Consider the following 124,767-nt stretch of genomic DNA (forward strand, 5'->3'; position numbering starts at 1 on the left):
ACTTGTCTTCTCTGAGGCACTGAGAGGTGTCCCTGAGTGTCCAGCTTGCTGCTGAGGCTGTGCCGGCACCTGGGGGCCCTGGGCTCCTGCTCAGACCTAACCACACACTCAGCCCTGGGCAAGCCTCCGGCCTCGCCCCAAGGCTTCCTGCCATGGGACTGCGCATCAGGGACAGGGCAGGGCTGGGGACTGAACCCTAAAGGCCATGGGTCATTCTGCTCCTTCTGACCACAGCTTCTCTCCAGGGATGTGTGTCCACTGGCATGAGGCCTGGGTGGCACTGCCCCACGTGGTTTTTCTCCCCACTGGTGGGTGCACCTCGGACACCCAGGCATCCGACATCCTCTCCTGGTTTTGCTCTTAGCTGCGAGAGAGTTTCATTTTAAAGAGCAGTCAACAAAGACCTCAATTTGCCAAAGGAGTCTTGCTCTTGGCAAGTGGGTTATATACCTCCTTTGTTTGTTCCTTGGGAGAAAAAGCAAGTTAATAATTCTTTGGACATTCTTTTTCTTTTTCTTTGGTGACTGTCGCCACATGCTGAGCTCACTGGTTGTTATCTGTTACACACTCCGGAGAGACAAGCTATAGAATGGTGTTTAGAAAGATTAGAAAGGGAACAATGCATTTATTTATCAGGTTGAGATAAAACTTGCATACCATGCAGTTCACCCTTTTAAAGTCTATGATTCAGTGGTTTTTAGTATATTCACAAAGTTGCGCAACCATGACTGTGACCTAATCCCCCAAATTTTCAATACCCCCAAAGGAACCTCATCCCCCTTAGCACCCAATCCTCATGCCCCTTCCAGCCCCTAGAAGTCCTACCCTGTACTTTCTCTCTCTGCAGATTTATCTGCTCTGGACGTTTCACAGAAATGGACTCACACCATGTGTACTTTGGGCCTGGCTTCTCCACGGGCTGTGCTATTTTCAAGGTTGATCTGCATTGTAGCTTGGACCCTTCCTTCACTTTTTTTTTTTTTTTTTTTTGTAGAGACAGAGTCTCACTGTACGGCCCTCCGGTAGAGTGCCGTGGCGTCACACAGCTCACAGCAACCTCTAACTCTTGGGCTTACGCGATTCTCTTGCCTCAGCCTCCCGAGCAGCTGGGACTACAGGCACCCGCCACAACGCCCAGCTAGCTTCCTTCACTTTTATAGCCTAATGATGTCCCCTTGTAGGGAGATACCACATTTTGCTTATCTATTCATTTGTTGATATTTTTATTTTTAATGAAGTCAACTCCAGAGGTTTCTTCTTTTAAAGTAGTTTTCATGCCAGAAATATTTTCATTAATTTATCTTAATAAAGTGCCTTCAGACTGTGACTTTGGAGGACAAAGCAAGATATCTTTAGGATTTGGAGACCGATTCCTTCCTGAGGACTTCCTTAGTTGCATCTGAGGAGGTTCTGGTCCGGGCCTCCTAGGAGGACTGGGCAGGGTGATAGCTTATGGGAGCCTGGTTCATCCCTTTTTGCTCTAGCCTCTCCCTTTGGGGGGTTCTCTTCCACTGCAGGAGAAAGTTCCGTCTTTCCTGCACAAGTTTCAGTGTGCTCTGTTGTCTGGTGCCAGCCCACACTGCCAATGTCTCCCTTCCCCTCTCAACACCCCCTGCCACTCTGTTGCCCTGTCCCCTTGGGCGGCAGCAGAGCGCATACAGATCTTGAATCCTCTTATGCATTTTGGGGGCCTCTCTAGCATTCCTCTTGCTGCTGCTTCTGTTCATCAAACTCTTATTCATCTTGCAATGCCCAGATCAGCTGTCACTTCCCCCAGGAAGGGTTCCTCAAACCCTCTTTTTCTAGGTTTCCGTGATGCTTTGTTTACACATTTGCTGCAGCCAAGGGTGGTGCTTAAAACATTTAATAGTGGGAGACGTGCACGTACCAATAAATCAGAACAGACGTTGGCATCAGGGCTGGGGCAGGCTCCCGGGCCGGGCGTCTGCTCCTCTGTGGCCAGGTTGGAGAAAAGACACTCGGAGACGTGGCTGTGTTGCACGTGTCAGCTGTGTAGAGCCACTTGCACAGATGAGCTGCTCTGTGCTGCCTCTCTGTCTCTCTCTTGCTCCCCTCTGCATGCTCCCTGTGGCCTCCTGCACGGCCCCACGCGTGCCAGCACAGTGCTGCCGGGGTGCATGGGCAGCTGGAGCCCTGCAAAGCTGCAGAATTTGGTTCTTCTGAAGCTCAACTCATCCTGCCGGTTGAAATTGCCCTGAAACTCAATCTAGGTAAAATCAGGGCCTAATTCAGGACCAGCTGGATATCACTAATGTTAAAATGGAGTAAAGAAGCATTCCCCCTCCAGTGGAAAAAATAACACATTTCAAAGCAACAGAAAATCAGGGTAAAGTAGTTAACGTGCCACCACTCTCCGTGTGGCCAGTTTTGCATCTGGCCTGCCCTGTCTCCCTCCCAGAGGTATTTCTTTCCATTAGCTCGATTTCTGGTTTAGGGATCCATTTGGCCTCTCAGCCTCCACAATTTACAACAATTGTATTTTTCAAAGGGAGTTTGACAGTAATCACCCTCCATCATTCTCACGTTTGCTCCTTTCAGAGGCAGAAAAAGCAGGGCCCGGATGAGGAGGAAAGGAAGATTGAGGCTCTCACCTTGGGGGGCCACGTTCCAGGGGAATCAGAAACTCAGTCATCAAGACAATATTTGAGTGCAATATCTTAAAAATAAAAATTAATGCAAACCAATTCCTACTGAGCAAAATACGTATCAAATTTTCAAATAAAGATACTGTCACAGAGACCCTTGGCTGGGGCCTCCCACCATCGTCCACAGCACTGAGTGTTCTGGGCCCTCCGGAATGTCTGGGGGCTCAGCAATCGCTGGTTCCAACCACGTCTCCAGGACGTGGCTCTGGCTCTTCCTCACTTTCCAGGCAATGTCCTGCACACTTCTGTTTCTGGGCCGCAGCCTTTGTTTATGGCTTGGTAGTCACAGTTACTACAGATCTGGGCTGTGGTTCTATTTTTTTTTTTTTTCCTGTCTCTGCTTCTCTCTCTTCCTGTTTTCTAAAGGTTGCTACCGTGACATTAAGTAATGTATAGGAAATAACTTACATCCTATTTGTGAGCTACGCCAAGTGTCATCTCTGCTGGAGGCTCCTCCAGGTTGCTCAAAATGGTGCTCTTCTCAGTTAAACATGGAGTTGACTCAAAGGCCATGCCGTGGGAGGCTTTCCTCTTTTACTCTTTTTTCTAAGTCTCATGGAGCATCTCCCTGTCCTCTGAGATGCTGCCTGTGGAGTGGGAACTGGGGAGGACAGTGAAATGCCTTCTTAGCAGAGAGTGGCAGGCTCCCTCCAGAGAGCGTGGGGAAGGCTGCTGAGTGCATCTCCCCCCAGCCCAGGGGGCCCTTTTGCGTCTGTGGGTGTCTGCTCAGGGCAGCCAGGTCATTGTGCTTGAACTGGAGCATCATTGGCTGAAAACACTCCATGCTTCATAAAGGTATGTAACACGTTCCATGAGGACATACAAAAATTGTGTTTTGTTTTTAAAAGCAAGAAACTCTTTTGCCCTGTGTTCTTAATAATATATTTGCTTTCAAGAATGCAGCTAAAAAGAAAATTCTACATGTCTGACCCAGTGCAGTAATTCTCTTGTGTGTTCAACAACACTGTAGCTTTGTCTCAATATTACTGCAATGTATAATGGTTGCTGGCCACCAGTCCATAATCCCTGTTATACTAACCATAAAACAACTCATGACAAAATTTATTGCTTTATAAACTATTCTCCCCACCCCCATGATGGACCTAATTAAGCTTAAGATGTGAGTCGGTTGGAAACATGTTATATTAGCCCAAGTTAAAAATATATGTAAGTACACACTGTATAATCTAAATATCAAAGTGTTTGATAGAGATACTATTTATAGCCATTCTACTGATCAGCCACCCAAGGGTAGCATTTTTCAGTGAGATTTACAAGGGCCAATGGACCATGTATTTATACACGTATTTGGATTCCCAGCATCCAAAATAGCCAAAAGCTGGAGGGTATCTCAGATCGGCCATGCTCTGAGAGGTAACATGCGTGTCCTTTCCCGTAGCAAATCTTTCTGTAAGAATGAAACCAGAGATGTTATCTGCCAAAAAGCAACGAGGAACAGGATGCAACTTAGAGAAATGATAGCATTAGCCGACTGGGAAAAACAGAAGAAATGTCAGGGCCAGTTTAAAATAACCTGCCTTCTAAGCAACCTACCTTTATTGCCCCTGCTACGAGCAAGTATTTAGGACCACGGGCTAATATTAATTAGATAGATCTTGGGGTCTGTGAGAAAATTCTCAGGAACCAAGACAGGAAGACTCACTTCCTGAGTTACACTTCCGCTGGGAAGTAGGGGAGGGGGGTGGCCATGAAGGAGGGGCTGCCCGTGAGAGGGTTACCCCAAAAGACCTACATGATCACCACAGCATAGCTGCTTAGGGCAAATGAGCTCACCGGGAAGCGCCAAGAGTTACCAGCCAGAGAGACCTTTCTCCTGGTTAGAGACCACAAGGGAGCCATGATCGCGAAGGGGAGGTGCGGTGGCCTGTGCCTGACTGTGTTTGCAACAGACATGGGAGAACCTGCCGTGTTCTGACAAATTGTGTTCTTATCTAATCCTTTGAGCAAATGAACATGAACCCCTTTTTTCAGATAAGGAAAACACAGCAGGAAGGGGTTAAGTGACTTGTTCAAGGTCATGGATTTCTGTAGGTAGCAGAGGAAAGGTTCAAAGACAGGTCTTGTCTCAGAGGCCTTGGGAATTCTACTCACCATGCTTCCCTGGTGGGGATGGCGTGGCAGAGAAGGCTGAGCAGACTGCGCTGTGCTTTGGGGCATAGACAGGAAGCCTTTTCTCAGCCCTGGCTGGCGACCACACATGAGGTCTGTGCAAGCCTTTATTGCTTTAGTTGTCATTTCTTTGCCATCACTTTCCATTCATAGCAGTGGTGGAGCTTTTCCATATTTGATAGTGATGTAAAACTTCCTTTGAATGTAAGAAAAAAGCACACTGATATAAAGAAAACAAAAGGAAAATGGTCTGTTTGGAGCCAATGTTTCTCTGAGGGTAGGTGGTGGAACTTAAGGCTAAGGCTCTAGGTAAGCCATAAATGGTGTATTAAATAACATTGACTCACAGATGGGAAGGTTGCTCCTGTTTTGATTCCATGTATTTACGTATTATTTTTGTGAAATTTGTTTGGAGATAATTGCAGATTCACAAGTGGTTATAAGAAATAGTACTTTTACCCAGTCCCCGCCAATGGCACCATTTTGCAGATCCCAATCAGAACACAGGTGAGACAACAGGGCATTTCTATCTCCACAGGACCGCCTGGTACCACCCTTTCCCTGCTGCTTTCTCTCTCTATCCCTTCACCTTAGCCCCAAGCAACACCAATCCATCTCGAGTTTTTTAGGTTATCCTTCACGAACGTTATGGGAATGCTATCATTCAGGATGTAGCCTTTGGGATTGGCCCCCTCCCCTCCCTCCCCTCCCCTTCCTTCCCCTTCCTTCCCTTCTCTTCTCTCTTCACTCTCTCGCCCAGGCTGGAGTGCAGTGGCATGATCATAGCTCACTGCCAGCTCAGACTCCTGGGTTCAAATGATCCTCCTGCCTCAGCCTCCTGAGTAGCTGGGACTATGAGCATGCGCCACTGTGCCTGGAAAAATTTTCCATATTTTGTAGACATGTGATCTCACTCTGGCTCAGGCTGGTCTCAAACTCCTGACTTCGAGTGATCCTCTTACCACGGCCATCCACAGTGTGGGGATTATAGGCTTGAGTCACTGGGCCGGGCCTGGGGATTGACTTTTGTCATGCAAGATAATTCTTTAAAGATCATCTAAGTTGTTTTGTGTGTCAACAACACAGCCTTCTCCATTGCTGAATATTATCCTGTGATATGGATGGATGTACCCCAGTTGGTTTAAACATTCAGCTGTTGGCGAACATCTGGGCTGATTCCAGTTCATGGCTACTACAAATACATTTGTGCACAGGCATTTGTGTGAACATAAGTTTTCATTTCTTTGGGATAAATGCCCAGCAGGGCAAATTGCTGGGTTGAATGGTAGTTGCACATTTAATGTTTAAAGAAATTGCAGAACTGTTTTCCAGAAAGGCTGGACCACTTCACAGTCTCACCAGCCATGTGTCCAGCACATGGGTTCGGCATGTCGCTGTTTTTTATTCTGGCCATTCTGATAGGTTTGCAGCAATATCTCATTGTCGTTTTAATCTACATTTCCTTGGTGGCCATTTTTTCACGTGCTTATATACCATCTGTGTTTCTTCTTCGGCGATATATTTCTTCATGTATTTTGTTCTTATTTCTAATTGGGTTGTTATTGGATTTTTTTTTTTTTTTTTACTGTTAAGGTTTCATAGTTCTTTGTATATTCTAGATGTGATTTCTTTTTTTTTTTTGTCAGATACGTGATTTGCAAGTACTTTCTCCAGGTCTGTAGCAAGTAGTATTTTTATCCTCTTATATACAGAGGTTTACATGAAGGGAAAAAAGTTTTAATTCTGATAAGTTCCAACTTACATTTTTTAAATTATTTAATTATTTATTTATTTATTTTTGCAGTTTTGGCTGGGGCTGGGTTTGAACCCGCCACCTCCGGCATATGGGGCCGGTGCCCTATTCCGTTGAGCCACAGGCGCCGCCCCCAACTTATATTTTTCCATTTATGGCTGGTGATTTTTTGTGTCAAATCTAGGAACACTTTCTCATGCTCTTAGGTCCTGAAGATTTTCTCCTGCTTTCTTATCTCACAGCACACTTGAACCTATAGTTAAACTTCCATGGCATCACTTAAATTATGTTGACTAAAAAAAAGAGTAAATAAGAGAACGTACTTACTGTACTTTGAACTTCTTTCAAAAATAATTTCATTAATGATCTTTAAAACTTTTGTGGCCTACTGGTTGAAAATCACTGCTTTAGAGTATTTCACGTTTGAATCTGTTTTAAACATTTTGAGTCAATTTTTTTTTTTTTTTTTTTTTTGAGGCAGAGTCTTACTATGTTGCCCTCAGTAGAGTGCTTTGGTGTCCCAGCTCACAGCAACCTCAAACTCTTGGGCTTAAGCGATTCTCTTGCCTTACCCTCCCAAGTAGCTGGGACTATAGGCGCCCACCATATTGCCTGGCTATATTTTGGTTGCAGTTGTCGTTGTTGTTTAGTAGGTCTGGGCCGGCCTGGAACCTGCCAGCTTTGGTGTAAATACTACTCCCTGAGCTATAGACGCTGAGCCATTGAGTCAATTTTTGTATAAGTAAAATGTGAGGTTTGAGTTAACGTTTGTTTTTGTTTGATTTTTGTTTTTTTGCTTATGAAAGTCAATTGGCCTCGTACCATTAGTTGAAAAATCTTTATTCTCTCTACTAAATTGCTTTGACTCTTTGTCAAAAATTAGTTGGAAGGACTTGTGTAGGTCTGTTTTATTTTTTAAAAAAATCATTCTGTTCTACTGATCTATGTGTGTATTTCTCCGATAATACAATCTTGATTACTGAAGCTATGTAATAAGTTTTCAAATTAGGTAGACTGATTCTTTCCACTTTATGATCCTTCTTCAAAGCTGTTTGAGTTATTTTAGTTTTTTTGCCCTTCTATATAAATTCTAGGCTAATCTTGTCTATGCCCACAGAAAAATCTTACTTGGATTTTGATAGGAATTGCATTAAGCCTGTATATTAATTTGGGGAGAACTGACATCTTTACTACATTGAATCTTCTCATTTATAAACACAGTATGTCTCTTTTTTATTAAGATTTTTCTTTCTGATGAGTTTTTTCATCAGGGTTTTGTAGTTTTCAATATATAAGTCTTGTATGTGTTTTGTTAGATTTACACCCATTTCATTTTTTTGAGGAAGTATAGAGTTATTTCATTTTCATTTAATTTTGTTTTCCAATTATTCTAACCTAGAATATAGACATACATTCATTCTGGGAGGTTTTTGATATTAAATTCCTTGAGATTTTCTCGGTAGACAGTCACATCATCTGTAAATAGGACAATTTCTTTTCCCTTCTCTGTTTGTACCTCTTTCTTTCTTTATTACCCTGCTAGAACTTTCAGTAAGCTGTTGAATAAGAATGATAGGAATTGACATCTTTGTCTTGTTCCCGATTTTAGGAAAAAAGCGTTATATTTTCCATCACTAAGTAAAAAGTAAACTTCAGTGTTTTATAGACTTTTTCATAACAGGAACAAGATTTCTCTTTATTTATATTTTTTAAAGAGATTCTTATCAGGAATGTATGTTGAATTTTGTCAAAAGCTTTTTCTACATTAATTGGTATGTGATTTTTCTCCTTAGCCTTTAATGTGGTGAATTATATTAAATGCATCCTCATATCCGTTGGTCATGGTTTGTAATTCTTTTCTTATCATAGAATTCTATTTGCTGATATTTTGTGAAAGGTTTTATGTCTGCATTCATGAGGGATATTGGTCTGTAGTTGTCTTTTTTAATACCATCTTTGTCTGGTATGGTGTCAGGGTAATACCTGGGTTCTTAAAATTAATTGGAAAGTGTTCCCTCTTCTTCTTCTTCTTTTATTTTTTTTTACTGAGATAGAGTTTTACTTTGTCGCCCTTGGTAGAGTGCTGTGGTATTACAGCTCACAGCAATCTCAAGCTCTTGGGCTCTAGCCTCCCTTGTAGCTGGGACTACAGGTGCCCACCACAATGCCAGGATATTTTTTATTTATTTTTAGCAGGCCTGGGCTGGGTTCGAACCCACCAGCCCTAGTGCATGTGGCCGGTGCTCTAAGTACTGAGCTACGGGTGTCCAGCCCTTTTTTTTTTTTTTTTTTAAAGACAGTCTCTCTCTCTCTCTCTCTCTGAGTTGCCCAGGCTGGGGTGCCGTGACATGATCACAGCTCACTACAGCCTCAAAGGCATGGGCTCAAGTAGTCTCCTGGCCTCAGCCTCCCAAGTAACTAGGCCCATAGGGTTCTGCCACTATGCACAGCTGAGTTTGAAAAAAAATTTTAAGAGACAAGGTCTTGCTCTATTGCCGGAGCTGATCTGGAACTCCTGGCCTCAAGTGATCCTCCTACCTCAGCCTTGCAAAGTGCTGGGATTACAGGCCAGTTGTCCATGCCTGGCCTTCCCTCCTCTTCTATTTTCTGGAAGAGATTGTGTAGCATTGGTGTTACTTCTTATTTGAAAGTTAGATAGAATTATTCCCATGAGGGACTTGAGACTTTTTATTGGGGAAGTTTGAGAATTACAAGTTTGACGTTACGTGGATTGTGGTAGTTTTTCCTTGTCAAGGAATTGGACCACTTCATCTAAATTACTGAATTTATGCGGGGGGAGTTACTGACCGTGCTCCCTTGTAATCCCCGTGGTGTCTGCAGCAACAGCCCGTGTTTTCACCCTGGATATTGACCACATCTTGTCTCATTTTCCTTGTATCAGTCTTCGCAGAAATGCTCAACACCAATTTATTAATCTTGTCTAAGAACAAGTTTGCCTTCCATTGATTTCCTCTAACATTTTTCTGTTTCAACTTTATTGATTTCTTCCCTTATCTTTATTGTTTTCTTTCTTCTTCTTGCATTGGGTTTCTTATTTACCCTTGCTGGATCGAGGCAGGAATATGAAGTCTTGGTCTGAAATTCTCTCTCCTGTCCAGCGTAGGCTCTGGAGATACACGTTTCCCGTGCAGCACTGCTTTAGCTGGGTAGCACTAATTCTGAGATGTTTTATTTTTGTTTACATGCATCTGTGTATATTTTTGATTACCCTTGAGTCTTCCTCTTTGACCTGTGGCTTATTTAAAAGTGCGTTGCTTAGTTTTCAAGCGTTTGGAGTTTCCTTGTTATTTTTCTGTTATTGATTTCTGACTCCACTGTGGTCAGAGAACACACATTGTATGATTTCGATTCTCTAAATGTATTGAGGTTTGTTTTATGGCTGGGATATTGTCAATCTTGGGGTAGCAGTCTGGGTCTCATCAGCAGATAGAGACTGCACAATAGGTTAAACAAGAGATTTTTTTTTTTTATTTATTTTTTATTTTTTTTTGTAGAGACAGAGTCTCACTTTAAGGCCCTCGGTAGTGCCGTGGCCTCACACACCTCACAGCAACCTCCAACTCCCGGGCTCAAGCGATTCTCTTGCCTCAGCCTCCCGAGCAGCTGGGACTACAGGCGCCCACCACAACGCCCGGCTATTTTTTGGTTGCAGTTTGGCCGGGGCCGGGCCCGAACCCGCCACCCTCAGCATAGGGGGCTGGCGCCCTACCGACTGAGCCATAGGCGCCTCCCTAAACAAGAGATGTTTAATGTAAGAATTAGTGGCCAGGCACGGTGGCATACGCCTATAATCCCAGCACTGTGGGAGGCCAAGGAGGGAGGATCTCCTGAGCTCAGGAGTTCTAGACCAGCCTGAGCAAGAGTGAGACCCCATCTGTCCTACAGATAAAAATACTAGCCAGGCGTCGTGGTGGGCACCTGTAGTCCCAGCTACTGGGGAGGCTGAGGCAAGAGGATTGCTTGAGCACAGAAGTTTGAGGTTGCTGTGACCTATGATGCCATGATACTCTACCCAGGGTGACAGAGTGAGACTCTGTGTCAAAAAGAAATATATATATATGTGTGTGTGTGTGGTTGTGTGTGTGTGTGTATAGGTATATGTGTGTATATATAAAAGAATCATATATATACATATCATATATACATATATACGATTCTTTTATATATATGTATATACATATGATCCTTCTATAGATATACACACGTATGTTTCTACATATATGCACCTATATATACACATATATATATATTTCACATATATATATCTGCCCTCCTGAGCACCGTCCCTCCATCCTAGGGTGCCAGGTGGGATTTCCTTAAGTCTCACAGTCACTCTTTATTATAGTTAATAATATAGTTATATATATAGTTATATATATAAAAGAATAGTTATATATAGTTATATATATAAAAGAATCATATCTATGTATATATATACGAATCATATATATGTATGATTCTTTCACATATATATGATTCTCATATACATACTTATATATGATTCTTTTATGTATATATAAAAGTATTAGTAACTATAATAAAGAGTGACTGTGAGACTTCAGGAAACCCCACCTAGCACCCTGGGATGGAGGGACGGTGCTCAGGAAGGGCAGACGTGGGAGTCCAAGCAGGAGTTTTGGGTTCCATGTTCTAGGGGCTGCTATGGGTCATTGCCAGGCCAGGGCTGCAAGACTGCTGAGGGCTGCCGTGTGGTCCCTGTGGTTGTTCTGGTGAGCTTTGTGGCGTGTCTTCATGCCCACACTGCAGGCCCTTCCTTGGCCCCTGATGGAAATTGCAGGAAGCTTCTTCTCCATGCAGAGTCCCTCCAACCTCCCCTATTGGGAATACTTTGCATGTGTCCACTTTAGAAGAGAAGAATCTAAAGAATTGCATTCCTCACGCACCGCTGACAGTAAGGGGCGTTTCTGGAGCTGGCAGTACACATATGCCTGACGCAGTCTGTCCCGCGGCCCGCTCAGCCCACGCACACCTTTTGTACACATTTGAAGTTTCTTACAACAAAACAGCTCTCGATTTCTATTGAAAAAGACACACCCATCATCTTAAAAGTGGAGAAGGTCTCGCTTGTCTCCAAGTGAGACACAGTCCCTGGGCCCAGCTCAGGCTGTATTGATTACACCTCAAATTCAGTCACATTCTCGCTGAACATTCTCATCCCTAAAGACTAAACTGCAGAGCAAACCTCCAGGAACTCATGTACAAAGTTTAAAAATATGAAGCAGGATAAAGAAGTAGAGAATGACTAGTGTAGACAAGTAAAGGTACCAGGTAACCGCAGGGAGGGCAGGGGAAGCCCCTGTGGGCTCCCTGGTGTCTGCAGTCATGGAGCTGCAGGTCACAGGGATGCCTTTCGTCCTTGGCTTCCCATCCATAACTTCCTTGCCCTCAGCTACTCTGGGTCCTCTACTTCTTGGAATATCTGAAAAGTCCAAGGATCTACTTTTCTCCTAAATCACAGTCATTCTAGCCCCAGGTCCACTTGAGGAAGACCAGAGAAAGATGAACAGGTGCTTTGGGGCCGTCGAGCAGAGTGCTCTTCAAGGGGGCCTGGGTTTCCTTCTAATCAAGGGCTAGAAGGTCTGCAAGCTGCCTTCTGAAAACTGGGTGAAAGCCTGTGATTCTCCTTTTGGTGGCTGAGGTCAGGTACTTGTTCTGGAGACCCAGCGGTACCCTAAGGGGCTGACTGCTTGCTTTTCCCGGAGGCGCACTGCCATCTTGCAGCTACTGCAGCCATCTCTGAGGGCCAGGAGCTCTGATTCCTGCCGTATGCCTCTGGCCTTGTGGTGGACATGCTCATGTCATCTTGACAATTAAAGCTGCCTGGTCCTGCCACTTTGGGGTCCCTGGGGTCTCAACATCTCAGTGAAGTGAGGGAGACTATCTCAGGGGTGGCACCCCCAACCGCCCTTCTGGCCTTGAAAAGAGAGGAATCTTTTCTCCGGATGTGAGTACTCCCCTCGTTAAGGACCTTCCCAGTACCTAGTGAAGAGGGGCCTTCTGGGTCTTCTGGGGGAATGCAGTTGGGATGGGGGTGGGTTGAGGTTACACATGATCCATCCAGCCCAGTCTACACCATTGGGTTCCCTCCTCCTCTTGAGCAAGGGAAGCTCCAGCATTTCAAACTCATTGAGTGCAGGTCACTGTCACATCCAGATTTTAGTTCAGCAGCCTGGGAAGCTGTGACAGCTGCATCCAGCTGCAACTAGTACATTAGGTTGAGAATCTCTGATAAGAGCACTCACTGTTGAATCTGGCTCAGTCACTGTGGTGTCTTCTGTCCTCCTTGGAATCTATACCCCATGCACGCCCCCCAGGTTTCTGCTGACAGAGACTAGCAAGGGTTTCCAGGTCCTTTGCACATGAGCTCTTTCCTCCTGGGTCACAGTGAGCTCTTGTCCCTTGCATCTGGCTGAGATTTAATGGTGGTTGTGGTGGGTTCTGACCGGACCATCATCCTCTTTGAAGACATCTACCTCAGTGAGGGGCACAGGGTATTTCAGCAGAGGGCCAGTCTTCTTGGCCAGCAGAGGGTAGACCATTGCTACTTGTCAGGGAGGCTCAGAATGACTTGGGGGGTCAGTACTGCCAGTTTCTCTAGATCCAATAAGTTGTCCCAATCCTGGGTTTCAGGATCCCACCCTTTCCTGAATAATTCCCAGATTTTCCCATGAGAAACATGGCAAGACTGTGACTTCAACTGCCATTTCAGTCCAGCAATTTGCACCATTCAGTTCTGTGTCTGATTTTCAGCAATGTCAGCTCTGGGGCTACCGTAAGTAAGAGATTCTTCCAGGGCCGTCATGGAAGCTGTCTGATCCTCAGACTGTGACTCGAGGTGGGAGTTAATAGATCTAAGCTTGCCATTTTCCCTCCGTAAGTGCTCAAGGACACTGAAAAAACAAAACGTACGCTGCCCCAGATCCCTTCTAGTCATCGTGACTGCCGTACAGCCGGAGCAGAAGGCTCCGGAGCTCCCAGGCATATGCTCTAATCGACACTTTATCACAGTCAGCCACGGTGATGGCTTGATTAGTTGTGATGTTGTTACATGTCAGGGATTACAAGAGTCACGTTTCTCATGGACAAGGGGCCCAGCACTGGGCTCAAGTTCAAGGGCAGGACCAGATGAATCACTAAGCACCCCATTAGGGATCTATCTCTTGGGACAACTCCTACTAGCAATACTGTAGTTGTCTGTATCCATGAGGAGACCGAAACCAGCCAGTAGGTTACATGGGAGAAGTTCAATATAAGAGTGATTAACTGTAATCGGGGAGTAACTGTAAGATATAAGGAAGCTCCGTATGGTGCCCCAGGATGGAGGGAGAGTACTCAAGGTAGAATGAATGGGGAAGGTGTTCAGAGCTCATCAGAGAAGCTGTGATTTGGACCACTGGAGAGCGGACAACCTGGCTGGCTTCGTGAGACTTGAGCTTGTTGGAGTTGCTAGGCAAATGATTGACAACCCCCTGCGTGCAGTTGGAAAGCAGAGTGGGTGCACATTCGGGGGTCTGGGCGCCAGTGAGAGCAGAGGGCATGGGAGAAGCGTGGCCTGCAGAGGGAGTGGCTGTTCTGTGTGGATGCAAGGCCCTGGGAGGCTGGGGCTGCACAGGCCTTCATGTCACTGTATACAAGGGTACAGACTATCACCAGTCTGAGGCTATAGGTAGCAGAGGGGTCACATCTGCAGCCTGTGATCCAGGCAGGCTCCAGTGGGTGTCCTCAGGCCACTTATGTGGGTGACCTAAGTATTACACTATCTGAACATAACGTATCACAGATCCCCAGCATCATTATCAGACCCCCCACATTCGCGACTGTCTTAAATATTTCTTCTATACATACTCTGAAGCATATTAGACTGTTATAATTTTCGTTTCAACCATCAGATACCGTTTAGAAAACTCAAAAGGAAATAGTTTTCACCCATGTTTTTCCTCTTTCCACTGTTCTTTTTCCTTCCTTTTTTATTATTTTCTTTCTGTTCAGAGAGCTGCCTTAACCATTCCTTGAGGGTAAGCCTGCTGCCTTTGGTTTCGTTTATTTGAAAATGTCTTGTTTGCTGGTCATAGAATTTGTTTGCTTTCAGACCCTGGAAAACATTGTGGCCTTTTCTGCTGGCCTCTCAGTTTTTGATGAGAAACTTGCTGTCCTGAGATTCATTTCTCCTTTGTGCTTAACGTGTTGGCTTGCTCTCCCAGTTTTCAAGATTATTTTTATCTCCAGAGTTTGGAAGTTTGACTATGACGCGTCTTGGTGTGGATTTCTTTGGGTTTCTCCTGGTTGGGGTTTGCTCAGCTTCCTGAATTTGCAGCCTTACCGTCTTTTGCCAAAGTAAAGCTTTCAGCCATGATTTCTTTGAGCACTTTTAAAGCCCATCTGGTCTGTCTCCTCCTCCCGGGGCCTCTGGTATCAGATATGAGGGTTAGACCTTCGGTTAGTCCCACAGGTAGCAGAGGCTCTGTTCTTTTTTTCCAGCCTGTCTCCTCTCTGTTGTTCAGAGTGGGGCGCGTCTGTTGTCCCGTCTTCAGGCCAGTGATTCTTTGTCCTGTCCTCTCTGTTTCTCTGGGGAGCACAGGCATGCACTGAATTTTTTTTTTTTTTGCAGTTTTTGGACGGGGTTGGGTTTGAGCCCACCACTTCTGGCATATGGGACTGGTGCCCTACTCCTTTGAGCCACAGGCACTGCCCATGTACACTGAATTTTTTAAAATTTTGCTTGCAGGCTTGGCACCTATGACACAAGCGGCTAAGGCATCAGTCACATCCACCTGACCTGGTGGGTTCAAATCCAGCCCAGGCTGCAACCAAATGACGACTGCAACCAAAAAATAGCTGGGCGTTGTGGCGGGTGCCTGTGGTCCCAGCTACTTGGGAGGCAGAGGCAGGAGAATCGCTTGAGCCCAGGAGTTGGAGGTTGCTGTGAGCTATGAGGCCACGGCACTCTGCCTAGGGTGACAGCTTGAGGCTCTGTTTCAAAAAAAAAAAAATCGATTGTAGTATTTTTCTTTTCTGAAATTTCCATTTGGGTCTTTTTCTCTCTTTTAACTCTTTGCTGAGACTTTGTGTTTTTCATTTGTTTTAAGCTTATTCATCAATGTTTATGGAAACAGTGTTGTGACAGCTGCTTTATATTCATCCAGGAACTCCTGCGTCTCTGGTATCTGTGGATTTTGCCTTTTTTAATTCAGTGTGAGGTCTTCCTCATTCTTCGGATGATGAGTGATTTTTTCGCACATTTTGGGTGTGATGTGATGAGAGTTTTTGGCTTTATTAAACCTTCTGTTTTGGCTCTGGCAGTATTATTACCGCCTGGGTGGAAGTCTGGGTTTCTCTCTCAGCCTCTGGGGAAACTCAAGGGGCAGGTCTTTGTTAGTGCCTGGGGGAGGTGGTTCTGGCTCTGCACTAGGCCCTTTCTTGTCTGGGACACTTGGGAAGGCCTTGTTACTGCTTCCCTGTGCCCCCCACCAACCCAGAAGGGAGGTGGTGCTGGTAAGTGAGCTGCCCATACCCGCACTGGGGAATGCCGCCTACTGCTCGGCACTAAAAAGACTGGGCTGTTGCAGCACCTGCCAGCTAGGATGGCTCTCAAAGGCATTGTCCAGAAGCTGGACTGAAAAACTGCACAGCATATAGTTCCATTTATATGAAATCCTAGAAAAGGCAAAGCTTTAGGGTCTGAAAACAGATCTGTGGTTGCCTGGAGTTGGAGGAAATGGCCCACCGCAGAGTTTGATGGGGTGACAGTCTTCCATGTCTTGGTTGTGTTGGTGGTCACACAACTCTATCTGCTGCTCAAAATTCATATGGCAAAATGGGTGAATGTTACTGCATGTATATTGTACCTTAATTAAAAAAAAAAAAACAAACACTTGGGAGGCTGAGGCAGGTGGATTGCTTGAGCTCAGGAGTTCAAGAGCAGCCTGAGAAAGAGCAAGACCCTGTCTCTAAAAAATAGCCATGCCTTGTGGCAGGTGCCTGTAGTCCCAGCTACTTGGGAGGCTGAGACAAGAGAATTGCTTTAGTCCAAGAGTTTGAGGTTGCTGTGAGCTGTGACACCACGCTAATCTACCGGGGGCAACAAAGTGAGACTCTGTCTGAACCCCCCCCCCCCAAACAGAAAAATAAAACCTTTTAGCCCTGTCGAGAGATGGAGAAATTTGAGAAGTATGAGAGCCTCTCCATGTGCAGCCACAGGATCATCTTGGGTCTTAACTGTCACACCTTTTATGAGCAAAACCCACAGGCCACCTGCAACACATGCCTGTATGTGCCCACCGGGTCCGTGTACAAAGAAAGCCCGTCTGTGCCTTGAGGTTCCGAAGTGAGCGGTGTAATATGGAGGGGTTCACTTGTCATACTCTGAATCATGGTGGCATTTGAAACAACTCTTTTTCCTATCCTTTCTTTGAATTCAGCATCGCATCTGTTTGCTATTTTCCTGGCTAATTATTGTAATTATATAAAACAATAACCATCACCAGTACAATATTCTGAATTACATTATTTCACATCATAAACAAATCTGTTTATAGCCTGCCAGGCAATTACAAATTGCGCTGCTATGTAGCATTCCATTTTATGTTCTAAGCCATGAGGACCCAACACAAACTGCCAATATGACCAGACGCTGGGGTCCCTGATAGCTGGCAAAGGTCACCTTCGACATGAAGGAAGGAGGGTGGTCCTGGCTGATGTTCCCATCCTTGTCACCCTGTCTTTCATCCAGAGATAAAGCCTCAAGCTTTGCCCTCTCCATTTGCCCTACAGGGAGTAACAGTCCCAACAGCAACAAAGAAAGACCTCTCCCTTGTCACTTCACTAAGCGTGGTGCCACCAGCAGCTATAATTTCTGGTCATTTTCTACCCAGGTATTATTCTTTCCATTTTGCAGATGAGGAAACAAAGGCCCAGGGAAATGAAATACTGGCTTGGAAATAATCCAATATTGGTGAGCCTGCTAGCATTTGTAGACACAGCTTCTCTGGATCTGGTGTGCTCTGCCTTAAACCAACCAGGGCCTTTATGCTGGGTATTGCATTTTATTGGCTTTTGCATGACCTGAAAGGCTCTTCCCTGGGTATAAGCACAGCTCTCTCTGTCACCAAGTTCCTGTGTTTGCTCAAGCATCACCTTCTTGGCAAGGCTCACCTGGCCCACCCCACTTAACATTGCAACCCTCCTTCCCTTCCAGCCGCCCCCACCCCCATTCCTCTGCCATCCTCCTAACCTCCCCTGTTGTGCTGTATTTGTCCGTAATGTATATCATTTTCAATACACTTTATAATTTAGTTTTGAAAATGATTTCTTGTCTGTGTCCATATCCAGAATGTAAGTTCCATAACATAAGCTCTTTCATTTACTGGTGTGTTGTGTATACCTCTAGTTAGCCTTGGACTTGCCTGCATTTAAAACTGAAAGTTCTAAAAAAACAAAACAAAACAAAAAAACCCTGAAAGTTCTACATTCTGGGAACCTCCTCAGTCCCAGACAAAATGGGACCCTATTACCTTCAACCCATAAAAGAGTACCTGCCACATAGTAGGTGCTCCACAAACGTCAGAAAGAATAAATGAATAAATTTTCAATAGAGGAAAACTAAACTAGAAGAGTTAGTTGACTTGGATTTGTAACAGTCCCGTACTCCTAGTAGAGTGCTAATGTGTTCTACTGCTTTGGTTTGAAAGATTTTATTAAATCAAACCTACTGCTTTGTTAATTGAAAGCCCTGAGCACTATTTCACAGCTCTCGGCTAATGAGATCCAGTGAGGCAGACCACGCAGCGCGCTCTGAGCCGAGGAGACGGAAGCTCTGTGCTGCCTGCTGCCTTGCCCAATGAGTCTGAACACAGTCCAGCACCGCATGGCCTCTTTCTCTCTCTTTTGAGTCCAGAAAAGTTTTGACCTAAAATGAGCATCCAAAAGTTTGTAAGTGCTTGAGCTGGATTGAACCAAGAAACAAAGGAAGATAATTTGCTGTATGCTATTATGAAATGCAAATCTATGGACTGTCCAGGCTAAAGAAAAGGGTGACAGATAGAGGGTAAAGAGCAGTGGACACAGAGGCCATCACTGACAACCAGTAGGCTGGAAGGGTGACCGGTGGTTCAAGAAGGGAAGCAGAAGAAATTGGTCTGTGATGATACAGCGCCACATCCAGAGGGTTGAACCAGTCCTGACTCTTTTTCATGCTGATGTCACTCTCCATTTCAGCCATGCGTCCCGGGAATGTGGGGTGTCAGTGGAGAGATGGTCCATAAGAGGCACTGGTCAGGCAAACATCGCCATTGGTCCTTAGAATTCTTCAGGAGGGCAACTAGTTGAAGTCATACTATTCAGCTGGCTCTTGCTGTCCAGCAAACACCCACAAAAGGCAAAGGCTTATCTACTGCTTACATAGCTCATAAATTCTGCAGGTCAGTATTTTAGGCTGGGCTTAGCTGGTTGGTTCTTCTGTCTTCATGGTCAGACTCTTCCTGGGCACTGACCAGGAGGGCCACCCTGAGAATGTTCAGATTCATTCGATGTGTGGTTTCTGGCCCTCTCATGGGATAGCCTGCCTTGTTGTCATGGCTGAGGTGGAGAAGTAAGCAAGTTTCTTGAGATCTAGGCACACTTGCTGCACAGTGTCGCCCAGAGTTGAGGAGTGGTGAGACGATCTGCAGATCCTGATGAGGGGAGCAGCAGAGTCCCCCTCCCAAGGGCATGGAAACAGGAGGTTTATGGTATTATAATCTGCCCACAGCACTTCATAGCACCTCCAATTCAGCCAGTTTTTCCTTTGGTGCTGAAATTGGTTTTATTTCCTCATTTAATCAACAGAGACAGAGAGGAGCTTGTACTTTTGGTGCCTATTGGACTAAAAAAATACCATAAACTCCAGACTCAGGCTCAGCAGTGAGGAACTTGAAGCTGGAGGGCCATATAGGGCTGAGCCCTGGCAGGGAGCAGGATCCGAGTTCCCCCCCACCCCACACCAGTGTTTCCTCATCGGCTTGGTGCTATACACGATGCCAAGTAAAGGAGGTTGTTATTTCTTTTTTGTCCAACCTGTGAGGTTAAATTTGAGTGAATTAGATGTGTATGACAGGGGACTCCTCTGTAAACTTTTGGGAGTTTCTGAGAAATCAAATACCAGAACACATGGCTTGGCTCCCGGTGACCGAGGAACCCTTTCAGACTGGGATTTTATAAACGTTAATCTTCCCTGCTTCCCATAAGTGAAGCAGGAGCTGGGAGCATCTTCCACCTGCTTTTACCCAGGCACTGCTTGTGGCTGATTTCTTCTTCTTTTATTTATTTTCCTTTGTCAGGGGAAGAGGGAGGGCGTCGCTGGACAGTTTCTGGATGGAGCTCTAGATTCTCGAGACCTTCCTGACCCTGCTGTGATATGGGCCATTCCTTCCTGGTCTCATCCAAGGGTGCATTTCATTCAACAAATATTCATTCAGCACCTACCATGTGCCAGTCCACCCTGGGTCAGCAATTGATGTTATACAGCCACTCAATGAAATGATTCAGAAAAAGTCTCATGGCTCAAAAAAACTTAACTCACTGTATACCTTGGATGTACTGGGAGAAAATATTCCTTCACTTTGCCTGTGGCAAAGGTCCTGGTTAGTGGGAGGGGGAGAAAAGCCACTTATGTGTATTTATGGATTCTTTTAGCCTTTTCCTTTGGGCAGCTTTGGTCACACATAAGCCTGTCAGGGAGGTGTTACTATTTTGCCGTTTTACAAAACGAGACCTGAGTCTCAGGGAGGTCAGCTCCCTGCACCAGTAACCTGCAGAACTTCAGCAGAAGAATGCTTCTGGCTCATCAAGGTAATGCTGATTGGCTGGGGAGAAAGAAAAAGAGAAAATTATATTGATCATCTTCCAGAGATTGCTCCCATTCTGCGCTGATGCTGTGATGCGTGCTTATAGATAGTATCTGTTTAATCTTTGTTTATCTCCATTTTATAAGCAAAAATCCTAAAGGTAAAAAACCTTGCCAAGGCACCCAGTGGGGTAGGAGGCAAAACTGAAACTCTGTCAGGGCTTCTGTTTCTTCACTGGAGACTCCCGAGGCTTCTGCTGGCTGACCAGACCAGAGTCTGTAGGTCATTCCTCTGGCCACAGGCAACCTGACACCAAGCTTTCCCATCCCCACATCTGCAAACTGTGGACCAGCCACAGAGAACCCACATACTTTGCGTATGGAAATTAGGAATCCCAGGAGGCAGGCTTCTGTTTCAGCTTCTCTCTGCCCACTCTCTCCTGGCCAGCTCAGTTATCTTCATTTGCTTAAGCAAAACATGTTTTGTCACCACGTGAAATTAACTTGAGTGAAGCTGTAGTGGGAACGGACACATAATTGTCCCTGAAGTGTTCCTGGGGGCCTTGGGGATGGGCCCTGCTTTTGGGGAGGGGTCCTAAAGAGGCATTCCCACACTCAGCAGTCCTAAGGCCCTGCTGGGGCTGGATAAAAGTTAGGGCACAACTCCCTGTGTGCACACTGGGTCCTGGCACACCCACATGGGTACTGAGGGGAGTTTACGGAGGGGGCTGTGTACAAAATGCGAGGCTAGTTACAGGGCTGGCCACAGTGGGGAGTGTTACCAAGGCCAGGCCTGAGGGCCCAGGGGCGGGGACCACGATTAGGACAATTAGAGTAGGCCTCCTGGCAAAAGACAGCCTTACGGGAGGGACAGAGGCTACCTCAGGCCACCCTTGTCCTCCACCCTCTCACTGGCCAGTATCTCCCTTTGGGAAAACCCAAATGGATACCCAGGACCAGCTTTGGGGGTGCAAGATCTAGGCTGAGGGAGTATCGGGTCAAGTCTTAGGTTAGAGGGATGTTCCCCAAAGATTGGGACCAAACCACTTGAAGGTGCAGGATCCTGGACAGTGGCCCACAGACACACGAGTACCTCTAAAAACATTTCATAGCTATACACTCACGTTAATGGTTGTTAGGGACAAAGTCATCTTCCCTCTTCCCTTTTGGGTGATTACCAAGTACCAGTTTTTTCAAGCATTTATTTCTTTTGGCTTCCCGGCCCCACACAGGCAAAACATGACATCATGGTACTTTTTTTTTTTTTTTTACCAGTGAGTATAAATATCTTTTTACATGTCTTTTTATTTTTTGTAGAGACAGAGTCTCACTGTACCGCCCTCAGGTAGAGTGCCGTGGTGTCACATGGCTCACAGCAACCTCTAACTCTTGGGCTTACGCGATTCTCTTGCCTCAGCCTCCCGAGCAGCTGGGACTACAGGTGCCTGCCACAACGCCCGGCTATTTTTTTGTTGCAATTTGGCCAGGGCTGGGTTTGAACCCGCCACCCTCGGCATATGGGGCCGGTGCCCTACTCACTGAGCCACAGGCGCCGCCCATGTTTCCCTTTTTAAAATAATTGCTTAGATTCAAAAAAATTGTCTTGGCGTGAACCATTTTTTTTTGGAGAAGTTCTAAGTTTGTAGGGAAATGAGGAGAAAGCAGCGAAGGTTCCGCGGTCACTTAAGCTCCCTAACCTTGCACTTCCCTAATTATTGACATCTTGCTTTAGTGTGCTGCGGTTGTGACACTTAATGGGACAGTGCTGGGAGTTTATTATTAACTGAAGTCTGCTTGACGTGAGGCTGACTCTTTGTGCTGTACGTGCCCCGGGCTCTGACCGGTGTAGAGTGATAAGTCTCCACTGTGACAGTGCCTTACACATGCCCCACGCTCAGCCTGCCTGTCCCTGCCTCCCTGAGCCCCGGCAACCACTCCTCTTGTCACTGGTTCCATAGTTTTGCCTTTTCCAGGACATCATGCAGTTCCAATCACACACCACGTAAGCCCCTGGGACTGGCTTCTTTCACGTGGCAGCACCATCTGAGGCTCCTCCATGTCTTTTCCTGGCCTGGTGGCTCATTCCTTTTATTGCCGAACAGCACTCCATGGTCTGGTCTGCACCAGGGTTTGTTTACTGAAGGGCATCTTGATCGTGTCCAAGTTTTCCTGGTTATGAATAAATCTGCTGTCAACATCCACATGTGGGTTTTCATGTGACTGTAAGTTTTCAACCCATGGGGTAATGATCGAGCTCCCCCCAGCCTCTGCTTTTTTAACTTCTTAAAAATTGTGCTAAAACATACATAAAATTTACCATTTTAACCATGTTCAGTGGCATTAAAGACATTTCCGTAATCGTGCACCCCTTTTAAAGTAACAGTATTTCAGCAAAATAGTCTCTGTGTGGGGAGTGGGAGGGACGGGGTCCTCCCACCACGGTAGACAGGGTGATGGTGGTGTGGGGTGGACTGAACTTTGCAACCTTAAACTCTAAAGCTGTCTCAGCACCCAAGTTCCTTTTGAAAAGTTCAGTCTTCCGCATTTAGTATGTTTCTCTGCGGGGATCTCTTTCGGGCCCTACGTGTGACGTTTTAAAGCCAGTTTGTACCCACCCTCATTTGTGGGTTATTTCTGAGAAAAAGGCTTTAAGTCACTTTTCCAGTTTTCTTCCACTTTTCTGTTAGCCAGTCTTCCATAAGGCTGCACATTTTTGCCAAAGGATGTCACTAGTTTGGGGGACGTTGGGAGGGCTGCACTCACGGCAGAATGAAGTGAACCAGGAACCCGCCAGGATCTCAATGAGGGGGGACTCAGCCGCCAGCAGGGTGAGCACCGGGTGTGAGTGTAGGGGACTGGGTGGTCGTCCTAGACCCCTCCCTGACACATGCAGACAGAAGTGCCTTCTGGCAAGCTGCCTTCCCACCCCTGTTCCTCAGCGTCCCCATCTGTCCAATGGGGACAGTATAGCTTGCTGCCTTCTTGATACAGAGTAATCAGAATTAGCTATGGCCCTTTGAGGTTTCCCTGAGAAAAGTGCCATCTCCCCGGAGGAAGGTGTTACCTGGTTATCTCACATATGGGGATCAGCTGTTACTAAAAGGCATTAATTTTGCTGTGGTCACAAAACAGCCTTTGAGAAAAAAAATTCTAACTGTCGCAGGTGTGTCCGAAACGCAGCGTTTTCTGCCTGGAGTTTCTGCTTTGAAGCCCCGTGCTCCCGTTGATGCTTCCGCTAGGTGGTGGCCAGTCGTGGGCTTCTTTTCTGTTTTTCTGTGGGGTTGGGCTCATGTTTGTGGGGGACATGTGATGTTGGGCCCTCAGTTCCCGGAGAAGGTCCCCCAGATGCCCCTTGTGTGGCCTCTTTGGAATTCATCCTGGGGCTGAGCTCTCTGCAGGCTGCCTCTGTCCCTCCTGGACACGAGCTTTGGGCTGAGATACTCAGGGTCCCAGCCCTTCTCCTTCCTGATGGCCCCAGGGAATGGAGTGCTCTGTCCAGTCCCTCTAGGGCTGGAAATGCCAGAATATTTCTGCTGCCCAGAGGCAGAATTAGCTGGGATGACTGGGGCACGAGTAGCCCACCATCTCTTGGTGTCCCCAGTGGCATCAAGCTGCAGCTGCCGTGTTGGGGACTTGATGGACAAAACACGCTTTGTAGCTCCATCACCCTAGCTCCCCTGCGGCCCCTCTAGTGTTTCCTGGGATCACTTCCCAGAGAGAACTCCCTTTCTCAACCGGTAAGCCAGCCTGAGACACGATCCTTTCTCCAGAGGCGAGGAACAGAGGCTGCCAGACTGACTGAGTGGGGAGGAGACAGGGGGTAGGAGGAAGGAGGGTGGGGGAGGAACCTTTACTTAAAAGTTCAAAATATTATGGCGTAGCATTGAAGACTCAAGTCAACGGAGCTATCACTCTGCACCTGGCATGGTGCTGGGCGTTTTCCTGTAAATTATTTCATCTGATCCTTTTGGTGGCTCTGCCCTTAAAGACACTGTTCTTCCAGCCCAGGAAATAGTCTCAGGGCTACTCACTGGCGAGATGGGGAAGTGACCCCGGCAGGATCCTGGGGCAGAAGACACAGCATCTTGAGGTGCATGTGAGCCTTTATCTCTGTACCTATCAGCCCTGTGAATGATAGTAGCCACCTATGAATCCCTAAAGATTTCTGCCTTTAAATCTTCCCTTGAAAAAGTGTAAGGTCTCAGAACTTTTTGAAGCCAGGGGCTCTTGCAGGTGGCTCTGTGCTGGGAGGTCCATAATGAGACCAGAGGTTTAAGAGGAGAGCAAAGAGTGATTGAGATGGTCTTCTCTGCCCTCCCTCTGCCCCATGGTAGCAGATGTTGAAACCAACTTTCAGGATTTTTTTTAAAAAAGACTGATTTGTAGCATTTACCAATTCCTATGGTGTCAATTTCCCCAACCATGCCAGTTCTCGCTGTGAACAGCACATCCCTGACCCTGAAGGTGTGAACGTCACACCTCACCCCAAACCTCCTGTTATGAACTGCGTGTGTATCCCTCCCAAATTCCTATGTTGAAGTCCTCACCCCCAGCGTGATGGGATTAAAGGTGGCAGGTGGTCAGCTCACGAGGCAGAGACCATTATTTTTTGAGACCAAGTCTCACTCTGTGCCCTGGGTAGAGTGCTGTGGTGTCACAGCTCACAGCAACCTCAGACTCCTGGGTTTAAGCAATCCTCCTTCCTCAGCCTCCCGAGTAGTTAGAACTATAGGCACCGAACACAACACCTGGCTAGTTTTTCTATTTTTAGTAGAAATGGAGAATCTCACTCTTTTTAAAAAAAAAAAATTTTTTTTTTTGAGATAGAATCTCAGTATGTCACCCTCAGTAGAGTGCCATGGTGTCACAGCTCACAGCAACCTCAAACTCTCAGGCTTAAGAGATTCTCTTGCCTAAGCTCCCCACATAGCTAGGTCTACAGGTTCCTTCCACAACACCGACTATTTTTCAGTTCTACTCGTCATTGTTGTTTAGCAGGTCCAGGCTGGGTTTGAACCCACCACTCTGGTGTATGTGGCCAGTGCCTTAATCACTGAGCTATGGGCGCTGAGCCAGGAATCTCACTCTTTTTCAGACTGGTCTCAAATTCCTGAGCTCAAGCAATCCACCTGCCTTGGCCTTCCAGAGTGCTAGGATCACACCTGGCCCCAAAGTACTTAAAAAAAAAAAAAATTGTGTACCTTTACTGAACAAAGACTGTACCTTTTTTTTTTTTTTTTGGCATTTTAAATCTTTTTATTTATTTATTATTTTTTATTAAATTATGACTTTGTACACTGATGTATTTATGGGGTTCAGTGTACTGCTTTGATATAGAATGTGAAATGCTTACATTGAATTAAGTAACACATCCATCACAATTATATTCATTTCTTAATACTTTTGAAATGTACCATTGCATCATGCACATTAGGTGAGGTCCCCCCAAATATCCTCCCTCCTTCCATATGCCCACTCCCCGCCCCTCTCTCTCCTCTTCCTTTCTACTTTCTGGACTATAGTTATGTTTTGCCATTCATATGCGTGTGTAGGTGATTATATATTGATTTCATAGTAGTATTGAGTACATTGGATGCTTTTTTTCCATTCTTGAGATATGTTACTAAGAAGACTATGTTCCAGCTCCATCCAGGTAAACATAAAAGATGTGAAGTCTCCATCTTTTTTATGACTGCATACTATTCCATGGTATACATATACCACAGTCTGTTAATCCATTCATAGGTCAATGGGCACTTGGGCTATTTCCATGTCTTGGCAATTATGAATTGGGCTGCAATAAACATTCTAGTGCATATGTCTTTGTTGTAAAATAATTTTTGATCGTCTGGGTATATACCTAGTAGAGGAATTGCAGGATCGAATGGTAGGTCTACTTTTAATTCCTTGAGTGTTCTTCAAACTTCTTTCCAAAAAGGTCATATTAGCATGCATTCCCACCAGCAATGTAGAAGCATTCCCTTCTCTCCACATCCACGCCAACATCTATAGTTTTGGGATTTTGTGATGTGGGCTAATCTTACTGGAGTTAGATGATACCTCAAAGTGGTTTTGATTTGCATTTCTCTGATGATTAAGGATGATGAGCATTTTTTCATGTGTTTGTAGGCCATGTGCCTGTCTTCATCAGAGAAGTTTCTGTTCAAGTCTCTTGCCCACATAGAAATGGGGTTATTTGTTCTTTTCTTATTGATTAGTTTGAGTTCTCTATAGATTCTAGTTATCAGACCTTTGTCAGAAGCAAAAATCTTCTCCTATTCTTCAACCTTCTTCTGAAGGCTGTCTGTTTGCTTTACTTACTGTGCTCTTGGCTGTGCAAAAGTTTTTAGTTTGATCAGATCCCAGAAATGTATTTTTGGTATTGCTTCAATTGCCCAGGGAGGTCCTCCTCATAAAATATTCTCCCAGGCCAGTTTCTTCAAGTGTTTTCCCTTCACTCACTTCTAGTATTTTTATAGTTTCATGTCTTAAGGTTAAATCTTTTATCCAGTGAGAAACAATTTTTGTTAATGGTGAAAGGTAGGGGTCCAGTTTCACTCTTCTACAGGTCACCAGCCAGTTCACTCAGCACCATTTGTTAAATAGGGAGTCTTTCCCCCACTGAATATTTTGATAGGTTTTTCAAAGATCAAATGACAATAAGTAGCTGGGTTCATCTCTTGGTTCTCTATTCTGTTCCATAAATCCATCTCTCTATTTTTGTGCTAGTACCATGCTTTTTGATCACTATAGATTTATATTATAGCCTAAAGTCTGGTAATGTGATACCTCCTGATGTGTTCTTATTTCTGAGCCATGTATTTGCTATTCAAGGTTTTTTCTGATTCCATATAAAACAAAGAACTATTATTCAAGTTCTTTAAAGTATGACAATGGTGCTTTAGTAGGGATTGCATTAAATTCGTAGATGGCTTTGGGTAGTAGAGACATTTTAACAATGTTGATTCTTCCCAGCTACGAGCATGGTATCTTTTTTCATTTGTTAACATCTTCGGCTATTTCTTTTTTCAGAGTTTCACATTTTCTTTAGAGAGATCTTTCACGTCCTTTATTAGGAAAGTTCCCAGATATTTCATCTTCTTTGGCACTACTGTAAAATTAATAGAGTCCTTGACTATATTTTCAGCTTGACTATTGTTGGCATATATAAAAGCTACCGATTTGTGAGTATTGATTTTGTATCCTGAGATGATGCTGTATTCCTTGATCACTTCTAAGAGTTTTAAAGTTGAGTCCCTGGAATTTTCCAGGTATGGGATCATATCATCAGCGAACAGTGAGAGTTTGATCTCCTCTGATTTTCTTTGGATAATCTTGATTACCTTCTCTTGCTTGACTGCGATGGCTAAGACTTCCATCACTATGTTGAATAGCAGTGGAGACAGTGAGCATCCTTGCCTGGTTCCTGATTTGAGTGGACATGTTTTCAATTTTACACCATTCAGTATGATATTGGCTGTGGGTTTGCTGTAGATGGCCTCTATCAGTTTAAGAAATGTCCCTTCTATGCCTATTTTCTTAAGTGTTATGATCATGAAAGGATGCTAGATATTATCAAAGGCTTTTTCTGCATCAATTGAGAGAATCATATGGTCTTTGTTTTTTATTTTATTGATGTGACATATTATATTTATAGATTTGTGTATGTTGAACCAACCCTGTAACCCTAGAATAAAACAACTTGATTATGGTGTATAATTTTTTTGATGTGTTGTTGAATTCTGTTTGCTAAGATCTTATTGAATATTTTTGCATCAATATTCATTAATGATATTGATCTATAATTTTCTTTCTTTGTTGGATCCTTTCCTGCTTTGGAGATAAGAGTGATATTTGCTTCATAGAATGTGTTGGGAAGTATTCCTTCTTCTTCCATGCTTTGGAAAAGGTTGTATAATATAAGTACTAGTTCCTCTTGAAAGGTCTAATAGAATTCAGATGTGAAGTCATCTGGTCCCAAACTGTTCTTTTTTGGGAGATTTCATATTGATGCTATTTCAGTGATTGATATAGGTGTATTCAAGATTTCTTGTTCTTTCTGGTTGAATCTAGGAAGGTGGCATCCCTCTAGGTATTGGTCCATTTCCTTCAGATTTTCATATTTCTGGGAATAAAGATTTTTGTAGTAATCATTGAGGATTTTTTAAATTTCTGAGGTGTCTGTTGTTATTTCTCCTTTATCATTTCTGATAGATGATATTAGAAATTTTGCTTTTCTATTTCTGGTTAGGTTGGCCAAAGGTTTATCAATTTTGTTAATCTTTTCAAAAAACCAAATGTTTGTTTTGTTTTGATCTTCTGAATGATTCTTTTGTTTTCAATTTCATTTAATTCTGCTCTAACTTTGGTTATTTCTTTTCTTCTGCTAGTTTGGGGTTGGAATGTTCTTCCTTTTCCTGTTGCTTGAGATGATCCAATAAGTTGTTGGCTTCCTCTCTTTCTGTTTTCTTGAGGAAGGCTTCCAATGCTATAAATTTCCTTCTTAGGACTGCCTTTGCAGTATCCCACAGGTTTTGATAATTTGTGTCTTTATTATCATTTTGTTCCAAAAATTTGGTAATTTCCTTCTTAATCTCGTCTTTGACCCAGCTATCATTTAGCCTAAGACTATTTAGTTTTCATGACTTTGTTTGAGTATGAAGATTCCTATTGCTATTGAATTCAACTTTTATTCCATGGTGGTCCAAGCAGTTATAAGGAATAATTTCTATTCTTTTAAATTTGCTGAGGTTAGACTTGTGTCCTAGGATATGATCTATTTTGGAGGATGACCCGTGGGCTGATGAGAGGAATGTATATTCAGTTTTATTATGATGAAATGTTCTGTAGAAGTCAGTGAAGTCCATTTGTTCTAGGGTCAGATTTAAGTCTAATATTTCTTGGTTTAGTTTCTTCTTGGAGGATCTATCCAAAACTGTCAAAGGGGTGTTAAAATCTCCAACTATTATAGTGCAGGAAGATATCAAGTTGTTCATATCCATTGGGGTCTGCTTTATAAATTGAGGAGCATTCTGGTATGGTGCATAAATGTTAATTATAGAAATCTCCTCATGTTGGGTGTTTCTCTTGACAAATATGTAGTGAACATCCCTATCTTTCTTTATCTTTGTGGGTTTAAAGCCAATTGTATCTGCAACTAAAATTGCAGCACCTCTTTTTTTCTCGTTTCTATTTGCCTGTATTATAGAAGTCCATCCCTTCACCTTGAGTCTATTTTTATCCTTTAAGGTAAGATGAGATTCTTGTATACAACAGATATTCAGTCTGAGTTTATGTATCCAGTCAGCCAGCCAGTGCCTCTTTAGAGGACAATTTAAACCATTCACATTAATTGAGAGAATTGATAAGCCGGGTTGTATTTGGGGTGTCATGATTTTTGAACATCCCAGTGGACATTTTTAATTCTTTCACCATTGTGGAAGTTGAGTTTTGTTCAAAAATTTCTGGCTGCGTTTACTTTGGAGGTAGAGCATTGCGCTGAGGACAGTACCTTTTTTTCTTCTTTTGAGACAGTACCCATTTTAAATTGAGGTAAAATTTCACATTACAGTGAAATCATCATTTTAACTAAAATATACAATCCAGTGCATTTAGTACATTCAGAGTTTTGTGCACACCACCTTTATCTAGTTCCCAGACGTTTTCACCACTCCAAGAGGAAAGCCCAGATAGGGAGTCCCTCTGAATTCTATCCTGCTCTCTGGAAACCACTATTCTTTGTTTTGTTTCTAGAAATTTGCCTGTTTCAGGTTTTTCATACACACAAATCATACAGCCTGTCATCTTTTGTGTCTGCTTCTATCACTGAGTATAGTACAGTCAAGGGTTGTCTGTGTTATACCATGTATCAACACTTCCTTTTCCTGGCCAAGTAACATTCAATTATGTGGACATTTGTGTCATGTCTACCTTTTGGCTGTTTTGAATAGAGCAACTATGAACGTTCATGGACATATTTTTGTTTGAATACCTGTTTTCAATTCTTTCACCCTTGGAGGTAGTGGCAAACTGTTTTCCAAAGTGGCTCCATCATTTTGTACTCTCACCTGCCCTGCCTAAGGGTTCCAAACTCTCCACATCCTCACCAACACTTGTTATTTTCAGTTCATCATTATTATTACAACAGCCATGCTACTAGTGCTACTAGGTGTGAAGTCATAGCTCCCAGTGACTCATGGGATAGAGCATCTTTTGATGTACATTGGTATATCTACCCTGGAGCAATGTCTGTTCAAGTCCTTTGCTCATTTAAATTGGGTTATTTGTCTTTTTGTTGTTGCGTTGTAAAAGTTCTTTACATATTCTGTATATACACATTGGATACATGATTTCCCAATATTTTCTCCCCTTCTGAGGATTGCCTTTTCACTTCTCTGTGCCCTTTGATGCACAAAAGTTTTCAATTTTGATGTCAAATTTCTTTCCTTTTTTGGATGCTTGTGCTTTTTATGTCATATCTTTAAAATGTTTTGCTAAATACAAAGTTATGAAGATTTAATCCTATTTCCTCTTCTAGGAGTAGTATAGCTTTTACATTTAGGTTTGTAGCTGATTTTGAATTAATTTTTATTATATGGTGTGAGATAGGGGTCCAACTTCTTCTGCATACAGATATCCAGGTGTAGTATCTTTGTTTTAATATAATTTATTTAATTGTAAGTTTATGTAGTTAAACTTTTAATTATGGCTGTGTTTAACAACTGGATTGCAAAATTCCTGAAAAGTTGACCATCAGTCTTCTTGAGCCAGTGACATTGGTCTGAGCTGGCTCCAGCATAACCCTACTTAGACCACCTTGCTGCTAACGGTGGGAATGTGGATTTTGCCCTGCGGGAGCTGAGTTGGGGATGGGTGAAGAGTGCTCATGGAGCTCCTAGGGGATGGAGAAAAGGATCTGGGAACCCTTGATTCTCTAGCCTGTCCAAAATTTCCCCACTGCATCTGGCTTTTTCTTTGTGACTTAAAGAGCATGGTTGGGCCTCTCTTGCTCACCTGCCCTGCTCTTGGTTTAGAAGGAACCAGTTTTGTTCTAATTGGGTCTAAAAGGGGCTTTGGAGGCTCCACTTTTGAGTGGACACCTAAGCCTTGACTTGAGGCTAAAGAAGTGGTGTTACTAGATCAATAATAAGGTGATCAGTTACACTTGAATTTCGGGTGAGCAATGTACAGTGTTTTAGTATAAGCATGACTCATGTGTGATTTGGGATATATTTATACTAAAAGTAATTCTCATGCAATATTTGGGACACACTCTAAAGAATTTTGCATTATTGTCTGAAATTCAAATTTAACTCTGAGTCTTGGATTTTTGTTTCCTAAATCTGGCAAACCCTCCTTGGGCCAGTTTTTTTCTTACAGTTTTCCTCCTGTTGCAGAGACTCAGAGACCCAGAGGAGGCTGGACCTGATTCCTTATCCATTTTACAGATGGAGAAACTGGATCTTAGATAAGGAAAGGGACTTGCATAATATCACTATGCACTTTAGGACCTGGAGTAGCTGTCTGGCTTTTCTTTTTCATGAAGTTCACATTTGCTGAATGTCTTCTTTGCATGGGGTACTCTACTAGTGTCAGGGCACAACAGTGACAAATCTGCTAAGGACCTATATAGAGGACAAGAATCGGGAGTGCCCTGTGGTCATGTTAAATGAGAGACAGGATTCAGATGGACCTGGGTCAGAATCCTGCTTTGCTATGTATCAGCTGCCTGACAAATCACTTCTGCTCTCTGAGCCTCAGTTTCCCCTTTTCTAATTTGAGCATGGAGTACTTTTCTTGGGGGATTGTTGCCAGGCTTCAGGGGGTGATGAAATGTTGGGTAGGGAAGACTTTACTGATGAGAGAACAGTGGTACCCAGGGTAAAGTCTGCTTGTTGCCTGCAGGTTGTCCGGCATCCTGGACTGCCCGGATGGTGTGGAATGGAGGTTCCAGAACCCACTTGCCCTGCACCTCCTGCCAGGGAACAGCCAGCTCCCACTCCTGGCCACCCTGGGACTCCTGGTGGCCAGGCCTCACCGCACCTGACCCTGGGCCCTGTCATCCTGCCTCCAGAGCAAGGCCTGGCCCCCACCGTGTTCCTGAAGGCCCTGCCCATCCCACTGTACCACACCATGCCTCCTGGGGGCCTCCAGCCCCGTGCCCCCCTGGTGACAGGCAGCCTGGACGGAGGCAGTGTGCCCTTCATCCTTGGCCCCCTGCTGCAGCCTGAAGGGCCTGGCCCTGCCCAGGTGGGGAAGCCAGCGGCCCCAGCGCTGACTGTGAACATCGTGGGCACTCTGCCCATCCTGTCACCAGGCCTGGGACCCCCGCTGGGCAGCCCAGGCAAACTGCGGAATGCTGGCAGGCACCTGTGCCCGCACTGTGGCCGGGACTGCCTCAAGCCCAGCGTTTTGGAGAAGCACATCCGGTCCCACACGGGGGAGAGGCCCTTCCCGTGTGCCACCTGCGGCATTGCCTTCAAGACCCAGAGCAACCTGTACAAGCACAGGCGAACGCAGACGCACCTCAACAACTCCCGGCTGTCCTCGGAGTCCGAGGCGGGCGGGGGCGGCCTACTGGAGGAGGGGGGCAAGGCCGGAGAGCCCTCCAGAGCAGAGGGCAGTGGGGAAAGCCGAAGCCAGAGGCTGGACGAGAGCGCGTCGGAGGGGCCTCTTTCTCCAGGTGCCGGAGCGTTCCTTGTTGCCAAGAACCTAGATATGAAGCCGGACGCTGTTCCCTGCCCAGGGTCCACATCTGCCAACAGAGAGACTCCCGGGGACTCTGCCCTCACTATGTCCCCTGGGCTCCCTGCGGCTGGCTCGCAACCTTGGAGGAAGCTGCTAGAACAGAAGTCTAACGCAGGCGGAAAGCCCAGCTTGCTGCAGCGCCAGCAGGCCACGTCGTCGGAGAAGCCCTGGGAAGCCAAGGCGGCCGAGGGCCGGCTGAGGAAGTGTGAGAGCACCGACTCTGGATACCTGTCTCGCTCCGACAGCGCCGAGCAGCCACTGGCGCCCCCCAGCCCCCTGCACAGCCTGTCGGAGCACAGCGCCGAGTCGGAGGGCGAGGTGGGCCCGGCGTCGGGGGGCGCGCGGCCGGCCGGGCTGGAGCTGGAGAAGAGGCGCCTGGAGGAGCGCATCGCCCGGCTCATCTCCCACAACCAGGCGGTTGTGGACGACGCCCAGCTGGACACCGTGCGGCCCCGCAAGACCGGCCTGTGCAAGCAGGGCAGCATCGACCTGCCCTTGCCCTACACCTACAAGGACTCCTTCCACTTCGACATCCGCGCCCCCGAGCCTGGCCGCAGGAGGGCCGCCCTGGGGGCCGCGCGCTCCACCTGGACGCCCCCAGACACCACGCGGCCCCTCTTCTTCCACTCCGTCCCCACCCAACTCTCCAGCACCGTGGAGTGCGTCCCGGTCACCAGGAGCAACTCGCTACCTTTTGTTGAGGGCTCCAGGACGTGGCGGGAGCCACTGGGCCCCCAGGACGCCTGCCCCAGGACGCAGAAGACCCTAAGCCCGAGGCTCACCCCAACCCGGCTCGGCTGCCGCTCAGGGCTGACCTGGGCCGACGTCACCTGCGGACACCCCCGGGCCCTGGTCAGACAGGCGGCTGTGGAAGACCTGCCGTGGACGCCCCATGGAGAGGCCCCGGTCCCCACGGAGGATCAGGATGGAAAGAGAGCCGCCCCCGGGGAGGGGTCAGCCAGGAAGGGCAGAGCGACCAACAGGAAATGTGGCCAGAGGAGGCTGAAGCTGTTCTCCCAGGAGAAGTGGCAAGTGTACGGGAATGAGACATTCCAGAGAATTTACCAGAAAACGAAGGCCAGCCCCCAGGCAGGCAAGAAAGCCAGGGAGGTGAGAGGGGGCAGTGGAACAGAACTGGACCTTCCTCCCCGGGAAAAGGCTGCCGCGCGGGATGGCCCTGGGGATATCTCTGGAGGAGCCAGGTCAGAGCCCTGGGGAAGCCTGCAGACCCCAGAGGCCTCCTTGGTGCCCGAGCCCCCTAAGCAGAGGGAGCCTGCGGCCAGAGCGGGAGACAGTAACGAGTCCAGGGTGGATAGGGCTGTGTCATCCCCCACACTCAGTGACAGAGATGTCCCATATTCCGGCAGCAAGAGCCCTCTGCTTTCTCCAAACGGGAGGCAGGAACTGGGGCAGCAGCTGCCCCCAGCACCTGCCCCTCTTAAAGGGAGTAACCTTGAGGCTCCCAGACAGGTTTTGCCAGACCCTAAGCTAGAAGGAGATACGCGAAGTGGTGAGGATGTGAAGGAGACCTGCCCCTGGGCTCAAACGGTCCTCACACAGCCCAGTGGTGGCCCCAAGGAGGACCTGCTCCCCTCGGAGAAGAAGAAGCTGAAGGTGGAGGTGCTGGGCAGTTGGGAGCCACCAGAGCCAGTGGGGGCAGAGGCCTCAGGGGGACCTGAGCAGGACATCGACCCGGGGGAGCACCTGAGTCCTCGCCAGGCCGGGGAGTCCCTGGAATCCTCTGGACCCTCCTCTGAAGTTGCTTCTGTTGCCCCAAAGCAAATGAGGCTGAAGGACCAGGTGTCCCTGTGGCATTCTGCAACGATGGCCCCCGGGCAGCAAACCCCACTAACGTCCCAGCCTCAAGCTCCGGGTGTCCTCACCGCTGCTGCAGACAATGCCTTCTCCCCCAAGTACCTGCTCAGGTTACCTCAGGCAGAGGCCCCATCTCCACTGCCTGTTCCCCAGGGCCCTGGGCAAAGCCAGGGTATTTTCTGCAGGACTAGGCAGCCAGAGGAAGAGGTATCCTTTATTAAATCAGGCCCTGGGACCTCTCTGTCCCCTGGCCCAGCCTCAGGGCCCCCCAGGGAGACCACCTCCTACCCACCCACCCCTACATGTGAGGCCCCCACAGTCTCAGTCAGGGAGGGTGAGGCACATGCGATCCGTCACCTCTGCGTGGGCGGCGCTCTCCCAAGGGCCAGGCCTTCTGGGGCTGTCTCGAGTCCTTGGGTGCCTAGTTGGGAGCCAGGGGGGCCTCCAGGGGGTGTTCTAGAAGATCCTCCTACAGGGCCTCTGGCAGGGCTCAGTCCCTGCTGTCCCCTCCAGCCTGGCTCCTTCATCACAGCTCAACCTCGGCCCCAGGCTGTGTGCCCCAGCTGGCCCGAGCTGGCCTTGTCTTCCCACTCAGGGACCCCCAGGAGCTGCAGGGCCCAGAGCCCCTTCCCCTCATTGAAGGCTGAGCCCCGGCTTACATGGTGTTGCTTGAGACGCAGCGTCCCTCTGCCCATGGAGCAGAAGGGGAAGTTGGCATCCGTGTACTCGACCCTGCACTGTCCGGGTGGCAGTCTCCAGGATGAGGGTCCTGACGCCCTGCCCACGAACAACGGAGGATGGGCCCAGATGAGGCCTGGAGAAGGAAGGCCAGCCCAGATATCCAAGATAATGCCCAGCTTTGCCCAACGCCTAGGGCTGAGAGAGGTGCTCGGCGGGCAGGAGGTAAAGCGTAAAGCTGTCCCTTGGTGTTCATTATGTCTGCTCAGCTTTTTCCCAGGGGAGGTTGGGGCTATTGCATTTAGGGTGGGAAAGAATAGAGGTCAAAAATGCAGATACAAGCAAAAGAAAATCCCAAAAAAAGAAATCTCAAATAAAAGAATTATTGTACTTGAGACTCTAGATCCGTGGTTCTCAACCTTCCTAAGGCTGTGATGTATTTTCATTGTTACAAAGGAGTTGTGACCCACAGATTGAGAACCACTGCTCTAGATATCGTTCATATCTAGACATAATATTTAACTGAGCTTCCTGGTAACAGAGGCAAAAAGGAAAATGTAACACTCTACCACAGAGGAGAGCGTTCTGGGTAATCTGAGATTATAAACCAGAAACTCTTACTGAGAGATAGACCCTAGACAGGAACAAAACAAAACACTCTGGAGGAGAAGGTCCTTATAGTAGGGGCTTTGGAGAAATAATGACTGTGATTGGACAGAAACTTACCTCCGAGGTTCCCGGGAACGGTGATGGGAAGGGAAATGTGGGTGTCCTCACTGGTGATTAGATGGTAAGTTTGTAGTTCCATTGAGGGCAAATCCATGCCCTGGATTTCGTTAACTGAGGCTCTAGCCCAGCCAAGAAGGGTCCTGGGGCCCCAGCTTTACCCCTACTAGACAATGAATGACTCGGCCTGGAGTCCAGGGCCCTGAAGCTGCTCTGTCTTCCCCAGGGGGGCCCCTGAAGGTGGGGGAGGTGCTGTCTTCACCTGAGAGCAGCAGGTTCATTAAGAATGTATTGAGACTGAGATGTGGGGTCCCACAGTGACCTCTATTTTGACATCTCACAGGGGCTCAGCCCTCCTGGGGAGGTGGCCTGGGAGGAGGGAAAAAGAGCTGGCGGTGGTATTTCTGGGCCTCTGCAGAGCCAGCCCAGGTGGAGTTTCAGAAGGTTTTGTCCAGGCATGCTCTAGCAGTTACCTGGCCGGCATCTCACAGGGGCTCAGGCTATTTGTCCACGCAGCATTTCTGTTCCTTGATTTCTGTAGACAGGGAGCCCTTCTGGGTTGTCCCCATCATGAGGGCTTTGAGCAACATGATGCCAACATGCCTGGTATTTTCAGCTTTCCTACCCGACAGTCCCAGGGGTGATGTCCCAGGACCCAGTGTCTGAGCCAGAAGGGAAGAGAGGACTGCCTCGGAGGAGGGGCAAGATGTCACGTGGGAGTGGCAAGCAGAGAAAACTGAGGATCACCGCTAAAAGGTAGGGTGTGCGGCCACCCCTGTCATTTCCACACCTGCCCAGTTTCAGGAACTGTACCCTGCAATTTAGCAAAGCCTCTAAGACCAACTTAACATGGAATCCAAAAGGCAGCTCTGTGCTGCGTGGAAAGCAGCCATGTTTTGTTGGTGGAGAGACCAGATTAAAGGACCACATTTGTTTCCCCGTCAGTTTGCCCTGCTTAGCCCCCCCCACCTGTGTGTTTTTCAGTGGTGCCTTTCTCAGGCCAGGAATCTGGCAAATGTTTGAAATAACTGGGTTGAAAACACATTCATCCAATTTAAGTCCTGAAGAGAGAGCATGTTAATTATTTACAGCTTTTATTGCTTTTTTAATTATGCAAGCAATGTACGTCCTTTGCAGAAAAATTAGACAATACAGATGAGCAAAGAAAAGATTATAAAACACGCTAGTATTCTCTCCACTCAGAGATAATCACCATTAACATTTAAGAGCACAACCTTCCAGACTCTTCTTTGCACCAGGCATGTGCACATGTCCATCAACAACAAACCGGGGACTTAGGACTCCAAGGCCACTCCTGTCATGTCGTTCTTGATCGTCTTGCTCCTTTGCTCAAAACCCTTCAGCCTGCCCATTACCCACAAGTTAAAAGGCAGATTCTTTTTTTTGGTTGGGGTCAGGTTTGAACCCACCACTTCCGGTATATGAGGCCGGCGCCCTGCTCCTTGAACCACATGTGCCACCCAAAAGGCAGGTTCTTTAACCAGCTCTCACCCTCTCTGCCCCAGAAGCTTTACGCTCTCGTTCCTGTAATCTCCTCCTCCTTTCCGACTTGGTGCGGTGTGGCGCTGCCTCTGCCCTGGCCCTGTTCCCTGTACCACACTCTGCACCCAGGTCACTGATGCATCCATCCTCTACATTCAGGCTCTCAGCCTTCTCCTTTCCTGGATGGTTGTCACCTTCCCTCCCTACTGTAGATATTTTATCTAAAAAGCCTAGGTATCCTTCAAGAGGCAAAGTGCATTCCTGACCCTCCCCCACGGCTGCTCAGCACCTGATGGTTAGAGATGGTGAGTCCCCCACGTCTACCAGAACTGACATTGCTGAGAGCTGGAGGTGTGCCAGGCAGGGTACTAACTGCGCTGTTGCATGCGCTGTCTGGTTAGATCCTACAAGGACCCCACACGGGGGACAGCATTAATAGAGAAGTCAGACCACCTCCCTGCGGACCCAGATTTGAAACAGCAGGTCTTGCTCCCCAGCCTGGGCTGGGCACTCTGGTCACCTGCAGTTTCCCTGTGGTGCTGGCGGGTCTGCGGCATGGCCTGGGAGTCTGCATTTCCAGCACACTCTGGTGATCTGCTGGCACCATCCCATATGCCTTCAGGAGCTTGAGTTTACAGGATCTGCTGGGGCTACAGGTGCATTCTCTGCTGAGGCTTATGGGGTCTAATCACAAGGTGTCACTGGGCTGCACTCTCACCCAGAAGGTCAGCTAGGGAAGGATCTACTCCCAAGACCCCTCAGGTTGTTGGCAGGAGTTGTTTCTGAGGCATGGCAACTCACTTCGTAAAATCTAACAATGGAGACAGTATCTCTGATGTCTGAAACTCCTGACCTCAAAATTTATTTCTAAAGGGCTCACCTGATTGGGTAAGGCCCACCTAAGATAATCTACCTTTTGATTAGGGACTTTAATCTCATAAACACAGAACCCTTAACTTTGTTATATGTCATTAGTTGGAAGGAAGTTACAGTTTCTACCCACACTGTAAAGGAAAGATATGACTCATGGAGGTCACCCTACCTAGGGCGTGTCTGCAACAAAGGGCTTTCCTAGGTGAACCCGTTTAGTAGAAGTAGGATTCGGTTTTCCATTATGACTTCCCATCATCATACTAGAAAGTTGTTAGCAGTTGCTGAGACTTGTGCTTTTAATGTCTGGGGCATGTCTTTGACTGGGGAGATGATTTATAAGAAAATATGACACTGGCTATGACACAGGGGAAGGGCTTTCTTTAAAGACAAATTTCTTGTTAAGCCACCAGTTGGGCAGCATTTGGCCTGCAAAGATTTAATAAAGGAAACTACCAATTTGTTTGATCCACATGAAGTCTCAAATTTAATTAATTTTCTAGTGATGAAGTCACATGTTAGATGATAGAGCTTCTTGAAGAAATAGCATCTCCAATTCTCCTTGCTTGGCAAATCTTCAGAGACACAGAGTCGGTGTCCTATTCTGAGTGCCAGTGTTGGGAAGATACTGGAAGGTGACCCTTAATTCTAAAAGTGCTTCAAATTCCCTGTTCAGGAGGCTATCAGCAGGCTAGCAGACATAGAACATTTTTTTTTCTCTTCAAAAAGACCGCGTATGTTGAAATCCTTTTATTTTTCATATGGTACTTTATGACCGAAGGCAGTCACATCCTAGGATTTATTTTATAAAGATTGGCTTTGCAGATAACCAGACAGAAAAACTTCTCTTTGATGTAGAATTCTATCTGCCAGTCTGTCTGTATTGGTTTTCTATTACTGCTGGTAGCAAATCACCAAACCTTGTGTGTTGTTTCAAATGGCATACATTTATGACTTTACAGTTCTGTACATAGAAGTCCAGGGTGGGTCTCCCTGGGCTAAAATCAGTGTCAGTGGCTGATTCCTTCCTGGAGGCTCCAGGGGAGCTCAGCTTCCTGCACATCTGGGCTGTGGGCAGAATTCAGGTTCTCAGCTGGTGGCTGTCTTCCCTCCCCGTCCTGAGGTAGCACGGTGAGGTGGAGCCTCCTCACACTTAATCTCTCCTTCTCTCCTTCATTCTCACCTCTTCAACCCAATCTCTGCTGCTTCTTTCATTTTCGAGGACTCATGCGATTAGATTGGGCTTACCTGGATAATCCTGGACCTTGAAGTCAGTAGCCTCCATCACATCTGCAAAGCCACTTTTACCATGTACGTTAATATATTCCAAGACTCTGGACATTTGGGCATGGACATCTTTGGGCAGGGTCAATTAGTCTGCCTACTAGTCTATCCATCCACCCACCTAGGTATGTTACACATGTAGATATTTATCCATCCGTCCACCCACCTGTGTATCTATCCATCATCTAACTCTTGTGTTCTTTCCTCGGACAAGAAGCCCATGTCTTCCTCCATCTTTCCGTTTTCACTTCAGTTGTCTTCATGTAATATTACCTTATATATTGTCTTTGTGATGCATAGAAAACAAAAATTAAACTAAAATGATAATTATGTAGCTTTCTGTTTTTGGCACAAATCATTTCATGTTCATACTTTGACTGCACATCAACATCTCCATTGATAACCTAAAATATTGTGTTGTGTCTGTAAAATATGTATATAAATGTCATACTGAATTTATCATTCTTCAGTTTGATTTTTAAGATCAACATTATGTCATCAAGTCAGTGTATATGGGTCAGATTTGTTCATCCTAATTGCTATTGAGTGTTTCATCCCATGAGTGAGAGTTTACCCTTTCCCCGTGTGCTTAGTAATGTTAGTTGTTACCAGATTCTTTGCTTGATACATATATGTACCCACATAACTCCCCTTCTCCTATCTTTTCATTTTTTTCTGTATATTATGTCTTCTTCCTGGAATTATTTTCTTCTACCTACAGCATCATTCTTCAGAATTTCCTTTGGAGATGAGAATGCTCTCAGTTTTTTTTTTTTTTTGTTGTTGTTGTTGTTCGTTTGTTTTTGAGACAGTCTCACTCTGTCACCCTCAGTAGAGTGCTGTGGCGTCACAGCTCACGGCAACCTCCAACTCTTTTGGGCTTAAGCAATTCTCTTGCCTCAGCCTCCCGAGTAGCTGGGACTACAGGTGCCTGCCACAACACCCGGCTATTTTTTACTACAGTTGCCACCACTGTTTTAGCTGGCTGGGGCTGGGTTTGAACCCGCCACCCTCGGTATATGGGGCCATCACCCTACCTGCTGACCTACAGGCACTGCCCACACTCTCAGTTTTTATTCCTCTGATAATACATTTATTCCATCATGATTGCTGAAAATTGTTTTTTCCTGGGCACACGATTCTAGTCTGACAATTATTTTCTCTCTGCACATCAAAGCTACCATTGCAGTACCCTCTGGCTCCCCTCTTGTGGTGAGTCAGCTACTGCTTTGCCCATCTGTCTTTTATCTCTGGCTACTTTTAAGATCTCCTTTCGTTCTTTGGTGTTCCATAGTTTTACTTTGATGTATGTAGGCGTATGTTGCTTCTTATTTATTCTGCTAGGAATCCATCCAGCTTTTAGGACTTGTGGGTTATTGTTTTCCTAGAAAATTGCCAGCCATTATTCTTCAAACATTGCCTTTATTTTGTTCTCTGTCCTCTCTTTCTGAAACACTGAAATAAGACAGATTAGACCATCTCTAGCTTTCATGTCTCTTCACTCCTCCTTTTAATAACTTTGTCTGTGCTATACTTTGTTCAGATTTATCTTCAAAATTTTACTAGACTTTTTTTAATATACTGAGGTTTTAATGGGGGTAAAGCTTTACTGAAGCATAATCGAATTTTAATATTGCAATATTTAAAATATACAACTTAATAAGTTTGAACACATATATATTTCTGTGAAAGAAATTATATAGTCAAGATAATGAACACATCTCTCATCCTGCCAAATCTTCTCCTGTGCCTCTGTAATTCCTCCCACCTAACACTGTCCATCCCCAGTGAGTTTTCCATCACTACAGAAAGATATATGCCTCTTTTCCTTCCTTTCTGTTTTTTTTTTTAATCTAGCTGCCCCCCTCCAGTAGCATTATTATTTGAAAGTTAATTCACATTTTTGCACGTATCAATAATTCATTCTTTTTTATTGCTAAATAGTACATCATTGGGTGGCTAGGACACAATTTGCTTATGTGTTCGTTTGTTGGCAGACATTTGATTTGTTTCAATTTGGGGTTACTATAAATGAAATGACTATAAGTACCCACATGTAAGTCTTCCTATGAACATATGCTTTACATACCTGGGGTGGAATGCCTGACCACATGGTAGATGTCTCATAAACTTTGTAAGAAGCTGCCAAACGGTTTTCCAAAGTGGTTCCATATGTACCTCTGTTAGCAGTGCCTGAGGGTTCCAGCTTCTCTCCTTACCTGCTGACAGTGGGTCTGGTTATTCTTTTTAGTTTGAGTCATTTTCCTAGTTGTGTCTTGGTATCTCATACAGTCTGAATTTGCTTTTCTTTAATAACTGACGATATGAGTATCCTTCATATGCCTATTTTATAAGTCCATGTCATCTTTGGCCAAGTGTCTGTTTAGATCTTTTGCCTATTTAAAAAATGAGTTGTTTTCTTATTATTGAATTTTGAAAATTCTTTATGTATTCTGGTTATACGTCGGTTTTTTTCCCTTGGATATGTGATTTGCAAATATTTTTCTTTCAGTTTGCAGCTTGTATTCTTATTCTCTTATTGGCATCTTTTAAAGAGCAGATGTCTTTAATTTTGATCAAATTCAATTTATCATTTTTTGCTTTTGTTGATTATGTTTTTAGTGTCATAACTAAAAAAAAAAAAAAAAAAAAATCTGTGCCTAACCACAGCTGCAAGGATTTTCTCCTAAGTTTTTCTCTAAAAGTGTATACTTTTAGGTTTTATATTTAGGTGTATAATCTATTTTTGCTTAATTTTTATATATGTGTATGGTATGATGTATGGATAAAAGTGCTTATTTTTACATGTGGTTATAGCTAGTTGTTTTAGCATCGTTTGTTGGTCTATTTTTCTATTTTAGTGCAAATATCACACTAACTTGATTACATCGCCTGGATTGAAGACTTACTATAAAGTTGAAGTATTCCAGATAGTGTGATATTTGCATTGAAGTTGACAAATAAGTCAATGGAACAGAGGGTACAGGAACAGACCATACATATATAGTGAATTGACCTTTGATAAAGGCTCAAAGGAAATTCAGCAGAGAAAGTAAAATCTTTCCAACAAATGGTGCTAGTCCTAGAGAATTTCTCCATCAAGAAGCTGAGGCATCATCACACTCCCCTCACCTGTTCCTGTCTATCAGCAATCACTGCCATCATTGCTTGACGGTGAGTTTCCTGAGAACCACTGTTTCAGGCATTTTTCTGGTGCCTTATATGGGATGGTAAATCTGGTTACTATTATGCCATCTTGTCCAGAAGTCCCTGGTCTATTGCACTGGCTTCTCAGTTGAGCCCCACACCCCCACACCCTCACTTTCATTGGTCTAGTGAGTTTTATTTCCAAAAGGCTCCATGGAATTGTTTTTCAAATCTTCTTGATAGGTTTTTTTCTTTTTGAGGCAGAGTCTCAATTTGTCAGCCTAGGTAGAGTGCCATGGCATCATAGCTCACAGCAACCTCAAACTCTCGGGCTTAAGCCAGTGGTTCTCAACCTTCCTAAATGACGCAGCCCTTTAATACAGTTCCTGTGGGTCGATACCCACAGGTTGAGAACTGCTGGCTTAAGCGATTCTCTTGCTTCAGCCTCTCAAGTAGCTGGGACTTTAGGTACCCACCACAACACCTGGCTATTTTTAAGGTCTCACTCTTGCTCAGGCTGGTCTTGAACTCCTGAGCTCAGGCAATCTACCCACCTTGGCTTCCCCAGAGTGCTAGGATTACAGGTGTGAGCCACTGCGCCCGGCTACTTGAGAGTTTTTTTTTTTTTTTTTTTTCAGTTTTTGACTGGGGCTAGGTTTGAACCTACCACCTCTGGTATATGGGGCCGGCACCCTACTCCTTTGAGCCACAGCCACCGCCCCTACTTGAGAGTTTTTATAGTCTCTTGTCACTTTAGTCTTATTGTCAATCTTTTTTTTTTTTTTTTTTTTTACAAAACACTCAATATTTTGCAGACTAAATTCTCTGAATGAATGCTTTCGAGAATTCTCTGAATGAATGAATTATCCGATGATAATTCCAACGCATGAAGTCTCAGCACATTTGACTCTGTTTTATGTATTTTAGCTCTAACTTATGATAACTTACTTCCTTGTCAGTGTTGAAATTTTTGACTGTAAGCTGGTATTTTTGGAACTTTGAGACTTGGGTTGAAGGTGAATCTCTTCAGTAAATACTTGTTTTGCTTCTGCTAGGTGCCTAGGGGCACCTGTTGGACACCACATTCAATGACATTCTTGACTTTAGGCCTTTCTCTGGGTAACCTTGTAGTGTGAATTCAGGTTGCAAAACGTTAAGGGGACAGTCTTAGTGTGAGGAAATGAACAGAAGAGACATCTTCCCCTTCTCTCAGTGGTAAGATCTGAGTTGGGAGTGTTTTATTTTATTTTTTTAATGTTCCCTGAGCAGGTGGTGGGGGTAGGGAGTATTTCTTTTTTTTTTTTTTTTTTTTTGTAGAGACAGAGTCTCACTGTACCGCCCTCGGATAGAGTGCCGTGGCATCACACGGCTCACAGCAACCTCTAACTCTTGGGCTTACGCGATTCTCTTGCCTCAGCCTCCCGAGCAGCTGGGACTACAGGCGCCCGCCACAACGCCCGGCTATTTTTTTGTTGCAGTTTGGTCGGGGCTGGGTTTGAACCCACCACCCTCGGCATATGGAGCCAGCGCCCTACTCACTGAGCCACAGGCGCCGCCCGGGAGTATTTCTTTTTAATTTACCCAAATACTGAGGTATGACCTTCTGAGGTTTCACTTTTGTGCAGGAAGGAAGGTTGTGCCTTCTACCTGGCTGTCAGGGTGATACATTCTGGGGTTTGAGTCCTGCACCCTGTAGCCGACCAGAGCACAAAAAAGGAAGGTCAGCTCATCTGGTTTAGCAAACGCCTTCAGAGGGAAAGCGGTCTTATCTTCCAGGGTTCACTTTTCTCTTGGTTCTCAGCTTTTAACTATTTCTTCTCTTTTAATTAGGACATCAATACATTTACGTATAAGTTTTTAAAATTTTAATCTGCATTTTTAGCTGTTTTCAGTGAGGACGAAAGCATTCATTCAGAGAATTTAGTCTGCTGTACTGTTGGAAATGGAATTCTTATTTTTCAACCGTTTGTCATGAAGAAGCCGTATATTTTGATGTAAGCTGTCTTTTTCTTTATGATTGTGACTTTTGGGCCTTTTCTAAGAAATCTTTCCTTACTCTCAATCTCCCTGTCTCATGAACACACACTATGTTCTCTTATATTTTCTTCTTAGATGACTATATATTCATATACATACATAAGGATTAATTTCAAATTTAATTTATAGAGATAACAATGGATCATGGGTAAAATACAATTTTGACCTGTTTTGGTCTTCTGTCATGAGCTAGGCATGGAAAGAGAATGTGTGTGTGTACGTGTGTGTATAATGGGGGGAGAGAGAGAGATTTGGTTTTTAAGAGGTAGGATCTCTCTGTGTTGCCAGGTGAGGGCACAGTGGCTATGCACAGGTGTGATCATAGCACACCTATGCAGTCTCTAACTCCTGGGCTCAAGCTATCATCCAGCCTTGGGGTCCCAAGCCGCTGGGCCTATAGGCATGTGCTACCATGCCTGGATTGGTTTTTATATATTTTTTAAAAGATTATGTATGTATATAAATATATATAAATGTAAAATACACACATATATGTCTATGTAACAGAAGAATATGTGACAGAGATCGTATGTGGCTGGAAAGTCTGTAGCCTCTGTTTTCTGGATCTTGATATTAAAGGCTTGTCACTGTTACGTTAATCTAGTTTATCCCACTCATTTGCCATAGTTTAGCTTCTCGTTTATACTTGAAGTTTGTTTCGGGGCCATTCATTTTGTTTCATTCACCTCTCTTTTTTTTTTTCTGCCACCTCCAAGTACCACGCTGTAATGAACATAGCTGTTTTCATTAACAAAACTACATGAGTTAAAGGTGAGAGATTAGAAAATGCAGGACCCATTTTCAGAGTGGAAATGGGCAGACGCAGAGCATTCGTACTCAGATGCCTAATGCCCTGACGTTGACTAGTGGGATAGAGGTCCGGAGTGCTCAGACAGCACGTCTCTGACTCGCCCAAAGCAAGTGCTGGACCACGGAATTGGATTTTATTGATTAATCTGTAACTGTGCGATGCTGTGTGAAGCGTGAAACACTCAAGAGACTTGTTCCAGGAAGCTTCCGACAAATGGAACGATGCTTTGTGAAGACCCAAGGGAATCAGAGTGAGGTATGGAGAGGCTGGAGGCTGTGGAGGAGAGGGGCACTGTGAAAGCCCCAAAACGTATGGTAGTCATTGAAGAGGGGAGCGGAGAAGAAAGCCCCGGACCTGAGGGTCTGATTCTCCCAGTAGAGGCAGCTTTCCTCAGGGAGCGGATGTTTACCTGTCTGAGCCCTGTGTCTCCTCACTTCAGTCACGACACAATTTACTTACTCAGTGAGATGGCGCTCTCAGTTAATGAGAGCACAGTCTCTGAATGAGGTGACGCAGACCTACAGATGTGGCCCTGAGTTCACATGGCCTCAGCTACACGTGGCGGCCACTCTGCACGTGGCTGAGACCCTTTGTCACATGGGTGGCAGCACAGGAGCTCAGACAGGGGGACATGGAAGCTCCAGGGCCCACAGCCCCACTACACTGCACATTGCCCTGTTCTTCCCTGTGGGGTCAAGAGAGAACAGTGAGGGGAACAGTGTGTCAGACCCCACAATCCCTCCCCAGCACCAGTGTGTGACTCAAGCTGTGCAAACTTGCAAGACCCTCTCGTAGCCACCTTTCCTCCCATGGCCTGGCTGATACCCAGGGCAGTGGGGGCGTCAGTGGGTCCCCCTCATAGCTGGGGTGTGGATGTGCTGCCCGGTGAAGGGCTCCAGACAGGACCTCACAGTACCTGCCAGACCTTGAGGTATGTGACAGGTGACAGGAACAGGCTTGCAGACTGTGGCTCCACAGAGGCTGCACACAACATCCTGGGAGACTGAGCAGAGAAAGAACAACCCTGCCCGGGACTAGACAAACTAGACACCTCCACAGCTGACCGCCTCCCCACAATGACCGCCTCCTTAATTTGGTTGTGTTTTCAGAGACCTGACATGCCCCACATGCACGAATCCCTTCTAGGCCTCGCTCCTTGTGTTGACACCTCTGTATGTTGATGTGTTTGTTATACTCCCTTGGGTGGTCAAGTTTCAGAGTTTCTGCTATGCTGCTTGGAAGACCTGGCCAGTTCCACTTGGGCTCTCCCCAAGGGCAAAGGGATCAAATCCCTCCTCGACAGGTTCTGAATCCAGGAGCTGGGCCTTTCCCTGGTATTTTGACTTAGTCTCTCGCTTGTCCAGATTCCCAAAGTGAAGGTCCCTGCTGTTCACACTGTGCCATTCTCAACACCTGCAAGTCTGTGGCAGTCCCCCACAGACTCCGGGCAGAGGTGACTGCAGCTCCTGGAAGGGGGAAGAATTCTCTCTTCCTGCCCCTCCTCCCTTCCTCCTTTTGTCTCTGCACTTGGAAATCACTCTCCACCCAGCCCTGCAGGAGCCCCCACTGGGTCAGGGGTTTGTGATTAGGAAACAGCAGGGTGGCTCCCCACCCGGCTCAGACAGCTGCTCAGGAACCTGTGATCCTGACAAGCAGGGACAACTGCTTCAAAGGTCCCCTGGGGAGTGACAGCTCCTGCCCCAGGCAGGGGAGGCAACAGTGCCTGGCTGAGGGGAGCTGTCCCCAACACAGAGGCCAGGAAAGATGAACAAAAAGTCACTTTCTCATTGTTGCTGCCAGGAAAAGCCAGCATCCAAGAGGTTACTGTATTCTGCAGATCTTATTTAAAATTCTGCAAGCTGCCCTAGTGATTAGGGGACTGCGGCTGGATCTTGGCAGTGGCTCAGACAAGTGAGAAAGGAGGAAGGCCAGGCAGGCTGCCTCACCTTCCTCCCTCGCTGCTTCTGAGGAGCGTCCTGGAGTAGAGAGACTGTAAACTGGGTCTTGCAGAGGGAGGGGATAACCTGTGGCTCCACCAGGTAGCTAGAAGTAGTGCAAAGATCTTTCAAGAGAGTTTAAGGCCTGTTGCAGGCCTTTATAATTCAGTTCCTTGCCCTGCATAATGGGGGTGCTAGACCAGATGGACATTCTGGTTGGGTTGCATATTCCTATCAGTAAAAAACGTTGAGGCTGCACCTGTATGTACGTGTTTGTTCCTTTACACGTTGGGCATGTTAGACTCTACTAATGCATTGAACACTTTGCAAAGGGCATGTAACGATAGAAATAAGCAAGTCTAGATGAAAATACAGATACAGAGATGCTGTAGTATTTTTCTTTCTCTACCCCGGTCATGCCCTCCCTCGGGAGATGAATACTTCCTTTGAGAAACAACCAGATCAGATGGTCTGTGGGGCTTCTACAGATGGAGTGTCGGCAAAGAATGCGATCCCCAGGATGGGGATCGCCAGCCCCATGTGGCTATTTAAATTCATTACAATGAAATAAAATTTAAAATTCAGTTTCTTAAACACACTGACTGCACGTCAAATGCTCAATAGCCACATGGAGTTTGTGGCTACTGTACAGGTCAGTGCAAATTACAGGACATCTCCATCACCACAGGAGGCTCTACTGGGTAACCTGTACAGCAAGCAGCCAAGACCACACAATTTAATATTTAATTGCAACTAACCTTTACTAAGTAAGCATTGCTAATGGGCTCAGAATTGTGGGAAGCGTTTTATAAACATGAACTCATTTTGGCCTTCCAGCCGCCTCCCGAGTGAGGTGTTCTGTGCATCATCCTTGCCATGTCCCGGGGTGGAGGTTTGGAGGATCAGGAGTTGCTCAGAGCCCATCAGCTAGTAGGACATCCAGCCCTGTGTCCCCCCAGGTACCCCACAGGTGCTTCTCAGACTTTTCTGGGCATGTGCCCTGGAGGCTGGTCACTGCATACGCGGTTCTCCATCCCACAGGTACAAAGGGAGTTTCCTGCAGAGCCGTGTGCAGCTCAGAGCCAGCAGACTGCACAAGCCCACCTGGGCACCACGGAGAAGCTGCCACGCTCCCCCACCCGAGGGACTGGACCGGGCAGAGCCCTCAGGCAGGACCCTCGGGAAAGCCTCTTCGGAAATGACAGGTAATGCTCTCCTTGCAGGTGAAGGCACCAGGCTCAAGGGTGAGCAGGCCCCAGCCCAGAGGCCAGCAGGGGACAGAGGCATGAGGGATGATGACCAAGGTATGACATCTGAGAGACCAACAAAGTGACCCTAAACCCATGGGGACGTGGGGTGAGAAGAGAAGAATCCATCCCGGAGTACAGGCCACCTGTGCTGGCCCTGGCTAGGTGAGCTGCCCTGCAGGGCCTGGGAAAACAGGAACCCGAGCTCTTGGTGCCTCCACCGTCGCCCGTCTCTAAAGAGCAAGTGCATTTGGTTCTTTCCACAGGGCTGGTGTGAGACTCAAAGGGGTCAGTGCGTGCACTTGAGAGTCATGTGGGAAGAGGCACAGGTGGCGTGTGGAGCTGCGGGGCGTGTGGCTTGCGCGAGGTGCAGTAAGAGGCTCACTCTTGACAGTGCTCAGGAATAACTAAGGGCTGGACTCATGGCGATGGCTTCCTGGAAAAATGGCTATTTTAAGCTGTAGTCACTGGGCAACCAGGGTGAATTGCTGAACTTCTCTGGACCTTAATTTCCCCTCCCTTCCCCGCCCCTCAGCCTTCTGTGAGAGGCTGCAGGGCCCCATCTGACCTGCGGGGTGGCTACCTTACCATCATTTTGTGCATGATTGTGGGCTGTTTGGCTCAAGGGCTGACCTTGGGCTGTGTCTGATGCCCGAGGCCTTTGGTCAGGGAGGTTTGCTGTCACATGCTCCCCTTTTTTCCCCCTCCCAGCCTCTTCCAGCTGCTGGTGCCTCCAGGAATCTTCACATCATTCTGATCTCTGCCTCCACCGTCACTTGGCCTTGTTCTGTATCATGGCGGGTCAAGTCTTCCTCTGCCTTCCTCTAATAGGACCCTTGGCAAAGGATTTAGGACCCTCACTAAATCTGGGATAGTCTCACCCTGAGATCCTTAATTTAATTACATCTGCTGAGACCCTTTTTCCAAGTGAGGTCACACCCCACATCTGTTCACTGGTTCTGTGTACTAGAACTTGGGTCATAGTCAACCACCTTTGCAATCTTTCCCCCACCTGTGAACCAACAGAGGTGACCTTAAGGGTGTGCTTTTAAACTAAAGAGGTGACAACATACCCGAACTTCCGTGTACAAGAATGCACACCATCTAGGTTCTCGTTGGTCAACAGTTTTTGTGGGAAATTTCTACGGTAAACTTAATATAAGGAAAACTGAATCTCCCCAGTCACCACCCGCAGGACACACTCCGCACTTTGGAGAATAGTTGTCCAAGTGACCACAGGTAGCCTTGATGCTAATCTGCTTCCCTTCAGGGAGAGAGCCCACGGGCAGGGCCCCCATATGTGGTTTGTCCAGCCCCACACTCTGGCACTGACCATTGCTGATGTCAACCCAAAGCAGAGATGTTACTTCGTCCCCTGTCCCTGTGGAAGCGGGGCCTCTGCCCGGTGTGGTTGTGCCACCCCTGGGCCCAATGCCAGCAGAGAGATATGCTGAAAAGCCTGTGATTTTTTTATTCTTTCTACGCCATCTTCCCCTTAAAAGCTTCTCTTAGCCTCAGGGTTGAGTCCTGCACCTGCACCATGGGCTGTAGGAGGAGCCCTGGAGACCCCAAGCCTCTCTCCATTTGGGGAAAATCCCAGTCCTAGATACATCTTGCCTCAACATCAGCTTTTCATTACTTTTTCACACCCAAATCCCAAGAGCAAGCTGGGGGCACCAATGGATGGTAAATAAAACCAGACCCCATCGTGGGGAAAAAGAAACAAAACCTAGATATAGAGCTAAGAAACAAGAGGCCATCCATAGTTCAAATCCCTGCTGGGACCCCCTTCCCATAGGCAATCACGCCCGGCCACAGCCTGCAGTGGTGATGCACGTCTGTGCTTTCATGTTTATTATTTGAGCAGCAAGTTGGGCTAGAGGCCCAGGTCCTGGGGCTCATTTTCAAAGGCCTCCCTCCCAGCAATTACAGGGAACACGGAGGATGCCCACTGCAGGGCAGGTGTGAACCTGTGGGGTGCGGGAGAGGCATTGGCCTGGGGAGAATCAATCACTGCCCATTCCTTGTTGAAGTGTTAGAGGGGGAAGAGGGATGGAGGGTGGGGCACACCAGCGAGTGGAGGTTGACCGGTCATGATGGACACCACCCAGGCGGAGTGCAGGAGGCTGCATTAAAATAAATACCACCTGGAAATCAAAGGGAGTGGGATTGTATCACCACCACTTGCCAACATCAATAGTTCACCATGGAGTGACAGGCTCTCTGAGGGCCTTGGGTGTTTAAAAACAAAATGCTCCAACTTCAAAGAACCTGAAGGCCCGTGTGCCCATCCACCACCCACAGAAACCTTCCTGAGTGCTCTTTGACCTGGAAGGTGCCAGCAGGGAGACCAGAGCTGGGTCCTCAGCTGGACGGCCGCCCTGGCTTCTGTGTGCCTGCGTTTGCATGAGCGTACCTGTGTGTTTATGCTTTTTTGTGGGGGTGAGGGGCTGTTTTCCATGGCAGGACAATGAGGAGGTGAGTGATCTGCTGTTTTGAGTTACCTGAGGGGACGTAATTTGAGGAAAGGTCATGGAATCCAACTAAAAAAAAAAAGACGACCTTTGTGTGTGTGTGTATGAGTTTTGGGGGGATTTCTCAATTTAAAGGTAGGGAAAACTGGGCAGCCCCTGTGGCTCAGTGAGTAGGGCACCAGCCCCATATACCGAGGGTGCTGGGTTCAAACATGGCCCCGGCCAAACTGCAACAAAGAAATAGCTGGGAGTTGTGGCGGGCGCCTGTAGTCCCAGCTACTCAGGAGGCTGAGGCAAGAGAATCACCTAATCCCAAGAGCTGGAGGTTGCTGTGAGCTGTGACATCACAGCGCTCTACAGAGGGTGACTAAGTAAGACTCTGTCTCTAAAAAAAAAAAAAAAGGGTAGGGAAAACCTTAGGTTCTAATCCTCATTAATGTTTTAAGACATTTAAAAGTTACGTGATCAAGAATACTTGCATCCAGGAACGGAAATAAGACCTTGTAACTGATTTTTTGTTTCTTCTTTATTTTGGGGGGAATACTTCCTGTCAACAACTTAGGAGGATGAGAGAGAAAGGATGTTTTTGTAAAAAATATTTTTTAAAAAGATGTTTAATTTCCCTCTCTTCTAAACTATTCCAATAGCTCAGTACTCATCATTCAAATTAACAGATGGCTTGGCAGTGAAGTCATCTGCAAACAGAAGGCCAGCAGAGTTATTAGGGATGAGGACCTAATTTATGAGATTTTACGTTGATTGGAATCTGTGAGACTTTCCTGACAACTGAGGTTTTTTTTTAAACCTAAATCTAAACGGGAGTCCATCATGTTTAAGTTTCCAGCTAGGAACTAGAAATTTCTGTTTAGATACTGAATAGAGTGGACACAGCAGGCTGGTGCGGGAGGGTCGCTGTTTTGAAGAGTACCCAGACCCACTTTTGTGTCAGGGCGAGAGGTGGTGATATGTGGATGTAACCTCCTAGACTCAAGCCCCTCTTCGGAGGGATTGTTAGAAAGAGTGTTCACAGATGCCAAGTCAGTGACTGTCCCACAGAAAGCAAGCATCTCTCTAAATCCAAATCCAGAAAGCAAGCATCTCCCTAAATCCACCCCCAGGCCTCATCAGCTTTGCTGGTTGGCTGGGAGCACGAGAACTTCCCTTAAGAGACTAACCGTGGCTGAATTTAGACCCATTCCACGCTCTCTCGCTCAGCTTGCCGTAGCATTTATCCACGCTGTTCAGGTTAATTTGTACAATACAATGTAAATTGATTGCCAAGTGAAATCACCAATTGTGCTCAAGACACTGCATTTCATGAAGTTGATGAAAATGACCATTGGAGACCTGCTTTATTCACATCCTTCGGCAGAGTCAGACTAGGTGACAGGTACAGGTGAAGAAGGGAAAACTCACAAGGATAATTCCGAGAGTGACTTGAATCCCGGAGGCTTAAGGGATGCCTTTGGAAACATGAATAAATTCCTACAGTCTTTTGGTGGGGGATAAACGCCCCTTGGTGATCTTGCCATGAAAGTAAACAGCAAAGTGAAGACCACCTGTTGGTCTGCCCTACAATTTTGTATAAAACTATCTCGTCTTCATCAAGACTTGGCGAACTTTTGTTGATGTTAACAGTTAGCTTGCACTTTATCACTCTTGCCTCCAAACTGAAGGTTCATATTTATCTTTGTAGGCTTACCAGCACAACTTTTGTTTTCATTTTTCTTTTCTTTTCTTTTTTTTAGAGACAGAGTCTCACTTTATCACCCTGTATAGAGTACTCAGGCGTCACAGCTCATAGCAACTTCCAACTCCTGGGCTTAGGCGATTCTCTTGCCTCAGCCTCCTAGAAGCTGGGACGACAGACACCTGCCATAATGCCCGGCTATTTTTTGTTGCAATTTGGCCAGGGCCAGGTTCGAACCCACCATCCTTGGTATATGGGGCCAGTGCCCTACCTACTTGAGCCATAGGCACCGCCCCTATTTTCATTTTCCAAGGTAAATTCTCCAAGTCTTTAATCCTTTATTGTGAAATTTTGGTCTCCATTGTGAGAAGATTCATCTTAGGTGGCCTTTCCCCAGTAGCAGTGACCCTGTTTACCATGCGGATGGGGCCTCCTCTACCTTTGCAACCAGGTGCCCAGCATAGTGGCAGGGACTTGGTGTTTGCTGAATGAATTGATTGAGCCTGGGTTTCCACACCTTGAGCTTTCTTGGATCATGACCAATCTCAATTAAAACAAACCAGCTTCCAGATCTTCTCTGAGAAAGAACAAGAGAAAGCATGCAACCTGGAGGTTTGGTTTCCCCTTGTCATTTCAAGTTGTGTCAGTAGGAGAAGGTTCTGGGGGTGTCCAGTGTGGACGGTAGGGAACTAATGGCATCATTCAGTTTTATGGAACTGCCATCTTCAACCTTAAGGAACATCTAATGTCACCTCAGCTTTACGGGTGAAAGCCCTGGGAGAGCAAGGTGGTAACTGTAAACCACAGGATGTCACTTTGATGTCTTTTGATCTCAAATCCTCTCCCATAGCTCCGTGGGACCATGTTTTAAAGCGGGGTCTGGTTTCCAAAGCTAGCACCTAAAACAAAATTGCCTGTAGTCAAATTATCTTTGAAAATCCTGCAAATCCTATCAGAAGAGTCTGATTTGTGTATACAACTCAGAACAGAAATTCTCACGCACAGTATGTCCGAAGGCTGCTGAGATGAAAGAAGGAAGGAAAAAAGGCTATCCCTCCCTCCCTCCCTCCATGCAGGTTGCTTTGAAGATAAACACCAAATCCTCCCCCTGCAAAGGGGTGTGGGGAATTCTCAAGTGGCCCTGCCTCGCTGTATGGTGTGTGCCATTTGGTTTTAGCATTAAGCCTCTAGATCTGCTGTGATGTGTTCATGGACTGCTTTGCTGTAGTGGGGTTAGACAAGGTGATGAGTTGTGACTTCTTAGGTCAGGGGAGGAGGAGATTCAAAAGTCAGGGTGCAGGTTCAAGGCACATGTGATGGGACTCGGTTTCAGTCCTCATCTTGCCTAGAACACCTAAGTCTTCCTCATACCAGCTTAGGAACTGGGGGACATTTTCCCCTGGACAATTCCTTCCTGCCAGCTTAGGCCAGCTGGTGCCCACCAGCTGAAGACCATCACTCCTGGCCTGAGGAGAAGTCCTCTAACAAACCTGGTCATGAGCTTGTTCTTTCTCCTATTTATTTTCAAGTTAGGGTCTCACTTAAGAAGAGACGCTTTGCACGGACGGGTGTGTAGACTCACTAGCACAGGCACGCTCACGGCTAGAGTTACTTTCCTGTTACAAATAGCGGTGGATAGACCCACGTGTAGGCTGGAGTCAGACCATCTGAGCCAGGCTGTTAAAGAGTCTCTTCTGTTGTGCTGACGCAATTTCCGGTACATTTTTGCCGATGAGATCACTGTTCTGAAGTGAACACTTTTCAGAACACAAGGAGCTGTGGGGATGAGCATATTATTGAATTTTGTTTGTGTTTCGAGTGAGACATTCTATTCTCTGTGAGCTTAAAACCCATCAGCGTGCAGCGTTATTATCATTCTCCTGATATCACAGTTATTGACCCTGGGCTGCAAAAACAATCTCATAATTAGGTTTGCCCTGTTTTTGTGTTTATACGTACATCTCTTTTCAGCTGATGACATATTGGCCTTTTTATTATTATTATTATTATTATTGAAATCCCTTGTGCTAAAAGGGTCTGTTCCATTAAGAGAGACCTGTTCTATTTACTCCAGTGCTGGGATACATTAAAACATTCCATGGTAGAAAGAGTGCTCTTATATATTTCCTTAGAAACACATTTTGCGGATCTGAGTGGAGAACATTGATGTGGTTGAGGTTAATTATTTGGGCTTTTGTTGGGCACATTGGAAATCGTGCCCTTCTCCTGGAACACAGACTAAAATTGGAACACTGAAGAGGAACCGAGCATGGCCCTGTGCCCAGATGACACATCTGAAGTCATATTGATTGAGGGAGATGTTTTATTGAACGATAAGAACTACATTGAGTTTATGGTTTTGCAATTTCCGGCAGCTGGCGTGCTTATCACAGTAAACACGGAGAGGTTCGGGACCGCATTTCCAAGGGAGATTTTAGAAAACTCTCTCAATAGCTAAACTCAGGCGGCACTTTTGATTTAGAAGGCACATCTGCATTTAATTCCCTGAACAAACTCTTGATGAGTGATTTTCACGCTCATTTTGCAGATGGAGAAACTGAGGCTTAGAGAGGTGTCCAGAGATGACTTGCCTGGAGTTACCCAGATGATGAAGCTGGTGGTCAGTAGTGCTCTGCAAATTAGAATCATGAACCAGCTTCAGAAATTTAATTGTATCGAAGTGTTACCTAAGTGGCTATTTATGTTTTCTTTTAGGCTGAGTACAGAAAATAACTTAGATACATTTATTTTAAAGAGAAATTCTTTTTTGCTATTGAAAATAAAAAGTCAGTATCACGTGCCATTAAGGGAATGTTACAAAAATAAAAACACTACGATGTTTTTTTTGTAAACAAATTCTAGCCAGAATCTGGTGAGCTGAAGTCCAAGAAGCTCTAGGAATCCCCCCCCACACACACTAAAAAAGAGACTTGGAAGTGTTAGGGAGGTGTTAAAGGTACATTAGCACCTAATAGATACTTTTTTCTTCCTTAATCAGAGGATTAAAGGGGAATAGAAAAGAGAATAGCTTTCTCACTGTGCAATTCAGTTGTATTTAACCCTATGCTTAAGAATCACCTAAGATCATGCCCCTCCACCTGGTGCAAACTGTCTCTGCAATGCCCCCCCACCTGCTGCGCCTGGTGAGGGGCCATGCTTCTTTTTCTCTCTGCCAACAGCAGCCTCACTGGCTTGTGTTGTCTAATCTAATACTGCTATAACCTCAGTAAGGGCTTGAGCTGTATAGATTTAAACTCTACCTTCAGCAGAATTGGCTTCAGAGCCATGGCAACATTGCACACAGACCCTTCTCTAACAGCCCCACTTCTCTGCCTCATGTGGGGGCTCCCCAGGAGTTTTCCAGGCAGCTTCAAGCTAGATTTCTAAGATTCTGAGACACTGACTAGGAGCCCTCAGTAGGCATGCTGTCTGTGGGAGGTGGGGGTGCGTATCTGACAGTGGGGCGACCAGCGTCCCCCCAGTGTGTGGAGGCAAGGGCACAGGCTCTGTGGATCGTTCTCCTGAGAGCAATAGGGAGCCATTGGAGGATGTAGGGCAGGGTACAGAGCTTCCCATGTAGGTTTTCAAATGGCAAGGCAAGGATGTGGCTGGACAGCCTGGGTAAGAGGAAACTGAAGGCCTCCGTAATAGGTCAGGCACGTTAGTATACTTCAATAGAACTTGGAAAAAGTGATGTTCCACCTGGAACGGTGTTTTTCAACTTTTTTTTTTAAATATCATGGCACACTTGAACTTACAGTTAAACTTCCAAGGCACACTTAAATTGTGTTGATCAAAAAAAAAGTACAAAAGAATATACATATTGTGCTTTGAACTTCTTTTAAAAATAATTTAATTAATGATCACTAATGGTTGAAAACCATTGATGTAGAGGAACAAAAAAGTTAATTAATTGTTTGTAATTGCATACGCAATAGTGGCTAATACTGCTTTTAACAGCTAAGGCTAGTGTTGGGTGTGACCACTACCGCCATGCTGATACCATCCTCAGATAAAACTGCACTTGGGGTGCACCTCACAGGCTTTTACTCTGGGGACACACTGCACATCTCATCAAGCAACTTCATCATTTTACTCAATAACATTTTGCAGTTCCATGCTGTTAATGCACAAAGAGCTAGCTCAACACTCTAAGGGGGAGAGAGCCCCTCTGGATGGGGAGCTCTCATTTATGTGACCGATCTTCAATGAATGGAGTCTGGTCACCTCCCGTCTTTCACTATGACATGATGCTCCGTGGAAACATCGTTCGTACCTTCTTGGCCCAAGCAGAGGGTTTCTCTAGGGAGGGCCCATGGACAGCCATTGCCGGGTCTTTAAGTTTTGTGTTTCACATTTTAAACAGACCTTTCCAAATGCGTTCTAATTTATGCTCCTACCAGTAGCATATTAGAATATCTCTGTTCTTCATCTCAGCAGATGGGGGGTGGGTGCTTTCCAGCTCAACTTGCTTCTCTGGGGTCCACAGTCCTTCAGCTCTTGGAAGGCTGGTACCAGTCAGCAGAGAAAAGAACATGGAGTGATGATAAAACTTTTTATTTTTTTTAAAATCACAGACAAGTGAGTTTTTCTTCACCAAACTTTAGGTCCACTGGGCACAATTTGATGTTCTCACCAAATATTAATAGATTTGTTCCTCAGCAGAGGCACGATGTCTCAGCCTGCTCCGGGAGGGTTCTGTCACTGTAAAGGACACAGGGCCACACAGGACTTCCTCTGTGCTAGCCAATTCATTAGACCCGGTTAGCAATTTACAAAAGAGATTAATTGATTTTTCAGGCTGCTGGGCCCTCAGCGTTAGTCAGAGCAGCTCAGGCCTCCTGGGAGCAGCAGAAAGCACACAGTAATATGTGAGGCTTTAGTCAGAGGCTGAGCAGAGCCTTCACTGCTCATTACAAACAGAAGTCAGAGAGGTGAATTTCTCAGCCTTCTCTGGTTCAGGGGGGATTTGGGGCCACAGTCCAGACTCCCAAGATAAAATGAGAACACGCACGATGCTGTGACTGTTCTCAAGCTTTTATTATTCCCAAACAGATACCTCGGTTATCTTATTTTGAAATGTTGCTACAGGAGGCAGAAATTTAAACCCTGCAAGTCTGCATTGCAGACTTGGGAGGATGCTTTGGTTTGTGAGGAAAAGAAACTCAATTCAAAATTGACCTAGACACAAAACAAACAACGAACAAACAAGCAGAAAGCCCCCAATTCATTATCTCATGGAACAGAGAGAATTGCTTTAAGCTTAGCTGATCCAGAGGCTCCACGGAGATCACCAGAACCTGGTTTTTCTCCATCGCATGGCAGCTCTGGTCCCGCCCAGCCTTCCTGTGTTTATCGCAGCTTGACCACTTTTCAGAAACCTAAATCCCCCAACTAAATCTCATGGGCCTGGTCTGGTCATATGGCTCCCCTTGAACCAGTTATGGGGGCTGGTGAGTGGCCAGGCCCGGGTCATGCACTTGTCCTTGAACTACAGAGACTACAGCCACAAAAAAGCAAAGGAGAGATGCTTCTCCCAGCAGAAGGGGCCAGGCAGGTAGACAGAACAAATGTCCACGTCTCCTCTGTATGGACACGAGAAACCATCTCTTACCCCTGGCTTAATGCAATTAAGTGTACATTTATGAGTAGGTGAGCCCCTTCAGCCCCCATGAGAGGAGAGAGACAGAGATGACACGAGCCCTCTTTTTAAGGAGTTTGGGGATTGGCTGGGGAACCGAGACACCTTGATGATATAGATCAGAGTTGTACAGCCTGAGGTTCACATGCAATTACCGGGGCCTGCTCTGTGCCAGGCAGTGTGTGGGAGCAGGAAGAGAAGCGAATAAGAACATGACATGGCCCTTGTCCTTAGGGAGAGCCCAGTCTGGCAAGGGGACCGGCTCAGACTGGTAAACAAGTCATTACAAATGCAATGCGGTAAGCTGGCTGATATGATTAAGCCTCCAAATGAGGGCTCCTGACAAGGCCGGCTGGAGCAAACAGGGAGTGGGCTGGCGTCAACAGGACACGGCCAGGAGGGGCTGTGCTGCCTCCGCTCATCCCCCAGGGCCCTCGTCTGGGCCCCCTCTGCAGAAGGGAGTGTGCGGGGCATTGGGGTGCACCAGAGGCTACCATCCTTTGTCATTCCTTCTCCCCTCCTTGGAATTTTTGCTATCTACACTAAACTGCTGGAAATGGAGGCGCACAGCACTTAACTACTATTTACTTATTTATCTAAAATGCTAAGTGTTCCCCTTGGCAATCACTAATAGATTCCTGTAGAACTCAGCAACATGTTCAGAATCCTGATTTCTGTGCCGGCTGAGGGGGAAGCTGAGAATGGGTAGTGTGCCGATGATGTGCAGCTGGGGAGGTGGGAGGGCAGGGCCACACAGTCATTTGAAGAGAAGGTTGAAATAGGGTATTTTGAAGGTAAATGTGTGTTGATGTTGAGAGAGAGAGAGAGAAAGAAAGACTCCTATACCTGCAATCCCAAACCTGGAAAAGGGACAGGTCTACTTTTGAAAGACTTTCTGAGAACTGTCCTCACCTCTGAGGTGGGAGATGACCTTCTCAGCAGAGGACCATAAGTGAAGCCTGAGTTTTGTTCTAGAATTTTCCTATTTGAAGTGCTGAAACCAGTAGCCAAATGGAATCAGAGGTTGAGGAAGGATGAAAAACAAGGATCTCAACTACTTAGGAGGCTGAGGCAAGAGGATCTCTTGAGTCCAAGAGCTTGAGGTTGCCATGACGCCACAGCACTCTACCCAGGACCACAGAATGAGACTCTCTCTCAAAAAAAGAAAAAAAAAAAAGTGAGGTTCTCAGGCATGGAGTTCAACAAATCTGCAAATAAGGTGCAGGTTCACCTTGTGGAATCTCCCCCCACCAACTGGGCCCTGGTCTTCACAAGGGGCAAGGCTCTTTTGGTTTTAGAGGCAGATGCGCCTTTTTGATTGATTCTAAGGTGTTAGTGTCAAGGCGAGGCAGAAGTGTCTCACAATGGTTAGCCTATAGGAGAAATAATTTCAGGTGATACGAAGACCAACCTTAAGTGACACTGAAGGTAATTCTCATTTCCCTTTAAGCTTCTTGATGAAATCATGGAGAAAGTCGCCTTTATCACTTGCCCAACCCTTTCCTAATTTCCCTTTTAAATAGAGAGAGGTTAGTTCTCAACTTTTAGCTGAACTTGAAGACGCAATTCTGCTTTTATTGTATTTATTTTTGCAGGAGAATCTGCCCCTTCTGATGCCAAATACCTTAAAGCCTTCCCAGCCATCCTTCCCAGCTGACCTTGGGAAACCAGATATTCCCTTTTGTTCTCAAAGCCTCCGTTGAGGGCGAGGGTGATACAGAGCAAGGAATTTAGCTTTTTGGATTCAATAGAATTCATTTGCTTTTTGGATTTAGAAGAATTCGTTTGAGTCCTGACTTCTTGACTTCTCTGGGCAAAGTATGCTCCTTCTATTTGTCTCAGGTCCTCCTCTGTAAAATGGAGCTGACGTTTCTGAGTCCATAATTCGTCTAATCTGGACCTCCCCCAAATCCCATGGAAACCTCACACCTATCTAGGAAGGCCTAATTCCTTACCCTGCTCCATGGGTTTGTTGAGAGGCTCAAGTTACATGTGACAGTGAACGTGAAAGCGCTGGATAAAACTAAAAAGGACTTTATAGGTGGGGGTGATCATGGCTGACAGTGGGAGGGTAGGAGCGGCGCTAAGTTACCCCCACCCTCCCTCGTCTGGAGAAGAGGTTCATAACTGCTGGGGGGGGGACTAGTCAGCATCTGGGGGTCCTGGAGTTTGGGCTGCTCTCCCTGCCAAGAGGAGACTGTCCCTAAAGGTAGAGAGGCAAGTGGAACCCGAATAACGCCCCGTGCTCAGGCGCAACTCACCCTCCCTTTGTCCGACCCCCACACGCGCCGAGCCCCGGTTAGAGACCCACTTCCCCTGGGGAAATACATGCGCGCTAGCCCCCCGCCCCCAGTGTTAGCTGCTGGCCCCAGCCTATAGAATCAGCTCCGAGAACAAGCACTGCTTCCTGCTTTAGCATTTTGAGAGTTTCCTCACCTAATTTTCAGTATGGTCCCGTGGGGTCGTGGGGTGGGGTGGGGAAGATGTTGTGAGGGGCAGGGGCTGACCACCCCCCACTCTAATTTGGAGTCTTGCCCACGGTTTTACGTTGAGGCAAAGAAATGCAAACTTAAGTTTCCAGATTTTTCCTTGGCTGTAGAACTCTTAAAAATTTGGCTTGCTTATTTCTTTAACTTTCAGAGACAAGAAAAAGTGATTTTTTTGTACCACCCTCAGCACAGACATTAACAATCATTTTCAGCTTTCCGGTTTCGCTACGAGGCACCTGGCGTGCCGGGAATGGACAAAAGCCATTTCTCTAAGCACTCGCATTTGAAATTATTAAGTGTTCATTAAGCACCCCCGGGTGCAAAGCACTCTCAGAGATGTTTGTTTCTCAATTTTCCATAATTTCCTTATTTTTTTCCCCCTAGCTAAAAGGCAGATTGAAAAATGAACTCGGTGCATTTGACTCTGAATCATAGTTAATGCGCGACGCCCCCTCCCTTCACTGCGCTGTTTTCTGCCTCCTCCTGTCTCTTTTCTTATCAATCCGATAAAAGTTCTTATTCTTTTTAACAACCTGCTCGGGGACTCTTAACTTTTGCTTTCTCCCCGCCTACGTGCCAGGAAACACTGAGTGCAGAAGCCCCCCGCGGGCGCTCGGGCCCCCGGCTGCCGGCTCCGGGCCTCGAACCTTCGGGAAGGCGCCGGCGGCGTCTGCGCGGGCGGGGCGGGGCCGGGCGGGGCGGGGGGCGCAGCGTCCAGGCCGAGGGTCGCCGGCCGCCCCCCGCCCCGCGCGTCCCCCCGCGTCCCCGCGGACCGTGCTGGAAGCGCCGAGTCCCCCCCGCCCGCCCTCGCGGGCTCCGTGACTCTGGGTCTCGCTTGAGCAGAGAACAAGGCTCTTGTTTTTTTCTTATTTCTTTCTTTTTTTTTTTTTTTGACAACAACCTCACATAACCTCAAAAGTTGCCCATGAATTTACCAAAACTTTTTATGAAACTATTTTAACCTCTGGTGGGGGTTAAAAAACAAGTCCTGTGAATTTATTACCCGGAAAAAAAGCGAAGCACGACTCTGCCTGGGGCGCGGAATCGTCTTCGGAACTTCACGGGCGCCCCCTGCCGACGCTCTCGGAGAGCTGCGCCGACTCGCTCGGCTCTCGCTCGGCTTTTGCCGGGGTCCCACCGTGGGGGTCTGGTCTCCGAGGTTCTGCCCGGGTGCACACCCGTCCGGGTCCTGCCTGGGGGGGGTTCTTCCTGGGGGATTTTGCCCGCATGCCCGGTTCTTCCGGGGTCTTTCTGGGGTCCTTTCCAGGGGGTCCTGCCCGAGTGCCCACCCGTGCCGGGTCCTGCGGGGGTCTTGCCTCGAGGTCTTGCCTCGGGGGTCCTACCCGTGTGCCCCCTGTCCCAGGTTCTGCCTGGGAGTCTTGTCTCGGGGATTTTGTCCGAGTGCCCACCTGTCCTGGGTCCTGCCGGCGTCCTGCGGGGGTCCTGCCTAGGGGTCTTGCCTCGGGTTTTGGCTAGGGGGTCCTGCTCGCATGCCCACGCTTCCCGGGTTCTGTGGGGTCTTGCTGGGGTCCTGCTCGGGGGTCCTGTACGAGGGTCTTGCCCGCCTACTCTTCCCGCCAGGGTCTGGCCCGGGGGTCCTGCGTGGGGGACTGCGGGGCCGCCCCTGCCTGTGCATCGGGGTGGCGGGGGACACCTGCTCGGAGCGCCAGGGACCTCTGGGCGCGAGGCCTTTCCCATTCTCGGGGGCTCAGGGGTCGCGCTGAAGTGCAGGCTGCAGCCGCGGACCGGGCAGCGTGTCCGAGCCCACGAGCCCGGGCACTTCTCGGGGCCGCGGGACTCCCGCCCCACCAGCTGCTCTCGCCGTGGCCCCCGCCCGGACGACCCCGGCCTATTTGTCGCTTTGCTCTCACATAAACGCCACCCGCCCAGCAGGAGTGTCAGGTTCCCTAGCAGAGAGGACGCAGAATCAGGAAGGGGCTGCAGACGGGGTTGGGGCGGGGGGCTTATTTGACTTCCCAAGGACTAGGGTGAGAGGCGCGGGTAAAGGCAAGAAGAGAACGGGGCGCTGAGGGACCTTTCGGGGGGAGGGCTCCCCGACCGGAGGGATGTGGAGCTGAATCCCGGATTTTGCCGCAGAGCCCGGGCTCCCAGTCCCGGCCCCCTGAACGGGACTAAGGAGCCTTCCTGTCACCCTTATGGGAGACGTTTCATCCTCCCCAACTTGGAAACACACTGATTCTCTTTCAGAACTAGCCATGTTGTCAAAAAGCACCCGGAAAAATATTACAAAGCAAATGTTCTAGAACAGTGACGCAGGAGAGGACAGAGCCTGCAGCGTTCGCCCAGCAGAGGCAGCGTGGTCGGGGCTGAAGGGGTTGCAGACCCTGGAGTCGGGTTGCCTTGGGGACGGGTCTCAGCTCGTCTGTGCCTCAGATCCCTCCTCCCTGTCTGTAAAACGGGGGTGATAATAACAACACCCCCCAAACACGTACAATTGGAAGCAGGGCTTAGCATCCCATAAGTCTTGCTGAGAATGCCAACTCATCGTTGTTATTCCAGCTCTGTAAAGAAGCCAGAAACCTAGAATTTTCCATTAGCAAAATCTCTCCATTTTTACGTGATGGTAATGCAAACACACACCCCAGCTGAGCTCACAGTCAGTGAGTTTGAGACCTTGACTTCACAGGCGGCCAGAAGGCCATGGGAAAGGAGGGAAGAGGGCCCAGGGCGGTGACCACCGTCTCTGCCATGTCCAGGCCTCTTGGGCCTAATGCTGAAACCAGTATGGCCATCACTCTTTGGGGGGGGGGGGTGGATTTTAGGAAAACAAGTCCTTCTTTTTCTTTCCTCCTGGAAGAACAGAGGAGGGCTGTCAACTTGAGACCCCCCTCACACTCTGACACTGAAGGTCTTCAGATGTCAGGTTGGAAATGTGATGGCTCCTGGGTGTGTGTGGGGGGCGGGGTGGGGCAGTCCCTATTCTTGTCCCTGGAGGCTCTGATGTGCTCTGATGGCTCAGCTTCTCACCAGCCCAGATACCCCACCAGCAGCCCCAGGGCTTCTCACCTGAGATTTGCTGGGTTCTTTGTTATATGCCCCTAGAGGCTAACACTTCCTTATACCCTAGAGGAGGGAGCTGGGGGCAGGCAGATGGGCTGGGGCTGTCCCATCTGCCTGCCCCTGTCCTGGGCTTCCTTGGTCCCTCCTGGCAGCTTGCCCTGATGCCCTGATAATGTGACTTCTTGTTTACTCTTGTTTCTCTGTTGCTTTGTGAGTTGCCCAGCCCTGGGCAAGGTGGCCGCACACATTTAGACATTCATGCATCCATTCAGTGGCTGTTTAGTGGATATCTACTGGGCATTTAGACATTGTTCATTGAAGGACAAACTCAAGGACATTTCTCTGAATTCCCATTGTCTCCTACAAACATCGAAACTTTGAAGAGTCTCCAAGTTGAATAGAGAAAACAACAGAAATTACTTGCTACAGTGATTCCAAAACCCATTACAGTGAAGGCTACTGGGAAGCCAAGACATGTATTCCCATATATCCCTGTTCAAATGGATTAAATATAATATGTTATTGATTTGTTTGAATCCACACATTAATGGTTCAAAAGAAATTAGTTTTGTATGTTTGAATAGGAAAGCAATTATTTTTCCTTTTAAAATCACTTCCTGGATTTGCAGGTTTTTTTTAAAATTTTTGTGTTTTTTCTTTTTCTTTTTCACTCGGTAGGGTAGAATACCACAGACTGCTAAATGAAGGGGAAGAAGCTCTTTATTTTCTCTAATTAGCCCCTATCTGTTGTGTTTAATTTCAATTAATTTGGATTCATTTAAGTAATATTCCATTATAGACTCAATGCATAAATATTATTTTAAATTAAGATGGGAAATATTTTTAGTCAATTTTAAGTAACTCTGCATTGGAGGTAAGAAAATTCACTTAACCTGGTTTGCTCTGGAAGTCTCCTTGAAGAGGAAGGGGTCCTTTTTTTACCTTGTTTGGTTTTGCGTTTACTTTTCCCAATCTCTCCTTGGATTTTCCACAGCCAGTTTAGCAAGATTTGCTTTGGTCCCGACAGCTTGAGTCTTCCAGTGCTTCTGAGGACACAGGGCATATTTCTTCTTTGCTTCTGGTTTTGCCAGTCAATAAATTTGAGGAGTCACCAAGCAGTCATCTGTGTAGTTAGATAAGGAAGAAAATGATGATTTCTCTATTATTTTGCTTAGGAGAATGGGAAACTAGATTCATCAATGTCTGTTGGAAATGCCTCTTTATGGAAAAGACTGGTTTCTTTCATCAAAGTCATGATTTGTGTCTCCTGTGCAGACACATTATGTGGTTTTCCAGGGGAGAGGAGCAGACGCTCCAGCTTTGAATTTTAAGTCTGTCATTAGATGACATTATTAGGTAAATCTTTAATCCCACGTTCAGTATGGTTGGGAAAGTGGTGGGGGCCAGCAGGCATGCATGGGGCCCACCTGTTTCATTCTCTGGGGGCATAAGGAAATTTCTTTTTTTTTTTTGTAGAGACAGAGTCTCACTGTACCGCCCTCGGTAGAGTGCCGTGGCATCACACGGCTCACAGCAACCTCCAACTCCTGGGCTTATGTGATTCTTTTGCCTCAGCCTCCTGAGCAGCTGGGACTACAGGCGCCCGCCACAACGCCCGGCTATTTTTTGGTTGCAGTTCAGCCAGGGCTGGGTTTGAACCCGCCACCCTTGGCATATGGGGCCGGCCTACTCACTGAGCCACAGGCGCCACCCAGGAAATTTCAATGCCTGTTAAGAGTTAGGACAATCACAATTCTTGGCAAAAAGGGACAAAAATGCAACTCAAAAACATTTAAGTGCAAAGGGAATTTGTTCCTGCAACTAAAAGCCAAGGGTAGCTCTGGCTGGGTTCGGGGATTCCAACCATGTCACCAGGGCTCCGGAGACCCTTCTTCAAATCAGAGCCGGCCATCCTGTATGTTTGCCTTTCTCCTTAGCCGTGTTTACCTGCTACCCACTCTTCCCACCTATAATCCAATATATAAGGCTATCTTATATTTTCTCAACACAGAGATTGAAAGGAGTTTGGGGCAAACCCAAAATATTAAGATGTAGATGAAATAGGCACATTTCTATCTATAATATTGAATATGTGAATCTAGTTGCTTATGTCCCTTTAAATCACAAATTACATAAAATATTAGTTTGGTGATGCCATATTTTCTGCCCACGTTTCACGAAGCAATTCTAGCTGAACTTGTAGCAGGCATCTTCGGTAATGTCTTTGTCATCCCTGGAGCCACTTGTTTGAGTCATCTAATAGGGTTTTCAGAGCAGAGCATTTCACTTTTATCCAGCTCTTTGAGATTTGGTACTTTTAGAATCTGAGTACAATGCCGTCATAGCAGCTTACCCAGAACTATAAGCACCCATTCACGTAACATCAGGACAGGCCCTTTCTTCTCTTTAGTAGGTACCTATCTGCAAATTTCATAAAGTAAACATGTCCTATTTTGCTTTTTGAGCAGTCTCTAAGAGATTTGTTTACAGCAACATCCAGTACTTGTAATTGGGTCCTAAAATGTTCGGGAATAATGACAAAATTTGTGGTAAAACATTCCCACTCTCATCACCTTTTTCTAAACTAATTTTGTTAGGTGATGTCTTTGAGTGACCCAAACCAGCACAGATTGTCATCATTTCAGGCTAATGCGTCTTCCTAAATGGTATTTTGTAATTCAAAAGGAAGTAATTGAGGAAAATTCTTACAGAATGGAAGAGTTTGATTATGGAGTAACTTTCTTTTTCAGAGGGATACATTTGGGGGAAAAAACTTCCCTCGCAACTCATATGTATGAGCTCCCTAGAATGACGTATGCTGTGGGCACTCAGGAGGGGGGCTGCCATGGGACCAGCTGCTCTTGCTTGGCTCAGATGTAACATTCTGAAAGTAAGATGAAATCTGGCTGGACATGGAGAAGGAATGCTTTCTTTATTTTTAATACAAACAGGGGCAGAAAGAGACCCAATATCTAAACGATGACCCAATCATGCAGGATATTTGGGAGCAGCTGCGTTTTCCCCATACATTATTTTAAATAGTCATTCATTTTAACTTTCTTTATTATGAACATCTGTATTCTCAAACTTCAGTAAAATTAATTGCTTGGCTATATTATAATTCATTTCTATCGTCTTACATTATATAATAAGAATAATAGTAGGAATCATTTGAGCTAACCCAGTGGGGTGTTTACTATGGATTGATCACTACTCTGAGCCCTTCTGTCATCTCTTTTAAATATTTTGATAAAAATTCATGCACCATAATGATAGTCATTTTGAAAATGAGAAAATATGCCTAGGGAAATGAAGTGACTTATTGGAGGTTACAGAGCAAGGAAAAGCTGTGCATCTAGGCAGTCTGAATCCAGACCCTTGTCAGTAAAGATTGTGCTTCCCATTTAAACCACACAGGTTATTGTTGAAAGCCTCAATGTGCCGTGTGCTCACCCCTAATAATTTGTAAATTAATATTATGAAAGAATTTGAATTAGATATATACATACTCATCAACACAAACATATACACGTATATATATTGTTATACTGCAGTAGCCACTTCCTATGATATAAGTTAGCTATTGCTGTGTAACAAAACATCCCCAAACTCAGTGCCTCGTCACAGTGAGTGTTCATTATCGCTCACAAATCTTCCAGTCCGCTGAATACTCTGCTGATTGGAGCCAGGCTCATCTGCTCTTCCTAACTGTTCTCAGATACCTGTGGGGCCCTTGGGGGGGAAGTAAAGGTCATGTATGATAAATTATTGTTAACTATAATTTCCCTATTGCTTTATCAAATACTAGATCTTGTTTTTTTCTTCGTAACTATATTTCTGTGCACCTTAACCAATTTCTCTTCAGCCTTCCCACCCTCTGGTAACCATCATTGTATTCTCCATCTACATGGGATCTACTTTTTTATCTCTCGCATGCATGAGAACACACCATAATTGTCTGTCTATGCTTGGCTTATTTCACTTAACATAATGAGGTCTAGTTCCATCTATATTGCTGCCAATGACAGGATTTCATTCTTTTTCATGGCTGTATAATAATATATATATAAATATATACATACCACGTTTTCTTTATCCATTCATCTAGTGATGGGTACTTAGGTTAATCTCACATCTTGGCTATTATCAATAGTGCTGTAGTGAGCACAGGAAGGCAGATTACCTCACTGAGGTACTGACTTTATTTCTCCTAGATATATACCCACAAGTGGTATTGCTGAGTCATATTAGTTCCATTTTTAATTTTTTTGAGGCACTTCCGTACTGTTTTCCATAATGCCTGTACTAAGTTACATCCCTACCAACAGTGTACAAAGGTTCCTTTTTTCTGTATTCTTTTTTTTTTTTGAGACAGAGTCTCATTATGTCACCGTCAGTAGAGTGCTGTGGCATCACAGCTCACAGCAACCTCAAATTCTTGGGCTCGAGTGATTCTTTGCCTCAGCCTCCCAAGTAGCTGGGACTACAGGCATCCACCACAATGCCTGGCTATTTTTTGTTGCAGTTGTCATTGTTGTTTTAGCTGGTCTGGGCCTGGTTTGAACCCACCAGCTTTGGTGTATGTGGCTGGTACCGTAACCACTGTACTACGGGCGCCAAGCCTTCTCTACATTCTTATCAATACTTGATATCTATTTTTTTTTTTATAATAGCCATTCTAACAGGTTTCAGGTGACATCTCATTGTGCTTTAATTTGCCTTTCCCTGGTGATTAGTGACATTGAGCATTCTTATTTATTTATTTTTATTATTAAATCATAGCTGTGTACATTAATGGGATCATGCGGCACCATACACTGATTTTATAGACCGTTTGACATATTTTCATCACTGGTTAACATAGCCTTCCTGGCATCTTCTTAGTTATTGTGTTAAGACATTTATATTCTACATTTACTAAGTTTCACATGTACCCTTGTAAGATGCACCGTAGGTGTAATCCCACCAATCCCCCTCCCTCCACTGTATGTCTTCTTTTGAGAAATGTCTCTTCATATCCATCACCCAGTTTTAAATGGAGTTGTTTTCTTACTATTCGGTTGAGTTCCTCGTATATTTTGGATATTGATCTCTTATCTGATGTAGGGCTTGCGACTAATTTCTCCCTGTTTGTGGGTTGTCTCTGTTATTTGTTGATTATTTCCTTTGCTGGGCAGAGACTTTTAAATTTGTCCATTTTTGCTTTTGTTGCCTGTGCTTTTGGGGTCTTAGCCAAAAAAATCTTTGCCAAGACCAATGCCAAAACATTTTCCCCCATCTCTTCTGCTGGTAGGTCTGTAGTTGCAGGTCTTCTGTTTAAGTTTTTTATCCATTTTGAGTTGAATTTTGTAGAGGTTGTGAGATAGGGTTCGGTTTCATTCTTCAGCACGTGGATATCTAGTTTTCCCAACACCATTTATTGACGAGACTGTCCTTTCCCCCCTGTGGGTTCCTGGTGCCTCTGTTGAAGGTCAGTTGACTGTAAACGAGTGGACGTATTTCTGAGCTCTCTGCTCTGTGCTGTTGGTCTGCGTGTCTGTTTTGGTGCCAATACCACACTGTTTGCTCTAGCTTTGTAGTGAAAATCAGGTAGTGTGATGTCCCCACCTTTGTTCTTTTTGCTCAGACTGCTTTGGCTATTCAGGCTCCTTTGTGGTTCCACATGAATTTTAGGATTTTTTTTTTTTCTTCTATTTCTGTGAAAGATGTTATAAGGATTTTGTTTTGAGAAGAATTGCATTGGAACTATAGATTGCTTTGAGTAGTATGGACATATTAACAATATTAATTCTTCCAATCCATGAACATGAGATAGCTTTCCATTTATTTTTGTTTTCTTAAATTTCTTTCTTCAATGTTTATAGTTTCCAGTGTATAATCAGTGAAAAGGAGAAGAGCCCAAGGCCTTTCTTTTCCTTTACTAAGCTTTTTGGAGGGCTTCCTGCAATCCCTCCTCATTGTTTGGAACTGGACTACAAGGCTACCCTGGCTTCAGGGAACCCTGGAGAAAAGTATTTTAGAGGGCCACTAAACAGCACTGGGGTTCTATTTGTAAGAAATAATGGGGAGAATGAAAGCGGATAGACATCTCACAACGTCTATTCCAGCAACCAATACCAGTTTTCCATTTGAGGCAATACTATAAAATTTACCTTTATTATTATTTTTTTTTTTGTAGAGACAGAGCCTCACTTTATCACCCTCGGTAGAGTGCCGTGGCATCACACAGCTCACAGCAACCTCCAACTCCTAGGCTGAAGCGATTCTCTTGCCTCAGCCTCCCGAGCAGCTGGGACTACAGGCGCCCACCACAACGCCCAGCTATTTTTTGGTTTGCAGTTCAGCCGGGGCCGGGTTTGAACACGCCACCCTTGGTATATGGGGCCGGCGCCTTACTGACTGAGCCACAGGCGCCGCCCTATAAAATTTACCTTGAAAAATAATCTTATTTAAGTGAAAAAGAATTAAACATTGATGCAATTACTGTTAATTGATGCAATTAATAGTCTAAATCAGAGGTCAGAAAACTTTTCTGTAAAAGGCCAGATAGTTAAAAGGTTTGTTTTTGTTAGCCACATGGTTGGTATCTGTTGCAACTACTTAATTCCACCACTGTGGGGAGAAAACAGCCACAGATAATGTGTAAACAGGCAAAGCTGCCTTTCAATAAAACTTTATTTATAAAAATAAAAAGAGGGGGAGATTTGGCCTGCAGGCTATATTTGCTGATCTCTGGTCCAGAGAATTTGCAAATTTGACACAATAATGAAGACTTAATACTTGGTCATCAGCAGACACAGCAAATTCACCAAGCACATTGCTGGGTACCCAGGTTCTTTTTTTTTTTTTTTTTTTTAATTTTTTTATTAAATCATAACTGTATACAATGATATGATTATGGGGCATCATACACTCACTTCATAAACCATTTGACACATTTTTATCACAGTGGTTAACATAGCCTTTCCGGCGTTATCTCAGTTACTGTGCCAAAACATTTACATTCTACATTTACCAAGTTTCGCAAATACCCCTATAATATGCACCACAGGTGTGATCCCACCGATTCCCCTCCCTCTACCCACCCCCCCCTTTCCCACTTCCCCCTATTGTTAAGTTGTAGCTGGGTTATAGCTTTCATGTGAGAGTCCCAAATTAGTTTCATAGTAGGGCTGTGTACATTGGGTATTTTTTCTTCCATTCTTGGGATACTTTACTAAGAAGAATATGTTCCAGCTCCATCCATGTAAACATGAAAGAGGTAAAGTCTCCATCTTTCTTTAAGGCTGCATAGTATTCCATGGTATACATATACCACAATTTATTAATCCATTCGTGGACCCAGGTTCTTTCCATCTTGTTGCTCTGCTCTCTTCATGCTGGGCTTGTCCTTTTTTAATGGTCAAGGATGGCTGCTCTAATCCTGCCATTAGATTTGCATTCTAGCCAAAAGAAAGAAGAACAGAGGGAGTAAGGGTACCCGCTTCTCTTATGAGGGCATGCCTTGGATATTCCTGTGTTACTTCCTCTCACATCTTTCTGGCAGAACTGAATTACCTGGTCATACTTGGCTGCAAGGAAAACTGGGAAATGTAGTTTTTAGCAGAGCAGCCAAGAACCCCAGCTAAAAAGTATATTCTTATTACTAAGAAAAAGGATCAAATATAGGCAGATTTAATGCTGTGCCACTTGGGCTAGAGATATGGGCAGGGTGAAAGTCCTAACATCTTTTTCCTTAGAAAGAATTAATTTCAGTTCATATTCATGCCAGAAATGCTATTTCCCAGGCACTATTTATATGCTAAGATGTCCTCTTATGACTTGACCATGAGTCTTTCCAGGTGGCATAAAATCTTATTTATTATCATCATATGCTTCATCACAGTATAAATAGCCAAGTTTAAAAAATGACAGAACTTTGAAATTCTAGTTAGAGAAAAACATGGTTTTTTGTTGTGGTGGTGGTTTATCTGAACAAAGCGCTTGGAGAGCCTCATTACTCAGCGCCCACGTTCGCACTGACATACCCCGAGCTGCACATTTGTCTCTCACTGCTTTCCGCTTTCCTGTGCTTATGTTTCAAACATCTCTGCATGCAGCCCCACCCCACCCCAAAGGGTGTCCCCTTTGTCCTTGAGGCCCCAGGCACTGCTCCCGTGGTGGCTGGTTTTCACCCTTGTCCCTTCCCTTCCATCAATGCTGCCTTTCCACTGTTTCCCACTGAAGAATTCTCAAATTATATGGTGAGCTGCAGCAGTAACAGTAGTGAAAATACCTTGCTATTATTTACACAGACGAAGGCGCGAGACTCCATCACAACTGCATCAGAACGTCCCATTACTCACCTGCATTTTCCTGTTTCCTCCCAATGCACCCCACTAATTGCCCGGGGAGCAGGCATGGGTATACCTATGCACCCCTCAAGAAAATTAATTTTACGCCTTGCAACTGTGAGATGAGAAACTCTAGCAATAAGGAACACACAACCCTGGGCTGGTGCTCACTTCCTGTTATGGACAGCCTTCCTGCTGAGAATTATGAGCACCTTTAATTCTTTTCTTCACTGAAATAGGTTCGAAATTCGTATTTATCCTTTAAAGAGAACTACCCCTTTAAATCAGAAAAAAAAAAAAACCTTGATGAATGCAAATTGACGTTAAATGGAGTTTAAAAAAACGACCAGGGTTTTAAAATATGATTATAATCAGTGAGAATGGTGGAGCAGAGTCAAATCATTACTGATCTCACTCATGGGGATGGGAGGGGGAAACTGCTATGAAATAATCAAAAGAGAACATTTTCTGTGAAGCCTGTCTCTTGGTAAATCCTCCCTGGTCCCCGCAGCCCTGGGACCCCCGCAAGGGCCTGGGTGCTTAGTTTTGCCTGAGAGGGGGCCTTACCCTGCAGTCTGCAGTCCTGTTGAAGGGAGGGATACCTCCGTGCTGGGACTGTATTTGAGATTTTGAGGAAGGAAGCAGAGACGTGCCTGATGGTACACATTTTGGAGCCAGACTAGTTTTCATTCATTAAGTTCATTTACAAGATGTTTAATGAGCACCTATTATATACTGCACATGGTGTTGGGGAAACTGTAATGATGAACCTCGATCAGTCCCTCTGAAGGGAGATGGGCCACCAACCACGAGTACATGAACAAGATAACAATATACGGTGACAAGGACGTAGGTGGTGTTAACAGGAAGACCAGCCCTTTAGTTATGGAGCGCTATGCCCCAGGTCCTAAGCTGTGTGCTTGGGGTATCAGTTCATTTAATTTTCTCAACCACCCTTGCAGGAAATGCTGAGATTCCTTCCATTTATAAGGACATTGAGGCTCAGAGAGGGTGTGACCTGCCCACAGGTCATAGGGCTTGCTGGTAACAGAGGCAGGATTTAAACCCAGTCACTTGGCTCTAACATCCATCTTGGGAGCTGTCACCTTGTCCTGTGGCTGCATGAAGATGGGGTTTGAGCATTGTCTCTATGACCCCGATGAGTGGGGCTGGCTGCCTCCCCAAGGTTCTTTTGCTGACATGTGCCTTTGAGCCCTCCCTGGTGCAGTGTGTGGAAAACTTGAGCAGCAAGGATGCAGGTGGCCTCATGAGAATTAGGGAAGGCAGAGCTGGGTGCTCCCCAATGGGACAGAGGAGAGCCCATGTACTCAACAAACACGTGCACACACGCACACACACACCCCTCCATCTGATCAGAAATAGCCAAGAATTTAAATCCTACCAAAGTTAACACTTTAACAAATTATCATTTCTGTGGCAGAAGAGGAACCAAGCCCCCCAACCCGCTGCCCTTCCCAAGTACCCTGAATTCAGGAAGGACGGAGTATCGTGCTCTCCTTGGGGGCCGTGAGTTTTATTCAGCCCACGAGAGTTTTATTTATCACGCCTAGGTCACTCCTCTGCCGTAGTCTAAGCATATGGCAGGGGGCAGGGAGGCACCTTTCCAATCACCTTGAGGATCATAGCCCACCACTGTGCTCTTTGTACATCTGAGGGGGGGTGTGCCTCCCTCAGCCCCACCCTCCGAGAAAGAGTAAGACCGAGAATAGCCCAGGGCCCCCTACTCGGCCTCTGGTCACAAGCAGTTTTTTCCACCGTGAGTTCCTCTCTGAGAAAAGAGGTCAGGGCTCAGGTGGCACCTGTGGCTCAGTCGGTAAGGCGCTGGCCCCATATACCGAGGGTGGTGGGTTCAAACCCGTCCCGGGCCAAACTGCAACCAAAAAATAGCCGGGTGTTGTGGCGGGCGCCTGTAGTCCCAGCTACTAGGGAGGCTGAGGCAAGAGAATCGCTTAAGCCCAGGAGTTGGAGGTTGCTGTGAGCTGTGTGAGGCCACGGCACTCTACCGAGGGCCATAAAGTGAGACTCTGTCTCTACAAAAAAAAAAAAAAAAAAAAGAGGTCAGGACTCTCTGGGTCACCGCAGGGAGCTGTAGGATGCAGCGGGGCACACTCACCTCTGAGGAGCAGCCTCTGCCGGCTCCACTTGCTTTTGGGAACTTCATCCCTTTGCTCTCCCCCCCTCTTCAGAACTGTGTGGGTGGTTGGCATTGCTGGTGTGAAGAACCACGTTGTGACAAGCCGTAAATGTGTCCTAAGCTGGACTTCAGCAGAGTCTGCAGGACCGTCTTTGTGGGTAGGTCCCACCTTTATTTCCAGGCTCTGCTCTTCCTGACCCCAAAACTCTGAACCATTTTGAGTACCAGCCCCACAGTTCTGCTTGCACCAGGCCCTGCCAATGAGCTGGATTGTCCTGAGAGTACAAAATCCCAAGGACGGTGACAGAATGTGGTCTGATACCAGAGAACTGAAAAAAATGTGTTTATTTCATGTGAAGAGGCAATCACGTCTTGTCCGGGGAGGTGGGGAGGAAGCGTGGATTCTGGAGGCGTCTATGGAGCTCTGAGACACTCCAAGCAACAGGAGTGAGAGACCACCTGCCCCGGCCTCAGTGCACGAGTCTCTCCCCCAGTTCTCCCCGTGGTCTTTCAAAGAGCATCTGGGACTTTGCTGGTTTTTTTTTTTTTTTAATAAACTTTTTGTGTCGTAACAATTTTACATTTACAGAAAAGTTGTGGAGACATAAGAGAGTTATGTGTGCTGTGCACCCAGCTGCCCTGTCATTCCACACCTGACGCGTTATTGTTCACTAAACTTCAGTTTATTCTGCTCTCCCCAGTTTTCCCTAAAGCCCCTTTCTTGTCCCAGGATGCCATGCAGGACCATGTGACACTCAATGGGCAGGTCTCTGTAGGCTTCCCTTGGCCCAGACTATGCCTCAGACTGTCTGCTGTCGGGACTGGTCTGATGTTTCTCTCGTGGCTAGACAGTGGTTGTGTGTGTTGAGAAGGAAGACCTCAGCGGCAAAGAGCCCTTTCATCCTATCTAGCCAGGGTCCACCTTGTCAGTGGGACTTTTCACTGTTGGTGTTGACCTTGAGCACCTGCCCAGAGTCGGAAACCCTCAGGGATTCTGCTTTTCTCCCTTGGAAGTACCTGGGGCCGGCCTCCTTCCTCTGCTGTTCCACAGGCTTCCTTCCACCTTGAGCTCTGCCCTCTGCCCTCAGGGTCCCCCACTCGCTCTGTCTATGTTTCCTGCGATACATGGTGTAATTACTGTTTCCAGAACGAAGTCCACCCAGGCCTTTATCAGCGCTGCTGTGCAGACCAAGTTCACCACTGTCTTTACCGGAAGCAAATGTTATTGGAAAAGCAAATTACTTTTATTTTCCTTGAAAATATTTGATATGAGCTGCATCAAAATCCTCACCGAAAAAATATATCCTGAATCTATAATCAGAGGAGAGATGTTCCCTATAAAAAAAAATTAAAGAAAGAACTATCGGGTACATTTCTGCACTGAAACCTCTTTTAAGTTTTGTGATTTATCCTGTATTCCTGGGATTTATTAGTGGGTGGGCAGAGCTCCATGCCCCTCAGAGAACCATCGTCATGGTGAGCAGGTGACACATTCTCTTCCACCGACTCTCTGCCCAGAAAGTTGGATAGTCTGGGTCCTCAGATAGAAGGAAGACATATTTCTGAAGTAAATAGACTAATCATTTTTTATGATAGAATTGTTGAAGGTTGTTTTTGCATAGTGAGGTTAAAAATGTCTTGACCCAACAGGAAGGACACAGGACACCGATTTTCACCCCGGCCACCGGTCAAGCACTTGCCTTCCATCTGTGTGATGGGGACTTCTGAGTCCTTTTGACATCCTTGTGAATTCATTTGCTCCTCCTGGGCCTGTCCAGGGTCCCTCCAACGTGGCTGCCCCTCATTCTGCTGAGATGTAGTCTCGCGAGGAACATGAGGTCAAGCGTGTTGGTCTGTCCCAGGCCCAGCTGACAGCCATGTGGGCCGAACATTCTGTTCTGTCCTTTGCTTTTTTTTTTTAATCTCTTCCCTACCAGGAACAGAAGAGAAATGAATATAAAAAGGCCTTTCTGGGTTCTTGACTTACCCCTTCAAGGAGCTCTTTCCTCTTCCCTGCACGGAGAGCCCTTTTGGGGTGATCCCTTTGCCCTCAAGTGAGTGGCAGAGATGTTCTGGAAGAGAAGACGAAAAAGTCGACCCTTGTCCTTCTCTGGAGTTGAAGCGACCAACAAGCTTAACAATAAAAGCCGAAGTTGGTGCCCTTTCTTCCTCCTTCCAGTTTGAAAAGAGAAGAAAAGGTTGTTTTTTCTCTTTTGCCCTCCATTTTAAAATTCTTAAGGGAGAAGTTATGAGCATAACAAACTCTCATCTAGAAAATGTCCCTGAACCTGCAATTACGGGAGTGTGGCTGGCTAACCAGAAGCTCTAGGATGCTTTCCACATAATACCCCTTTTAGAGGTTATTATCGGCATCAGGCCATCTCTGTTCCTCTCAGCTTTTCCCGCTCTCATTTGTTAGAGGCTGGCTAAGGTTTCTCACCCAGAAAGAGCTTCGCAATAATGAACCACACATAACAGTCTTCTCTAGTCGTTAGGGGACCATTTGGGGTAGAAAATGGATAGGCTTGGGTTCTTGAAAATGGCTAGAATGGGAGAGGTATTTTTGAGATGAGATAGACTAATAATTTTTCAAAATAGGCTTTTTGAAGGTTGTTTCTCATGGTTGTCCTAAAAATTTTTTAAAGGATGGAAGGGTCGCAGGCTGTGGGCTCTCTCCACAGATCTGTCCCTGCCTTGCTCTGGGAACCTCTATAAGTTATTCTCTTTGGAAGACTGTTAGGGCCATCTCTATGCTTGGAATATTTGGAAGGTGCCACTCCTCCCACAAAGATGTCTTTATTGATAACAGCTATTTAGCCCAAATCTATCCAGCATCCCATGGCCATCCCTGGGTGCACAGCCCAGAGTGATACAGAGCTGGTGCTAAGGGTGGCGGGTGGCTGGCCAGCCTGACATTTTTAGACAGATTTTTCCAAGCACAGCAAAGTTCCCAACCAATTCTCTCTTCCCTCCACCCTAAGGGAAGGTGGCCAGATTTTGCCAATAAAAATACAGGCTGTCCAGAACACTTTTTTTTTTAAAGCATGGTATATGTACCTCTAATGTTGCATAAGGCATACTTATGCTAAAGATGCTTTGTTGCTTACCTGGAACTCATTTTTAACAAGGCATTTGTTATATCCGGCAACCCCTCTCTAACGCAGAATGGTGAAGGCTCAGGTGGTCACCCTCTCTAGCGTGGTTCTCTCTGGAGGACTTCATGTGCTTGGAAATTTCAAATCTGATTTCACTTCCTATTTCTGATCAGTTGCCTGAGGCTTCTCCTACATCTGGGGGATTTCAAACACTTAAACGATCACCTCTTAAGAAGGGGGAAATTGGGTCCAAGCACCCAGAGTCCCCCGTTTCCCCTGGAATCAGCCCATTTTGATTTCTCTCTCTCTTTCTCTTGACTTCTCTTGGTGTCTCTGCCAGTCTGTCCATCTGGGATTCATGGTCTAGGTAAGGCGTTGCCTTTTCAGGGCCTGAGGAGAGGGGATGGGAGGGTCGCCCAGGGTCAGGCCACGTTCGCTCTGTTTTCAAAGCTAATACATGGAAGGAAATAAAGTATTAATTTTCTTTTCTCTTTGAAACTTATGAGGGAGAAGGCATCAAAGCTGCACCCTTCTGCCTTAGAAAATACTCTCAGAATCTGCAATCAGCAACTGGCAAAATCTTATATATAGGGCACAGGGCTACGCTAACACCTATTTTAAATTGTATTATTTACTTCATGCTATTTCATCTTCTCTCATCCTTGCCCCCTGGTATTGATTAGAGCCCAGTGTGGACTTCTTCCCTGAGAGAACTTTCATGGAGGTGAGATGTACATGACAGTGGCCCACAGGGAAGGGGTGGGAGGCTGTGGGCAAGGAAGGGGGCTGACCTTGTTTTCCTCCGCACGAGGGAAATGTTAGCAGTAAAATAATCTATTTTACTGCTAAGTAATAGATATTACTTCTATTTCTCAAAATAGAAGTTTTGAAGGCTGCTTTCGCATAGAGAATTTGAAAACTACGTGAAGTGCTTGAAGCACATGGGTATTATAATTATGATTATTTTGCTCCCGGCAGGCAGTTTCCTTTCCAGTTGAACCAGTATCCTTTATGGCATGAGCCCACTTTCCATATTTTCTGTTATTTTCTACACGTGCACTTTTTTGTTTGGATTTTCCTGAAGGCCAGAGTGAGAAAGCTGCACAGAACCCACTCTTGGTGCTCCCAGCCCTCCTTCTCTGACGGATGTTTGTGCAATTTTCTCATTATTTTTCTGTCAGCATTCATAGAAACAGTGTAAACGACTTTATTTCAAAACCATTATGTTCGTTTACTCCACGATCATTTAAGCTGCGTTTTCTTTTTCTGATTTGAATTTAGTAATAACATATTTTTGAAGATAAGTCAAGAAGATTTCCTGAATGAGTTTTTCTATGACAGCTGCTTACAGTTCAGATTCTCCCTTCTATTATCTCTTACATCGGACCTCGGTGTGACATACGCAGTTTAGATTCATTTCTTACTGTAAGCATTTTCAGCAGATGCTGTGACTACTCCTGGGAGGAGACCTGGGGGAAGGGAGGTGATCGTATGTAACCAGCTGTTTCTCTAGCAGACAGCTATGTGCTAAAGGTATGCTACAGCTTAAGGCCACTGCCAGGAGGGGATTTAAGAAATTTAGGAAAGATGGAAGAGTTTCTAAAGATGAACTTCTCCCCTTCCAGGAGGGTCTACATATTTTTTTTTTTTTACTCCATTTTTCCACCCCCCAACTTGTGTTTATCATCTGTGTAGAATTGTGTGTCTGCCACAAGATTCATCCCCTCACCATCGGCACCCCCTGCTCCAGATGGAACGTTCTGGGTCCATGACGTTGACACTCCATTTCTGTTGGATCATGGAGGTCCTTTCCTGTATTGCCTTAGAATTGCCAAACAGACTCTTTTTTGTGAACAGAAGAGTAGAAATCCTTAGGAAAAGCGTAAAGACTTTTTTGAACGCCTCAGGGTGGGCTTTCTGGGCAGTTCTAGTGTCTAAGCAGGGGTCCTCAAACTATGGCCCGCGGGCCACATGCGGTGGTCTGGTTGTATTTGTTTTCCTTTTGTTTTTTTACTTCAAAATAAGATATGTGCAGTCTGCATAGGAATTTGTTCATAGTTTTTTTTAAACTATAGTCCAGCCCTCCAACGGTCTGAGGACAGTGATCTGGCCCCCTGTTTAAAAAGTTTGAGGACCCCTGGAATGTCTAAGTTGCTGTTCTAAAAAAAAAAAAAAAAAAAAAGGAAATCAGATGTCCTGATTTGTTTGGTAGGGTTAATAATCATTTTTAAGGTAGTATTCTTTATTTGTTATTGTTTCTTTTTTCTGAATGTTGCTTCTCTAGGTTTTCCCTGGATTTTTATGTATGCTTTTGGGTTTGTTTATAACCGAGCTCTTAAATTTCCAAAGCATTTGAACCAGATGGACGAAATTTAGAGGAAGAAAATACTGCTACTCTGAACCTAGGAGATACTTGCTAAAGTAAAAAAAAAAAAAATCCTGTAATTTAAGTTTCATAACATAAAAGATAGGATTTCTAAAGCTGATGTGAGGACAAATGAGTGACTTCATAGAATTGTGGAAGAACTTGGCGGTGGCTTCCTGGTATACGCCTTCTTTTCTTTTTGTTACATCTCAGCTTCCAAGTTACATATGACCTTGAAGGTCAAGTCTCTGTGGTCTCCTTGTAACAGGGCAGAGCTCGCTCTTGATATTTTGTTTCCTGCTTTGGTCTGAAAGAACTTGTGACCATCCCCCTTTATTTTTTATTGGAATCCATAGAAACCATGTAGAGGCTTTTGCTGAAAAAACACCACTTGAGTTGCATTGCCACAGGACTGCATTTACCGAAGTACCCTTTCTTTTGAGGTGAAAAATCTCGAGAAAAAATGAAGCCAAGTTGAAAGTATTTCAATTACCCTACAGCCTGCCCAGTTGAGTTTTCTTCTATTATTAAGAAAACCACACTTATAAAAATAAGCCCGAAAGGACACATTCTTGAGTAAATTTTTTTTGTATTAAAGTTTTTTAAAGAGTATTTGGGAGCAACTTTTATTCTTTTCCCTTCATCTCAGTCCCCTTGCCCTTTATCTTATTTAAGAGATGATGTTGAATGCCATAGCTGAGATTTCACATTACTGAAATATTTCAAGCTGGCTATTCCACTCATGTTGTTTAGAAGAAATATTTGGGTAAAGGAAAGTTTTCTGCTTTCCAAAAACTTGGCTTTTCCTCTAGGACATAAAAAAGTGAAAAGTATTGCCATGGCAGGAGTTCTGAAGAAAGAAAAAAAAATCAGCCGAGTACTACACGAGATGGAAAATCTAAACAGGTTACAAAAACAGGACATATCCTCGCATGCTCTTTTCCTAGTTTTTGGTCAAATTATGTTGTACTAGTCTGAAATTTTGTTCCGAAGGACAACTGAAATTCTCCCCCAACATTCGTCTTTTCACAGAGACTGGACTTAGAATGTTTTCTTTCCCAAGCTGATTGGAAAACCCAAATTGATGAGGTCAACTCCAGTATTTTCCATTGTTTCTATTCCTAGTTTGACATGAGCCCATTTTTCCTTCATCAGGATTAGTGAGGGAGAGAAGGGAAGATCTTTCTTCCCAGCTATTATCATTGAAATGAATGAATTTCTCCTTTTAAAGGACGCAACCCTTGAGGAAAAATGAGCTTTCCCAAATACCTCAATTACATTTGGAGAAATGGACTAATGTTTATGAATTCACTTAGTAGTGAGAAACATTAAAAATAATCACTCTAAGAGTAGGTACTCTTGATTTCAATCTCGACATTATACATTTCAAATGATATTTTCAATAATTACATATATTTTTTCCTCTTCAACTCATGTCTTCCTCTGTTCTCTAAATTCTAAGTACTTGCCTGTGGTCCAGGCACAAACTTTAACTTAAGGATTGATTTTAGAAATGACTTTCCACTAAGCGTCTTTCAGGAAATGAAAAAAAAAAAAAACATCTCCCAAGAGGGAAATCTTAAATTGATTGCGTTCATCAAAGAAATGGAAAAGACATGAGTACCGCTAAGAAAAGTCGTTTCTGAAATAAAATGTATGATTACTTCAAAAAGGCAAAGTTTCAGAAAATTGCATTAGGAGAGAGAAATATCTTGGTATGTAGAATGATCTGATAAATGCATTTTTCTGCTCTGTGGATGGGCCTTTCATCCACATCTCTCTGAGGCACCTGAGCTGAGGTGTCACCGTCACATGGGCCCTTCTCGACAGCGTGGTGGGGTGGCATTTTAGCGACTCTGCCTGCTGGCCCTTGTGACCCTCAGACCAGATTAGGTGTCCTTGTGGTATGAGTCACAATCCATCTCCTTCGTGGCATTTCCCACAATACCAATCATGTATAATTATGCCCTAATTTTCTTCTCTTGAGCTTCAGTGTGCTACATCCGTGACGTAGAATTGAGCTTCTTAAATTATTAGCAATTAACCTGTATTTCATTCCTGGGCCAGGCAGGGCAGGGTGGGGGTGGGGGAGACATCTTTTCCTCTCCTCCTTTCCTTTCTTTCTCACTGGAATCTCTTCTTTTAAATTCTGCATATGACTAAGCTTTTAAGGACTGAAATATTTTAACTGGAGTTTTTTTTTTTTTTGTTTTGTTTTTTTCCCACTAACATAGTTTAGGGAAAAATTCTTAGTTTAGGGAAACAGCTATCTTTCATTGAAAACGATAGGAAAGCAAAGAGGTAAAAGGTTTATCCAATCACAAGAAAGAGGCCGAAGAGCTAAGTCTTACGTGGGGATGGTGATGTAATTCTCTGAAACCAAGGAGTGAAGAATGATTTCTTCTCCGTGAGCCTTTCCTGTCGTGTTAGTCTGCCATGAGTAGACTGAGGGAGTTGGTGGAGGGAGAGGGGTCCCTTGGTCTTTCTTGTGCCATGATCTGTGTGTCACAAATCACCTCAAAATGTTTTCCCAAGGAGGAACAAAATGGCAGCCTGAACTCTGGGCTGGCTCCTCCACTGGCTCCTCCACTGGCTCCCTCCCCATTTCTCTGACTGGCGCTAATGGCTCTGCGCCATTATTTTTCCTGTCAGAATTAATAGGGAGATATTCTTTTCCTAAAGCCATTAGTTAAGTAATATTGCTTACAGAATTGCTGAAACAGGATAACACCTCCTTCTCCAGGGTGTAAATCTTAAGAAATGATGAGGCAATTGCTTAAACACATCAATTATATTCCAAAGCCTGAAATTTTCTCTCTACAATTTTCATTTAGAGTTAAGAAAGTTTGAAATTAATGATCCATAAAGTAGATTCTCTTGATTCAATTTTGACACTAAAGAATTCAAATAATATTAGTAATTTTTCCCCATCATTTAGGTTTTTCTTCTTTCTCACAATATGTCCTCTCTTTATTTTAGAGCATTTTATTTTTGTGTGGGCATGATTAAAGTTTTGACTTACCAAAAGATTTTAAGCATACTTTCCTACAAAAAAAAAAAATTTTTTTTTTTGGAGAAAATGGTAGGTGAAGTGTTCTTCAACTGATTGCCTTTCATCAGAGAAAGAGAAGACAAATGAGAGCCACAGAGAAAAGTGGTTTCTGGAAAAAAAAAAGATTCAAAATGATTACTCAGAAGAGGCAACGTTTCAAAAAAATAGGACAGTACAGAAAGATTCTAGATTTGGTTAGAGATGGAAAAATATGCTTGTCTGTTCCTTTCACGAGTCTCTCAACTTTTCTCTGCCAGAGAAACTAAACTTTAGTTATTAGGGTGAGAGGATTTAGCTTTCTCTACCAGCAATCTGTTCTGACTCTGGTTAAGAGGACTGACTTGACTTTTAGCTTTGTCTGAGCCTATTTGGGTATATTCTGTGGGTTTTCCTCTTTATTTTCAGTCTGAATTTTAGAGTCAATCATTATTTTTCTCCCAGCTAATAAAGGAATACCATACTTGTTGCAATAAAGAAAGCAACACTGACGTATCTAAGGAAAACCTGACAATTCCCAGTCTTGTTGCCCTCAGTGGTCACCCCAGTTAGGTTGGTGCACATCCTTCTACTCCTTTCTCCATGTACATACAAATGTGATACTTTTTTTTTTTTACACAAAAGGATCATACCACATGTGGTAATCAGCAGTTCTTTTCTTCTTAATATAACCTGTACGTAACTCTAATAACTCCAGGTCTATCTATCTATCTATCTATCTATCTATCTATCTATCTATCTATATCATTTTATTAGTAGCATAAAATCTCATCAAATGGATTGCTGTCATTTATTTATCCAACCCTTCCTCTGGTGATGGACGTTCATGGTTTTTCCTACAGTAAAACTACAGGAAATATTGCTGCGGTAAATATTCTCGCTTGATTTCCCCAAGAGCCATTACTGAATCAATAGTTTTATAATTATGTATTTCATCTTTTAATACACTATTAAATCACCTTTCAAAATCAGCTTTACTGTCCTAGAAATATTTTTTGACAGTATTTTAAAAAACAATCTTGGTTTAGCCAAAGAGCAAAGCCAGGATGAATCTTTGGTGTTACAGTTGGAGCATGTGAGTTTCTGAAACCACAAGGGGTCACCCAACTGACCTCTTGTCAGCACAATGTTGTTGTTTCGAAGATTAATTAGTTATCAATGTTTAAAAGTGCATGAAATATAGATTTCCAGTATCTTTGAAAAAGGGACAGAAATGGTGAGCTGGTCCTTCCCTATCTCAGTCCGCTGGAGCTGAGGGCAGCTGCCCCTTGAGACTGGTCACGCTGTTTGTTCACAGGGTCTGCACCATCACCGGGCGGTCTCCCTTATTTATGTGATGTGTCTGGCTCCTGGAGCATTTGAGTTTGTGATTCTTGGTTTAAACCAGGGTTTCTCAACCCGGGCGCTCCTGACGTTCGGAGATGAATAATTCTTTGCCGTATTGTGGGCTGTCTATCAGCATCTCCCCTTCCTACTCGAAGCTGGGACCACCAAAAATGCCTCCAGACAGCCTTGGTCGAGAAATGTTGGTTTAAAGAAACCCTCAAAACATTTTCCTCAGTAAATTCTGAGATAAACTTCTTGCCATCATTTCCCCTTTTGAAGGAACGGTGTTGCATGCTGTGGACGGTCGGGCTTTAACGTCCCTGAAATGTTTTAAACCAGCCTCATTCGCCAAGTTGGGGGGAAATATCTGAGAGAAGAAAGTGATCAAAACACTTTCCTTTCATGTCAGAAACAGAAATGTAGAGACGGTGGCGATTACAGGGGGTTTCTAAGTAAAAGCTTTACCTAATTGCATGCACATAAAAAGTACAATTTCTAAATACCGTAAGAAGAGGGTTGGATCAATCTTTGGCAGAAAGGTAGAGATTGCCTTTGTTCGCCCTATTTTCTCCAGTACTTTCTTTTGTCTCGCCTCTCCCTGGGGGCTCGCCCTCCCCAGACCCACGCAGAACTCTCAGAAGGGATTTCTGAGTTGTCTGGAGCAAACAGGAGGCCAGGGAGGGTCTCCCCAGGGCCATCTTTCTCTCTTGGCCTTCACTTTCCTCCTCTGACGGGACTTCTCCATCGTTTCTAATGACCTTCCTACATCTCTTCGCATTAGAATTAATGGAGAAGTATTAATTCTTCACCCAAAGCTATTAGTTAAGTCCTAGTACTCCAAAATTGCTGAAACAGAATAATTCCTCCTTCATTCTAGGGCGTAAATCTTGAGGAGAGATGAGAAGCTGTTTCAGGTATATCGATTATGTCCCAAGAGACACGCATAGACAATTTTCATTTAGCAACAAGAAAACTTTTAAAATAATGATGCATAAACTAGGTTAGCACAGTTCCATCCTGGTATTCCATCTTTCAAATGCTATTTCTTTTATCATCTTCTTCTTTTTATTTTTTTTCCTTTCACGATTTCATAATCTTGTTTTGACTGTATTTTAAGGGCAGGCTCTTGTTGCCCGGACATGATAAAAATTTTTTTAACATAAAACAAGATTTTAAACATCATTTTGTACTGAACATAGTTTAGGGAAAGGATTTCTGTGCAGGGTGGGTGTTCTCTTGATTGCTTTTCATCAAAGAAATGGGAAAGAGATGAGAATCACTAAGAGAAGTGGCCGCTGAAATAAAAGATTCGTTTATGATTACTTAGAGGCAAACTTTCAAAAGATTGCATTAGGATAGGACAGAAATACCCAAGGCTGTACTTGATAATATTTTTCTGGTCCTCTCTGCCTGTGGTACTAAAGTCCGAGGATGCTACTTGCCGCCCACCAACTGCTGATTATTTTCTAATCAGCACCAACATCTGATGTCTCTCATTCTTTTTGCCTGAGAGGAATAAAGCCTCTTTTTCCCCTTCATTTGCAGCCATATTTTTTTTTTCTAACAGGTTTTGTAAACCAAAATTGTATTAGGATTGCAAAAACAAATGAATTTACTGTCCAAAAAGCTTTAGTATAATATCAAGAGTGCAACAGAGACATAAAGAAAATTAGTTGAATAATTACGCAAATGGATGATTCGGACCTAGAGGAGCAACCAGAATGGGGCAAAGTTGGATGATTTCACTGCCTGGGTGATTCTGCTCTTTCCCCAAGATACAGGTTGGGTCGGCCCCTCCCCCCCCCCACCTCCGCTACCACCTCACAGCACTTCTTGCTTTTTTTTTCATAGTATTTACTACATTTAATAGATTATTTTTTGTGTGATTATCTGCTTGCTAGATTGCTCCCCCAGGAGACTGTAATTTCCATGAGGGCATCTCCGCTTCATTTGCCAGTGAATAAATTCCCTGTGCTTGGACACCGTTCTCGGCACAGAATGCTGGTTGTGTTCAATGCTCAATTGATATTTAGGCCCAAGAATGTGGGCTCCAAAATGGACTAAAAAATACAGTATCTTACAAAAATATTTAAAATATTTAAATGAACGAACCAATAACTGTCCACAAAGTGATTACATTTAGAGATCTGCCTAGATTCTTTAAGTAATTGCAAATTTTAATTGCTAGCAAATTGTGCATCCTTTCATGGCAGGGATGCTTCCAAACAATTTAATTTCAGATCAATTAAGTCTAGGAGATTACGCCTACATTCTCATTTATACTTGTAGCTTGCTTCCAAGGCCAATGTTGTAGACTCTTCCTTATAATTCAGAGTCTGTGGAATACAAATTAATGAAGTTTTTGGCATATTGGAACAAACCAGAGAAATGTATCAAATTGCTTATGTTTTAAGCAATATGTTTATTAGCATTTTGAGGAGGCCTAGAAAACAGGCAGCTAGAAGAAAGTTTGGCATTAGAGATGTCTCCTGCGAGGTTGCAAGTTTCATCGTGGTGTTTCTTCCCTTCTTTTTATTTCTAATTATTTTGCAGTTTCCTATAAGCCTTTTCAAGATGGCTAAATTTGAAATTGCTATAACACTCTGAGCAGTCTCTTCCTCTAAACGTGGTTTGGCAATTATTTCTGAGGGAAATTATTAAAGACGCAGGCTTTAATCAGGGGAAGAACAGAACGCTGCAGAGCTGTTTTGAGGACGGTTTCTCTAATAAGATTCGCATAATTGTGTAAGAGCAATCGAATTTCTGAAGATGGCATTAAGACGGTGGAATCGGTAATTTCTGAAGATGGAGGGAGTGATTCAGAGACTGTGAGGTTGAAGCCGAAACTGTATCATATTCTGTGCTTTAAAATTTGACCAGGGCACTGCTCACTTTTTGAAAAGGGCCATTCATTTAAAAGTGAGTCTGACTCTTTCTTCAATAATCTAAATTACTTTAACACACTTCAGTGACATTATTTGGGCATTTTTCACAATTATTAAAGATAACTCACTTTTCTCTCCAGACTATAGGATCAAAAACAAATTAAATCAATGGATTTTCTTCCTTCACTTTCACAGATGAGTCAGAAGTTATTGGTCCAATGTGCACATGACCTTTCTGCCGAAGCTTGAAAACCCAAACAACTTGTTGGGAAGACATTCGGCCAATCTGATTATTTTCTCTATACTAATTGGTTTTACTTCTTCAGTGAATTGAATCAATTGCCTGGTTGTTTTGTCACTGTGAGGACAGAGCTTAATCCACTTAGAGAGAGCACTCGTGCTTGGTAAACTATGAAGCTGAAGACAAGTATATCCTCCTCATTCCTTCTTAGTAATTTTTCATGGGTATGAAAATGCGTCTCGAGGCTACGCATTTTCTCCGCTGCACTGGTCGAGCCATCTTAGCGGGCCCCTACACCCCCCTAGCATCCCTGAAGTTGGTTTTCTCACCTCTGCTCCCCTCTTCCCCCAACTTTGTCTCCAGATAGCAGTAGCAAAATGCATCTTTGAAAATTGTAATCCCCACTGCTGCCAGCATGGGCCGCTTCAGAATGTATGTGAAATAAAATGTAAACTTCTTTCTTTTTTTGGCCGGGGCTGGGTTTGAACCCACCACCTCTGGTATATGGGGCCGGCACCCTACTCCTTTGGGCCACAGGCACCACCCATAAAAGGTAAACTTCTTACCACCACCACCTGAGTCCTTGCTGACCTCCCTGCCTACGTTGTGCCCCCCACTTCACTCTCCCCCTCCTGCCTTGGATCCCTTAATCCCCCCAGTTCCTGTCCTCCCCAACATCTCTGTATTTGTTCTTCCTTCGTCAGGAACTTCCTTTGTGGACTTGTTCTGTCTCATTCTGAAGGTCCTGTGTGTGATGTCACCTCTCTGGAGAGGCTTTTCTCAACTATATAAAGGTTACTCCACTGTTACTCTTTAAAATAAGCCCCTTGAATGTCCTCACTCTTTGCAATGCCCCCGTCCATTAAGAGTCTCTAATAACCCCCATTCCTAAGATGCAATCAGACCTGAAGTCCCCACCCCCCACTTCCCAGTGTAGTCGCTCCCCTCCCTGGCTCCCTGCAGAAGACCCAGGGCTCCATGTCTGGGAAGAGCGCACAGCAGACTATTTGCTCAATGGGGAGTGAGAGAGGGGACTATATGGAAAACAAGGTCTAACCAGATGAGATTTGAGCCCTCAAATCTCTTTCCCAAGTTCGGCTCCAGGCTGCTGGCAGCCTGACTGGTACTTCCTAGGCAGGAAAGGATCAGAGGACTCTTGTAGAAGCTGATCAGTGCAGGTGGGAGAATCTAAAAATCATCACTCCAGAGTTCCCGCTCACACAGGACAGTCCGATACCCCTGCAGCGAGGCCCATAGTTGACAGATTGTACTTGTCAGGAGCCCTAAATCAGTTTTTTAGTGTCCATATCCTAAACGTGGGCAGATATTTTAGATTGCTGTATATCTCAGGAAAGCCTCTAACATAAAGAGAGATATAAAAACAAATAAATGGAAACAAAAGAAGTCGGAAGAGGGACTACGGAAGGAGAGGCAAACTTCAAAAACAACAGCAAAAACAATGGCAAACTGTTATTAATATTGCCAGAGATAAAAGAGAACATGTTGGAGCCTTGAATTAACAACAGGATGCTGTCAAAAAGGGACATAGGAAAAGACTCTCAGAAATAAAAACATGATAGCAGGAAGAGGAACTCATGATATGAAGTGCAAAGTCGAGGGAATGCCTCAAAAAGTAAAAGAAAAAAAAAGACAAAGAAAAGATAAAGGGCAAGAAAAAGTGAAGATTATCCCTAGAGCGCCAGGCACCCAATAAGAGCAGTTCTAGAAAGCAAAAAGACAAAACAGAAGGGAAAAAAGTTGAAAAAAATAACATATAAGTTCAAGAGATGTACACGACACACCAACTTCATTCAATAACACTGCTTTGTATTGTTGAAAATTTCTGAGAGTGGAGAAGGTAAGTGTGTAAGGTAATGCACATGTTAATTAGCTTAACTTAGCCGTTCCACGCTCTATATATATCTCAAAACAATGTGTTGTACATGAGGGGGGCAAAAAAAAACAAGAAAGAAAAACAGAACTGTGTTTTTCTAAAACTGAAGGACATGATTCAGAGCTAAGGGATCCACTGAATGCCCAGGAGCTGAATGAAAATAGACCCAGGGCTGTGGTAACACGGAGAATAAAGGAGCACCTTGGAGCTTCCTGGGAGGGAAAAACAAAAAGATTTCATCCAAAGAATGATGAATCATAAATCGCATTGTCTACAGAGTTCTCAACAGCCAGAACACAAAAGAGCAACGTCTTTAATTCTGAAGGGAACCGATTTCCAATTCAGAATGTTATTTTCAAGCTGCCAAATACATTTAAACAATTTTTCTTCATGCACCTTTCTCAGGAAACTACCAGAAGTTTGTGTTGGGGAAAGTAGGAGAGTTACGCAAGAGACAAAGAATTTGTGGAGGCCCAGGAATGATCAGAGGCTAAAAATGTGCCTCGGTGTGGGGGAGTGAAGGTTTCGAGACAGCTCAGTCCTCCTGTCCTCCCAAGAGAAGGTAAAGGTTATACTCAAAACTAAAACAACAACAACAACAACAAAAATCAAGAATTCATACTATCGGCACGTTAAGAGAAGAAGTGAAGGACATAAGTCTGAACAGAATCTGAGATGGGAAAATAAGGGCAGGAGCTGTTGTTTCTTTAATAAGCAGAAAGGTTTGACTTTTTCAAACTGTGCATGTTTAACTTTAAATAAAAGCAAATTTAAAAGTGGGTCTAATGCATCTTCCCTGTTGACACAGTCTTTCTAGTGTGTTTCTGGTCTCATGTCGTGATAGAATCTGCCCTTTCTAAGACTCTGTGGTGCCTTTGACCTGTATTCCAGGTTACGAGAGAAGACAGAGGAAAGAGGATGGGGAAGGAGAATGGGGAAGGCAGTTGCCAGAGAGGCTGTTTTATATGTTGGAAAGGCCCTCCTTTCCAAACACAATCCCATCAGCAGCCACCACCACAGCACAGAGCACCACAAAGCCAGCCCCTTGCCCTGCTGCCCAGCGCTGTCGCAGGAACCAGGAGCTGGGCGTCTCTCGGGTTCCCTCCTACGAGGAGAGAAGCTTCTCCCCTGGCCACCTGGTGGCATGGCCAGAGAATTCAAATTGCTGTAAAATTAACCTAATCAAAATGACCAGGACGATCCCTCTGATGGGAAAAAAAGCCACATGAAGAAAAAAAAAAAAAATATATATATATTTTGCAATATATGTAATCTAAAGGGTTTTCCCCTTTGGGAGTTGGTTTTGCCATTTCTTCCTTTGCAGAACAGGAGCCGTTTTATTTGACCAAGTGTGAATCGGTGGGAGATAAGTTGAGTTCTCATGAAGACGGTGTGGGATGAGGGTCAATGAGCTCGGAGGTAGTCGTGAAGACATGAACAGCCTCCTGGGAAATTGCTCTGCTAATCGTACCATTCTGCATGTATACAAACGTACCTCTGCTCTTTCAGGTCTAAATCCGCAAGACGAGCCATCTTGTGCCACTTCAGAATTGTCCCTTTGTTGTGGGAACAAAGAGACGAAGGAAGATGACGGCAGACGGATCTCAGGACCTTTCTCTCCAAGTGCGAGTTCAAGGACTGTCAGGGAAATAGACAAATTAACTGTGAAGGTGGGAATTGCAGTTTTGAGCCGTCTCTACCTATTTGCTGTCTAGATTCAGCCTTGTTTGTGTGTTGACGTCCAGTGCGGCAAAGCGTGCTTGGATCACCCATGACGCTTTTCTAGCACAAAGGCCCCGTGAAGGAAAGAAATAGCTGCGAACAGTCTGCGCTGAAAAATGGGCAACGTTCACAACTTTGCTTGTGAAACCACTGGGATGATGTCTGATGGTTTATTAAAAAATCCTAAATATGTTATTAATTCACACCTGAGTAGAGACGCCTCCCGACTGCACTGCAACATGAAACCCCCTCAGGCAGGCTGTGGGCCGGCCAGTGGGTTGCAAACCACTAGAATACTAATCCAGATCACATTTTGCTAATCTGGAAAAAACTTCAATACACAGTCTATGAAATAGTACATCCATTTCCTTAGCACCTGTGACTTGAAGCTCAGAACTAGTTCGATAATGGAGCTCAGGACTAATTCGATAATGGAGCTGTTTTGTTTTTAACAAAGCCAGATAAAAATACCTAGAATCTCAGTAACCCATTTTGTACCAATAAGGAGCTTTCTTCAAGTTAAGGCACCAATTAGTGATTAATGGGAACTTATTGAGGGCATTGCATTGAAGTTCATGCTTGGTAAAGAGTCATTAGGACCTCAGGCCTTGTTATCATTGAAGACCACGCTTCTGGCCACCGTTTCCTTTGTACCAATTAACCTCCCCTCCCATTTCTTTTCCTTTGCTCTTTGTAGCAGGCTGTTTCTCCATCTGCCGGTGAGCGTGGTGACTGTTCTCCTCACAACACTGCTGCCGGGTCAGAATCACCCCTGCCACCTGACACAGGCTCGGCAGTGGCTGGCGACAACACTGCACCCCAGGGCAAAGGTCTTGACACTGGATTGCTGGAGACTCTGCCACTGCCCTCCCAGGATCAAGTCTCAGCATATCCTGAACGGTGCATTTTCTTAGATGCTCCAGAGCCTTCTGCCTGTGGGTCCAAAGGCCCTTTCCCCCATAAGGACAGTGATACCTGTGTAGCCGCCATGGGTATACGTCTGGAGGCAAAGGCAGGCCCTGCGGTCCCGGTAGGAATTCACAGTGCAGAGCCACGAGACCACAGCTGGGCTGCAGGGGAGACTCGAGCACACAGCTCCCCAGACAGCAAAGCTACGGCAGAAGGCGCGTCACAGGCCCTCTTGCCAGGGAGTCTTTCAGGTTCTGTTCCATCAGGGTCAACTGGAAAATCTCATCCTGAAATAGCAGCTTCAGGACCAAGTTCAACTAGTTCACACCAAGAAGAGGGGAGACATAAGATATTTTTCCCTTCCAGGGGCCAGTCTGGATGTGGAGAAATGGCCATCCCCTGTCCCCCTTTAGGAAGTGATGGTGGGAAGTGTCAACTGTCTGGACCGATCCCTCTGAAGAGTTCTGTAGATCCTCCTCTGCCAAGGCAGCCCACAGAAAGCCCCGAAGCCCCTTCTAAATCCATCAAGAAGAAGAGTTTGGAAGGAATGAGAAAGCAAACTTGTGTGGAGTTGAGTGATGCCAGCAGTGATGACGAGGACCGACTGGTCATAGAGATATGAAACTTCCTGAGAAAGGTGGTGTCAGTGGCCAAAGACCGCGGATGCTTCACAGTGCATGTCATCAGGATGGCAGAAGAACTCAGCTGTTTATGGAACACCTGCAGATTATGAAAGCCATTCTGAGTTCCTTCCAAGCCAACTCCAACCAGCTCTAGAGCCCCACTCAGCCACACTCTTCCCCAGATCCCATTGGGCACACGCTGCTTGTGTTCACCTGTTCACCTGGCGCCAGGCAGAGGTGGCAATGCAGCCAGGTCCAAGACTGTTCTGTGTAGGCAGTGACGAGGCCCTGAGGCCCAGTGTTCTCCTCTGTGCCAGGCTCCTACTGCAGAGAGCCACCATGGACATGTTTACCACCAGGGGACCCCACAGAAGCGAGGCAACTGACTCCCCCCATTAGTGAGCTGCGGGTTTGCTTTGAAGGTGGCGAGCATGCTTGGGAAAATTGGAGTAGCCTGAGAAAGGGATGGGTATGTGAATTAGGCATCAAGACACTTCAGTTCATTCTGGAAACAAAATTCAGATGCATTCAAAAACTGAAGTTTGGTCGGAGTAAATCTCCTCCCTAGTGGAGATTGTACATACACTTTCTCCTGTGCCTATGGTCTGGTGAAATGCTGATTATTTTTAAATGTTGCACAAATGGTCAGTGCTCATTCATGGTCAAGTGACAGAAGCCGCTAGTGCCCTTCTGCCTGGTGTCCTTTCTGTTGAGACCTTTGAAACCCTACTGGTTTTTCGAGCTCTTGCAAAGGAACGTTGTGTTAAAAGTTAATAGAACAGTGTCTCAGTAATGAGTCATTTTTTGAGGGGGAAAATTCACTTATTTTCCTCTGATTCTCTTTGTCATATTGTGCTCTGAGCAATTTCAATTAGAGGGTTACATTTTAGTAATCTGTACAGCTTAAACTGATGCCTGCTCATCCTGACGGGAGCCTTTTAGATTTCCTCCAGAAGCTTCAAGGATACAAAACTAATTGGAGTTTTGACGCTGTTTTACATCTCAGTAATTTTATTTTGGGGGCTTGGTGTTACTTTGCTGTCAAATTAAATCAGCCTCTGTATTGTGCAAGTCAGAACAGCACAGATAAAATCTTCCAGTATTCCAAGCCAGCGCACCCCTGTGCAGAAGAAAATAGCAGACGTATGTCAGCCAAGCCAGTGAGCAAAGCCTTAGACTTACCACCTTCCTTGCCTGCTCCTTAAATGGGAGAGGAAAAACCTAAAGAGGTTTACACTGCTGCATTTCAATAAAATTTTATACTTGCTTTTGGTATGATTTTGTACAATTTGAAATTTATAGGCAAGCTCTTTTGGCTTGATTTTGATGAAATGATGTTTGTATGACAAGCTCTGCTTTAAAGGCAAGGCAGTGAGACAAAGCCTCTCACACACAGGAACACACTTTAGGGAGTCCTTGCCCGTGAGCAAATATGGTCAAATTTCAAGTATCTTCATGTGAATATCCAATTTGGGTGTTTTTCATAGAAAACTTCTATGTGAGACCGGAGCCCTGGTTACTGAGCATGAGTCTGTGGTCATGTCACACGCAGGCCTCAGTATCCAAGGGATTTTAGGCCTAGCCAAGAAACACATAGGAAGGGAGGCAAAGAAAATTGATGTGGGGATTATCTGGTCTTCTGAGCAACCCCTGTCACTCTAGCAGGAGAGGCAGTGCAGAGAGGTGTGTCTAAGTCCTGACTCGATCTTCCGCTGGGAAATCTCAGCTAAGATCCTCTCTGCACCTCAGTTTTCCCAAATGACAGTGAGAGAGTTGAACAACACGAGCTCCAGATCTTTGTGAGAGTGAGTGGTAGAGAAGTTACCCTTCCCTTTACTGATGTGGACTTGGTGGGTTGGAGATATGGGGGGCCCAGTGCCCCAGGGGCCCCGCCCATGAGAAGCTTGGGTGGGATTACAGGGAACTGAAACTCAAGCACCTTCAGCCCATTATTGGTGTAAATGAAGGAGCTCAGGGAAATGCCATCTTTTTTTCCCAAGAGTTCCAGATTTGGGGGTGCAATCATCCAGTTCATAAATATTGGCTCATAATTCAAAAATTGAAAGAAAAAAACAGATCATTACCGTGTGAGTGGAAAATAACATCTGTAGGCTTAATTGGCTGCTTTGTCACGGGAGGTACTAGCCAAAAGGAAAAAAAACAAAACAAAACTATCTTCTAGATCCTTCCTTTCTGCTGAAGTGTCAGCTGGACCACTCCGTGAGCTGCCATTGCTGGTCCCCATGGCCCAGCTGAGGGCAAATATGGTGGAGTGTTGATTGAATCCCCTTAGCGCCTCGTGTCTCTTACAGAATTGAGCAGGTGGCCAAACTCTCCAGCTTCAGATGGTAACTTAGCTAGTAGGTGCCAATGTTTACAAGCATACCTTTACAGCAACATGAATTTGTGAAAAGCTATACTTGGATGGATTTTTTCTTTTTAAATTGAAAATGTAATTTGCATGAGTATTAGAGTTGGCTTTGCAATGCAATCTAAGGTAAAGCTTTTTTTTAAACAAATAATCCTTTTTATAAAGCAAGGAATAATTTCTGATCTTGTAAATCTTAATTTTTCTATGGGTTTTCTTAAAGTGAAGTGCAGTTGCAGGGATACATTTTATGGGTAACATAGCAACTAGAACTCAGTATTATCAGTATTATCGATTGATAATGGGTCCTGCGCTTTTTTACTCTGCAGGTATATACTGCATAATGGTTAGGGGAAACAAATTTATTTTAGGACAAGGTAAACCAGAGTTTAAAGATCAGAGACTCCCTTCTTTCCCCAGGGCTGTTAATGTTATCGTATCTTTGGGTAAGAGTCTTAACCAAGTGATACCTCAGCTTCCTCCATGGAAGAGAGCTCTGGGGATGCTGGCATGCGCTGAGGCAAAGGACCACAGCCCATGATGCTCAAAATTTACCTCCAGGTTCCTCTCTCTGGCTGCACCTGCACCCAGCCAGATCTCCCTGGGAAAAATGTCCAGGGGACGGTCCGAGGTGTGGAGGGGACAGCCTGGCTCGTCTTTGTTGTGAGGCTCAGTAATGAAGACCAGCTCATTCTTCCTAGTCGATGTAACTTCTGAGATTCTCCAACCTGCACACTGTGGGCCACACGCTGGTTTCGTGAGGACTTATTTTGCTTATCTGTGGTGTTGGATATCACAAAAAATACGCATGGACTTTTTTTGTTGTTGTTGTTCATCAGCTTACGTTAGTTTGCGTATTTAACATGCGGTCCCAGACAACTCTTCTGCCAGTGTTTGGCAGAGGGGGAAAACAAAGGTTGGACACCCCTGAATCTAGACAAAGCTAACACGCCTTTGCTTCACGCTTCATAGTAACCAGGAGAACCTATAGTTGTTTTGCCAAGAGATAAACCAGATGGGGGAAGGTATCTCTGAATTCTAATCGAGACACTGCCAATAGCCTGAGGGGTGACCCAGGGCAAGTTACACCGTTTCTCCTGAGAAGTCTCTCTCTTCTAAAGCTGACGTTGGGAGAGTAGCCTGGCAAAAGTGCATTGTGACCACAGTCTTTGGCAGCAAAGACAGACGCTTTGCAGTCTAATGCCAAGAAGTATTTCCTTGCATTTACATTCATTACTTAGAATGATCACATTATTCATTTTTTCCCCCCAGCATAGAAATTTGCATTTTGCACAAAATTTGCCTGGTGCAGCAGGTTTTTATAGTTATGGAAACTGTCATCATTATTGGAATGTGCTGCTGCTCAACTCCCCAGACGTAATTTAATATGGTGAGGAGAAAATGGCCTGCCTGGCTCCATGGGCGATCATATTTCTACCACTGCAGCAAACAGGGGTGTGTGTTTTTCTCCACTTCAGTTGTTACTCCCATAGTTCATGGGAGGAAGACACTTTGGCTTTTAAAACACTGTATTTCTCTATACTCAAGCACAATTTCCTGTCTTTATCTTTCAGGACTCATTTAATACAGGTGTCAGGACCTAGAAAATCCTGTGCTCTAGATTTCCACTGTGTCTGAATCTTCTCCCCCATGCTCTGTATTTACATGGTAATAGACGTAATTTGCTCTGAAGAAGTGTAGAGACATTTGAGCTCATTACTTCCCCACAGGAAGAATAGGAGCCAGAGAAAATCGTCAGCTTCTGCCACTTGGAGTCCTAGAGGATGACTCAGTATTTTATACGCGCCGTCAACTGTTCAGGACAACTGTGTTGATCGTCCGTAATCAGGGAAGCAATTGGTTTCTTGGTTGTTTGTTGAAAATTATTTCTTTATATGGTTAAATTATTTTGTTTTGATAAAAATAAAACAAAGTGAAAACGTCTTTTGTGACTTGTTAACATTTTTAACCCAAACCACCACAGACAACATCCAGCATGAGTTGAACGTCAGATAATTTCCAACCAGTTGACTGGACATTCTGTCCGCCATATTGGCATTCCCACTCTACTCAATAAAAGGATCAGGTAATGGTAGACCATCACATTTTTTTGTGCCGTGGTCCTTCCCATGGTCGTCTTTGTCATAATCTGCCATGTCTTATAGTTGGTAACTTAGGAATGTGTTTTTAAATTCTTAAATGTAGCTAAACTTTGAAGCCACACGAGGGCACCATCTACAGTGCAAAACTTCGGAACTTTTCCCCTTGGACTTGACGTTTCTTGGATAGTTAATATTATTAACAGAGAAAACATCCTTAAATCAAAATTACACCTCCTTAATGAAGCTGACAAGAAAAAGTAGGCTTATTTTTCGGCCCAACACAGTATTATTTTTCGATGACACTTGAAGTCAATAGGGCCCAATGTATTGGGAGAAAAAGTGGGAATGGGGATATGGAAGGAATCAGCTATGCTAATTGGTGGCTGTTAATAGCTTTCCCCCAAACTCTTCAAACTCTTATAGTAATAAATTAATTCATTAGTTTTAAACTCCAGTCATTTGAGAAACATGTTAATGCTTTTTGTCATATGCATGTATCAACATGTCACATGTGAATATATTACTAGGAGTAATAATTAAGTAATACTTAAGTAAAGATTAAGTAATACTTTTATTTAAATCTGCTCTATGTTAAGGAAGCAATTGTTGCCCTATGCAATATCTGTGAAATCTCAAGTTGAATTTTCTAGTTAAGTATATATTCTAATACATAGAATAAAATTTGTTTATCCACATACCCCCTTACACGTCTTCATACTACCAGTAATATACCCAGTGCACTTGGGGAAACATTTAACTTATATAAAAGGCACCTGCCCTGTTAGGTTCTCTAGATACCCTAGTTCCTGTTGAGCTGAGTTCTGTCCTCATTTTTTCTCCAAGACACTAGAACTGATGACCACAAGGCCAGCTGTAGGTTTATCGGTTAAGTTTCTTCAGTTCAACTTCACAGTTGAATCATTAACATTTCTAATCAAAGGATTATTGCATCTTCTACACTCGAAGGAATAATCATATAATGTTTTGTTGTGTACATTTGTGTTTTTGTTTTGGTGTTTTATGTTGGCTGGTAAGTACAAAATGATACATAGGACAGCGCAGTCAGGGATTCAAGCCAGAGCCCAGCGTTCCCACCAACTCTGCTCAAAGACCTGCTTCCACACTCCTAGATGTGAATGGATTTGGCCACACTGACAACCATGCAGAGCACCTTTCAAGTCTCCTGCTTGGGGACAGCGTGTTGAACTTTGGGTTGTGAATGCAGAAAGACTTGCTTGCTGGTGTCTGGGACCGTTGTCCCCAACTGTGACATACGACTATTTTCAGTTTCCTTTCTATTTTCTGCCAGAGGCAAATTCAATGGCCTTTACCATTGATTGAGCATCCTGGGATTAGGCTATGGCTATTTCAGCCCAGACATAGGTGAACTATTTTTCTGTGCAGGTATACAAGTGAATGGATCCCATTAGGGAACCAGTGGTTTTGTGTCTGCAGCGTCTGGGATGGGGTGAACCAGCCTGTCTCTGGCCACAGAGATCTGGTGTCTTCTGCATGGGTGTTGTATGCAGCAGGGTCTGTAACTCAGAAGAATCGAGGCCTCCAGGCTCTATTATAAATGAGAACCCGGATAGTCAGGCGTGTTTTGTCTGATAGGTGGACCAATGGAAATCACTGGCAGATGTTCTACTGTGCATAGGCTGTAGAACAGTGGTCTTCAACTTTTTACATCTCACAGCCTGGGCAGCCCCGGGAACAAGGAAGCATCTAGTCTGACGCTGGTAGCCCTGCGGTTGAGAAGCCCTCATCACAGAGGTGTGTTTGCAGTGGTTTGGAGGCCCCACAAGAGCCCACTCCTCATGTTCACTATGAGAACCAGAGCGGGGACAGAGACGGGCCTTGGCAGGACCAGAAGCAGAATCCAGGGTCCACAGTCTAGACCACTGTCTCCATCACGCCCTTGAGGAGCTTTCTCTGTTACCTGTTCCTAGAGCCATGTTTTCAGCCCGTGTGCCCTGAGAGGATCTTAGGTGTATGCGAACGATTTTAAAAATCATTAATGAAATTATTTTTGAAAGAAGTTCAAAGCACAGTATGTATATATTTTTGAACTCTTTTTTAATATTTTATTTTTATTTTTTTATTTTTGAGACAGAGTCTCATTTTATCGCCCTGGGTAAAGTACCATGGCGTCACAGCTCACAGCAACCTCAAACTCTTGGGCTCAAGCAATTCTCTTGCCTCTGCCTCCTGAGTAGCTGGGACTCCAGGTGCCCACCACAATGATCAGCTAGTTTTAGAGGCAGGGGTCTTGATCTTGTTCAGTCTGGTCTCGAACCCATGAGCTTAGGCAGTCCACCCACCTTAGCCTCCCAGAGTGCTGGGATTACAGGCGTGAGCCACCATGCTCTGCCCTCTTTTTTTTTTTGATCAACATAATTTAAATGTGCCATGGAAGTTTAACTATATAGGCTCAAGTGTGCTGTGAGATGTAAAAAGTTGGAGAACACTGTTCTAGAGCCTATGCACAGTAGAACATCGGCCAGTGATTTCCGTTAACCTCAAATCTCATTTCTTCCCCACCTTCCATTCCACCCTGATAGAAAGAACCAGAGCAAAGACAGGTGAGTCTGTGGCTTCTACCGTAATCCTTACTGTACATACTTGAACACTGAGGAGACATAAAGGAAATATTTATAGATGGAAGGAAAGGATTTTGCAACCCAACTCTCTACAAACTCATGGCAACAAGATGAGCACTGATGCTGGGCATCAGGTGGGACCAATCCCGTTCACCAACTGGCATCTTCTTCCTTTTAGGGGCAACTGAGAACTGGAGGACTTTTGTCCTGGCTTGAATCAGAGGCAAAGCAGTGACTGCCACCAAGGGCGTCAGCCCTAAAGCCCAATGTTTTTGCCATGACATGATCATTGTGCCTCCAAAATTTTCCATTGTGTTCTATTTTCTCTACTAAGAGTGGGGAGAAGAAAAACACATTTTATAAAGATTTTCTGTGTCAGGTTTGAAAATATCGATGGATTTTTGGTTAACTAGAAATTACCCAGAAAATCAAATTATCCAGACCGCCCATCTCCCAAATGTTCTAGTTAATCAAGGTTTGATTATGTTTGTTTTGCAAAGAGAAAACTTCTTTCCTAAGACATTTAGACTCAAATAGATGTGCCCAGTGCCTATGTGGTCTTATAATTTATGCACTTGAGTTGCTGTTCTGTGGGCAATTTGGCAGGGATTATAGGCATAGACAAAGAAGATGTTAACAGCAAAAAAGACATCACCAGAAAGCCTTTGGAAGACAAACACTTCACATCTTCAATTATAAGACAACCTGATGCAGAAAGAGAATAAATTAATTTAAAAACCTCCTGCACAAAGAAAATAATGGAAAAATACATCACAAGTAGTTATCCCTTTTGTGCTAAAAACAAGTGATTTGGAGAAAATAACTGCATGGGGCTGAATGTATTAGTCTTATTATTTTTTTCTGGTTTTAAATTCTTGGGGGAGAAACAGAGAACAAGATAAAAGGAAGTTTCATTGTTTCGATAAACATTTATTGGATATTTAGCATGTTGCCTGGCACCAGGCTACACTTCCTGTGACATTTTATACTTTCAATCATTGAAAGAAATTTATAGATGTCTCCTTATTGGTTATTGGTTCCAAAAGTGCTTCCAGAAAGGCCACTTCTAAAGTCTTTGCCAAAACGGTTATGGTTCAATTTAGGAATGCAGCTGGGAACATCACCTGGTGTTTCCCCACCAGGAATGTGCGTAAGGGGATTGGTTTATCTTGTGGCTTTAAGGGGGAGAACCATTTGCAAGAGCCTTGGATTACTTGGATTTATAAATATTTCAGGCCAAGTCCTCCAGGAAGCAGTCTATGAGGTGGAGCCCGCGTACCAGAGTTTTATTAGGACTTACCTAATAAGTCCACTGGCGTCCTCAGCTGGGCAAAGAAGGGCAGAAAATGGGGCGGGCAAGGAGGGAGGCTGATACAGGCAATGACAACCTTGGCCACCTCACGGTCTGCTCTGGAGCTAGACGGGCTCTGTAAAGTTGCCTAGGCCAGGACTTCAGACCCCCACGTCCGTCAGGCATTAAACGTGAGCTGCCTGGGGCTACCTAAGAAGAGGTGTGGCCATGGGGGTGAGGAAGGTCTGTCAGGGCAAAGCCATCCCTGAAGGGACTGATGGCTGGAGGCTGCTCCACTGGGTCCCTTTCTCCCTTCCTTCCTTCTTTCTTTTTCTTCCTTTTCTTCTTTTATGCCCTCTTTGTTCTTTCATTCTTTCTTTTCCTTCCTTCATTCTCTCCTTCCTTCCTTTCAATCTTCTTTTTTTCCCCCCTTCTTTCCTTTTTCTTCCTTCCTTCTTTTCATTCTTCTTCCCTTCCTTCTTTTTTTTCCTTCCTCCCTCCCTCCCTTCCTTCTTTTTCCTTCCTCCCTTCCTTCCTCTTTCCCTCCCTCCCTTCCTTCTTTTTTCCTTCCTTCTTTCCTTCCTCCTTCCCTCCATTCCTTCTTTTTTCCTCCCTCCCTCCCTCCCATCCTCCCTCCTGTCCTTCCTTCCTTCCAACCAACAAATATTTATTGTGCATCTGCCAGGTACATTTTGATAGACAAGATATCTTTAAACAAAATAGTATATGTTATTTATTTACGACTTGAAAGGGACCATATGTGTATTATGTGAGATGAGAGAAAATAATTGGGGCTACCCCCAAACTTGGGTAAACTTTGGGCTGAATTCTCAAGAATGAATTAGAACGTGAGGAGAGTGAATTTTCAAGGAGAGGGGACTTTGAGTTGGAGGAACTGGCAGAGCATGGTTGGGCAGGCGAGAAGCAGGTGGGGCTGCAGGACCAGGCCACTCATCTTTTATACTATGGTCAAGAAATCCCCACCATGTCTGGGGACCTAGGAATGAGTTCTTTGGGGTCTAGAAAGTAGAAATTGACTTAAAATTTAAATGTATCCTCTTGCCTACATAGTTTGTATTCTTCTGGAAAATAGGAGATAACTAAGATTCAAATGGCTTCATTCAGTGTGGCTCAAGGCAGCTGCTCAGAGCGGCACAGACTCCCACTCAGACCCGTCTGTGTTTCTGACCCATCATCTCGTTGACTCGACTGCTGCAATTTTCACAATAGCCCATCTCCCCGGAGTAATCGAAGCTATGAAATGAAACACGTGCAGGGTTAGATGCAACACGGCAGAGTAGATGGCTTGAATTACCTTGTAATTTTTGCCTTTATCTGAAGAGATGAAAGAAAAAAGTCACCATAACACCTAGGAGATTCCAAGTGTCTGCCATCCACAGCTGTGTCTTAGGGGACTGGCGGAACGAGAATTTTGTCTTCTGAATTTTCTAGGAACAGAATTTAAATAAATTGGCATCTGATAAAATTCCAGAAGCTTCTATTCATATTTGGCATCACCGCTGCCCAATACCACTTCATTCAGAGAGAATGGTGGAGGAGCACTGGGGAAATACCCCATGTTTGCTCTGAGGAAGAACCGGCTGTAAAGGGTTGTGAATTTGTGGTCTTGCTCCAGATTCACGCAGAACTCCTCACCTGCTGGGGCAGCTGGATTTTGTTCAGCAGTCTCGATCCCTATTTAACATAGATTTAAAGTTCGAAAAACTTAACGTTTTCGATTAGTAGCAGAGCTCTCCCCCAGGGATATCATCCAATTAAAAACCCAATTCCTGGGTCAGTGTCCACCAGTCATTTTTTATTCGATATTATAAAAATAGTCCATGTCCAAAGAGAAGCACGTGGAGACAAAGTGCTCCAAACTGTGCCGTCTGTAAGGTGTCCTCAGGGCTCAGAGCCTGGGGACAGAACGTGCATGTTGGTCTTTAATTAAGGAAACTGTTGCAAAAGAACATTTAACATCTTAAACCACCAGCAGCTTGAAGACAGCGTGAGCCTGTGAGTAACAAAGACCGGCTTGTTTCTGCAGCTGTCCTGGTACCTGCTTTGCCTGCGCGGCTGACCCACAGCTAAATGCTTCCTAGCAGGGGAGGGGATAATAAATGATCTTCAACTCCTTGTGCTGTGACAACTCAATTTTCACAAGTGGCAAACAAAGTCCAGCTGCAGTCCCCTCCCATGGGACCCATCTGCCATAAGACATTATCAGAGCCAGGGAAGCAGCAGTCCTTTGACATAGGGACATGGGGACACGCAAGGGACACTGAAGGTCAGAGCCTCAGCGTGCAGATTTTATCACCATTTCATCTGGGGGAGAAGGAACCTATAGGAGGGCAAAGCAGGGGACACCCCCCCTCCCAGATTGTACTACTGACAGATTGAATCAAATAACATTATTTGGAGCAGCAGGGAACTTAAAGGTGGACATTTATTGACTTCTACCCTAAACCTCGGAGCAGAGAGGTGAGGGGAGCTGTATTATTCATCACCACTGTGCTCACTGCTTGGGGGTTTCACGTGCAGCGAGAGGAAATGTAGCTTTTGATGACGTACATAGGACTTTCAGAGGACTTTCCAGTGTACCAGGAAGAAGAAAGCGTGTAGACTAGGAACAGTGACCCACAACCACGTGTGTGCTCTTGAGCAGAATCACTCTGCCCAGTAAAAGGTGGAACTGGAGAATGTGGGAGTGGGCGCCATGGGGTGGGTGGTGCCCTGGGCTGTACAGGCCCCACTCAGGTAGCTCTCTGCCCTTATTATTTCCCTTCTTGCAAAGAATAGATTTCAGATCTGCCTTGAACATGAAGTCCCCTGTATGCACTCAGCCATTTTCCACCCTGGAAGTCAGATGGACAAAAAGTGGGGTGGGTCTGGTCTTATGTGATATTTCAGGGGCTCGCTAAACGTCAAGATAACATTAAAAGTAGCACAAAAAGCCTCTTCCTAATTAATATAAACTCTTTAGCATCCCTTGTCCTAAGATCCCCCTATATTAGTTTTCCGAAGTTTTCCTGTAGTATTCAAACAAAAGGCAAGGTTTTTGTATGGGGTTGATTATAAGAACTGAGGGTCTTCTTTAACAAGAAATGCTTTTGTTTTCATGGAGAAGAGACCCCCTCCACCCTTTACAAAAATCCCCCAAGCACAGCTGGGCTTGCTCGTTTGTGTGTTGAGTAGCTGCTGTGAGTCCAGCCTGTGCTGGCCGGCAGAGAGCCAGAGGTGAGCCAAGCTGCGTCTCTGCTCCCAGAAAGGCACCTTCAGCCCCAGAACATGAGGGCCTGTTTCAGGCAAGCACTAAGTGAAGTCTGCGGAGTTAGATTGCATAAGCTGAAACTCTCCTTATTCATGGACTCATCAGCACGCCTTTTCAGAGTGCCTGAAGGATGCAGGTGGATCATCAACTGGCCGCTAGATAAAACAAGAATAAATTCAGGATCTGACAAAGCCCATAGGCTCTGGACCCAGACAGACCTGGGCTTGAGACTGGCTCTGCTCTGAATCTCTGTCTGGCTTTTGAGTCTTGTCTGTGCCTCAGTTTCTCTTTCTGTAAATCGGGGACAGTGAGAACTACCTCCCCGTTTTGTTGCTTTGATGAAATCCCGATAAGCCACCATTTAGCACTGTTCTAGAATGCTTTGCATCTATTTGTCAGAGTTTTGGTCCTGGATACCTTAAAAATGATTGAAAATCCTAAATGGGCTCTTGCTATAAGATCCTTGTGGTAAAAGAACTACCCCCAAAATGAAAAGAAAAGAAAAAACTATTCATACTTATTGTGTTATAAATTAAAACTTAAAACATTTAAAATTATAATAACATTAACAAATTCATTTCACATTTTTTAATAGAAATAATGTTTATCAAAACAAGAATTTAAGGAAAAGGGGGCCCTGTTTTTCATTTCCCACACATCTCTTTTAATACCTGTTGTAAAATTACGTTCCATGCAGATTCTGGAAATCTCCACTGTGTCCCCCTGAGAGAGCCTGAGTATAAAGGCCAATTGGATCTGCTGTCGCGGGGACAGTGGTGTGTGTCAGACTCCCCGAAAGGGTGTAGGGGCTCCACAGCACAGCTGGAGAGCCACCATGTGAAGTCACTTGATCTTCACTATGACCCTCCAGGGTGAGTGCTATTTTTATTCTCATTTTATAGATGAGGAAATTGAGGCACAAAAGTTGAAGGAACTTGCCTGAAGCCATTCAATTCAGAGCAGCAGAGGTGGCATTTAACCAGGGGCTGCCCTCAAGGTCTGTGTTGCCAATGGCCAGGTTTACCCTGAGAACCCAGAGTAAACGTTGGAGGGAGAGGCTCTGGCTACAGTGAGTGACCTTTGTCAGGAAGCCGATCCCACTCTGTCCTCCCATCCTCCAAGGGCCAGTCATTTCCTCCCTGATATGCCGACATGGCCCTTTGAAATCCACATGCAGAGCTCTGGAAAATCACCATCCAGATTGTGGACGTGTTTATATCACCTGGTGCCCCTTCTGGTGCTCTTCAAGGGTGAGGAGTCACCACTCATGGGGGAAGAAGAGTCTGTCTCCTTGCCCAGAAAGCTTTGGCTCCCCCAGGGCTCCAGGCAACCCTCCCTGCCTTTGCTCACCATGTTATGGGGCCAGCCCGTCATGCACATCCATGGAGAACAGAGGACAGTATGGAAAATGTCACTTTGGCTCAGATTTCTCCCACTTCACGTGACCAAAAAGGTGGGTGAGGCTCGGCGCCTATAGCTCAGTGGCTAAGGCGCCAGCCTCATATACTGGAGCTGGCAGGTTCAAATCCAGCCCAGGCCTGCCAAACAACAATGACAACTACAACCAAAATATAGCCGGGCGTTGTGGCGGGCACCTGTAGTCCCAGCTACTTGGGAGGCTGAGACAAGAGAATCACTTAAGCCAAAGAGTTTGAGGTTGCTGTGAGCTGTGATGCCATGGGCACTCTACCCGGGGCGACTCTGTCTCAAACCCCGCCCCCCACCAAAACAAAAAAACCTCAACAAACAAACCAAAAAGGTGGGTGACTGATTCCAACAACTTGCACAGGGGGGTCCACTCCAGGACCTCTAGAAGGCAGAGGCACATGACTGACTCTCCCACTGTTTTATTAGTTGTTTTTTTTTTTTTAATCTACAGACTGTTTACTCTTCAGCTCAAAATACTCTACAGACTTTGCAACTTACCTCCTCCTGTTTGCCAATTAGAAAGAAAAAAGAAAGAAACAAACAAACAAAAAAACGGGTAGAGTGGGGAGAAAGCCAAATTAGAATTTATGGGAATTTTTTTTGAGACATTGTCAACTGGACTTCTTTGTTTTATTAGCATAAATTGTTAATTCAGCACCAAAAATATGCATAGGTCTTTGTCATACAAAAAAACCATCAGGGCAGCACCTGTGGCTCAAGGAGTAGGGAGCTGGTCCCATATACCGGAGGTGGACGGTTCAAATCCGGCCCTGGCCAAAAACTGCAAAAAAAAAAAAGAAATCATTAACACTGCAAGAGACTGTCCCAAACCAAGACAATAATGTCTTTCTCAATTTGCACAGCGCTGCCCTGTTTCCAGAGCTGGTCACAGACTCGCGGAGCTCTGGAGTCTGTGCCCTGGTGGGCCCGGCGTGATGCGAGAAGATTCCACTTTATTGCTGTTGTTCCCCAAATCACCGATAAACATTCCTGAGTCAACTATAAGTGCCTGCTAACAGAAGTTAGTAACATTTAACATTCTTAACAATTATATTCCCAAACTCAATCAAACTTCTTCAGAAGTCACCTTGGAGAGTCCAGAGCCCAGCTTTGGGGATTAATCCCATCCGAGTCTTCCCTGAGCTTTTCCCTATCATCCCTCACTGGACGGAGCCAGGTGCTAGGGGAACCCACTTGTCCTGGCTTGCCAGGGACTTTCCCAATGTTAGTATTGAAAAGTCCAGTGTCCTGGTCACCCTGTGTGGACATCCCGTGCTCTGAGTCTGTCACCACCCTTTTCTTCATCTCTTCGGCTTTGCTCCTAGTGATCGTTGCTTGGAGTGTCACCTTTGAGGAATGTGTTTGGTTTTGCTGGCCAGGCAGCCTGCCTCCATCAGAGCAGTGAGGTCAGAGTGACTTTGCAGTCATTCTGCGGGCTCATCAAGGTCTTTCCGACCAATTCCGTCAGTATGCAAGCTAGCTGGAGCCACTTCTGAAGCTCTGCCTACTGTATTGTCAAGAATGGCCATGTTACCCCTCTTCTACCAGACGGCTTTATCTCCAGTTTATCAGCTGTCCATCTATCTGTCCATCTGTCCATCCATTGTCCCTCTTTTACATCCCATTCCATCCCCTTCCTCTGACAGCCAAACCAATGACTTACTGTTTGTATTTTTTCAAAGTGTGTATTATTGTTGCTTTGTGTGCACACACACCTTTATACAGATATTAAGTGTATCTTTTTTAAAGTGAATCTCTTGATGGACCTCACATATGTCTATATACACAGCCACCGACCAGACCAAGGTACAGAAGGCTGCCGGCAGCCAGAAGACTCCCTCATGTCCCTCTCAGCCCAATACTCTCTCCCCTACCTAGAAGCAACTACTTCTGCCTTTTATCACATTAGATACATCTTGTGAATGTTTTTAATTTACATACATGGTCTTGTTATATATGGTATCTTGTCCTGTTTCATAATTTTTTTCAAGTCCTGTGTTGTTCAGATCCATCATGTTGCTAGTTTTTCATTTTACCATTTTACGACTTTTAGCTCCTGTATAAGACTTCCTGGGGGTCCTTCCTGTTCCCGCCTGTCCGCCGCCCAGGTGGCCTTGACTGCAGTGGCCGCAGTGCGAATGTCTCCAGAGAGTGTGTACACACGGGAATCTGCGGGATTCCTTAGTTTGCCTCCTCCCACACCCCTTGTCTGACTCACAAGATTCCTGCTTGCCCTTAAACACACTTAGGGTAACACTGGTGACTGCAGAAACTCTAAGAAAGGTCTTTAAAGAAAGCCACAGGAAGGAACCAAAACTGAGAGGAGACTCCGGCCAAGTTTGGCCATCAGGCCTCTTTTGTCCTCTCCTTATGTGTTATTGTCAGAACCAGTGGCTGGGAACATGGTGGCTACAGCCCAGGAGGGCACAGCTTGTTTTCATTTGGCTTCAGATGCATCTAGTTTGCGAAAGATTCATGGGGTGTCATAAAAATGTGATTTCCCTGCGGAGCCAAAAGTTTATGGAGAAAATAGATGAAAAGGCAAAGATGGCGGAGGTGTCTGTCTGTGAGGCCCAGTGACCCACCCTGACGGGACCGACTTGCTCAGGAAACAGCAAATCCTCTTCATCCTGTGCAATTTTGGGAAGATCAGGAAGGTTATACTGAGGGGGATTTAGTAGCTGAAGTTGATAGAAAAAGAAAATAAATGAATAAAAGAAAATAATCACTGTCCTCTGAGTACAGCATGAAAAATATCAACATAACCCTGATTCATAATAATTCAAACCAGATGAAGACAGCTTCATATTCAGCCCTTTGCACCAATTCCTAGGATTTGTAGTCAATTACTGCGGAAGTGGCATTAGCAGAATTCAGGGAGACAGAGTGGACTGTGGCCATGTCCTCAGCACCCAGGCACACTGCTACCGGAGGAAGAGTCGGAATGATGGGCCCAGGCAGGCAGGACTGTGGCCAAATCTGTATTTTTCCATGTCTCAGTTACATGATTTGGGGGTAGTCACCTTCCCAAGCTTTCAGTTTTCTCTTCTGTAAAATGGGGGTAATAACTGTGCCTGCCTCGCAGAGTTAGACACTCACAGAGTACTTGATGCTGAGAGACACTCACTACATGGGAGTTCTTTGCTATTTTCTACAGAGCAAGTCACAAGGTCCCATCCAGCAATGACCAGGGAGACCCTGGGTCAAAGTGGATAACACTGGAGTCTTTGAGGTCCATCCCTGGTGGACACATTTACCCCTTTTCAATGATGTGCTCACGTCAAGACATTTGTCCCACAGAAACAGGTGCACCCATTTTGGGGAGAATACGGCACTGTCTCAACAGTGAAAGATTGGAAACAATCTAGATGTCCACCCAAAGGTCAATGTTAAATAAACCACCATGCAGCCATTCAATGGGACGTTCTGCCATGCTCAAAGGGTGAGGAGGGAAGGGTGGCTGAGTCCTAAAAGAAAAGTAGAGAACAGTATTTCTCAGATGTCTGCATTTTTATAGAAATAAGGAAGAAACCAATAGTATCTTCAAGGTGAGTGTGAAATAAAATTGTGAGAAGAGAGTTTATCAAACAGCTGATTTTTTCAGGGGAAGGGGTATCATGAAAAAACCTGTCATGTAACTGGCCAAGGTGGGGCCCTGTGGGAATGGAAGAGGCAGGACACTTTTCGAAGCGTGAGCTGGATCTGTGCAGCAGCCTGGGACACATCACAGGGGGCTCACCCTTTCCTCGCAGAGCACGCAGCACTCTTCTGGCTCATGACAAATCCAAGCTAAATCTTTCCCAGTTAATCACTCACTGGGGCTGTGATTAAGCCAGGGCTGGACAAGGGAGGTGAGACCTTTTCCATGAGACCCTCAGACAGGAGAGCCAGCTCAGGGGATAGAGTATGGACCAAGCCACTCTGGGGGGAAGGAAGACCTGACGGGTGCCATTTGCAGTCTCTGTGGACATGGGCAGCTGTGGAAGTTTATGAGGCTGAACGTGCTGGGGAAAACCTGCTTGGCTGATATAAGCGTCAGGACCAAGGGCACCTTCTGAGTAATGCTGAAGGCATCTGAGGGTTTAGGGAAAACTCCCCCTATCAGAAGAGCATAAGTGCTAATAAAGAGAAAGGGAATGCGTTTGAGCGCGATCCCGGCTGGATCTTAAAAAGTGTATGTGTTTTCTTCTCTGCACCAGTTGGGAGGATCGTGTTTGAAGAGCCGGGAGTGGGAGTGTATGAGAACGTGGTGCTCTGGGTGGAAAGTCTGCGTTCCCTGATTGGAAGCATCTGTGGGCCTTTGACCGTTTCGAGGAGCAGAAAATGTGGTGTCTTTATGGTGTTAAGGTTACTCCCAATGAATTCCTGCCACCCAGGAACCACTTCTCAACCCACCCAGACATCTCAGACGTACAGGGGTTTAGAAGAGGTCTCCGATCATCCCTCTAAGTCAATATCTAGATGCTTTTTTCCCTGGAAGTGTTTGAATGCTTCCATTGTTGTGTGAGACTTTGAGTGTCCAGACCTTCTAGACTCATTTTCTCTCCCCGCCCCCCAGAGTGATTGGGTCACTCGTGCTTCCCAGCAGAAAAATTATCCCTTTAAAATCTTCCATGATCTAATTCTCAGGAGCCCTGGTATAAACAGGAGGCTTCAAGCAGGGTCTGAAAAGTTTCTAGAATGATAATTAGGTTAGGAGACAATGATTTGGAACAGATCCTGCACCCATCCATTTGAGAAAACAATAGTACCCATCTGAAAAGGTTTTTACTTAAATAATTTTTTTATTTTACAATAATTTCAGATATATGGAACGTTGCAAAGATAGTGCGGTGAGTTCTTGTAAGCCTTTTGCCCAGTTCCATCTGTCATTAACATCTTACATTTCTAGAGTACATTTGTCCCAGCTGCAAGGCTAACACTGGTCCATAACTGTTAGCTCAACCCCACAGCTTATTCTAGTCTCCCGGTTTTTCTCCTGACATCCCTTTTCTGGCCCATCCCATCCACAACCTCATATCACATTTACCTGTCACGTCTTAGGTTTCTCCGGTCTGTGACAGTTTCTCACACTTTCCTTGGCTTTGATGATCTTGGCAGTTTTGAAGGGTATAGTCAGGTATTTTGTGGCATATCCATCGATGTGGGTTTATCTGATGTTTTTCTCATATTAGACTGAGGTTATGAGTTTTGGGGAGGAAGACAGCGGAGATGAATGTCCTTCTCATCCCAAGAGCATGTCAAAGATGGTTGTGCTGTCAGTGATGCAGCTGTCCTTGGCCATGTAGAGGTATTTTGAGGATTTTGTGCTATCACCCACGTAAAGTGCATATAGGACAGAGCAAATCCATAACGATCAGACAGATTAGTTGAGCAATTAGTTGCTTACTTAGGATTTTTTTCTTTATCGGGTTATGTGTTGATTTCAGATAAAGAATCAGACTCGGCTTTTGTCTTTAAGGAAGTTGATCTGTGGTTCAGCTTCTTTCCAGCAGTCATTTCACTCCTTGGAGTTAGGACTGAAACTATTGGCAGCCAGTGTGTTTGGGGAACCAGAATATGAGCCACCATAGCAATTTCTGGCCTGGGATGAACAGCCCAGTAAACAAAGGGACAGAGTCTTGCAGAGTAACTGCTCAGTGTGCAGCAAGGGTAGCGCCCACAAGAAAGGAGGAGGTACCTCTGTACTCGCAGATGCCCTTGGGAGAGTCGGGTGCTGAGATGGACCCCTCTGCGGTTCTTTTATCAACTTCCTGTGCAATGCGGAAGAATACTTCCCAAACACCCTTCTTCATTTTCCTGTATGTAAAATGAAGGCAGCCACATTTGGCCCTTCTCCTCAAGTCCTGCTCCACCTATGCCGGTGTCCAAGGCCTTGGAGTATTCAATACGCACAAAGACAAAAGACCAGCCCTTAAGAAGCTCATGGTCATAGAACATGAAAGACTCAAAAGGGACAAAACACATCACTGTGGAAGTTTCGCTTCCTCCGAGTGGCCTGCTAAGCAGAATGAGGAAAGGTTCCTTCGTCTTCCGTAATAGGTGAATTTTACATGGCAGGTTTCCAACCAAGAAGCAACACGGTCTGTGTGACTCCTTCAAACTCAAGCTCATCATGTCCTTGCTCTTCCCTGCTGAAACTCTTAGAAACAGTCCAGCAACTTGTTTCAATTCAACAAACCTTATGGTTTTGAAAGGGGCATCTAAAAAGTCCGTGATATCTGTTTTCTGGGGTTCTTTTGTTCCAGAGAACATGCACCTGAACACCAATGAGTTTTTAATTTGTTGGCTGAGGAAGAAGCAGCGATGTGTGTGTGTGCATGATACACCTTTTGCTCTTTGCAATTACAGGAACACTTTGAGTCACCTCCTTCTAATCGGTAAAGAGCCCAAGCCATATTCAGGATCACAATTGAAAAATAGGTCCTGGGGAAATCAATTTTCCTTTTCGCAGGACAAGCAGAAGATGCTGGCTTCACACAATGATCAGCTCCCTTCTTTTAGGACTTCCAGAAGTTCTGAAGCTCAGCAGACACCCTCTCAGCACACCCCAGACACCTACACGGGGCGCCATATTGCACAGTGTATGTGCTTAACCTCTTAAAGTTTTACATTGATGCCGTGTATAAATTGCATATATCCTAGCTACCATTTTCTAGAGAAATGTTTAAACCCCAGAGAGATTTTAACCAGTTCTGAGAACGATTCCATAAGACAATAGAACATCAAAGGGCTGCAGACTCTTTTGTTCACTTCTCCATTGATGAGAAAAACATGTTCTGCCTGGGAAGAAAGGTGGGCAGCCCCAGAAGGATAAAACACACAACAGGATGCACACCTGAGTTTCTGTTGGTGGCCATCTGAGCAGAGTTCACACAAGGGCCCAGGAATACGCCACTCGTTAAAGGTTCCCACCATGCATACTAGTTACTGGAGCCAATGGATTCCTTGTTCTGTTTGAACTTCTCTGAGTTGAGTCTTATCTCTTGTCATCTAAAGATTCTCCTGTGATTACTACTGTGTAAAGGGTTGCCCAGTAAAGGTTTGTTGTCTGACCGACTGGATGCTTTTAATTAAAATGTGCAGCCCAGTGCACCAAGGCATCCCAACCTTGACACACTGACACTAGAACCAGACACCTCTTTGGGGTGAGGGGCTGTCATGTGCATTGTCAGATGGTAGAAGCATCCTTGAGCTCTCCCCCTTAGATTCCAGCAGCTACCAGCATCCCCTCCACACCAGTTGTAACAATCAAATATGTATCCTGACAGTGCCATCTGTCCCCTGCCTGGGGGACGAATCACCCCCATTGGAGAACCACTGACGTAAACAAACCTACCATATCTCATTTTGAAAAATGTGTTGAGTGTCAGCAAAAAGTACGATATGAATTGGATGGAACACCAAGAAAATAAAGTAAGATGAAATAGAGGAAAATGAAAGTCAAGATTTGTCTCCTTGTGTTACGTATGTCTTAGAAAAGATTTGCCATCTTCAAATGGAGATGCTGAGCCTGATAGAGCCCTTTACAAGCCAGGTTCTTCTAGGAGATAAATTGGTTTCACATGCCCAAGGCTGCCAGCCCCCCATCTACCCCCTGGTCTGTCTGGAGTCATTTAATTTCTTCCTGAACCCTTCCCATCTTGCTCAAATTTGCACCCTGTCTCCGTCTACTCTCTCTCTTAATAATAAAGGAGTTGGAAGTAGGTAGAAGTTTTTGCTTATCATCCTAATCTCACTTGTTTATTTAGAATCCTGAATTCCTCTTGAGATGACAGATCTGCTCTCTGCCAAAGTTATGCAGCTGACTGTTTATAAAGGCTCCTGTAATTAATTGGATTCTGTCACTAGAACGCATGTTTTCTTTCCCTTCCCTCTGCAGGTGTGAAGAGCTCAGAAATGGCCTTGCGAGGTGGAAGCTTCCAGACAGGTCAGCCTGAGGGGACCAGACCTTTTAGGCCAAACCTTTAGCACCTTCGTTTTTTATAATTGGCTTTTGATGTTGAGCCTGGTTCCCTAATTACACAATCATCTCCTCTGTTGAATCTGGACAGCTTTGAACCTTCATTACACCACAGAATTGGTCTCAGCTTATTTCAGAATTATTGTTTCTCCAAGCTTATTTAGACAACCTCTGGCCTCCTTTTTGGTTTATGTAAGTGTTTTCCCATGAGACCTACGCCTCGCTTCCGCAAGTGTCTAAGGCCGCAGCTAACCATGAAATCTTACTCCTATCTCGATTGTGAGACAGAACAAAGACACCCCGTCTGCCGAACCTCGCCGGAGGCAAAAAGCAACTCTACCTGTACCCAATCTTTCCCACAGGACTTCTCTGTTTCTTAGAAAAAGTGTCAGCGTTGTTGACTGTTGTTACAATGAACCGATAGCAAATACAAATCTAACATCTTAAGGCTGACTGAGATCCTTCTTAATTTTGCCTTCAATTTCACTAACCCTTCCCTGCCTGGAATTTGCTCTTTAGTCCCCTGAGACGAGCTGCTAATCACCTCCCTACCTCCTTCCTGCCCCAAATGTCAGTGTCTGGATAAAGGCGCAGGAAAGCAGCGTTCGGGGAGAACATCAGAGAGTAAGAGGAGACGGTCATATATTCCTCAACGCCATGAAAAATGATAGATTATAAATTAATTTTATTAGCCAACACAGGAAAACAGACAACAACAAAACCCCCAGCAGGACTAATTGCTTAATATGCTAAGTTTTTCAACTAATGTCATTAAGCCAGTGGTTCATACCAGGATGAAGCCTTAAAACATATATTTAAAAACAGTTTTTCAAAGCAATCTAAGGGAATGGCACCATATTTAAGTTAAACAAGAAACAGTGTAAATAGAAAATAATCTCATTCCCTGTCACTGACAAGTTCTGCAACCATTTGTCATTCAATGTATCTGAACATCAAAAGGATCCCTTAATTTGAAGTATTTTCCAAAAAGTCATTACATAATGCATTTGTTCCAAGCAAAAGCCAAGCTAGAATGGAAGCCTTTGTGGACATACCTATTGGTTTTTTTTTTTTTTTTTTGAGAGAGAGCCTCAAGCTGTCGCCCTGGGTAGAGTACTGTGACATCACAGCTCACAGCAACCTCCAACTCCTGGGCTCAAGCAATTCTCCTGCCTCTGCCTCCTGAGTAGCTGGGACAACAGGCGCCCACCACAACGCCTGGCTATTTTTTTGGTTGCAGCCGTCATTGTTCTTTGGTGGCCCAGGGTTGGATTCTAATCCGCCAGCTCAGGTGTATGTGGCTTGCGCCTCAGCTGCTTGAACCACAGGCTCCAAGCCATACCTGTTGGTTTTTAAAATTAACATTCCCCTCGAGAGAGGAACTGGTCAGAGAGAGCTTGGTTCTGTGAAAAAGCCAGGTAAGCTTGAAAACTATAATTCACATGACCCCAAAGGGAAGCAGAGAGACCTGCCAGAGGAATTTCAGTCACAAATTTCAGCACAGATATTTTTCTTCTTCTGCAGACGAGGGATGGAATGGCAGTGTCTTCTTGCCTGGGTGTGCAGACCAAACCCCAGAAAATTAGCTCCATGAATCTGTTGAACCAACACGACCCACATTTCCAGTGTTCTGCCCAGGGAAAGAGTTTACAACTAAAGTGCAAAAGGTTGACGGTGGGGCCACATCCCCATTGTCTGTTGGGGCGTCCTGTTCTTGGAGAGTGCTGCTAGCCAGCCAGTCCGGGATTGAAACGCAGAGTGAATGCCACACTGGGGGCTGCGACCCCCCATTTCATAACCATGAGACCTTTATTCCCTTTCTTATCTCCCAAGTATTTTTTTTTCTAAGAGATTTAGAACATCTCCTTCGCTTGAAACTTTTATTGTCTTTGAAACTCCTGCCTCCGGAAAAGCTGCAGCTGACCCCAGCACAGGGCTCACACGATATTAGCTGGTCACATTCCCAGTACCTCACTGTGTGCTGGGTATCCCAGCGCAGAATGAACATGGATCGAATTTCAGGGGCCCTACAAGGGGCACAAGCTTGGCCTCACCTCCCTTCCCAGAGACGATGGGAGGACGATTTTGAGCGAGGTCACTGCGCACCAGTTGTGCTCTGTAGGAGAGCAAAGAGAAGGAAGGGATGATTTACCTTAATTACTTGTTTAAAGACGGAGGATTTCCCCTGATGCCTTTCTGGCTTTGGACTAAAGTATCCGAAAACCAACTCACTTGGCTACTACTGACACTGGTAACTTTCTATGGTGAAAGGAGAAGCTGTTTTCTCTCCCTTAAAAAAAAATTGTTTTTTAAAATTGTGATTAAAATATTCGTACATAAAATTTACCACTTCAATCATTTTTAATTGTGCAATTGTGCAGCGTTAAGTAAATTCACATTGTCATACTCTCATGCATCACATCATGACAGAGCTATGTCCTCAGAAATGTGTCCTTGGGGGATTTAGCTGTGCAGACATCAGGGAAGGTGCTCTGTACGCACACCCAGATGGGCGGCCTGCGAGGTACACCCAGCGCCCTCGGTCCAGTCCACTGCTCCCAGGCTGCAAACCTGTATGGCATCTTACTAATGTTACTGAATACTGCAGGCAATTATGATGTAACAGAAAAGGTTTGTATATCTAACCACAGAAAATGCACAATAAAATACAGCATTATAATTTTAGGGTCCAGTCTCACATATGTAGTCTGTCACTGACCTAAAAGTCACTGCCCAGCATGTGTCTACAATGGTCACCATCACTAATCTCCAGAACTTTTTCACCTTCCCGAACTGAAGCTCTGCACCCATTTAACGCTAATTCCCCATTTCTCTTTCCCCTTAATCCCGGGCAACCACCTTTCTACTTCCCGTCTCTGTAAATATGACTCTTGCAGGGACCTTGTATGAGTGGATTCATACGGGATTTGTCCTTTTGTGACTGGCTTATTTCATTTGGCATAATGTCTGCAAGTTCCATCTATTTTGTAGCCTACGTCAGAAGGTCCTTCCCTTTTAAGGCCACGTGTCGGTTTTGTGTGCACAGACCACGTTTTGTGGCCCATTCGTGGCTCAGTGGACATTTGAATGGCTTCTGACGTTTGGCTTTTGTGAATAATGCTGCTACAAACATGGGTGTACAAACACACGTACCTGTTTATGTTCCTGCTCTCAGTTTGGGGGGTTGTCTAACTGGAAACAGAGCTGCTGGATCACAGGTAGCTCTCGGTTTCTGGAGGAGCTTTGACACACCAGCTGCAGCCCCCACAGTGCTCAGGGCTCCAGTTTCCCCACATCTTCACAACTGCTTGTTATTTTCAGGGTTTTTTCGTAGTACCCCTCCTAAATGGGTGTGAAGTGGTATTTCATTATAGTTTTGATTTTCATTTCCTTAATAATTCCTGATACTGAGCCTCCTTCTGTAGACGTACTGGCCATCTGTACAGTTTCTTTGGAGAAAAGTCTGTGTCCCCTTGCCCATGCAGAGCAGCAGCTCAGGGGTTGAATCAGGTTGGGCTCTCTTTCTGGGTCTTCTGTCTTGTTACAACTATAAATTTCAGGTCATTTCAGGTCTCCACTTTAGATGTTTCCTTGATCCACGTTTATTTCCAGGGAAAGATTATCCTAAGGTTTTAAATGCAGCCCATCTGCTGAGAACTCCTGAGTTCAAGTCTCCTTTGTGAGACCGTGGGGAAGTCACTGAGCCTTCCTGAGCCTCAGTTTCCTGATCCGTAAAATATTGATGGCATGACCTTCCTTGCTGCCACGCAGCTGTGCCTCGGTGCCTGCACCCAGGAAGTGGTGAGCATTATTGCAGTTTGTCTTATTAAGCTTCAGTTCCTTAAAGCTTGCAGAGAGGGTTGCAGGGTCTTGTAGGAAGTCCCTCAAGACACTAACATTATTAGACATTCCTTAATGAAGAACATTTGGGAAAAAATCAAAACAAGGTCTCCGCGTCTCCTTGTAATTCTTGAAATCTGCACACAGGGCAGGCAGCTTCAGCTACTCCCAGTCTCCCTGAAGTGTGAAGTGTGTGTACCATTTGTACTTTTTCATGTTACTATGTTTTTCCAAAGGGAATCCATCTGTCACTTCCTTTTGTCTTCAACCAATTGAGAGCAGCAATGTCAACAAATACCAGGATGCTTTCAAACTGTAAATCACTGTGGTGTTGAGATGAACAGCCTGGTGAAAATGAGCGGGTTATGTAATCCATGCCTGGGGCCTGTTTGGTGGGCTGGAGTGGCTCAGTCCAGAATAGGATTTGCTGAGAATGGGGGTGTGGGCCAGGGGCCCAGCAACTGCAGAGAGGCCCTCTCAGAAGGCTGAGTTATGTCCTCATAACTCAGGGCATAACTCTTGGAGGGGTTGCCCTCCAAGAATAACTCTTTTTGAGTTATTGAAAAACTCTCTTTTGAGTTTTGAATAACTCTCATAGAAATCTTCTATGAGAAATGTGCTTTGAGTTTGAAGTAGGGATGAAGGTCAGGATAAAAGAGAGAAGCTGGCTGAGGGCTAGGAAAGGCTTTCAGAATGTGCATGTACCGGCTGCCTGTTCCCTAGATTTAGGGAGCAAAAGGATGTAGAGAATTTACTTCACTCACTAGAACTTTGGGCATCTCGGAACACTACCAGGTGTCAGGACCAAACCCTTTCCATCATTCCTGTCCTGCCTCCCAGCTTCAGGCCATCACAAAACCTAGTTGACTCTGTCTACAAAATATTTTCTGAATCTGACCTGACCACGATTCTTTATTTCTACCATCACAAACCCAGATTAAACCACCATCATCTCCTATTTGGTCTATATAAGCATCCCAGTTAGTTTCTCCACCTCTGTCCTGATAAATACAATGTGTTTTCCATATGCAGAAAGAACTACAGGGGTGGGGCCTAGGCACAAAGGGAAGAGCTGAGAACCAAGCCTGGGCCCAGAGGGAGGAGCTGAGAGCCACAAGGGGTGGGGCCTGGGCCCAGGGAGAGGAGCTGAGAGCCACAGGGGGTGGGGTCTGGGCCCAGGGAGAGGAGCTGAGAGCCACAGGGGGTGGGGTCTGGGCCCAGAGGGAGGAGCTGAGAGCCACAAGGGGTGCAGCCTGGGCCCAGGGAGAGGAGCTGAGAGCCACAGGGAGTGGGGTCTGGGCCTGGGGAGAGGAGCTGAGAGCCACAGGGGGTGGGGTCTGGGCCCAGGGAGAGGAGCTGAGAGCCACAGGGGGTGGGGTCTGGGCCCAGAGGGAGGAGCTGAGAGCCACAAGGGGTGCAGCCTGGGCCCAGGGAGAGGAGCTGAGAGCCACAGGGAGTGGGGTCTGGGCCTGGGGAGAGGAGCTGAGAGCCACAGGGGGTGGGGTCTGGGCCCAGGGAGAGGAGCTGAGAGCCACAAGGGGTGGAGCCTGGGCCCAGGGAGAGGAGCTGAGAGCCACAGGGGGTGGGGCCTGGGCCCAGGGAGAGGAGCTGAGAGCCACAGGGGGTGGGGCCTGGGCCCAGGGAGAGGAGCTGAGAGCCACAGGGGGTGGGGCCTGGGCCCAGGGAGAGGAGCTGAGAGCCACAGCGGGTGGGGTCTGGGTCCAAACAGTGGGGCAGAAAACCAGAGTATTGTTCTTAGCCTTCTAATCTCTTGAAATTTGTCTGGCTTTCTAATTTGTTTGGGGCCAGTGACTCCTTTATTATTACAATTTCCCTCTTTTGGATAGGGAGTGTTTATCCTATCCTACCATTGCATTTCAAAAGTAGATAACTTGTTTTCCAGGTTGACAGGTCCACAGACGGAAAGGAATTGTGCCTAAGGGTGGATCAGACCCAATTCTCATTGTACTTCATTTAGAAAATGAATCTGAAACTTTTCAGGGGATAATATTGAGAAGAGAGTTTGAATGTAGAATTGATAGTGTAATGGGTTGAGACTTTTGGGGGATTTGAGATGGAGTGAAGGTCAGGTGGCATTACCACAGGGTCTGTGATTGCACCTGCACATCTCTGGCCTCTGGTCCCAGGATGGCGCCCATGTTGAGTCAACTCCAGGTGGACCAGATGCTCAGGTCTCCAGTGCCAGGGGGTCCTCAGTGCCAGGGGACTTCTGCTCTCTTCTCCAGAGGAGGAGGTGGGTTCTTCTGTTAAGCATGATGCCAGAGCACCTCTTACCCCAGCCACTCCTTGCTTACAAGTTTGCAAATGTCAACTCCATCAGAAAACTTACTTGAGGAGCGTAAGTTTGATGCCAACACCTGCCAGGTACTAAAGATGCTGGTGTCATAAGGGTGGTGACAGCACAAAACTCCCAACCAAGGAACTCCCCTTGCTTTGGGAGGACAAACCAGGCAAGGGCCACCACACAGGAGGAGGGGTGGAAGGCTTGGATTTAAGTAAATTCTGGCCCTAGCTCTCCCCTTTTGTTTAGGTTTATAACCTAACTCCGGCTACATAACCTCCCATGATGGTGACACAGGATCACGAGAGCACCTGCCCCATGTTTGACATAAAGGTGAGATGAGATAGGAATGGGTGAGCTTAGTGTGTGTCCTGCACACAGCCGAGCCCCAGTAAGGGGCAGATTTTAATCCTAATAATGGTTACGGTGGCTGTATACCTCTGTAGAGCTCTGCCCCATGCTGAGTGTCTGCTGTGTCCGCCTCACACCCGGGGTCCCTGAGTGGAAAGCTGCTCCCACAGTAAGCCCTGGGAGCCAGAATAGAGACGTTCCTTGTCAGCTGGACTGTCTTCCAGAGCTGGCTCTTGCTGAATCAGTCTCCTTGCAGCAGATGTGATTCATGAAAGTTTTTAACTTTATAAATAATTCCTACACTTTGCAAAAGCAGAGAGTTTTTGCAAACTAGGGTTGCTGTGGGGTTGACCTCTGGTAGTACCTAGCTTCTGTGGCTTTGCGTTGCTGTGTGATAGCACAGAGGGGCTGTGGCAATGCTTTACTGGGAAAGGGCCAGGCAACACCCAGGCAGCCCTTTGGAACATGGCCGCACCCTCACATATGATTAGCCAGGGCCTGGCAGGCCAGTCTCGGCCCTGAGTGGAGGACGCTGGCTGGCAGCCCCAGGACCCAACTGGAGCCCTGTCTGGGAAGCAGCCCCATCACCCAACTGGAGCCCTGTCTGGGAAGCAGCCCCATCCGCTGGCAGCCAGGCACTTAATAGTCGCCCTCACATTGGCTGCCCAGACATGCTCATTTGCATGTCAAAGGCTCCCTTTTACTTGTTCCCTCCATCCCTGCCCCTTCCCACTGGGATTCTTATCCTGGAGGCCTTCTCGGATTCCACAGGCCAGGTTTAGTTGCCCAGTTCTGACACCTCGGATGTATCCTTCCAGTCATGGTCACATTGGTCATTTCACTCCCCACTTAACTAAAAACTCCTAGTGAGCAGGGGTGAATAAACACTGACTTAAGCTACGTCTGGTCACACAGACCAGCCAGGTCAGGGCTGTGGGTCTCCAATTATCACCACCATTGATGTCATCATAATAACAATAACGACGGCTTGTATTTGTGCTTATCATGTGCATATCAGGGTATCTATGCATCTCATTTAAGATGCTCCCCCAAACTCTGCCAGCTGCATGGGTGTTATTATTATGACCATTTTTCCAAGGAGGAAACTAGGTGATGTGCTCATAGCCAACATTTGGAATGGCATCTGAAGTTGTGACGCTGAGGCCCTCGCCCACAGCCACCCTGCAGCAATGCTCCAGCGCGGTGCATAAGGTGACTTTGTATCCGCGAAAGCGGGAAATGATCAAGCTGCCCGCCCGTTTCCGTCCTGGCTGCCTCCCGGACAGTCTTTCTCTCCTGACAACACATTTTTAACGTCCCCCAAACACATAAAGAGAAGATGGGGCAAGAGCTGAGAGCTTTTCACACATAATAATATCTCGTTAATGATGGAGTTTTGTGCTTTTATTATATTTAATTTTATAATTACTTTCTAATTACAGCATGCGAGACTGGTTTCCATTTAGGTAATTGACATCGTCTCTCATTAAAGCAAAAATTTGAGGGAAAAATGTCATTAAGTGAAAGAAAAATATTCTTTGGATAATGGGAGCGCGAATATGCAGCTATGACAAAAAATCATGGTGGTGGGATGAATGTGGGATAGAAAGGGGAAGAGGAGTCTGAGGAAGGCTGCTGATGACTGGCCCTGCCCTGAGTGTCCATTGCCCCAGCAGTTGGGAGACACCACCTCAGGTCCCACTGCAACTTTCTGGCTCTGTTCTCTAACAATCCCTTGCCTTCCTTTTTCTCCAGGGCAAGTCACAGGCTTGAAAGTACAAGGAGTGGGCGGCGCCTGTGGCTCAGTCGGTAAGGCGCCAGCCCCATATACCGAGGGTGGCGGGTTCAAACCCGGCCCTAGTCAAACTGCAACCAAAAAATAGCCAGGCGTTGTGGCAGGCGCCTGTAGTCCCAGCTGCTTGGGAGTCTGAGGCAAGAGAATCGCTTAAGCCCAGGAGTTGGAGGTTGCTGTGAGCTGTGTGAGGCCACGGCACTCTACCGAGGGCCATAAAGCGAGACTCTGTCTCTACAAAAAAAAAAGAAAGTACAAGGAGTGTGTCCCACTTCTGTGTCCTGGACACTAAGCTCTGTGGTCTTCTGCAGGTGACTGATGGGTTTGCCTTTCCTGGGCTTAACGTTGTCACAGGCCTGACTTTAGCATCTGGCATGAATTAATCATTTATTCATGTATCAAGGAAAAGGCAGACATGGGTTCAGGATTTTCTTATCATGAGAAGTACCAGGCATCTCATTCCTGCTGGGCTGGCCCGGGCCCCTGTGGCCATGGCAGGGACTGGGAACCCAGGGGAGAGGATACGCCAGCAGCAGCCTTTCTAGAAAGCCTGATGTCCAGAGAATATGTACTTTTAACATGCTTGATGTCCTCATTTCTTCTATGAATACAACAGGCCTCCAGCGATGAGTGTGCCTAACTCCAGTGTGTCAGGCCAGCTAGAAAATCTAGTTGTTGCAAGTGAAGGACTGTAACGGGCTCAGAAGATAAAGCCTCGGGCTCCAGCGGCACTGTGGACCTAGTTCTCTTGGCTCCTGGGGCTGCCCTCATGGCTTCACCTCCATCTGTGGGCTCCCTGGGGGCAAAGATGGCTGTTCCTTCCCAGAAGCTCTGGCCAGTACTGCTGATTGTCTCTGGCTCTGCCTGGGTGATGTGTCCACCCTTGAACCAAGTATCCGTCCAGAGAGTGATGTGTGCTGGTTGGGTTTTGGAGTCAAAAGGACCTGGATTAAAATCCTGGTTCCTGCCACCCTCCCCTTCCAGTTACCAGTTGTGTGGCTTGGGTAAGTCACTTCCCCTCTGAGTCTTGTGAAATGGGGATAATGGCAGTCCCATGTAGGACTATCACGGGGAGGATTGAGTGACAGAAGGTAGGGAGTATCTGCTAAGTGTTAGGCCTCAGTCTAGGTCCAGGGGCCACAGCCATGAGCAGGGACATGTGTCCTACCGATCCCATGGGGCCACAGCCGTGAGCAGGGACATGTGTCCTACCGATCCCAGCAATGCTGTGGGGGCAAGGGGTGCTCAACACCGAAACAGGCCCTTTTAGAAACTCTGAAGGAGAAGTCCCAGGTCTTCCCAGGAGTGTCCACAATGGGGGACTCTACCCAGCCTGAGCCATGAGAAAGGTATCCCTAGAAACTGCCCTTGATCTGTGATCTGAAGGCAGAGTGTGGGGCCACGGACAATCACTAACAGACTTTTTGCTCTTGCCTAAACACACCAAGTCCATCCCCACCTGCCTGGAATGTCTGCGGGGTAGCCGGAGAAACTTCACCTCTGTAGGTTTCCGGTGGAATCGCTGTCCTCATCACTCTGTTCGAAACGGCACCCCCACGCTGCTCGTCTGTCTCCTCCCCCCACCTCAGTCATTCCTGTCTTTTTCTTGGCAGCATTTGCCCGGATCTGACAGTGTATTGATTACCCCTTCCTGTGGTCTCCCTGTCTCTCCCACCGATAGAGCGGAGGCGTCGCTGAGACACCATCCTGCTTCCGGTTGACATCTCAGTACCTAGAACAGTGTCTGACTCCCAGTAGGTGCCTAATAAGTACTTGAATTAATTAAGGGAAAAAACACGGAACCTTTTTAAATGTATTTTCACTGTGATACCAGCTGACACCTCTGTAAACTAAGAGCTTATTCCTATGGTTAAAAAAAAAAAATCCAAACAGTTTTTATTTCCTCCCCAATTCATCACCACATTCCAGCAAGAGATTTTTCTGTGTCTTGGAGCTTTACCTCTCTGAGACGGTATCAGGCCAAATCCTGCCCTCTCCGGATTTCTGAATCTGAGTTATGACTTCCAGACTGGGTTGCGTTTCTCTTTTGTTTAGCCTGTGTCTGGCTGAGGCAGTTTGGAGCTCATTATAAACACAATTGTGAAGTTTTTTGCAGAAGAAAGTGCCTCTGTGCCCTAACTTGAGAAGTTCTGTGAAGTCTGAAGTTCCAGAATCTCGCAGGCCTCTTAGAATTCGGTTCTGCCTTCTTGCCCCCCAGACCCGTTCCCTTTCATCCTGTGGGCTCTCACTTTCCTCTCGGTGTTCATTTCCTTACTTCTCTTCCAAATCTGAACTGTTCCCAGGTGTGAGGGAGGCGGAAAAGAGGGTGGCCCAC

General features: G+C 45.5%; 1 protein-coding gene across 2 annotated transcripts; it reads left to right on the forward strand.

Annotated features, from left to right (window-relative positions):
- The first annotated feature begins 31,948 nt into the window (after positions 1 to 31,948).
- On the forward strand, positions 31,949 to 94,391 carry ZNF831 (zinc finger protein 831). 2 transcript variants are annotated; one of them, XM_053574807.1, is made up of 5 exons: positions 31,949 to 35,875; positions 36,993 to 37,132; positions 49,007 to 49,170; positions 91,380 to 91,540; positions 92,290 to 94,391. In XM_053574807.1, the coding sequence occupies exons 1-5, from the start codon at positions 32,243 to 32,245 to the stop codon at positions 93,121 to 93,123; spliced, it is 4,932 nt and encodes a 1,643-aa protein (XP_053430782.1). In that variant the 5' UTR covers positions 31,949 to 32,242; the 3' UTR covers positions 93,124 to 94,391. The 2 variants fall into 2 exon arrangements, 1 of the variants encoding a protein (XP_053430782.1); XR_008376632.1 differs by lacking the exons at positions 91,380 to 91,540; positions 92,290 to 94,391 and having other exon boundaries at positions 37,009 to 37,132; positions 49,007 to 49,026.
- Positions 94,392 to 124,767: the final 30,376 nt, after the last annotated feature.

The sequence above is a fragment of the Nycticebus coucang genome, chromosome 21 (genome assembly GCF_027406575.1).
Source record: "Nycticebus coucang isolate mNycCou1 chromosome 21, mNycCou1.pri, whole genome shotgun sequence".
NCBI lineage: Eukaryota > Metazoa > Chordata > Mammalia > Primates > Lorisidae > Nycticebus > Nycticebus coucang.

What these genes read in the sequence shown, in the direction of transcription:
- ZNF831 (XM_053574807.1), top strand. Translation starts at nt 32,243, where the DNA reads ATGTTGGGTAGGGAAGACTTTACTGATGAGAGAACAGTGGTACCCAGG. An exon ending in AGGTGCTCGGCGGGCAGGAG is followed by an intron (nt 35,876 to 36,992) that starts GTAAAGCGTAAA and finishes TGGTATTTTCAG; the next exon opens with CTTTCCTACCCGACAGTCCC. An exon ending in CTGAGGATCACCGCTAAAAG is followed by an intron (nt 37,133 to 49,006) that starts GTAGGGTGTGCG and finishes TCCATCCCACAG; the next exon opens with GTACAAAGGGAGTTTCCTGC.